Source organism: Pseudophryne corroboree, chromosome 3 (assembly GCF_028390025.1).
Source record: "Pseudophryne corroboree isolate aPseCor3 chromosome 3, aPseCor3.hap2, whole genome shotgun sequence".
NCBI lineage: Eukaryota > Metazoa > Chordata > Amphibia > Anura > Myobatrachidae > Pseudophryne > Pseudophryne corroboree.
In genome coordinates this window covers 310,099,462-310,243,640 of record NC_086446.1, presented here as the reverse complement: position 1 = coordinate 310,243,640, position 144,179 = coordinate 310,099,462, and the positions used below count along the sequence as shown (strand labels likewise).

The 144,179-nt window shown below is 45.5% G+C and overlaps 1 protein-coding gene across 2 annotated transcripts; it reads left to right on the top strand.

Moving 5' to 3' along the window:
• The first annotated feature begins 41,050 nt into the window (after positions 1 to 41,050).
• On the top strand, positions 41,051 to 133,480 carry DHX58 (DExH-box helicase 58). 2 transcript variants are annotated; one of them, XM_063959417.1, is made up of 14 exons: positions 41,051 to 41,168; positions 49,370 to 49,525; positions 61,561 to 61,728; positions 65,521 to 65,722; positions 65,941 to 66,131; positions 66,220 to 66,336; positions 69,121 to 69,250; positions 72,917 to 73,108; positions 74,562 to 74,818; positions 83,593 to 83,742; positions 85,494 to 85,655; positions 85,764 to 85,948; positions 119,087 to 119,177; positions 133,168 to 133,480. In XM_063959417.1, exons 2-14 carry the CDS (start codon positions 49,475 to 49,477, stop codon positions 133,351 to 133,353), a joined length of 2,082 nt encoding a protein of 693 aa, XP_063815487.1. In that variant the 5' UTR covers positions 41,051 to 41,168; positions 49,370 to 49,474; the 3' UTR covers positions 133,354 to 133,480. The 2 variants fall into 2 exon arrangements, with proteins under 2 accessions (XP_063815487.1, XP_063815488.1); XM_063959418.1 differs by lacking the exon at positions 49,370 to 49,525.
• The last annotated feature ends 10,699 nt before the right edge of the window (positions 133,481 to 144,179 follow it).

The following is a 144,179-nucleotide window of genomic DNA, read 5'->3' as shown; positions in this document are numbered from 1 at the left end:
AGGTGTTATAGATGTTAGTCCAGAGGTGCAGTTACCTACAACTGGATCGAATGGCTTCTCACCAACATAATCACGATATGTGTCCACATCTAGAAATCCAAAGACAGTGGCAGTGGATGATCTCACAATAGTGTGGCAGTACACCCTAGGGTATCTGTTCCACCTTTTACGTCGATTTTTTTTGGTGGATGAGTAGGATCAAACGACAGTCCATAGGGAGGCCAGTCATGCTAGTGGTGCTTTATGGGCCTTACAAAGCGGGGTTTCGGATTGCCTTGGTTTACGCTCAGCCCATCTGTGGTCGCTGCCGCTACGGCCAGACCTAATACAATAGGGTCCATTCCTTTCACCTGATTTAGCGCGGCAGAGTTTGACAGGGTGGCGTTTGAAACCGTCTCTCTCTTAAGACAGTAGGGCATTCCCACATTGGTGATACCCACCATGTTACGCCATAGAAAGCCAATAACAGTAGCTCATTGTCAGTATTTGGAACGCTTATGTAGGCTGGTGTGAAGTTCAGAAGTGGCTTACTTCCTTCAGGCTTTTTCGTCTTTTGCTGTTGTTACAGACTAGGTTAGATGGACTACATTTACCTACACTGCGGGGCAGGTCTCTGCCTTGTCAATTTAGTTTCAAAGGCGTTTGGTCCTTTTGCCAACAGTTTACTTTTTTCTGCAAGTTATACTCTCTCCATTTGTACCACCAACAGCGCCATGAAACTTCAATCTGTTGTTACATTTCGTACAGTTCTAATTTTGAACCCTTATAACACGGGGAAGTTGAATTTCTACTTTAGGAAACAGTGTTTCTGCTAGCCGTAGCTTCGGCAAGGCGTGTTTCACAATTGGGGGCCTTGGTTTTGCAAGCCACCGTATTTACAATTTCATGATCTAAGAGCGGAATTTCTGCTAATTCCGTTTTTCCTACCTGAGTTAGTATCTTCTTTTCACATCAGTTCACCAATCGTAGTTCAGGTATTATCTGAACGTACAGGAACTCCAACTAGATGTGGCACGCGCACTGCGCGTTTATGTAAGTCGAGCAACAACAGTCCGTAACACGGATGCATTGTTGTTTCTCTATGAGGAAGGCAAGCTTCCAGGCAGACCTTGGCCAGATGGAGTAAGCTGACCATACGTCAGGCTTATCTTTATGCTAGGCTACAACAGCCTACATCAGTTTCAGTTCATTCCACAAGTTCTGTGGGAACTTCATCGGTAGCAGCTTGCAGAGCTTCTACGAGACCGTACGGCTACAGGGTCATCAGTGCACACGTTTGTGCGCTTTTACAAGTTTGATACGTTTGCGGCATCAGATTCTAGCTTTGGCCATCTAGTATTACAGGTGCCAAACAGCTCTCCCGCCCACGGGGGAAACTTTGGTACGTCCCAAGAGTACTCCAGTGACCCCTAGTGGATGAAAAAGAAAATAGGATTTTGGTACTTACCAGGTAAATCCTTTTCTTTGAATCCATAGGGGGCACTGGACGCCCACCAAGAGCAGTTTTTTACTAGCTTGTGGTAAGTTCACGAAACCTAATGTTATCACGTTATAACCATCTAATTCTCATGTCTTAGAGTTTATCTATTATCGTATCAACTTTTTAGTTGTCCGTTATGTTAGGGGTCAACTTTATTGTTGTCCGTTATTTTATAATGTTTTATGTAATTCTCCATTGTTCACCTCTCTGTCGCTCCTATTCGGCTCAGTAAAAAACACTGAGGATCCTGGGAGTATGGAGGAGGGAAGAGGAGGGTTACACATTTAAATATTTAAATGTGCCTTCCCTGCTACGCACCGTCCATATCCCAAGAGTACTCCAGTGCCCCCTATGGATTCAAAGAAAAGGATTTACCTGGTAAGTACCAAAATCCTATTTTCTCATACGTCCTAGAGGATGCTGGGGACTCCAAAAGGACCATGGGGTATAGACGGGATCCGTAGGAGACATGGGCACTTTAAGACTTTAAATGGGTGTGAACTGGCTCCTCCCTCTATGCCCCTCCTCCAGACCTCAGTTAGATTCTGTGCCCAGAGAGACTGGACACACACCAGGGGAGCTCTCCTGAGTTTCTCTGGAAAATACTTTGTTAGGTTTATTATTTTCAGGGAGACCTGCTGGCAACAGGCTCCCTGCTTCGTGGGACTGAGGGGAGAGAAGCAGACCTACTTCTGTGAGTTTAAAGGCTCTGCTTCTTAGGCTACTGGACACCATTAGCTCCAGAGGGTCTGATCACTTGTATAGCCTAGCTGCTCTTTCCTGGAGCCGCACCGTCGTCCCCCTCACAGAGCCAGAAGAAAGAAACCGGGTGAGTAACTGAAGTACAGAAGACTTCAGTAAAGATGGCAGAAGACTTCAGTCTCAGAGGTGCCGCGCTGCGCGCCATTGCTCCCACACACAAGCGGCACTACATGGGTGCAGGGCGCGGGGGGGTGCCCTGGGCAGCAATAAAACCTCAGTTTCAGCCTGGCAAAAGTTATATACAGTGCATAGGCACTGTATACGGACCCCCGCCAGTATAAAAAAAATAGCGGGACATAAGCGCGCCATTAAGGGGGCCGGGCTTGGTCCTCCCAGCTCTAATCAGCGCCATTTTCTCTTAACAGTGATCTGCAGAGATGCTGGTCCTAGCCTCCTACACTTCTGTCACAAGTAACAGGGTGCTAAACGGGGCGGGGGGGGGGGGGGCACAGCAGATTTGGTGTTGAATTATTATTTATAAAAAGCGCTAACAGGTCTGGGGCATTATATATACTTTCAGACTGGGATTGGCGCTGGGTGTGAGCTGGCAAACTCCCTCTGTGTTTCTCTGATAGGCCTTATTGTGGGTCTGTCCCCTATAGCCCAGTAACATAGTAACATAGTATCTGAGGTTGAAAAAAGACAATTGTCCATCGAGTTCAACCTATTTGTGGTGTCCTATGCATGATGATTTGACTAAAATTTCTGACTGATGCTGCTGTCAGCCATTGCATTGTATCCCTATTTATAGTAACAATAATGCATGACTATGCACCATACCCCTGGATATCCTTATCCAATAGGAATTTATCTAACCCATTCTTAAAGGTGTTGACAGATTCCGCCATTACAACTCCCACGGGCAGGGAATTCCAAACACGTATTGTCCTTACCGTGAAAAAGCCTTTACGCCGTATTGTGCGGAATCTCCTTTCCTCTAACCTGAGCGAGTGTCCACGAGTCCTCTGTGTTGATCTAACCAAAAACAGGTCCCGCGCAAGCTCTGTGTATTGTCCCCTTATATATTTGTAGATGTTGATCATATCCCCTCTTAGTCTCCACTTTTCCAATGTAAACATGCCTAGTCTTTCAAGCCTTTCCTTGTATTCCATCGTCTCCATGCCCTTAATTAGTTTGGTCGCCCTCCTCTGTACCTTTTCAAGCTCCAGAATATCCTTTTTGTAGTACGGTGCCCAGAACTGTACACAGTATTCAAGGTGTGGCCTCACTAGTGATTTATATAACGGGAGTATAATACTCTCGTCCCTAGCATCAATTCCCCGTTTTATGCATGCTAATATCTTATTAGCCTTCTTTGCTGCAGTCCTACTTTGGGTACTACTGCTTAGCTTGCTATCTATGAGGACACCTAAGTCCTTTTCCAGTACAGAATCCCCTAATTTTACCCCATTTAGTAGGTAGGTGTAATTTTTGTTCTTGTTACCACAGTGCATTACCTTACACTTGTCTGTGTTGAAGCGCATTCTCCATTTGGCTGCCCATGCTTCTAATTTAACTAAGTCGTTCTGAAGAGACTCGGCATCCTCCTCTGTATTTATAGCCTTACACAATTTGGTATCATCTGCAAAAATTGACACCATGCTCTCTAGACCTTCTGTTAGGTCGTTAATGAAAATATTGAACAATAGCGGTCCTAATACTGAGCCTTGCGGCACACCACTTAGCACTTCAGTCCAAGTTGAAAAAGATCCATTAACCACAACGCGCTGCTTCCTATTATCTAACCAGTTTTTGACCCAAGTGCATATTGTGCTTCCTAGCCCTGATTCTTGTAGCTTGTATAGTGCAGTGTGATAGTGGGTGTCGGTACGAGTGTGTCGACATGTCTGAGGCTGAATGCTCTTCCCAGGAGGAGGCTGGGGTGGGGACAGAACGGAGTGGGGGAGTGAATCTGTCGGCACCGCCGACTGCTGATTGGGTAAATATGTGGTGTGTCTTGAATGCAAATGTGGCTTGACTAAATAAGAGATTGGATACATCTGAGGCTCAGAACCAATCATGGAGACAATCCATAGAGGATGCTTTTTCCCAAACGCAGACTCCCTCAGGGTCACAGAAACGGTCGTTTACCCAAATAGCAGACACAGATACCGACACGGATTCAGATTCCACTGTCGACTATAGTGATGCCAGGTTGAATCCTAAACTGGCTAAGAGCATTCAGTACATGATTGTGGCAATAAAAGACGTGTTACATATCACAGAAGACCCTGCTGTTCCTGAGACAAGGGTCTGTATGTTTAAAGGAAAGAAACCTGTGGTAACGTTTCCTCCCTCTCATGAACTGAACGCTCTTTTTGAAAAGGCTTGGGAAATTCCTGACAAAAGGTTGCTGATTCCCAGGAGAATTATTATGGCATACCTGTTCCCCTCTGAGGATAGGCAAAAGTGGGAGTCAACCCCCAATGTGGACAAGGCTCTAGCACGGCTGTCCAAGAAGGTGGCGCTTCCGTCCCCTGACACGGCGTCCCTAAAGGATCCTGTGGATCGTAAGCAGGAAACTACTTTGAAATCTATTTATGTCACTACGGGTACGCTGCTCAGACCTGCAGTGGCATCGGCATGGGTGAGTAGTGCAATTGAAAAGTGGCCAGATAACTTATCATCTGAATGGGACACCCTGGATAGGGATAGCGTTCTCTTGATACTGGGTCATATCAGGGACGCTGCAGTTTATCTAAAGGAGGCTGCGAGAGATATTGGCATCTTGGGATCAAGGGCCAATGCCATGGCAATCTCGGCTAGGAGAGCATTATGGACTCATCAATGGAATGGAGATGCTGACTCTAAGAAGGCTATGGAGTCTCTGCCGTATAAAGGTGGTGTTTTGTTTGGTGAGGGCCTCGCGGACCTGGTATCTACAGCTACCGCGGGTAAGTCATCTTTTCTACCGTATGTCCCTGCACAACAAAAGAAAACTCCTCTTTATCAGATGCAGTCCTTTCGGTCTAATAAATTCAAAAAAGGACGAGGGTCCTCCTTCCTTGCTGCTAGAGGTAGTGGAAGGGGAAAAAAGTCGCCGGCTGTGGCAAGCTCCCAAGAGCAGAAGTCCTCCCCGGCCCCTACCAAATCCACCGCATGACGCTGGGGCTCTGCTGCTGGAGTCCACACCAGTGGGGGCACATCTTCAACTCTTCAGTCAGGTCTGGGCTCGTTCGGCCCTAGATCCTTGGATGCTAGAAATAGTGGTCCATGGGTACAAACTGGAGTTTCAAGACGTGCCCCCTCACCGATTTTTCAAATCGGCCTTACCAGCTTCTCTTCCGGAAAGGGAAGTAGTATGCGCTGCGATACAAAAGCTGTGTCTGCAGCAAGTTATTGTCACGGTCCCCCCGTCACAACGGGGGGAAGGCTTTTATTCAAGCCTGTTCGTGGTCCCAAAGCCGGGTGGCTCGGTCAGACCGATTCTGAACTTAAAATCCCTCAATTTATATCTGAAAAGATTCAAATTCAAGATGGAATCTCTCCGAGCAGTGATCTCCAGTCTGGAAGGAGGGGATTTTATGGCGTCAGTCGACATCAAAGATGCCTACTTACATGTCCCAATATATCCTCCACATCAAGCTTACCTGAGGTTTGCTGTTCAGGATTGTCATTACCAATTTCGGACGTTGCCGATTGGTCTTTCCACTGCTCCGAGGATTTTCACCAAAGTAATGGCGGAAATGATGGTGCTCCTGCGCAAGTAGGGTGTTACAATTGTCCCGTACTTGGACGATCTCCTGATAAAGGCGAGATCAAAGGAGCAGTTACTAAGAAACTTTGCGCTCTCCCTGACAGTCCTGCAGCAACATGGTTGGATCCTAAATTTGCCAAAGTCACAGTTGGCCCCGACAACACTGCTGTCATACTTGGGCATGATCCTGGACACGGAACTGCAGAAAGTGTTTCTCCCAGGGGAAAAAGCTCTGGAAATCCAGAACATGGTCAAGGAGATTCTGAAACCGGCAAGAGTGTCAATTCATCAATGCACTCGGGTGCTGGGGAAGATGGTGGCAGCCTACGAAGCCATTCCGTTTGGCAGGTTCCATGCCAGGGTGTTTCAGTGGGACCTGTTGGACAAGTGGTCCGGGTCTTACCTGCACATGTACCGGAAAATAAGCCTATCTTCTAGGACCAGAGTATCTCTCCCGTGGTGGCTCCAAAGTTCTCACCTCCTAGAGGGACGCAGGTTCGGGATCCAGGATTGGGTCCTGGTGACCACGGATGCAAGTCTCCGAGGCTGGGGAGCAGTCACACAGGGGGAAAATTTCCAGGGAAAATTGTCAAGCCAGGAAGCTTGTCTGCACATAAACATTCTGGAATTAAGAGCCATCTACAATGGCCTTCTACAAGCGGAACATTTTCTTCGCGGTCTGCCCGTCCTGATTCAGTCGGACAACATAACAGCAGTGGCATACATAAACCGCCAGGGTGGAACAAAGACCAGAGCGGCGATGGCGGAGGCCACAAAAGTTCATGCAAACATGCAAGCGCTCTGTCAGCGGTCTTCATTCCGGGCATGGACAACTGGGAAGCAGACTTCCTCAGCAGACACGATCTCCATCCAGGAGAGTGGGGTCTTCATCCAGAAGTCTTTGCAGAAGTGACAAATCATTGGGGAATTCCTCAAATAGACATGATGGCGTCTCACCTCAACAAGATGCTTCAGAGATATTGTTCCAGGTCGAGGGACCCTCAAGCCAGCGCAGTGGACGCCCTGGTGACACCGTGGGTGTTTCAGTCGGTATATGTGTTCCCTCCACTTCCACTCATTCCAAAGGTGATAAGGATCATAAGAAGAACAAGGGTTCAGGCGATACTCATTTTTCCAGATTGGCCACGGAGTGCCTGGTATCCGGATCTTCAGGAATTACTCATAGGAGATTCCTGACCTCTTCCTCTAAGAGAGGACCTGTTACAGCAAGGGAGGTGCGTGTTCCAAGACTTACCGCGGTAGCGTTTGACGGCGTGGTGGTTGAACGCCAAATCCTAGCTCGAAAGGGTATTCCCGGTGAAGTCATCCCCACTCTACTTAAAGCTAGAAAGGAAGTAACGGCGAAGCATTATCACCGTATTTGGAGAAAATATGTGTCTTGGTGTGAATCCAAGAAGGCTCCTACGGAAGAATTTCAGCTGGGTCGTTTTCTCCATTTTTTGCAAGCAGGTGTGGATGCAGGCCTAAAGTTAGGCTCCATTAAAGTGCAGATTTCTGCCTTATCAATTTTCTTTCAAAAAGAATTGGCCACCCTTCCAGAGGTTCAGACTGTTACAGCCCGAGGAGTCTCGGCGGTTCAACTTTGCCGAGCAGCTACTTGGTCGGGTTCAAACACACTTGCTAAGTTCTACAAGTTGATACCCTGGCTGATGAGGACCTCATGTTTGCTCAATCGGTGCTGCAGAGTCATCCGCACTCTCCCGCCCGGTCTGGAGCTTTGGTATAAACCCCATGGTCCTATTGGAGTCCCCAGCATCCTCTAGGATGTATGAGAAAATAGGATTTTAATACCTACCGGTAAATCCTTTTCTCTTAGTCCGTAGAGGATGCTGGGCGCCCGTCCCTGTGCGGACTCTATCTGCAGTACTTGATAGTTGTTGCTTTTGTTACACAAAGGTTGTGTTTCGGTTATGTTCAGCCTGTTGCTGTTTTTGGTTCATGCTGTTAACTGGTATTTTCTTAAAAAGCCATGTTGTACTGTGTTGTGGTGTGAGCTGGTATGTATCTCACCCTTAGTTTAACAAAAATCCTTTTCCTCGAAATGTCCGTCTCCCTGGGCACAGTTCCTATAACTGAGGTCTGGAGGAGGGGCATAGAGGGAGGAGCCAGTTCACACCCATTTAAAGTCTAAAAGTGCCCATGTCTCCTGCGGATCCCGTCTATAGCCCATGGTCCTTTTGGAGTCCCCAGCATCCTCTACGGACTAAGAGAAAAGGATTTACCTGTAGGTATTAAAATCTTATTTTCCAGCTTTCCGGTCCTTTCGGAATCAAGGAAAAGTAAAAGGAAAGGTTAAAAGGCAAATAGTCCCAATCCAACAAGTCTGGAAGGACTAAAAGGTATTGGGCTACCAGAGGACCGGTTTTCGAATCTGAAGATAAGTCATCAGCCTGATGGTGAGGGCCTCCACCTGGGGTGACCCAGTGTGGGAGGCTGATTTCTTCAGTTTGCACAGAGCTGGCAGCAGTCTACTACAGTTGTCTGGGTGCAAAAAGTGGTATCTCATGGTATCTGCAGCCACATCACACTGGACATGCCCAATGTTATCTGATCTTGGAAGCTAAGCAGTGTTGGTCCTTGTTAGTACTTGGTTGGTAATACCAAGTGCTGTAAGGTGTTTTCAGGTAACACCCTCATTAAAAATCGTACCAGTCCATCTCCAGTGGAGACGAAGACGAAGGCTTTGCAAGAGGCAGTTCAGGTGCTTCAGTCAGGAGTGATAATCAGTTCCTCCTGCACAATGAGGACAAGGGTTGATTTCAACCTGTTTCTAGTCCAGAAGCCAAATGGGTCATTTGGAATGGAACAAGTACTTTTGGGTACCTCAGGTGTCATATGGAGACTTTACTTTCCATTATTTCAGCCATAGAGCAGGAGGTTTAGGGCATTCCAGAATATTCAGTATTCCTATAGCACTGTTCCATCAGCACTATGTTGGGTTGCTATCCTCCAGCCTCTATTTCAGGCCCTACCATTTGGGCTGACCACAGTTCCCAGAGTATTCACCAAAATTATGGTAGTAATGGCATCTTATCGCTGTTAACAGGAGATAAGTATTTTATAAAAACCCATACCTCGACAACTTAATAATCCTGGCACAGTCTCAGGAATTGTTCACTGGTATCTGTAATAAACAGCTTGTTACAGAGATTTGGTTGGCTCATAAATTGGGCAGAGTCATTTCTGGTTCCGTCACATTGGATAACTTATTTGGGGGATGTGTTGGAATTGAGTATTCAGAGAGTAATTTACCTCTGAACAAAATATCCAAAACTCACTTAAGGATTCAGGAGCTGCTACACAGTCAAATGGTATCCATTTACGCAGTAATGCGTGTGATGGGTTTGATGGTGTAGACCAGCGGTGGCCAACCCGCGTCTCTCGAGCCGCATGCGGCTCAGCCGGCTCCTGGCCACCGCTGCCCTGGCCCCCCTTCCCCAGTGTTGCTTACCGCGCTGCTGCGCACAAAATGGGGTGTAGCTTTGTGAAAACTAGGCCATGCCCCCATTTTTGCTGTGATACTAATAGCTCCAGCTTGGTCCAGAAGACATTGATACACAGATACTGGCTCTTGCCCTTGACTACAGATCTTTTCTGGCTCTTTGCCTCTGACTGGTTGGCCACCCCTGGTGTAGACATTGGACATGATGGAGTATACTTGCTTCCATTAGATACATCTGCATTGTCTGATCATTTTCCTAGTAGAAAGGTTTTTCATCGGACAATAAAAGCACAGATTCTGGAAGTTAGGAGGTGAATAGCTTGATAGTTATTGGACATCCTATCCTGGTCAAAGGAAGACCCCTTTGGATATCAAATGGCAACTCTGACAATGGATGTCCACCTGTGGGGCTGGGGTGAAGTGTCAGGAAGGAGTTGCTTCCAGGGGCAGCGGACCAAGGAAGAAATGTTGCCTGCCAATAAATATATTGGAACCTTGGGCCATTATATATGGCATTTATTCAGGCAAAGAAAATCCTTCTGATGAATCCAGATCGAATCTGCTCGGACATGTAATGACAGTGGCGTACCTCAACCATCAGGGAGGATCTCGCAGACAGAAAATAATGAAGAAGGTAAGTCATACTTTAAGGTGGACAGAACTTCGTTATCCATCCTTGGCCTCAGTACTCATTCCGGCAGTTCTAAACTGGGAAGCAGATTTTCTCAGCCAACTCTCCATTCAGGTAAACGTATGGACTTACACCCCATGGTCTTAAAAACCTTGGTAAGATAGTGCGGGTTACCGTAGATACATCTCATGCCGTCCTGTGAGAACAACAAAGGTTTTCGCATACGGGTCCAGAACAAATCCCAGAGCGATCTTGTGGATGACTTGTAAACTTTTGTCTGGTTTATGTGTTTCCACCAATCGCCTTGTAATACAGGGTGATACGAAAGGTAAGACAAGGTAATGGTGCTGTGATACTAATAGCTCCAGCTTGGTCCAGAAGACATTGATACACTGATCTGCAGAGAATGTTGATGAATGCTCCATTCCTACTCCGTCAATGGCCAGATCTATCGTCTCAGGGTCCTGGTTATCAGAAACACCTGGATGGACTGTCTTTGACAAAATGACTTTCGAGACCTCCATCCTGAAGGCAAGAGGACTCTCACAGCAGATAATTATGCTCAGAGCAAGGAAAATTTCCTCAGCTCGCATTTATCACCAAATATGGCAAGCCTATATTCAATGGTGTAGGGATCAAAAATTTGACCCTTGGTTTTTCAGAGTTTCCAAAGTCTTAGCATTCTGAGGAAACCGACAGCCAGCTACGTCGGAGAAACGCGTAAAGGTGATAGCCACTTCACCCACCTTGTTACCAGCTTTCAATACAGGCATTGCCACTGTGGTGATTACCTGTGCCGCGGACAGCTGCTTCATCCCAGCTTTGGGATCCACCTCCTTGCAGATCACCTTTTTTGTTGCCGGCCGCTGTGTCCCAGTCAGGGACGAATCATCTGCAGACCGCCCGTGCTGCTTGCGGCTGCGCTGCCCCGGTCCGGGATTCACCATCCTCTACATCGCTGCCTCAGCCCTTGTGCTATAGGGTCTGGCAGTGTCTCCCTGCATTCCACGGCTACAAGTGCACCGTTTGGAGTTCAAAGGATGGGAGGCACAAAAATGCTAGCGGTGAGATATTTTATGTACCAATCACGGGGGCTGTGACTGCACTACATGTATGAGGAGGATCATTAAATCATATCCAGCAGAGTGTCAAGCTCTACTTCAGCACATATCTCCAGTATATCTAAAAGGCCAGTACCCTTAATAAGGTATACATCCACATTTATTCTTCAATACAGGGAGCCATTCATTGGTCCAGGACATTTATTTACATCTTTGTCCATGTAAGAATCTTTGGACATCTATAAATACGTTTAAATTGGGACTGGTCATGGACATAAGTCTACTGGTTTATAATGGTTCAAGTGATGTGATGTGGTTTTATTATTATAACAAATTTTGATCTATTTACCAATTGGTCTTTTTAATCATAATAAATTGTTTTTATATTATATTATTTTCGCGCTCTCTTATATAGTCAAGTCTATATATTCATTTTATTTACCTTTTCAGTTGTTTCAGATGACTGTGTGAGAGCTGCAAAAATAAGTTAAATATATTAGTGTGGTTATTCTATATCTATAGCGCCTGTACTGAATTTTCCTAATTGGCTTATTTGGTATATGTTTCTTAGCATTCTTTCAGGGGTATCCGGACTCCAGGTCGACAGCACAAAGGTCGACACACCTTAGGTCGACGCCAATTGGTCGACACACCTTAGGTCGACATGGACAAAAGGTCGACATGGACAAAAGGTCCGACAGGAACAAGGTCAACATGGAAAAAGGTCGACATGAGTTTTTCACGATTTTTTTCTTTTTTTTGAACCTTTTCATACTTAACGATCCACGTGGACTATGATTGGAACGGTAAAGTGTGCCAAGCGGTAGCGGAGCGAAGGCACCATGCCCGAAGCATGGCGAGCGAACGCGGTGCACTAATTGGGGTTCCCGGTCACTCTACGAAGAAAACGACACCAAAAAAACATAAAAAACTCATGTCGACCTTTTTCCATGTCGACCTTGTTCCTGTCGACCTTTTGTCCATGTCGACCTAAGATGTGTCGACCAATTGGCATCGACCTAAGGTGTGTCGACCTTTGTGCTGTCGACCCTCAGTCCCAGACCCGAATTATATCACTGTTTACTTCAATCACTTCATTTTAGCGCTGCCTACCCCTCCCTATATATATTTTTTCCTGTTATCTCCAGGAGTGACTCTCCTGATTCCTTGGCAGCTGCTTGGTGCAGCAACTATTATTGAGCGCCTGTTCTTCTTGAAAAGAAGTTTCCTTGCTTTATGCATTCCTGCCTGAAAGGGGTCTTATCAGATAAAGCTGCAAACTTTTGGGGAGCAGTGAAACGCGTCAGAACCCCCTTTCTGCACCACTTCAGTTTCTCAAGACCGCAATTCAGTGTCTGAACCAACCCCGGATCCACCACCAACTCCCTGTGCATCACTAAGAGGACAGCAACAATAATCACCATCCAAATGAGGACATCAATTTCCAACATGGAATTATTCACATGGAAGCTTTTCCACCTCTAATACGGTGATCGGTAAATATCTATTAACCGAACTGTGCTAATACATTAGAAATCCTCTGAGGGACTTGTGGACTAACCTGTGTATACATTCAGGAACAGACACTCATTGGTCTAATTATACAGATGTGTATGAACTGATTAAGGTGCATGTATTTTATTACCAGCCAATTCTGAGGAGAGAATAATATTAATTGTTTTACTTGTTTTTTAATAAATTCATTAAGAATTATATCATTGTTTACTTCAATCACTTCATTTTAGCGCTGCCTACCCCTCCCTATATATATTTTTTCCGGGAATGCATAAAGGTTATGGCTGACTTCATTGAGAGCACAAGTGTCAGCATTGACTATATGGTTCCAAAAATAAAATTGTTAACCTACAGGACGTGCGCACCTTTTTCTAAAGGAATGCGACACATTCAACCTCCTTTTGTTTTTCCTACAGTGCCTTGGGATTTAAGTTAGTCCTAAAGGCCCTTCAGGTTGTCCCATTTGAACCACTTGAAAGACTGGATCTTAATGTTTGACAGCTAAAGTTCTCTTTCTACTGACTTTGCTTCAGTTAGAAGAATTTCAGATTTAGGGGCATTGTTATGCCGTCTTCCATTTCTGAAATAGAGCAGTTCTTCGAACCAAATCTAGGTTTCTAAATTCCATCTTAATGAAGAAAATGTAGTCTCGGTCTTCTAGGTGCCGGACTTTGCTGCGGCAGATGCAGCACTGGATGTAGTCCATGCCTTAAGGATCTATGTGGATCATACCAGTGCCATCAGCGAGACAGATACTCTCTTCATTCTCTAATTTCACAAGAGAGGATGGCCTGCGGATAAGCAGACACTGGTGAAGTGGCTTTGGATGAAAATTTCAGAAGCATATTCTCAAACTGATCTCCCGGTTTCCGGCTAATGTCTCTGCTCATTCTACTTGTAAGGTAGGTCATTATGGACAGCACAATGTGTTGTTTCAGCAGAATAGATACGTTAGGTAGACATGTTCTCGATTTACACATTCATTAGACATTATGCCTTGATACTTTTGCCTCTCAGGACGCTGAATTCAGGTGAAGGATTCTCCTGCCTAATCAGGAGCGTCCCCACCACTAAATTGCTGTGGGACATCCCAATGTATCCTGTGGATACCCTGTGAACCCTGCAGGAGAATTATACGTTATGGTAAGAACTTACCGTTGATAACAGTATTTCTCCTAAGTCCACAGGGATCCCACCCTGATGCACCTGATTTGAGGATCCTTTTACTCACTAACCTCTTCCATCTTGTACGGAAGGGTGTGCATGTGTGTTCTTCTCACCTGATTAGGGCTCTACATGATGCTCCTGCCTTGAGCTTTGGAAAACAACTGATTTGCCTGAGCCAGGAGGCCGGATATATGGCCGGGCCCGTTCCATGCTGGGAGGCTGAAAAGCTTTGACCGTTTGGTGCAAATCCGCTGTCGCTCCACCATATCCCAGTGGAACCTGTGGACTTAGGAGAATTACTGTTATCAATGGTAAGTTCTTACCATAACGTATATTTTGTCCGCCCGCGGCCCCATGGGATTTACATTTGGTGCTAGAATTATAAATAAATCAGCTGTTTTTGAGCCTTTGGAAAGGGCTGATATTAAATATAGGAGTTAGAAGGCAGTCCTACTCCTAGCTTTAGTGCCAGCAAGTAGGGTCTCAAAGTTAGGTGCCCTGTCATGTAAAAATCCTTCATTTTTCATGAAGACAAAGCGGAGCTCCGTACAAAAGCGGAGTTTTTACCTAAGGTGGTTTCAGGTTTCCACATAAACCAGCCAATTGTGGTTCCCTCTTTCCAAGGATTGCTGAGGGAGAAATGTCCTTGGATGTGGTCAGAGCCTTAAGGGTGTACGTTCAGGCTACTGTTTCCATTAGGTAGTCAGTCGTTTCATTTATACTGTATGATGGTCCCCGGATGGGTTGGCCAGCTTCAAAACAAACCTTGGCCAGATGGGTATGACTAACCATAAAACAGGTATATATTGCTTGTGGTAAGAGAGTTCCTTTTAGGGTGGGGGCTCATACCACCAGATCAGTAAGAGCTGCGGCTAGAGGAGCTTCCACTATCCTACTTTGCAGAGCTGCAATGTGGTCATCAACACACACACACTTATTTCTAAAAGTTTGATACATTTGCATCTATAGATACAAGTTTTGGACGTTTGGTTCTTCAGGCTTCGGACAGCACTCCCGCCCATGGGAGCATCTTTGGGACGTCCCCAGTTGTCTAGATCTCCAGTGTCCCCTAGAGGATGATAGAGAAAAGAGGATTTTGGTACTTACCGATATATCCATTTCTCTGAATCCACTCGGGAACACTGGACGCCTGCCTCAGTGCTTTCAGCCTGCCTGTTCTTATAGATTTAGTTTCAAACAGTTTAGTTAATGTGTTAGTAATTCCTGGTTGCTGTTTGATGTGTTGGTACAGTTGGTTCCTTCTTGTATGGCCTTGATTGTTCCCTCTTCTCTCCGTCAATTTTTCAAACTGGAGGGATGGAGGGGAGGGGTGAAGGGGGATGGGCCAGCTGCGCATACATTTTTTAGATTGTTCTACCTCCGGTCTGAATCCTTTACACCCCAGCTGTCTAGTTCTCCAGTGCCCTGAGTGGATTCAGAGAAATGGATTTATCGGTACGTACCAAAATCCTCTTATTACTGTACATGCCGTTCTAATGTGTACCCAACCTTACACTCAAACAAGTTCCACAATATTGAAGTTCAGGGCTGGATTAATCTACCTACAGACATCACCATAACAGCTTGTTGATGACCAGCCACCCAGCTGGTTACACAGTTGTCTGCCTGCTGCTTAAGTTACGGTACAACAGTGCTAAAAGTCAGATGATGATTCATGGCTGTGTTTTTTCTGCACTCTGTAAGGCACAGCTTGCTGGGTACAACATTGAGAGCACTCCTATTGCCTTGAACAATTGGCTGCATTTTGACTAATTATGATAGAGCATCCAGGTGGCATCCAGGTAGATTGGTATCAATATCCCGGCGTACAGGATCCAGCCACTGTGAATCTCGACATTCAAGATCCCGATGGACTTTGGTAAGTATTTTAACCCTAACCCACCCCTACCGCAGCCTAAGCATTACTCTCCACCTAGTGCCTAACCCAATACTCGCTGTCTGTATTCTGCTGCTGGGATATTAACTACTGTACATCCCATCCAGACTCAGCTTTGCTATGCGTATGAGAAAAGCCCCTCTGGATCTACTACTTCTCCACAGACACACTGCAAGTCAGCAATGAAGATCACTTTTGGTCATAGCTGCTGTCTGTTGCTTTAGTTAGTGTCCTCTGTGTTCATTATTTATTATTTATTACCAGCTATTTATATAGCGCACACATATTTCGCAGCGCTTTACATAGAATATTTGGCCATTCGCATCAGTCCCTGCCCCAGTGAAGCGTACGATCTATATTCCCTATCACATGTACACACAGGCACATTCACACTAGGGTTAATTTTGTTGGGAGCCAATTAACCTACCAGTATATTTTTGGGATTGTGGGAGGAAACCGGAGTACCCGGAGGAAACCCATGCAAGTACGGGGAGAATATACAAACTCCACACAGTTAGAGCCATGGTGTGAATTGAACCCATGACCTCAGTGCTGTGAGGCAGTAATGCTAACCATTACACCATCCGTACTGCCCGTACTGTACTATTATGGAGTACATTACCAAACCAAAGAGTTTCATGATGTGTTCTGAAATAAGTATTTCTGTAACATTTGCTACAGATGCACACTCAGTACCCAGAACCCCCCTCCCCTTTCCATAGACCTGCAAATTGTGTCATTACATCTAGAGTTGTTGCGGCCCGTGACCAGCGTGCAGAAGAACATTCGACCATGGGCAGGGGGAGTTCTGAGCCTAATGATGCAAAATGTCCGGCCCTATCCCATTCAACCACCTGCTGTGCTACCTCTATAGGTAAATTGTGATCTAGAGTAATATGTGTCTATGTTAAATATGATGCCAAGAACCATGTCTTAATATTTACTTGCATTAAGATGTCTAAAATTTACATCTGTATGGATTTACCAAATTTTTAACACATTTATATTTACAACCATGAAAATCAGAAACTCCCGCGTGAAGAACAGCTAGTTTATTTATCTAGCTATCTATCTATCTTTATACACACACAAAGTACTAAAATGATAGGACCCACCCTTTCAAAAATCTGTGTTTGCTACTGTGTGCTATCACATTTTAATTAAAGTACTTCAAAATTAACTATGGTTACATTTATTAAATTAATCATTTTTAGCTGCAAGTAGTTTTTAGTTATGTTACTTTAAACTAACATTTTAGAAGGTGACAACTAGTGCAAGTTTACAGAAATGCCCAGATACTCATTATGTTGTATTCCTATTAAAAAAATATTAATAAATCAATAAAATGTATTTATTTTAATTAATAACTGTAAAAAAGACCTTCCTGACTGAATATGTAATATGGAGTACTGAGTTATTTACAGTCACCAGAAACTAATTAGCCTGGTCCCCTATGAGCCAAAGCGTTCCTGCACAGCAGCTGTCTGCGCCGCATCCCAGCACTGGGGCTTAATGCGGGATATGCTCTGGAACACCTTCCCTGCTATTGCCATGCCACGGGTGGCCTGCACCAGCAGAGTCCGGCCACATTCATCATAGTGAGGAGAGATGGCCGCTATAGGCTGTGCTATGTATGCCGCCCCTGGACCATCACCTTCCTCAGAGACCCTGCCTTAAGTTACAGCCTGGGACCTCAAACCCCAGCCCCGTGGATCTGACTCTGAAGAACCAGCTGCCAGTGCCTATATTGTGGATGTCCAAGTACTCCCTCCCTTAACTGAGACACCGACCCCTCACCACAATTCCCCACCCTCTCTATACTCCCCTAGCTTGTCTGTCTATTCTGCTTCTTCCTCCTATCCCTGCCTGAGACGCCACCCCAACACCCCAAGTTTACAATCCCTCCTCTCCGGTAGCCTACCCAGCTATATAAATAAAAAAAATTTTTTTTTTTCCTGTCACAGAACATTGTAGCTGCAGTACGCTCTGGAGTTCCACAGGGACCAGGCAGATCCTTCTTTTGGACAGGTAAGTGCCAGTAGAAGTGTAAAAAAAAGGTTTTAACGTTGTCTAGTGAGGCATATTTATACAATGGGTAGGGGTTTATTTGTGGGTTTTTTTTTTTTTTCCTGTGGGGTTGATGTGTGTTTTAATATGGATGGTGGTGGGGTGGTCAATATTATATGGCAGTTACTGCGATCTCTGCATTATATAGCAGTCGCTGCGACACTGCCTGCATTGTACAGATGGAGCCACGCTAATTCTGGCTCCATCTGCGAATAGATGCGTCCTGCCGGGAACTAATGGGATGCGCATGCACCCCATTCACTTTGAATGGGAGCGTCTGTGAACGCTCGCCGGTGGACCGAGGCGCAGGTGCCTAGGCTTGCCACTCGCCGCCGCCTGCGACGCAGCCACGCTCAGTGAGCATGGCTCCATCTGTATGGTGGCCACTGCGATGCTTTCTGCATTATATAGCCATCACTGTGGGACTCTCTGCATTATATGATGGGCACTGCAAAGCTGTCTGCATTATATGCTGTCCACTGCAACACTCCCTGCATTATTATTATTGTTGTGGTCACTGCGAAGCTCGCTGTATAATATGACGGACATTGCAGTGCTCTCTGTCACACCTCTTCAGCTTTGTGCCGCCTCACTTCAGTGGGGCCCTACCACTCAGTGGCATATCTATAATGGGTGCAAGGTGAGCAGTGCACACACCGCACACCCTGCACCCATTTAACTATACTCACCTCTGTTGGCCCGGCGCTTGCTGCAGAGCGTAAAAAGTCACTTGTAAAATGGCCACCGCGGCTATTTTTCGATGATTCACGCATGCGCAACAGAAGTCCCTGAGACCACGGAGTTGTCGCCATGTTCCTGGAGACCAGCACACACGCTGTAGACTCTGGCACAATGCAAGAGACTACTGCACTGCCAGAGAGGAGGGGGCCCAACCTGAGACTGCACACGGGTCCCCTCCTCTCTTAAAGTGCCTGTTCTACTACTGCTTTCACCCTGAGGACCCTTCATGCCCCAGTACAACACTGATAGGCCTTTTTCAGAGTCAGATGCCAATGGAGTAGACCTATTTCGTATTATTTGCATTAGTTTATAGCCGCGGCTCCCTCCTTTTAACTTGCCTGGTCAGATGGATCTAGAATACAACTGGAGGCATGAATTTACTGTGAGTGCTTAAAATTATAAAAATCTCAGTATACAATGGATATATGTTATATTTAATTGACAGATAAGTGGCTTGGAGCAAATGAAACATGAAATGAAGCATACGCAAATTGAATTTTTTTTTCTTTATTTTTTTTTTATGACTGCACCTTAATATATATGCAGTAGGGAGGTATGTATACTGTATGTGATATGTGAGCTTCCAAAACCAAACATGACCGTACAGTGACTTCTAAACCGGGTGTCTATACGAATGTTGCTCCGATCAGACACCCATTAGGTGCGGCAGTCAAATTTTTTCTCGCAGCCTCAGCCTCTGGAGGTGCGAGAACAAACTGTGTGAAGAAGTCCGTAGTTTGGGTTACCGAATTTAATAGCCTCCGTGTTCCAGAGGTACAAAACTTTTGTGCGAGTCTGCCGGGATTTTTTTTTTTTTTTTTTTAAAGCCACAAGGTTGGTTTTGCCTTGTAAATGATTGCTGCTTTAAAATAATGGTAAAGGACCATACACACTAAGCAATTTTGATCTCAAAGTAGCTAATTTGGGGCATTTTGAGTTACTTTGAGCTCAAAATCTCCAAGTCTGTATGACTGGGTGGTGAGTGCTGATGCATCATCGCTGGCCGCCTCCGTCCGGCAGCCTGTTTTACCGGCCGAGTGAACCACTTTCCACAGTCTCCTACTGTAGAAAGTGGTTCACCCCCGTGAAGATTGCTGGGCCGGTTAAAAATCGCTCAATGTGTATGCACCGTGCAATTTTCCGGCCAGCGATTTTCACATCACTGCTCTGCATACACCTGGCAAAAACACCCAGTGTGTATGCACCTTTAGACCCGCACAGAGGTCCCGCACTTCCGTAACTCAGGAGCTATTACATTTAGTTGCCGGACTATAGACACCTAATCAGTATCTTTAGATTGGTTTAGCCGCTTTGTGCGGCTAATCCCCAAGCTGTCAGGTGCATTAACTACTAATGGGCGTCTGATCAGAGCAACAATTGGATAGTTCCAATAGACACCCATTCGTATAGATGCCCAGCAGGAGGCACGTGGCACATGTGAACCGCCTTCTTAGGCCAGTATCCTATTAGCCCCCATGCTCTTTAGGCCAGTAAAAATGTCTGGATATCACAATGTTTGATCGATGGTCGATTTTATCGGCCAAAACTTGACCTGCAAATGTGCAATAACACATGTGATCAGGGATAAGTCCCCAATCCCATGTGTCTTCCCGGCTCCGGCAGCCCGTTACCACGGATTACGCTTCAGATGCCTGACATCAGGGAAAAAGGATAGCCGCCCGGCAATCCTATTAGCAATCCTGTTAATAGGATACCCCCCTAAGTGTTTTTGTATAAACGCAGTCATCATAAGTAGTGTGCATTTTACACCAGGGTTTAAAGCACCAGCAAATTTTGGCCCTGCATATCAGTCACAATTCGCCATTGTACTGTGCATCAACATGCCAGTTACAGCCCAGACTTGGACCCCTAGTTGTATACAGTCGCAGGTCTATCACACAGCTGGAAAAAGACACAGTTTACAAAAGTACGCAAATGCACAACAAAGAAAACAGCAATTTACAGCTGGCAAAAGAAGCAAACTATGTTTACGTCTGGTTCTGAATAAAGGGCCTAATTCAGATCTGATCGCTGTTCAAGTTGCATGCAGGATGCATTCACAAATGTGCAAATGCATCGCATGCGTGCGACAGGACAGGCAACCCCGCCCTCAACGTAGGAGTGCACAAAAACTTGCTACAGTGCACAAAAGAGTTGTTTTCTTATTTGGATCGCATAGCTGCGATGCGTTTGCAAGGGTGCAAAGTGCACCGGCTGCAATACAAAGTTGATAGTACACGTGCATTGCAATCGCTAGCTTGCAAATATTCGCACAATGGTTTTTTGTTTTTTTTTTAAGTGTCAAGTAATGAATCAATCACCCTAAGGATTTGTAATGTGATTAATAAATTAAGTGATCAAACACTGCAAAATGTAGTTTGTCAACCTAATTGATCAATAACATTCCGCAATTAAGGCAACAAACATACTGTTTGCACACAATATGTTTAATACACTTTAATACTATTTTAACCTAACTATTTTTACAAATATGTAGTTTCTAAAAAAATAGTTACCGTATATACTCGAGTATAAGCCGACTTTTTCAGCACTTTTTTTTGTGCTGAAAAAGCCACTTCGGCTTATACTCGAGTCAGTGACAGGCAGAGGCAGAGCAGTGTGAAGGAGGGACACGGAGCGCACAGCGCGCGCCTCTCCTGTGTCCCTCCTACATCTCCGGCGGCAGCAGCGACGGTTCTATTGAAGGAAGTACCCGTTCGTGACCTCTGATCACGAACCGGCACTTCCTTTAATAGACCCGCCGAAGATGCAGGAGGGACACAGGAGAGGCGCGCGCTGTGCGCTTCGTGTCCCTCCAGAAGACAGCGCGGGATCGACGGAGGGGTAAGTAACAGCACTGTGGGGCATATCTGGCACTTGGGGAGGGAGCATATCTGGTAGCATGAGGTGGCATATGTGGCAGCATGAGGGGACATATCTGGCAGCATGAGGGCACAACTGGCAGCATTGAGGGACATATGTGGCAGCATGAGGGACATACGGTATGTGGCAGCATGAGGGGCATATGTGGCAGCATGAGGGCATATCTGGCACTGTGGGGCATATTTGGCAGCATGAGGGCATATCTGGCACATCAGGCACTGTGGGGCATATCTGGCACTGGGGGCATATCTGGCACTGTGGGGGCATATCTGGCAGTATGAGGGCATATCTGGCACTGAGGGCTGTGTACGGTTAGAGCTGCATTTCCCACCCTAGGCTTATACTCGAGTCAATAAGTTTTCCCAGGTTTTTTGTGGTAGAATTAGGTGCCTCGGCTTATATTCGGGTCGACTTATACTCGAGTATATACGGTATGTGGTTAATCCACACAGAAAAAAGGAAGGAGACATAAATGAAATGTTTGAAAGAGAAAAATAGACCTATATTGAAGAACCAGAGGATAGAATAAAGATATAGAAAAAAGACACATAAAAAGGAATAATTCACTGTTTTAATAAAGACGCCACACAATAGTATAGTTTAGGTTTTTTTACTATAAATTTAAATGTTTATACAAAAAAAATAATATTGTTATAAAAAACTAAACAAAAAAAGAATAATACATTTTGCACATTGCCCAGAAGGAACTGGATGTTGGCCTGCCGGCCAGGAGCTCCTTCCTGATGGCCTGGTCTCGATCTCCAACTCCAGGATCTGTAAGAAGCGATGAATATGAAAATTTGTAATTTCAATAAGAAAAACTTATTCTGCAAAACATCATCACTGCAATCCACTAGAATTCCACAGCAAAGCTGATTATGCTCTTTACATATGCTACTGATTAATAACTTTGAAAATATAACATTCCCATATAAAACCAATTATTAGCATACATGTTTGTGTTCAAAAATATATCACTCCCCTTATATACTAAAAACCACAAAATAACATCTACACTATGCATCTGTCATGTTAATGTTTCACTACTTCACAAACACAATTTCTAGAGTTTGTTTGGCCACTACCCATCATAAACAGGGACTTACTACCTGCATGTCTGTTATGACAGTATTTTTTAATAAAATAATGTTTTACAGTAATCTGTTGCAGTATATGTTGATTCAACCTGTGTCCCTCCAGCTGCTGTGGAACTACACATCCAAGCATGGCCTGCCTCAGCAATCGCATGCCTTAATACCCAAACTTTGCCAGGAAATGCTGGAATGTTTTTTTCAACAACAGCTACAGGGACACAGGTTGGCCACACATGTAGTTGTATCTAAATGTTGCATCAATTGGAAAAAATTTTTTTGTACAATACAAATATGCCTACTCTCTGCCAACGCCGGCCACTCATCCTCATCATTATAAGAGGGGGGCGAGAGGTTGGATGGGGGAAGGGTCTTGAAAGGGGCATGGAGGTTGGATGGGGGAAGGAGGATCAGATTGAGTGTGGGATGGAGCATGAGGGTTAGAGGAAGGTACAGAGGGGGAGGAAGATTGAGGGTTAGAGGGGGGTTCAGAGGTGGAGGAAGATTGAGGAGGTAGAGAGGTTCAGAGGGGGAGGAGGATTGTGGGGGGTAGGGAGGTTCAGAGGGGGAAGGAAGATTGTGGGGGTAGGGAGGTTCAGAGGGGGAGGAAGATTGTGGGGGGTAGGGAGGTTCAGAGGGGGAGGAAGATTGTGGGGGGGTTGGGAGGTTCAGAGGAGGAGGAAGATTGTGGGGGGTAGGGAGGTTCAGGGGTGGAGGAAGATTGTGTGGGATAGGGAGGTTCAGAGGGGGAGGAAGATTGTGGGGGGTGGGGAAGATTGTGGGGGGGGGGAGGTTCATAGGGGGAGGAAGATTGTGGGGGGTAGGGAGATTCAGAGGGGGAGGAAGATTGTGGTGGGTAGGGAGATTCAGAGGGGGAGGTAGATTGAGGGGGGAGGCAGTTTGATGGGTTGATGGTTCTTGAGGAGCGTGGGAATTGTATGGGGCTGTTGTGGCTGCCTTCTTCATGCTCTGCTTAAGGAGAGAGGAACACAGTTTTTTAAATTTTAATGTGCCCTTTTTTTTATAAAGTTATTAATACATTAGGTAATGGATAATGAAAAAATAGAAATGTGATTTAGAAGGTATTTGTCTATTGTTAAAATTAAAAAAAGGAACATTTTAAGTTAACATTTACATAAATAAACCTCTTTAAATGCTTTTTCAAAATATAACGTGTGTGGTTTGTATGTGTATTAATTTTTAAGCAGTGGATATGCCATATTGACATACAAACCATACACATACTGTATACCTGCATACAAACATGTATGCCTACAGCAATGCATTATCACTATCTACATACTTACGTACTTATGCAAACACAAATTATACTGTATGCATTACTTTCTCTAATATGCTGGCGCAACTGCACCAGCAAACGTGGCTGACGCCGGTGGAGGTCGGACCTCCACCGTTCAAGCTGGATGATGGTCTGCCAGGTGCGTACCCTCGCCCACAGTTTGTTTCGGACTTCCGCGTAGGCCGCACGTTTACAGGTGTTAGATACATAAGGGCCCGTGCAGCCTAAGCAGCGATCCATGATAGCAGTGAGGAGCCGCAGCTCCCTCACACTGAAGGCGGCAGCTCGCATGGTGCCAATGGCGTATTCATCACACATGCTAATATTTATACTGTCTGCCTACTGTTGATTGGTTGTCAGCTCTGATGCTCACATATATTGATAAACTTTATTGCTATTAATGCACATTAAGGGTGAGATTCAAATGATATATCACGCCCAATTTCCTTTCTAAAATGATCTCCGTTATCGCGCATATTGCACCCATAGTAATCAGGTGTAGCTGTGTAAAGGGTAGCGAGGTGAAATAATGATACCACGCCCCTGAGGGCAGAAACAGAACGGGTATGGAAAGGGTTGAAAAGAATTGAATCCCGCCCTAACAGTCTGGTCCGTTTTCTCAGTTGTGAACGCAATTGCGAGTGTATGCTACTGTAAGTGGAGAATTTGCAAATAAACTTACCAAAAAAACTCTGCTCTTCACTCAACTAAAGATTGCAGGATTGTTGTATTAGTTTGTGTATTTGTTTTTAGGAGAATAAAAAACAAAAATATATATATTAAACATCACTTAAGACACATGAATGCATAACAAAAAAAACAACATATATGCAGCAGCATTTATTTTTTAACTTAAAAAAAGTGTAATGTATCAAAAAACACATAACCTCATTGTTATAGACCATATATATGTTGACAACACATCACTACTGGTGTTCATTAACTCATTACATGCTTATTTTGTATGTGTAAACCATTACAATTTTTGACATTTATGTTCAATCACTAACATTTGCTCTTTTTAAAAATATAAAATATTTTTTTAAAACAAACAAAATCTGCATACAATTTTTTAATTATAACAGTAACTACATATGTGATACATTTATGAAATATGTGTTTGAAAGCACCAATAAACACTTGTCTGATGTGTTCATAACTCAAACATACCTGAAATATTAGATAAATGTAAATGAAAGTACAGCGCCACATGTGATAGTGAAAAGTCTCAGATATAAAAAGTCAGAACTCTGACAGAAAAAACACTCCCTTAGTGGAGGGCGTCAGCCGGTCCCTAAAGTTAAAGCACTGGTAAGGTGCTATAAAGTATTTAAATGGTTTATAGGGTGTTAGGGGGTTCGGCGACCACTGGTGTTTCTATAAAAACAATGATTTATCGGAAGACTCTATGAATGAAAAACATATGTATATGTATATATGAAAAAGGAAAAGGTAAAAAACTTTTTTTTAAATAAGAGAATTACAAATGTATTATTAAAACATATATGGCAATTAAGAAAAGGGGGGGGGGTGGAGCTAAGAAATCAATTATTTTTAAAAAAGAAAAAAATTTGGCATCAAAAATATAAAATGTATAGAATAATAGAATATATATAAAATGCAGGTAGAGGATATACAATATAAAAAGTTCAAAAATTGTTAAATATTGAGATATCTATGAAAAGAGCTTATCTTATTAAGGAGGGTCAAGACGAGAATGACCAACGCGTTTCCTCAGTCTGACTTCATCAAGGGGTAAGGCCTGAAATATTGTTAGACTATTCTAGCCCTAAGGGCATGTCCCCGCTGGGACACGGAGCCCCCGCCTCCATATCCAGCCTACCCCTGGCTCCTCATCCTCTGGGGCCAGTACCTCATTTGGAGGGAGCTCCACACACCTCCTTACAGCAATATTGTGGAGGATTGCACACAGGAACACGATTTTACTTACCATTTCCAGCTAATACTGTACAGGAGGTCGCCACCAGTGCGGTGGAGCACACAGAAACTCCTTTTCTCTATCGTCCTAAGTGGATGCTGGGGTTCCTGAAAGGACCATGGGGAATAGCGGCTCCGCAGGAGACAGGGCACAAAAAAGTAAAGCTTTACTAGGTCAGGTGGTGTGCACTGGCTCCTCCCCCTATGACCCTCCTCCAGACTCCAGTTAGATTTTGTGCCCGAACGAGAAGGGTGCAATCTAGGTGGCTCTCCTAAAGAGCTGCTTAGAGAAAGTTTAGTTTAGGTTTTTTTTTTCTTTACAGTGAGTCCTGCTGGCAACAGGATCACTGCAACGTGGGACTTAGGGGGAAAGTAGTAAACTCACCTGCATGCAGAGTGGATTTGCTGCTTGGCTACTGGACACCATTAGCTCCAGAGGGATCGAACACAGGCCCAGCCGTGGAGTCCGGTCCCGGAGCCGCGCCGCCGACCCCCTTGCAGATGCTGAAGCGTGAAGAGGTCCGGAAAACGGCGGCTGAAGACTCCTCAGTCTTCATAAGGTAGCGCACAGCACTGCAGCTGTGCGCCATTTTCCTCTCAGCACACTTCACTGGGCAGTCACTGAGGGTGCAGAGCGCTGGGGGGGGGCGCTCTGAGAGGCAAATATAAACCTTATACAAGGCTAAAAATACCTCACATATAGCCCATAGGGGCTATATGGAGATATTTAACCCCTGCCTGACTGGAAAAATAGCGGGAGAAGAACCCGCCGAAAAAGGGGCGGGGCCTATCTCCTCAGCACACGGCGCCATTTTCTGTCACCGCTCCGCTGGTCAGAACGGCTCCCAGGTCTCTCCCCTGCACTGCACTACAGAAACAGGGTAAAACAGAGAGGGGGGGCACATTAATGGCTATATATATATATATTAAAGCAGCTATAAGGGAGCACTTAATATAAGGATATCCCTTGTATATATAGCGCTTTGTGGTGTGTGCTGGCAGACTCTCCCTCTGTCTCCCCAAAAGGGCTAGTGGGTCCTGTCTTCATTAGAGCATTCCCTGTGAGTTTGCGGTGTGTGTCGGTACGTGGTGTCGACATGTATGAGGACGATATTGGTGTGGAGGCGGAGCAATTGCCAAATATGCAGATGTCACCCCCCAGGGGGTCGACACCAGAATGGATGCCTTTATTTGTGGAATTACGTGATGGTTTATCTTCCCTTAAACAGTCAGTTGAGGACATGAGGCGGCCGGACAATCAATTAATGCCTGTCCAGGCGCCTCAAACACCGTCAGGGGCTGTAAAACGCCCTTTGCCTCAGTCGGTCGACACAGACCCAGACACGGGCACTGATTCCAGTGACGACGGTAGAAATTCAAACGTATTTTCCAGTAGGGCCACACGTTATATGATTTTGGCAATGAAGGAGACGTTACATTTAGCTGATACTACAGATACCGTAAAACAGGGTATTATGTATGGTGTGAAAAAACTACAAACAGTTTTTCCTGAATCAGAAGAATTAAATGACGTGTGTGATGAAGCGTGGGTTGCTCCTGATAAAAAGTTGATAATTTCAAAAAAGTTATTGGCATTATACCCTTTCCCGCCAGAGGTTAGGGCGCGCTGGGAAACACCCCCTAAGGTGGACAAGGCGCTCACACGCTTATCCAAACAAGTGGCGTTACCCTCTCCTGAGACGGCCGCACTTAAGGATCCATCAGATAGAAAGATGGAAGTTATTCAAAAGAATATATACACACATGCAGGTGTTATACTACGACCAGCTATAGCAACTGCCTGGATGTGCAGTGCTGGAGTAGTTTGGTCAGAATCCCTGATTGAAAATATTGATACCCTAGATAGGGACAATGTTTTACTGTCGTTAGAACAAATAAAGGATGCATTTATCTATATGCGTGATGCACAGAGGGATATTTGCACACTGGCATCTCGGGTGAGTGCTATGTCCATTTCAGCCAGAAGAGCCTTATGGACACGACAGTGGACAGGCGATGCGGATTCAAAACGTCACATGGAGGTTTTGCCGTATAAAGGGGAGGAGTTATTTGGAGTTGGTCTATCAGACTTGGTGGCCACGGCTACTGCCGGGAAATCCACTTTTTTACCTCAAGTCACTCCCCAACAGAGAAAGGCACCGACCTTTCAACCGCAGCCTTTTCGCTCCTACAAAAATAAGAGAGCAAAGGGCTTGTCGTACCTGCCACGAGGCAGAGGAAGAGGGAAGAGACACCAACAGGCAGCTCCTTCCCAGGAACAGAAGCCCTCCCCGGCTCCTGCAAAAACCTCAGCATGACGCTGGGGCCTCTCAAGCGGACTCGGGGACAGTGGGGGGCCGTCTCAAAAATTACAGCGCGCAGTGGGCTCACTCGCAGGTAGACCCCTGGATCCTGCAGATAATATCTCAGGGGTACAGGTTGGAATTAGAGACGGATCCTCCTCATCGTTTCCTGAAGTCTGCCTTACCAACCGTCTCTTCCGAAAGGGAGAGGGTGTTGGAAGCCATTCACAAGCTGTACGCTCAGCAGGTGATAGTCAAAGTACCCCTATTACAACAAGGAAAGGGGTATTATTCCACTCTATTTGTGGTACCGAAGCCGGATGGCTCGGTAAGGCCTATTCTAAATCTGAAGTCCTTGAACCTCTACATAAAAAAGTTCAAGTTCAAGATGGAGTCACTCAGAGCAGTGATAGCGAACCTGGAAGAAGGGGACTTTATGGTATCCTTGGACATCAAGGATGCGTATCTACACGTTCCGATTTACCCCGCACACCAGGGGTACCTCAGGTTCATTGTTCAAAACTGTCACTATCAGTTTCAGACGCTGCCGTTCGGATTGTCCACGGCGCCTCGGGTCTTTACCAAGGTAATGGCCGAGATGATGATTCTTCTTCGAAGAAAAGGCGTATTAGTTATCCCATACTTGGACGATCTCCTAATAAGGGCAAGGTCCAGAGAACAGCTGGAGACAGCTTTAGCACTATCTCAAGAGGTGCTAAGACAACACGGGTGGATTCTGAATATTCCAAAATCCCATTTAATCCCGACAACTCGTCTGCTGTTCCTAGGAATGATTCTGGACACGGTTCAGAAAAAGGTTTTCCTTCCAGAGGAAAAAGCCAAGGAGTTATCCGATCTGGTCAGGAACCTCCTAAAACCAGGAAAAGTGTCAGTACATCAATGCACAAGAGTCCTGGGAAAAATGGTGGCTTCTTACGAAGCAATTCCATTCGGCAGATTCCATGCAAGAATATTCCAAAGGGATCTGTTGGACAAATGGTCAGGGTCGCATCTGCAGATGCACCTGCGAATAACCCTGTCACCAAAGACAAGGGTGTCACTTCTGTGGTGGTTGCAGAAGGCTCACCTATTAGAAGGCCGCAGATTCGGCATTCAGGATTGGATCCTGGTGACCACGGACGCCAGCCTGAGAGGCTGGGGAGCAGTCACACAAGGAAGAAACTTCCAGGGAGTATGGACGAGTCTGGAAAAGTCTCTTCACATAAACATTCTGGAACTAAGAGCAATCTACAATGCTCTAAGCCAGGCGGAACTTCTCCTGCAAGGAAAGCCGGTGTTGATTCAGTCGGACAACATCACGGCGGTCGCCCATGTAAACAGGCAGGGCGGCACAAGAAGCAGGAGTGCAATGGCAGAAGCTGCCAAGATTCTTCGCTGGGCGGAGAATCACGTGATAGCACTGTCAGCAGTGTTCATCCCGGGCGTGGACAACTGGGAAGCAGACTTCCTCAGCAGACACGATCTTCATCCGGGAGAGTGGGGTCTACATCCAGAAGTCTTCAACATGTTAATAGACCGTTGGGAAAGACCAATTGTAGACATGATGGCGTCTCGCCTCAACAAGAAACTGGACAAATATTGCGCCAGGTCAAGAGATCCACAGGCAATAGCTGTGGACGCACTGGTAACTCCTTGGGTGTACCAGTCAGTGTATGTGTTTCCTCCTCTGCCGCTCATACCAAAGGTATTGAAGATCATACGGCAAAGAAGAGTAAGAACAATACTAGTGGTTCCGGATTGGCCGAGAAGGACTTGGTATCCGGAACTTCAAGAGATGCTCACGGACGAACCGTGGCCTCTACCTCTGAGAAGGGACCTGCTACAGCAGGGTCCCTGTCTTTTTCAAGACTTACCGCGGCTGCGTTTGACGGCATGGCGGTTGAACGCCAGATCCTAAAAGGGAAAGGCATTCCAGAAGAAGTCATTCCTACCTTGATTAAGGCACGGAAGGAAGTCACCGTGAAACATTATCACCGCATTTGGCGAAAATATGTAGCGTGGTGCGAGGATCGGAGGGTTCCGACGGAGGAATTCCAACTGGGTCGTTTCCTACATTTCCTGCAATCAGGATTATCTATGGGTCTCAAATTGGGATCCATTAAGGTTCAAATTTCGGCCCTGTCAATATTCTTCCAAAAAGAATTGGCCTCTGTCCCTGAGGTCCAGACTTTTGTCAAGGGAGTACTGCATATACAGCCTCCTGTGGTGCCTCCGGTGGCACCGTGGGATCTAAATGTAGTTTTAGATTTCCTCAAATCCCATTGGTTTGAACCATTGAAAAAGGTGGATTTGAAATATCTCACATTGAAAGTGACTATGTTACTAGCCCTGGCCTCTGCCAGGAGAGTATCTGAATTGGCGGCTTTATCTTATAAAAGTCCTTATCTAATCTTCCATTCGGATAGGGCAGAACTGCGGACTCGTCCGCATTTTCTCCCTAAAGTGGTATCAGCATTTCATCTGAACCAACCTATTGTGGTGCCTGCGGCCACTAGCGACTTGGAGGACTCCAAGTTGTTGGACGTTGTCAGAGCCTTAAAAATATACATTGCAAGGACGGCTGGAGTCAGAAAATCTGACTCGCTGTTTATATTGTATGCACCCAACAAGTTGGGCGCACCTGCTTCTAAGCAGTCGATTGCTCGTTGGATTTGTAACACAATTCAACTTGCACATTCTGTGGCAGGCCTGCCACAGCCTAAAACTGTAAAAGCCCACTCCACAAGGAAGGTGGGCTCATCTTGGGCGGCTGCCCGAGGGGTCTCGGCATTACAACTCTGCCGAGCAGCTACGTGGTCGGGGGAGAACACGTTTGTAAAATTTTACAAATTTGATACCCTGGCAAAGGAGGACCTGGAGTTCTCTCATTCGGTGCTGCAGAGTCATCCGCACTCTCCCGCCCGTTTGGGAGCTTTGGTATAATCCCCATGGTCCTTTCAGGAACCCCAGCATCCACTTAGGACGATAGAGAAAATAAGAATTTACTTACCGATAATTCTATTTCTCGGAGTCCGTAGTGGATGCTGGGCGCCCATCCCAAGTGCGGATTATCTGCAATACTTGTACATAGTTATTGTTAACTAATTCGGGTTATTGTTAAGGAGCCATCTTTAAGAGGCCTTTTCTGTTGTCATACTGTTAACTGGGTTTAGATCACAAGTTGTACGGTGTGATTGGTGTGGCTGGTATGAGTCTTACCCGGGATTCAAAATGCCTCCCTTATTGTGTATGCTCGTCCGGGCACAGTACCTAACTGGAGTCTGGAGGAGGGTCATAGGGGGAGGAGCCAGTGCACACCACCTGACCTAGTAAAGCTTTACTTTTTTGTGCCCTGTCTCCTGCGGAGCCGCTATTCCCCATGGTCCTTTCAGGAACCCCAGCATCCACTACGGACTCCGAGAAATAGAATTATCGGTAAGTAAATTCTTATTTTTAGGACCCCAATTGTGCACTCCACCAGCTGTCTATAGGCAGTAAGGGCGGAATTAAATGCTGATTGTGGTCCTGGTGTTGGTCTGCTGTAATGAGTCATAAGCCAGGGGGTGCAAGGATATCCATGATCTCCTGCAAAAACACAATACAATAATAATGCAAAAATATGGTGAACAATTACAAACCAACTAAACTTAACCTTTAATACATGATGTGGCTCAAACTCACCCAATGTCCATGCGTCTTGTCCTTCCAACAAACTTAATTTTTGCCATATCCTTGATTGCCGAATCACGTGGGAATCATGGCCACTTCCTGGGTACCGGGCAATCAGGGAAAGGATCTGGAGGGATGGGCCACAAACAACCATCACATTCAAAGAGTGGAACATTTTTCTGTTCCTAAAGATTTCTTCATTATGTGTTGGTGCCACAAGTGGAACGTGTGTCCCATCCACTACCCCAATAACATGTGGGAAGCGACTCACCCTTCACGGAATTTCCGCTTCACCACAGCTAGGGACTCCACATCCGATGGCATTGATATGAACTGCTTATTTCTTTTGAGGAATGCAGATATTACATGCCTCAGGATCCTTGAGAATGCAGCCTGGGAGATGCCTACCAGGACACCAACTGTATGCTGGTAGGACCCTGAGGCACAAAGACAGCAATGAATTGTGTCAGTGGTGGAATTGATGTAGGATGCCGAATTGTACTCTCTAGATCACTCTCTATTATTGAGTTTCTAGGATGACATGAGGAGGCAGCCTATAGCGCCGCACTACCTCATCATCTGGCATTCCAAAAAGGCTGACACGTGTACGAAAGATACTAGGCCTTGCACGCCTCCGTTGCCTTCGAGGATAAGGGTCAGGTTGGGGTTGGCCGTATAAGTCATACAGGTATGCTGCCACAACCAACTGAAAGACAAATTTCACAGAGTGTTAAATCATAATCCAATGATTATTCACAAACATTCTTCAATAACAATTTGAAATTTGAAAAACCACTTACAGATGTGCGTTAATCCATATCTAAATTTTGCAAACCAGGAGGAAAGGAACATTATTCAAATTTGTTAAAAAAAAATATTATACTACTATTATGCAAAATAACACAACACAGCACAACAACACAATGAGCATGCATATACTTACTAGACAAAACAACCACAAAGAAACAACAGCAAAAATCAGGATAAAAACAACACAAGGCTACTTAGGCTGAAAAATACTACAAAATTAACTCTGCCTTGAGAAGATAAGAGAAAGAAACACTTAATAAGCACAGTAAGATAAACCAACACCCCACCACACAACACTACACACACCTATGAACATGCATATACTTACCAGCAAATGAAATAGATAACAAAAAACAAAACAAAAGCGCTCAAAAAAACAAATGAAATGGGCTACTTTGCCTTAATAAAAAACAAAAAATATGCTGCCTTCAGTAGAAAGAGAAGGAAACATAATAAACACACACATAGAATATGCAATAAACTCTCCACACAACACACACCTGTGAACATGCATATACTTACCCACAGATGACTTTGACAAACCAAAAAAGCAAAAGTCCTCCCAAAACAAAGTAAAATGGCTAGTTTGCCTTACAACACAACTCAAAAAGATGCAGCCTTCGGGAGAAAGAGAAAGAAACATAATAAACACACACATAGAATATGCAAAAAACCCTCCACACAACACACACCTGTGAACATGCACATACTTACCCGCAGATAGATATACTGTTGTTCCCTTGATAATAAATGTGAATGTAAATTAATTAAAAACAACAACAGTCAGGTCATCCACACTACAAATATCCTTCCATACAAACCAAAAATATACAGAAAAGGAAAAAAATACATGCATTAGTTGTGCTACACGCGGTGTGACCGCAATATAGCAGATAAACGCAATGCACCACAGTAAACCGCAAAGGGACGTGTTGCAAACATACGCTGTGCTGTGCAAACTCACACAATCATCACCATACAACATACTTACCACAAAAGCTAACAATCCCACCAAAAAATAGACACGACTCTGCATAGCACATTACATTGCCATGGTATCCGTTCACATGGTCGACCATGTTATGGTCTACAGTCATTAGGTCGACCACTATTGGTTGACATTGACATGGTCGACATTGACACATGGTCGACACATGAAAATGGTCGACACATGAAAAGGTCGACATGAGTTTTTTAACTTTTTTTTCTTTTGGGGAACTTTTCCATACTTTACGATCCACGTGGACTACGATTGGAACGGTAATCTGTGCCGAGTGAAGCGGTAGCGGAGCGAAGGCACCATGCCCGAAGCATGGCGAGCGAAGCGGTGCACTAATTGGGGTTCCCAGTCACTTTACGCAAAAAACGACACCAAAAAAAGTTTTTAAAAAAATCATGTCGACCTTTTCATGTGTCGACCTTTTCATGTGTCGACCATTTTCATGTGTCCATGTCGACCATGTCAATGTCGACCAATAGTGGTCGACCTAATGACTGTCGACCATAACATGGTCGACCATTCATACCGGAACCCATTGCCATTACATCGGGAAAATATATTTAAAAACACAACAGCACAAAAATCCACAACTTACCTCCACAATGCACTTTCCACTCTCCACTCTAGACTCTCCATTCTCAACTCTGCACTCTCCATACACCCACAAACCACGGATGGCTAGAACATGCTTAAATAGTGTTAGCAATCACTGCAAATGTACCAATTGTGTATGCATCACCTGTGCTAATTTTCGCTAAGCATGCCTACGCAGGTATAAATCACCCCCTGAACCATACGCACATGCTACCTGCATCAAGGAGCATGACTTTGCCCAGGAATTGAGACAACTTTGCGAAGAGTATGCTGCAATAGGAGACAAACAAACAAGAATCCAACAAAGGCTACAGCAGTTGGCACAGGAGCAAGAAGCTGGCTTTGTAGAGGAGACAGGAGCTGGATCCAATACCGAAGTACCTCCATCAACTGGTCAACAAACACAACAACAGGCTGGTGTAAGTTCCTTGGCTGAGGAAGATGTGGGCCAAACTGAGGAACATTCTGGCCCAACTACACAAACGCAACAATCAGAAGCACAAAGTGAAGAGGAAGGTGGAACTAGTTCTCAGGCTACTGCATCGCAGGCAACGACACAAAAGAGAAACCGCCAACCACCATTTACCAAGAGGGAGTTAGTTAGCCATTCTCGTACCACAAGCCATTGAGAAGATTAATTTTGGAAATATAAACATGGACGCTGGGACCAAGGACCGTATCTGGAGCGAGATCACAGATGCTGTGAATGAGGTGGGACCAATTATCCGCACACCCCAAAAAGTGAGGAGATGGTAAGTATATAATGAGGCACACTCTAAAACCCTATTGTCTACATTTGCTAAGATGGAAGCTTGATTTTAGATGTAATGTTACCAGGGCCGAAACTAGGATTTTTGTCACCCGGGGCAAGGTAGTCATTTGACACCCCCCACCCCCCACCCCCCCCCCCCCCCCCCCGCAAAAAAAATATAAAAATATTTTACAATAAATAAATAAATAAAAAAAATAAAATAAAATAAAAATAAAAAATAAATGAATAAAAATATTATATATATACATATATATATATATATATATATATATATATATCTCTCTCTCTTTCAGAACTTTTTTACCTGAGAAACTGCCTTTTCTAACATAAATTTCATATCCAGGAAAAAGTGTCCCCATTTTACACAGTACGACAGGCAAGTGCATTGCGGCAGGAAAAAGTGTCCCCATTTTACACATTGCGGCAGGAAAAAGTGTCCCCATTTTACACATTGCGGCAGGCACAGGTCCCCATTTTACACAGTACGCTGGCAAGTGTCCCCATTTTACACATAGCGGCAGGCACAGGTCCCCATTTTACACATTGCGGCAGGCACAGGTCCCCATTTTACACAGTACGCTGGCAAGTGTCCCCATTTTACACATAGCGGCAGGCACAGGTCCCCATTTTACACAGTACGCTGGCAAGTGTCCCCATTTTACACATTGCGGCAGACAGGTGTCCCCATTTTACACATTGCGGCAGGAAAAAGTGTCCCCATTTTACACATTGCGGCAGGAAAAAGTGTCCCCATTTTACACATTGCGGCAGGCACAGGTCCCCATTTTACACAGTACGCTGGCAAGTGTCCCCATTTTACACATAGCGGCAGGCACAGGTCCCCATTTTACACAGTACGCTGGCAAGTGTCCCCATTTTACACATTGCGGCAGGCACAGGTCCCCATTTTACACAGTACGCTGGCAAGTGTCCCCATTTTACACATTGCGGCAGGCACAGGTCCCCATTTTACACAGTACGCTGGCAAGTGTCCCCATTTTACACATAGCGGCAGGCACAGGTCCCCATTTTAAACAGTACGCTGGCAAGTGTCCCTATTTTACACATTGCGGCAGGCACAGGTCCCCATTTTGCACAGTACGCTGGCAAGTGTCCCCATTTTACACATTGCGGCAGGCACAGGTCCCCATTTTACACAGTACGCTGGCAAGTGTCCCCATTTTACACATAGCGGCAGGCACAGGTCCCCATTTTACACAGTACGCTGGCAAGTGTCCCCATTTTACACATTGCGGCAGGTACAGGTCCCCATTTTACACAGTACGCTGGCAAGTGTCCCCATTTTACACATAGCGGCAGGCACAGGTCCCCATTTTACACAGTACGCTGGCAAGTGTCCCCATTTTACACATAGCGGCAGGCACAGGTCCCCATTTTACACATAGCGGCAGGCACAGGTCCCCATTTTACACATAGCGGCAGGCACAGGTCCCCATTTTACACATTGCGGCAGGTGGTGGAGGGAGAGAAAGAGAGAGGAAGGGAGAGGGGCTGACTTACATTTGAAGCGGTTCTCGCCGCTCTTCAGCCGCCTCTCCCTCCTCGTCTGCGCGGCTCCGGGCTCCCCCTTCTCCCTCCTCCGGCGGGGTTTCGTGGAATGACGCGTTTGCGCCGTGACGTCACGACGCAATCGCGTCATTCCGCGAAACCCCGCCCCCCGAGCTGGGCACTCGGGAGAAGGGGTTTTTTAAAAGTAAGTGCCGCGGCGGGTGTTAGGGGGTCTCGGCGCCCCCTCCAATCTGGCACCCAGGTCGCCTGCCCCCCTAGCCCCCCCCTAGTTTCGGCCCTGATGTTACCTATAGCAATCAAGACTATTACATGTAACCTTATAGAAGGTGCTAGATAAATGATGAGCTTTAATGTTTGTTTGGTATGTTTCTACCTCTATCTTGAAGTTCTATTTACACATTACAATATTTTTTGCTATGTATGTGGACAAGTAGAAGTTGGCGAAAGCAATGTAGGGTGTGATATTTGTGACTTTATTGCTTTATGTATATAATTGCAAAAAATTGTATGGAAATTTACTAATGTTTTGTTTTTTCACCTTACCCCTAACCACAAAAACATCTGTAGTTGGGCTGACTTCAAGTCCCGGCTGAAATTGAAAAGGTCTGTGCAGTGGTTAAGCTTTGAGCACAACAGGGGGAGGGACACTCCCTGAGACTTTTGAGTTTACGGACTTGGAGGAGCAAGCAATGGTCTGTGTATCGTATTAGGAGGTGGCAGGTGTGTCCAAAATGGACACCGACACACCTGCCCTTGAATGTCCACATGCCTTGGAAGGTATAATGTTTTTTTTATGTTAAACTTTTTATATTTTAAAAACTTAAAAAATGTGGGTAACTAATATTTTTTACTTTTGTCTAGTTTTCCAAACACAGCACAGGAGGTGCAGCTCACTAAGGCTGAGGATGGAGGAAGCCGTGACAGCTCCAGTGTGGGGTCGGCAAGCCCACCGTCCCGGCACCACACAGGCACACTCCCCCAACCCAGTCTCCCGGAGCTTCTTGGTGAAATTGTCAGTCATGGAAGAGTTAACACAGATTTCTATGACCAGATGCTCCGGGAGGTCCGTGAGCTGGCCTCCACTGTGCGACAAGGCATGTGTGACATCTCCTCCACTGTGGCACAAGGAATGCCGGACATATTCACCACTATTGGCCAAGGCATGCAGACCATCGCAGCCCTCCTTGGTCAGAGTCTCAGGGAGGCTACAACACCTGCCCCATCACCTAGCCCTGCCCAGGAACAAGATCTCACTGGGCAGGCCCCTCGAAGATCCACGCACAGACCCAACACAGAAAAACAACCCCTTCAGCCGGACAAAAAAAAGGGGAAAACGTTGAATTATCTCCAGATGCAGTCCTTGTTTCCAGCGCCCATGTTGTGTTTCCAAAAATGTTTTTTTCTCAATGGTTTGTGGGACAAGAATGTCCAAATGGGGTTTTGCGCATTCACTTTTCTTTCCCTGCCTGTGATGCATTAGCCTGTGAGCTTGTCCCACCTTCCTCTTCAGTTTGTGGTGCTGATTGTGGCATTTCAGTATTGGGTACATAAACTTCCACAATTTGCCCCACATCTTCCTCAGCCAGGGTACTGACACCACTGAGTACTGGGCAGTGAAAGCCTCTTTTCTGCACACCCAGGTGCCTTTTTTATTTAAAAATTAAAACCACTTTGTCTTTGTGTTATGTATGTACACTGCTCAAAAAATAAATAAAGGGAACACTAAAATAACACATCCTAGATCTGAATGAATGAAATATTCTTATTAAATACTTTGTTCTTTACATACAGTATTTGAATGTGCTGACAACAAAATCACATTAAAATGATCAATGGAAATCAAATTTATTAACCCATGGAGGTCTGCATTTGAAATCACCCTCAAAATTAAAGTGGAAAAACACACCACAGGCTGATCCAACTTTGATGTAATGTCCTTAAAACAAGTAAAAATGAGGCTCAGTAGTGTGTGTGGCCTCCACGTGCCTGTATGACCTCCCTACAACCCACACAAGTGGCTCAGGTAGTGCAGCTCATCCAGGATGGCACATCAATGCGAGCTGTGGCAAGAAGGTTTGCTGTGTCTGTCAGCATAGTGTCCAGAGCATGGAGGCGCTACCAGTAGACAGGCCAGTACATCAGGCTGTAGTGTGTTTTTCCACTTTAATTTTGAGGGTAACTCCAAATCCAGACCTCCATGGGTTAATAAATTTGATTTCCATTGATAATTTTTGTGAGATTTTGTTGTCGGCATATTCAACTATGTAAAGAACAAAGTATTTAATAAGAATATTTAATTCATTCAGATCTAGGATGTGTTATTTTAGTGTTCCCTTTATTTTTTTTGAGCAGTGTATGTATGTATGTATGTATGTGTGTGTGTGTTTGTGTATATATATATATATATATATATATACAGTGTATGTATATATATATATATATATATATATATATATATAGTGTGTGTGTGTATATATGTATATATATATATATATATATATATATATATATATATAATACTGTATGTTTTGGGTTTTTTTAATTATGAGCAAAACTATTACTACCATTTACACTTTGGGGGTAATTCCAAGTTGATCGCAGCAGGAATTTTGTTAGCAGTTGGGCAAAACTATGTGCACTGCAGGGGGGGCGGGGGGGGGGGGGGCAGATATAACATGTGCAGAGAGAGTTAGATTTGGGTGTTGTGTGTTCAATCTGCAATCAGTGTAAAAATAAAGCAGCCAGTATTTACCCTGCACAGAAACAAAATAACCCACCCAAATCTAACTCTCTCTACACATGTTATATCTGCGTCCCCTGCAGTGCACATGGTTTTGCCCAAATGCTAACAAAATTCCTGCTGCGATCAACTTGGAATTACCACCTTTGTCCTATAATTGTGTTGGCATTATTGTGTTGCATAGTAATGTTTTTAAGAAATATTTAACCAAATGTTTGTTTGTTTGTTTTTTTGTGGTTTTTTTTTTTTGGGGGGGGGGGGGGGTTTGTTTAAAAAGTACTAGAGAATAAATTTACAAAGAGGGGACTTCTATTTATGATGGGATGTTGCCCATAGCAACCAATCACATTCCAGGTATTATGTTATAGAAGGTGCTACATAAATGAGCTTTTGAATGTGATTGGTTGCTATGGGCAACATCCCATGCTAAATAGAAATCACATCTTAGAAAATGGACCCCTATACCTGAAGCATTATTATGAACATTACAGGTAACTTGCATTATGGAGTGAATGTTGTAATATTCACCACACAACAAATGTATTCCTCAAGAAAACATGTCATGTATGTGGGAGAGATGAATACAGTTATGTGTATTTAAAATGCACAATGTAGCCTCATTGTTACCTTAAAGCAATGTGTCAGCTCAAAGCAATGTGAACACAGAAAGTGGTCCTTTAAAAAATAATAATGTGTTGTGTGTAATGTGTACAATTGATTGACAAACAACACAGGTAGTACATGTGCAGTACACACGTAATAAAAGTTGTGAAAAAAATGTGTGTAGACGGATTGCATACCTCCCAACTGTCCCGATTTTCGCGGGACAGTCCCGTTTTTTGGGGACTGTCCTGCTGTCCCACCCACGGGCCGCAGTGTCCCGCGGTGGGGGGGGGGGGGGCAGTTGGGAGGCTCTGTCTGTCGCTGCCCTGCTTAGCAGAGCAGCGGTGAATAGACACTGTGCGCATGCGCACAGCGTCTATTCAGTGCAGACAGGGGGAGAGGGGGCATACCAGCGGCTGACAGAGCGCTGGGCATGACCCCCCAGTGACGAAAACGGGGGCGTGTCTCACGATCGTGGGTCCTCCGTGAAGCCACGCCCCCCCTGTCACGGGCCACGCCCCTTTTGTGTGTGTCCCTCTTTGGAAGGGGGCAAAGTTGGGAGGTATGGGATTGTGTGTTGCACATATGCAGGGAGTGTAAAACTACATACCATTTCAGAGTAAGCTAGAGATGCAATGAGCTGTTGTGGCATTTGCATTGCAAACAGGTGTGTTTAATTTGCAGTTATTTGCAGGGAGATCCCTGACAGACACCTGTGCTCAGCGTTCGCTAGCTGTGCGTAGCCCTGGACTTACTTGCCAGCTGCGAATGCTTAGTGTGCACTGACAGCGATTTACTTTACAGCGATGCTAAAACCACGCCTGCAGCCCTTAACACACTCCCCCACAAGACACCCACCTTCACGCCCCTTTTTGCTAGCCTGCGAAGCCATGCCCCCACACCGCCTTCAACACGCCTCTTTGTCATTGCCTGTCAGCGTTCTCAAGTGTCATGTGCATGCCTGCACATTAGTCGCACGGCGAGCCCGCACATGCGCATTCGTGACTTTGCACGTGCGCATTCCGCAAAAACCCGCCGCTTGCGATGCAAATAATAGCAGCGATTAGGTCTGACAGCCCCAAAGTTCTAAGTGGCCAGTTTAGGATTAATGGTGATATTGCCCATAACACTATAACGCATATACTGTATATCAAGGAAATTCCCTTTTTCAGTTTCGGTTTTCTTCTGTGACACATCTAGGCAGGGGTACCCTTAAAGGAATTTCTTGCAGCGACAGACAGAAAAATTAGTTTTATTCCAGTGGTGATGTTGTACCTCACAGAATCCCCTAAGAGGCACCGTTGCTGTGCTTTCAATTTGTTAGAAGGAAACTAAACAAACCAAGGTTTAGAAGCCAGATACAGTAGGAGGGCAGGGAGACGGAAGCACACAGAGGACAGAGAGACAGTGTGGAGAATACAACAGAGCCGGATAAACAGTCGTTTGACATTGAGGTAAGCTATGGTATATCTCTGGCTATAATACTGGTCGCACAGGTTGATTCATGTTGAATGAAAGGCCCTAATTTTAATTATCCAGAACACAGTATTATTCCTAACCATTTGGGGGGTGCTACCACAGGCAAAATAAGTCTGCAAAAAGAGAGGAAGAGAAAGGGTTCGAAATGCCCTATAGTGGTGCACACAATCTTTTATTAAAATATAACTTTTATTGTGATATATAATAAAACCAGCGAATATAAAAGGAAAAATAGAATAGTGTAAATGAGAAAGAAATCGTGATTAAAATTAGAAATGCTGCGCACTAGAAGTCACCTGAATAGCTCATATATTGCTATTAAAGTTTCAGGATAGTTAGGAGTGTATCAGGAGTATATGATTCCAATATATTTGTAGTTGATATTTGCACTACGTTTCTGCTGACTGTAAAGGAACTCCTAGAGTAAATGTCTAAATTTTCTAATCCCTCCCAGGATTTAGGATATGAGACCGTTAAAGAAGCAGGACTCCAGATATCATCGTGTGTGTGATATAGTATAATAATGATAATACCCTAATAGTTTGCTGTGTGTAATGGTAACAGAAATTATTCTTAATAAACTGATCAAACAAATGCTGTGTGCTGTATTTTCAATATTTCACAGAATTAGTTTCAAAACTCTGGCTTAGCTCTTAATAAGTCTCAACAGCATCTGAGTGTCCTCCTAAACTCCATATATAATAGTGTATCCATTGAAAGAGAAACATTGGCATAGTGATACAATTGTATCCCCTAAGAGAGAAACAGCAGCTGCCAGTTCAAAGATACGGCTCTGACAGTCTTGAATCTTTTGGCTGTTTATAAGTGATAGATACAATTGTCCTGGTTTTATTGTAACATAGTTTAGGGCATTATTTACAGCTGAAATAGCTGCTGACAATAAATAATCAGTAATCCCTTGTCACAATATCATTCTCTATCACATTTTCTCTCAGAATCACTATACACTCCAATATTTAAGCATACACATATTAGGTCTCTTATCCATAGTGGATAAGAGACCCAATATGTGTATATTTAAATATTGGAGTTCCCTTGGGGAAGCACATTGCCTTAAGGATTAGATGTATTGGTTTGAATATATGTTAACACTGAGCCAGAGGTCCCGTAGTACGGATAGGCACTCGAAGGATCTAGTTGAACATCATGATCCAGCTTATTTCTAACTGAAATCGATTGAGACTCCCTGGGATGACGACATAGGGAAATCCAGTGAAGGCCGATCATGTGACCTATACGTCAGCTGATGAGGTGGCATCACGTTACTGGATATCTTAACAAAACAGGAAATTCCTATTGGCGGACTGCGGTAACCGCCGGTATTTAGGGGTAAGCCAGGAGACAATCTGGTTCTGCCTCCATAGTTGCCAATTCAGCTTATAACAAGCGGAATTGGGCTTGTTTTTTCTTCTGGTTGCTTATTTTTTTGGGTGGTTGCTTGTTGCTTGTTTTTGGGCTTATAATTTTTTTTGCTGCTTGTTTTTGGGCTTCTTTTGTTTTTAGGTATCACTGACACCGACTTTCAGAGATAATTAGTCATTCATCCATATAACACAGATCCTCACACAGACATACTGTAGGTGAGACGTTGTGGATGAATAGAGTCTTAAAGAAATGATGATGAGTCATTCATTATGTCTATTGTTGCCGACTGCCGGTTGTGTGTATTCAGTAGGGCTAATTTGTTTTTAACAATGACAACAACAAAGACACTGACCAGACACACAACAGTGAAGCAATTTAGGACCACTTTATGTGGTATTCCTTATGTCAGATATGGTTTAAGACGCTTGGGTATTTGTTGCAAGGATTTTAAACCAACTACCAATATGCTTCAGCGCTTCAACTCAGGAATGTATAACATGGAAGCTTCTACAGACGATGGAGACAGCTCAGATGAATTTGCTTATATCCATTTTACACAAAACCTTTGTAATTCAGTGTGCTATGTACTTTACCTCACAGTATGCCATCTGCAATGCACTTTACTTCACACAGTGTGCCATGCACTTTACCTCACACAGTGGGGGTCATTCCGAGTTGTTCGCTCGCTAGCTGCTTTTAGCAGCATTGCACACGCTAGGCCGCCGCCCTCTGGGAGTGTATCTTCGCTTAGCAGAATTGCGAATGAAAGATTAGCAGAATTGCGAATAAATAATTCTTAGCAGTTTCTGAGTAGCTCGAGACTTACTCCTACACTGCGATCAGCTCAGCCCGTTTCGTTCCTGGTTTGATGTCACAAACACGCCCTGCGTTCGGCCAGCCACTCCTGCGTTTCATCCTGGCACGCCTGCGTTTTTCCGCACACTCCCAGAAAACGGTCAGTTTCCGCCCAGAAACACCCACTTCCTTTCAATCACACTCCGATCACTTCAACGATGAAAATTCTTCGTTCGGACGTGAGTAAATCTACTAAGTTTTGTGCTAAATTACTTAGCGCATGCGCACTGCGTACCATGCGCATGCGCATTTTTGCCTTAATCGCTCCGTTGCGAAAATCGGCAACGAGCGAACAACTCGGAATGACCCCCAGTGTGCTATCTGCAATGCACTATACTTCACACAGTGTGCCATGCACTTTACCTCACATAGTATGCCATCTGCAATGCACTTTACCTCTCAGTAATTCCTTTGTTATTTATTGAATTGAGTTACTATTTAATATTTATATATGCATTTATTATTTTGAATTGTCTTAATAATCGTTTGTTTTGTTACCTTGATTTGGCCTCTTTATTTATTTAATAGAAGTACAAAGTTGGATGTTGTAAGATTATTTGTTTTATCTTTCCATCGAATAAATATTTCACAGTGAATACAAATGACCACAGATACAGTATATACAGTTGGCAATTTTCACTTGAGATTTTTCTTTAGAGGAAACATGAAAGTATAGTATCTTAAATTCACAATTCTAACTATAATATTTATAAAAATTCCAGTATTCTTTAAAAGCCAGTTTTGTGCTGATAAATATCATTGTAAAGACCTTAAAGGCAGATTATATAAATAATTATATGTATTTTAATAAGACAAACAATAATGTTTGTTTTTATATAAAAAAAACAAAACGTGAGTTGGGCTTTTTTTGGGGCTTTTTAGGATTGGTTTGGGCTTGTTTCGGGCTTATTTTTCAGTCATCGGTTGCTTGTTTTTCATTTCAGAGTTGGCAACACTGTCTGCCTCTGATGAAGCGAACAGCGAAGCGTGCGTCAGGCTAGCTGCGCACTTTAGATAGTCACCTGGACATGCATTTATCATGTTAGATTAGGAAGGATCTTACATATTTAAGTGGAGAATGTCTTATCCCATGCAAGCGGTGGGGTTATAGATAAGAAACAGTTGAACCAGAAGTTAGTGATATACCCAATTGTGTATATAGAAACATACTGTGTGTAGTGAATGGTGTGTGAACAGTGCTTCTTAGGCTGCAGTATACAGCTTTAACATGAATATTATCAGACATCCAATGTGTACATGTGTTCATACTGAAAAGTATTAAATAAAGGATTGAACACATGTTAGGAGATCAGTGACATGGTTCACATCCACAATGTTTTTTCAGTAATCACAGATCTATTCACAATACATACTACAATATATGATCACTAAGTTTGTGTAAACTTCCTAAAATTATCACAATAAATACTTAAAAATTGTATATTATTGGGTGCCTAATGCACTAAGGTATCAGACTTTATTGATAAAGGCCTGATCACCATTGTATATATATCTGTACGGCTTACCAAAATACAGGAATGAACAGTGTATATATCATGAACTAGCTTACATTCAGATAAGAACAGAGTGAGCCCTCATTATCTCCTGTTATAATCAAGAGGGGTTAAATTGAAATGATCTCATATGGATCATTAAAACATACTGACGTATAGTGATTCTGAGAGAAAATGTGATAGAGAATGATATTGTGACAAGGGATTACTGATTATTTATTGTCAGCAGCTATTTCAGCTGTAAATAATGCCCTAAACTATGTTACAATAAAACCAGGACAATTGTATCTATCACTTATAAACAGCCAAAAGATTCAAGACTGTCAGAGCCGTATCTTTGAACTGGCAGCTGCTGTTTCTCTCTTAGGGGATACAATTGTATCACTATGCCAATGTTTCTCTTTCAATGGATACACTATTATATATGGAGTTTAGGAGGACACTCAGATGCTGTTGAGACTTATTAAGAGCTAAACCAGAGTTTTGACACTAATTCTGTGAAATATTGAAAATACAGCACACAGCATTTGTTTGATCAGTTTATTAAGAATAATTTCTGTTACCATTACACACAGCAAACTATTAGGGTATTATCATTATTAAACTATATCACACACGATGATATCTGGAGTCCTGCTTCTTTAACGGTCTCATATCCTAAAATTCAGGTGACTTCTAGTGCGCAGCATTTCTAATTTTAATCACGATTTCTTTCTCATTTACACTATTCTATTTTTCCTTTTATATTCGCTGGTTTTATTATATATCACAATAAAAGTTATATTTTAATAAAAGATTGTGTGCACCACTATAGGGCATTTCGAACCCTTTCTCTTCCTCTCTCTATGGTATATCTCCCCATTCTACAGAATCAAACTCATTGTCAGTGAAAAAGGATAGCTCCCCATCATTGATTATGTTTTTTTCAGTGGTAACCTATTTTTGAGTGTAGACTATGATATGTCCAGTTTTTTATCCATTTTGCCTTCTATAGTTCAGCACAATATATATATATATATATATATATATATATATATATATATATATATACATACATACATGAGATATTCGGCACTCACTGCTTATTCAAAAAGTACAACCTGCCGGGTGCCCTCCGCAGCAAACAGCATAAAGTATACACACAGATGTCGGCGGCACTCATGGGTTTTTCAAAGCCAAAAGACCAGACCAGTCAGTTAGTGCTTAACGTTTCGGTGTATTTCAACCGTCTTCAGAAGCATAATAATACAAACAAATAAACAAACATTTATACATGAGTAATTCGCCACACGTGCATGTTCCACGGAGCCCCGGGAACAAATTTCCGGTGACGTCATCCCAGACTGACAAGCCTGCCCAGCAGATGACGACTTCCGGCCGAGTGCACCATCACCATAACAACCAGTGTATACAATGCTGAATACTGTTCTTGCAACGAATCACTGTACAAATATACAATAAAAACGTTTAAATACAGCACAATCTCCAAACATTATTACAAGGGCAAAAAATCGAATAAATTACAGAATTTAAGACAATTAGAAACAAGTTATGCATGTAGTTACCCAAGTTGATTTCTATAAGAATCATAGTGTAACGAATGTTCCAGTACAAAAAAGAACTTGTTATCCCTAAAGAACTTCTAAACTTATTACAAAAAACATGTAAGGGATAGAGTTTCATTAAGGCCATGAGGGGATACCGTATTTAAACCAGTCTGGCCCTCAGAGATCTTTTCGACAGAAGGCTTTTAGGAGAACGCGCTGTTTCCCGCTGGAAGGAGAGACATCTAGTGGGGCGTCAAATAGTGAATCTGATCAATCTACTAATAAAGGAACTTCTACATCCCATATCCCTTTAGGGGTTCAGACCAGAGCCCAACGAGAAGGCCCTGCAGAGCGAGGACGAGGCGAGGCAAGCAGTGCCAAAGGCAAAGGAGGAAAGAGCTCAAAAGCCAAGAAATAATTTATAACCTCTCGTCTAGGGACTTGACAGAGACAGAAATTCAAGTTTTACCTAAGGGACTGGACTTTGTGCCAACCAATACCCATAATGTGTTTGAGAGTAAAGTAGATCTGTGCAGATTCAATTGGCAGTTACGATTAAAAGATTTTTTCAATGATAAGGCTAATGTGGAGATTGGTAAAGTTAAAGGTTGTCCAGTAGTAGCTAAATCTACTTTTGATCCCCATTCGAATAATGCAGCTATAAAATCTTTCACTAAAACCATGTTGTGTTGTATTGATGAAAATGCTGTGTCTGATAACCACTATTCATCCAATATTTCTGTAGCAGAACGTCAAGCATTGAAGGACCTGTCGTCTTATACTGATCTCACTGTGCGCCCGGCTGACAAGGGTGGGGGCATAGTGATACAGAATATTGACGACTACAAAGCTGAAATTTATCGCCAGTTAAATGACAGTGATGTATATGTTAAACTGTTGAGTGACCCTACTCAGGAATATTTTAGTGAGCTGCGGGTACTATTAGAACAGGCAGTTGAACGAGGAATAATTTCAGAAAAGACAATGGCAGCACTTCTTGTCTTGTCTCCTCGTATACCTGTGTTATACACGATTCCTAAGCTGCACAAAGATATGGTTTCCCCCCCGGGGCGTCCCATTATCTCAGCGCGGGACTCGTTGTATTCACAGGTGGCCAAGTATATAGATCATTTCTTGCAACCTGTAATTCAAAACCAATCAACATATCTCAAAGATACTACCACATTTTTGAAAAAATTAAATGAAGTTACTGTTTCTGCAGACCAATGTTGGCTAGTAACAGCCGACGTGGTTAGTTTGTATACTAGCATACCACATGAGCGTGGCCTGTGAGCAGTTGAGGCTTTAATTCGTGACAATACACATTATGAAGGTCCAGAATATAATTTTTTCATGTCCCTTATATGGTTAACATTACATAGGAATTATTTCTTATTTAATAATGAGTTCTTTAGACAACAGCAGGGCTGCGCAATGGGTTCTTGCACAGCTCCGGCATACGCAAATGCCTTTATGTTTGGCGTTGAACATGAAATGTTTTTTACTAATCATCTATATAGCTCTTATATTGCTATGTATACTCGCTACATAGATGACGTATTCATGTTATGGACAGGTCCGAAAGAAGCTTTTATCTCGATGATCCAGCATGCTAATGAGATGGATGACTGTATTAAGTTTACTTTTGACATACAGTTTCATAGTATTCATTTTTTAGATGTCAACATTACTAAGCAAAATGGTAAATTTATTACCTCAATTTATAGTAAACCTACGGATGTCAATTGTTTACTTCAGTCTTCCAGTCATCATCCAAGTTCTTTGAAAAATGGGTTACCATTTTCTCAATATCTCCCCATTCACCGCATATGCAGTGGTGCAGAGGATAAAAAAATCCAAATGCATAAATTAACACCAAATTTTTTACAGAGAGGATATTCAAATAGGTTGTTACAGCAGGCAATGCAACGTGCATTAGCTCAGCCATCAGTGTCTGCTCCTAAGAAAGAAAAGAAAATAGATCAAGCGATGGTCTGTGTTACTAAATTCACTACCTATAGCCATAAGATAGTGGGTACGGCTAAACGTGTCTGGCCAGTGATACAAGCAGACCCTGATCTTTCGAGTCTGGCCACACATAAATTACTTCCATGTTATAAACGAGATCGTAATATTAGAGATATGGTCGTTCATGCAGACATCTCTCAGTTTTCATCTGGGCCTAAGCACACATTCCTTACAAGAAAACCCGGCATTTATAAGTGTACTGGATGTACCACTTGTTTATATCTTGAAATGGGTGATTACATCTTATATCCCCATTCCGGTAAACAAATTAAGATTTCTCACGTTCTCACGTGTACCAGTAGATTTGTTATCTACTGTATAAGGTGCCCATGTGGACTATATTATATTGGCAAGACCACTTGTCAATTTAAAGAAAGGATGGCTCAGCATCGTAGTGCCATAAAACAGATTTTGGAGGGGAAACAAATTGATCAGCCCGTTGTGAAACATTTCAAAGCGCATCAACATAATTTATCATCTTTACGTTACAAAATGCTTGATCATGTGCCCCTATCTAAACGAGGTGGTGATAGGGGTAAGTTATTACTTCAGATGGAAGCACGGTGGATACACCGTTTAAATACGGTATCCCCTCATGGCCTTAATGAAACTCTATCCCTTACATGTTTTTTGTAATAAGTTTAGAAGTTCTTTAGGGATAACAAGTTCTTTTTTTGTACTGGAACATTCGTTACACTATGATTCTTATAGAAATCATTTTGGGTAACTACATGCATAACTTGTTTCTAATTGTCTTAAGTTCTGTAATTTATTCGATTTTTTGCCCTTGTAATTATGTTTGGAGATTGTGCTGTATTTAAACGTTTTTATTGTATATTTGTACAGTGATTCGTTGCAAGAACAGTATTCAGCATTGTATACACTGGTTGTTATGGTGATGGTGCACTCGGCCGGAAGTCGTCATCTGCTGGGTAGGCTTGTCAGTCTGGGATGACGTCACTGGAAATTTGTTCCCGGGGCTCCGTGGAACATGCACGTGTGGTGAGTTACTCATGTATAAATGTTTGTTTATTTGTTTGTATTATTATGCTTCTGAAGACGGTTGAAATACACCGAAACATTAAGCGCTAACTGACTGGTCTGGTCTTTTGGCTTTGAAAAGCCAGTGAGTGCCACCGACATCTGTGTGTGTGTGTGTGTGTGTATATATATATATATATATATATATATATATATATATATATATATATATATATATACACATATATATATATATATATATATATATATATATATATATATAAATATCTCCTATATAATAGCCCTGTGAATCTGTGTCTGGGTCTCTAACGCTGGGCGTGGCTAGGAGCTCTCATTGGGTTAGTGGCAGGTCTATCACACCCAGTCCACAGCTGATTGGGCGAGAAACGCCCTCCCACACAGGTTACATCCATTGGGAGGCTCTGCCCTTTGCCTGCTGTGTTTTCACAAAGCAGGATTAGCAATGGGACTGATGGAGCTGCAGCTCCAGCCCCAGCCCCCAAAATATGCTCACTGCATTTGCAGCAACACACCCTCCAACAATTTACACATACAAATCAGTACAAATTCGAAAAGGGGGCGTGGCCACGCCCCTTTTCCTATACTTTCAATGGAAGCTTGGAGAGTCATAAACAGTACAGACCATAAAAAAAGGGACTGTACCTGCCAAAAAGGTGCAGCTGGAGGGTATGACACTGCATCTGCAGCATGTCTCTGTGCTGTAGATAGGGGAAAAAACAATCCTTTTACTACAGCGTCCTATGGGGGTCATTCCAAGTTGATCGCTAGCTGCATTCGTTTGCTGTGCAGCGATCAGGCAAAAACTCAGCACTTCTGCGCATGCAGCGCAATGCGCATGTGCGGCGTACTATTACAACTAACGATGTAGTTTTACACAGGGTCTAGCGATGCTTTTCAGTCGCACAGGCAGCCGCAGAGTGATTGACAGGAAGAGGGAGTTTCTGGGTGTCAACCGACCGTTTTCAGGGAGTGTTCGGAAAAACGCAGGCGTGGCTGGCCGAACGCAGGGCGTGTTCATGACGTCAAATCAGGAACTAAATGGTCTGAAGTGATCGCAAGCGCCGAGTAGGTCTGAAGCTACACGAAATTTTTTTGTACCCGCTCTCCGATCCCTTCATTCACACTTCTGCTAAGCTAAAATACACTCTCAGTGGGCGGAGGCATAGCATTTGCACGGCTGCTAAAAACTGCTAGCGAGCGATCAACTCGGAATGACCACCAATGTCTTGCTGCCAGTCCACCTGCCCCCTCCGGCATCAACCCCCACTCCCTAGCCGCGCCACAGGTGAAACAAAAGCTGCTGTGGCCACCGGCATAGATGTGTATGAAAGCGGTGCAGCTGAAGACTTTCATAGCCCTCCCTGCGCCGCATACTCTCTGAGCCCAGGAGCCAGCTCTACGTGTGATGTCACAGAAGTGCCTCCCCACCACAGCCGCACCCAGATTCCCAGAGGCCCTGACTCCACAACACAGCACCTAGCCTACCGGCCTGGAAGCCCCAAGATGGCTAATGTAACGGATAGAGAGGGTGATATCGCGGAGGGTAATGTATGGACGCTGAATCAATGTATAAGGTGACAGTGCTGTGCAGTGCAGTGGATGTGAAGTCTGGGCCGGTGCTAGGGTGTTCGGCGCCCCCCTGCAAACTATAAATTTGCACCCTCGCATACTTTACAAACGCACAGCGCACATAATGACCACTGTAGTAGAGACGCTTACACATGTAATGCCCCCTGAACCAGTGACGCTTACACATGTCATGCCCCCCCTGTACCAGTGACTCTTACACAAATAACAAGTAACACCCCCTGTAGCTGTGACGCTTACACACATAATGCCCCCTGTAGCAGTGACGCTTACACACGTAACGCCCTCTGTACGAGTGCCGCTTACACACGTAACGCCCCCTGTACCAGTGACGCTTACACACGTAGCGCCCCCTGTACCAGTGACGCTTGCACACGTAACGCCCCCCTGTACCAGTGACGTTTACACACGTAATGCCCCCTCTACCAGTACCGCTTACACACGTAACGCCCTCTGTACCAGTGCCGCTTACACACGTAATGCCCTCTGTACCAGTGCCGCTTACACACGTAACGCCCCCTGTACCAGTGACGCTTACACACGTAACGCCCCCTGTACCAGTGACGCTTACACACGTAACGCCCCCCTGTACCAGTGACGTTTACACACGTAATGCCCCCTCTACCAATACCGCTTACACACATAACGCACTCTGTACCAGTGCCGCTTACACACGTAATGCTCCCTGTACCAGTGACGCTTACATACGTAACGCCCCCTGTACCAGTGACACTTACACACGTAACGCTCCCTGTACCAGTGTCGCTTACACACTTAACGCCCCCTGTACCAGTGCCGCTTACACACGTAACGCCCCCTGTACCAGTGCCGCTTACACACATAACGCCCCCCTGTACCAGTGCCGCTTACACGTGTAACGCCCCCTGTACCAGTGCCGCTTACACATGTAACGCTCCCTGTACCAGTGACGCTTACACACGTAACGCCCCCCTGTACCAGTGACGCTTACACACGTAACGCCCCCTGTACCAGTGCCGCTTACACATGTAACGCCCCCTGTACCAGTGCCGCTTACACACGTAACACCCCCTGTACCAGTGACGCTTACACACGTAACGCCCCCTGTACCAGTGCCGCTTACACACGTAACGCCCCCTGTACCAGTGCCGCTTACACACGTAACGCCCCCTGTACCAGTGCCGCTTACACACGTAACGCCCCCCTGTACCAGTGACGCTTAAACACGTAACGCCCCCCTGTACCAGTGACGCTTAAACACGTAACGCCCCCCTGTACCAGTGACGCTTAAACACGTAACGCCCCCCTGTACCAGTGACGCTTAAACACGTAACGCCCCCCTGTACCAGTGACGCTTACACACGTAACACCCCCCTGTCAGTGGCAAACGCAGGATTTGCATGGGGGGGGTTTCCAGAACTGGGCGGAGCCAATCACGGGGGTGGGGACTAAGGTGACCCAGTATATGCTGGGTCCGTAAAACTAGTGTGTGTGTGTGTGTGTGTGTGTATATATATATATATATATATCTACACATATATATATATATATATATATATCTACACACACACATACATATATATATATATATATATATATATATATATATATATATATACACACACACACACACACACACACACACACACACATACATACATATACACGGGTGGTCTTCAGTATGCCGGCGGTCGGGCTCCCTGGCGACCAGCATACCGGCGCCGGGAGCCTGAACGCCGGCATACCGACACTTATTCTACCTCGTGGGGGTCCACGACCCCCCCTGGAGGAAGAATAGAATAGTGTGGCGCGCGTAGCGTGGCGAGCCTGCAAGGGGCTCATTTGCACTCGCCACACTGTTGGTAAGCCGCGGCCGGCCTCCCGGCGCCAGTATGCTGGTCGCCGGGAGTCCAGCCGCCGGGAGATCGTAGTGAACCCATATACACATATACATAGCATATTAAACATGCATACATATATATATATATATATATATATACATATATACACACACATACAGTACACATATATATACACATGTATATATATCATGTGTGTGTGTGTGTGTTTATATGTATGTATGTATATACATGTGTATATATGTAGGCACATGGATATATATGTACTATAATTTAAATAAAGTAAACTTTTATTGCACTTGCAAGTGCCACCAGGAAGACGGCAGGCTGCAGAGGACGCTAGACAGTCATTAATAATACTCATGCAGCTAAAAAAAAAATAAAAAAACTTATTTTTTTTTCTTTTAGTGGAGGGGGGTTTCTGGGTACTCGGAACCCCCCCTGTGTGCGCCACTGCCTGTACCAGTGTCGCTTACACACGTAACGCCCCTGTACCAGTGCCGCTTACACACATTATGCAGCAGTCACACATACACACACAACAAACACATATATATACAAACACACACACACATACATACTGTACATACATTACATACATACACAGTCACACATATATATAGTATACACAGACACTGTATATACACACACACACTCTCTTTCCAGACACTTATCTAATGAAGTCTGGCTGGCCGAAGCTGTAGCAGCTCATCCTCCAGCTGCAGCATGCTCCTGTGTAGCTCCGCCCCTTACTCCCATCTAGCTCCGCCCATTTTGGCTCCCTCCCGGCCACTGAATGTCACACAGGGGAGGGGAGGGGGGAGAGGAGGTTTTGTGCTGACGGCGCCGAGGGGGAGAGGAGACTTTGTGCTGCCGGCGCCGAGGGGGAGAAAAGGTTTTGTGCTTCCAGTATCGCTGCATATGTGACAGCAGCCGCCAGCAGCAGCGATAGCAGCAGAAGCTCAGCACAGGGATGCAGAGTAGGGAGAACGTCTCTCCTTTCTGGTGCCTCCCTGCACTGCATCCCTTTGCTGAGCGGCTAGCGCCGGGCCTGTGTGCAGTGTCACTGACACTGCACAGCACTCTCACCTTTTACATTGATTCAGCCAGTTGCACAGTTCTGCCAGCCAGTCCCTATTGTTAGCACCAGTGTCCCAACGCGCCGCATTACAGGGAAGTAGACGCACTACATCAACTACAGCTCCCAGCAACCCTTAGCACCAAAGCATTCCGCCCCTTAGGGCTGCTGGGAGCTGTAGTTTATTGCGTACATCTTCTTCCCTGTAATGCGGCGCATTGGGACACCGGCGCAAACAATATTGGCTGCCTGCTGTGCGAGTCTCTGAGAGAGCCACTGCCAAAGGGAGGACAGCAGCTTAGCTGCTGACAGGAGGAGAAGCAGGATAATCATTACCCGCCCCTCCCCCACTCGCAGTACCTCATCCGCGGCACCCACACACACACCCTCTGGCACCCGCGATAGCTCCGGACCCCCTCCCCCACCCGCAGCGACCCTGCACCCGTACCTCCCGTGTCACCACCGCATCCACCCCTCCCTCACTCGGGGCAACCCCGCAACTGCTCGTCCCCCACCCGCACTGGCTCCGGACCACCACCCGCGGCACCCACGCACCCTCCCCCACCTGCGGCACCACTGTAACTGCACCTCCCGTGGCACCCCAGGATCCCATCCGCCTCTTCCCCGCACCCCCTACTCCCCCAACCAAAGCACCTACTAGATGATTCACCAGGCCCTGCGTGCGCTGTTAACGCCGTTGCAAGGGGCTTCCACCCCTTAACCATTGCACGCCCTTTGTCCGTGCAATATTTAACCATTCACACAATTATGATTGGATGTAATACTCCATATAATAAAAATATTGCACGCCACACGGGTGTGCAAGGGTTAAGGGGGCGTAGCCCCTTACGACGGTGTGAAGAGCGCCCGTAGGGCGCGATGAATCACCTATTATATAAATAATAGCAAAAAAGAACCATCACTCAGTGCTGGAAGTGCTTGTGCGGTGCCTTCAGGAGAGTTGATGATAGCAAAAAGGAAAGACTGCGGCACTCGCATGTATATTGAAGACAGCGTGTTTACTGGGTTACATTCATAGAAAAATGCCTATAGCGGTCAACGTTTCGGTGCCGCAAGCACCGTTTTCAAGGCAGGCATAAGTGTTTTACAGTCAATGCTGTGTATATATATATATACACACACACACACACACACACACACACATTTACAGTTCAGATGATTATCTTCATGCTATAGGTTAACGTATGATTTATTGACAATGTATAGGTTGACAGTCATTTGGTACAAAATGACGACAGTACTAAAGGTCGACATGAAAATGGTCAACGTGTTTTTTCAGCATCTGCTTTATTTACTATCCACGTGAACATCTATTGTGAATAGTAACCTGTGGCAAGTGAAACGAGCCACCAAACCCGAAGCGTGCCCACTAAGGTAGAAGTTTCTACTGATGGTGGTCATAGTGGTGCCAGATACATATGCCCCCATTTGTGCTCACCCTCCTCTCTTGCCAGTGCCGCCGATTTCCGTCTCTGAGGGGAGGAGAGCGCAGTATGCGTCTCTCCTGTGACTCACTTCACTGAGTCTCTGGCTGTCTCCGCGGCCATTTGAAATATGGTGCCGGCTTGTGAGCCAATCAAGAGCCAGTCCGCGAGCTCTGATTGGCTGACAGCCGAGAGACATTGTAAATGACTGGCGGAGATGGGGACACACAGTGAGGGGTAGGAGAAACGCGTGCAGCTCTCTCCTCCCATCAAGTTCAGCGTCAGACTGAGATTGGAATCGGCAGCAGCAACAGGCGTGCGGGGGGTGCCGGACATTAGGAGACATTGGGGGTGCCTGTGCGCACCAGGCACCCACCGTGCGCACGCCTATGATGGTGGTCAGATAACAGGAAAACTGCTCCTGACGAAAGTGCCAACAGACACAGAAACGCGTTAAGCAATTAATGCATTTGCTGCTGCCACTCAGACCGACCGGACTAAACTAACCTTGACACACCACTAATAAAGGTTAAAGATTGGACCTCTGTACAGTGCCATTTGAGCCTTAAAACATAGTATGAACGGTGACCGGCATTAATCTCGCAGCAGCTTTAAGGCACTCAGTAGTGTTAAGGCTGGAGAAATAGCGATTGCAGAAGCCGGATAACCAGTAAACATACCTCATTAAATCCAGGCTCATGGACATAGAGAGGTGGCTACCATCAAAACATCTACAGAGTCCCTGCCAGACAGCCGATTACTGAACTTCACACACACTGGCAAGAGGGAGCGGGATTATCAATCTGGCAGAAGGTTCTCACCATAGGCGTGCGCAGAACATTTTATTAGGGGGTGCACCATCGGAGGGGCGTGGTTAGCACCACCTACTGGGCGTGTCTAGTACCGCCTATTGACACTCAATACAATATAAATCACATACCGCAAGAGGCGTGGCCACTGCAAACACGTGTCAATATGACACGCCATCTGTTTCTCATCACTCTAGGAGCATTCCTTTCTATTCCATATGACCTTACCTATATGGTGGTTTCTTACAACAGGGAACCTCTGAAGATGCTCTCTGCCCAGTGAGGGCATTTCTTCAGTCTATAATTACTATTCATGTAGGAAATCGTATGGTCCGGAAGATGCCTGTTTGTGTAGGAATATAACCAAGATCATCATCATGCAACAGACGTTCAACAAGACTCGTGTCATCTTCTGCCCCCGGCATCTCTCAGCCGCACCATCATCTCTTCCCTGTGTCTCTCAGCCCCTCCATCACCTCCTCTCCCTGCATCGTCTCTCACCCTCACAATCATGCCCTCCCTGCTTGATCTCTCATCCACCCACACCATCATCTCCCTGCCATGCATCTCTCACAATCCACCTCACTTTGTATCTCTCAGTCTCCCCCTTCCCTCTGTGCCTCTCAGTCCCCCATTCACTCTGTGCCTCTCAGTCCCCCATTCACTCTGTGCCTCTCAGTCCCCCATTCACTCTGTGTCTTCCAGCCTACCACCCTTCACTCCGTGTCTCTCAGCCTGCCCCCTTCATTCTGTGTCTTCCAGCCTCCCACCATTCACTCCGTGTCTCTCAGCCTGCCCCCTTCATTCTGTGTCTTCCAGCCTCCCACCATTCACTCCGTGTCTCTCAGCCTGCCCCCTTCATTCTGTGTCTTCCAGCCTCCCACCATTCACTCCGTGTCTCTCAGCCTGCCCTTTTCACTCTGTGTCTTCCAGCCTCCCACCCTTCACTCCGTGTCTCTCAGCCTGCCCTCTTCACTCTGTGTCTTCCAGCCTCCCACCCTTCACTCCGTGTCTCTCAGCCTGCCCTCTTCACTCTGTGTCTTCCAGCCTCCCACCCTTCACTCCGTGTCTCTCAGCCTGCCCTCTTCACTCTGTGTCTTCCAGCCTCCCACCCTTCACTCCGTGTCTCTCAGCCTGCCCTCTTCACTTTGTGTCTTTCAGTCTCCACCTCCCTTCACTCTCTGTCCAGTGCCGCTTACACACAATGCCCATAGTAGTAATGCCCCTTACACAATGACCCTAGTTGTGCTCCTTACACAATGCCCACTGTAATTGTGCCCATTACACAATGCCCAGCAGTAGTTGTGCCCCATACACATTGCCCAGACAGTAGTTGTGCCCCATACACAATGCCCAGACAGTAGTTGTGCCCCATACACAATTCCCACAAAAGCAGTGCCTCTTACACAATGCCCATAGTAGTGCCCTTTACATAATGCCCATAGTAGTAGTGCCCTTACACAATGCCCACAATAGTAGTGCCCCTTACACAATGCCCACACAGTAGCTGTACCCCTTAAACAATGCCTATATATTAGTGACCCTTGCACAATGCCCATAGTAATAGTGCCCCTCACGCAATGCCCATAGTAATAGTGCCCCTCACGCAATGCCCATAGTAATAGTGCCCCTCACGCAATGCCCATAGTAATAGTGCCCCTCACGTAATGCCCATAGTAATAGTGCCCCTCACGTAATGCTCATAGTAATAGTGCCCCTCACGCAGTGCCCATAGTAATAGTGCCCCTCACGTAATGCCCATAGTTATAGTGCCCCTCACATAATGCCCATAGTAATAGTGCCCCTCATGCAATGCCATAGTAATAGTGCCCCTCACGCAATGCCATAGTAATAGTGCCCCTCACATAATGCCCATAGTAATAGTGCCCCTCATGCAATGCCATAGTAATAGTGCCCCTCACGCAATGCCATAGTAATAGTGCCCCTCATGCAATGCCATAGTAATAGTGCCCCTCACGTAATGCCCATAGTAATAGTGCCCCTCACATAATGCCCATAGTAATAGTGCCCCTCATGCAATGCCATAGTAATAGTGTCCCTCACATAATGCCCATAGTAATAGTGCCCCTCATGTAATGCCCATAGTAATAGTGCCCCTCATGCAATGCCATAGTAATAGTGCCCCTCACGCAATGCCCATAGTAATAGTGCCCCTCACGCAATGCCCATAGTAATAGTGCCCCTCACGCAATGCCATAGTAATAGTGCCCCTCACGCAATGCCCATAGTAATAGTGCCCCTCACATAATGCCCATAGTAATAGTGCCCCTCACATAATGCCCATAGTAATAGTGCCCCTCATGCAATGCCATAGTAATAGTGCCCCTCATGCAATGCCATAGTAATAGTGCCCCTCACGCAATGCCATAGTAATAGTGCCCCTCACGCAATGCCATAGTAATAGTGCCCCTCACGCAATGCCCATATAATAGTGCCCCTCACGCAATGCCCATATAATAGTGCCCCTCACATAATGCCCATAGTAATAGTGCCCCTCATGCAACTGACAGTCCCTCCTGATCGGGCAGCAGGCGGTGGGGACTGTAATGACCAACACTCGTCTCGGCAGTCACTGCAGCAGTGCTGCTGCAGGCGTAGCGTGTGTGCGAGGGGTGCCGGACATTAGGGGGTGCCTGTGCGCACCAGGCACCCCCCGTGCGCACGCCTATGGTTCTCACACTGGAGACGAGAGGTGCCTTACTATGTGGAGCCTCAGCAGCCGGTCCAACCTGGGTCCACACATTAGTTACAGAGCTAGATGATCACAAGTTATGGACACTATACACATCATTTGTGACTAATCTTCCATGCAAGGCGTTCATTGGCTGCAGATCCACTCTATCAGTCCCTCCCATTGGTTACCTGTTTTTTAGCGTATTCAATATAAAATACTTTTACTCACACACAAGGACATTAACCAAACGACACCAATGTACATCTCTTCGCTTATCTCAGAACTCTTCACCCTTCACAAGATCTACGTCTCTCATCCACACTCATTATTTGCTCCCATTCATGATTGCAGGACTTTCTTCAGGATGCATCCAATCTGTGGAATGCCCTCCCACACACAGTAAGACTCTCCCCTAGTCTCCAAACCTTCAAACGTTCCCTGACAACTCACCTCTTCAGACAAGCTTATGAAATTCCAGAACTGCTCACTCAGCCTTCATAAGCTTTCCTGTCCAGTTACATCCCCTATGTACTGTCCACACATATACTCACATATGATCTCTTCCTTCACTTTCCCATCCTCATGACCCCAGGCCAACATCACTATGTGACCATATCATACAGCCCACCAAGAACCTTTACAATCTGGTGGACAATTATGCAATAGATAGCACGTCTCCTTGTATATCAATGCCTATTTGCCTATAGATTGTAAGCTTGCGAGCAGGGCCTTCATACCTCTATGACAGTTTGTTATTACCTTGTTTTATTACTGTTGTTTTCAATTGTGAAGTGCAACAGAATTTGTTGCGCTACATAAGAAACTGTTAATAAATAAATAATAATACAAAAAACTAACGTGTATACAGCTAAGGAGCCTGATTTGGAAAGCTGACTTTGTTTAAAATTAAGGCTTATTTAAAACTATTTACTAATTGGTCTGAGCTGGAAAGGAACGCATTTAGGTTTATTTAAGCCTATACTTTTTTTAATGTATTTTATTCTAAAAATGCTTTTATTTATTGTATTTTATCTATAAATTAATTTAGACTACTCGAGACCTACTCTCTACCAAGCAGCAGATGCGCAGTATATCAATCCTTTCTTTTTTAAGTACAACTTTGAGGGAATTGCTCACCCCCTACAGATAGATACAGCACTGCTCGCTTCTTGATCGCTAAACAGCGCCAACTCTGATATAACATCTTTCTAGATAATAGTCTAGATATTTGAGGGAGGAAAAAAAATGTTGACCTTTTGAACCTGATGATCTTAAGCACTGTTGACCTTTAGTGCCTGTCGACCTAATGCATATGTCCACCTATTAATCCACACCACATGCTATATTTGCTTACTCCACTGAACAATTTCAGATATATTCACTTCCCCAGAAAAATAAATGGTCCAGAGACTCAATAAAGCATCATCATGGCCCCCCTGCACAATACCACAGCACTACAGCAGGGCAGCGATTCAACACACCACATACCTCACACTTCCCTTTTGGACTTTACGCTTTGGCATCAGCCAGGTGGGTCAAGAATAAGTTGGCAACTAATTCTCAGTCCATGGTAACCAGTGATTTGCAGAATTTATTCTATGGTTGTAAGCCATTGACAGATGAAATGGTCAGAATTCCAACTGAGACCCAGAGGTAAGTACTAGGGTTAGGGTAAGGGTTCAGGGATTGGGAAGGTTAGGTTAGGCTGTGGGGAGGGGGGGGGGGGTTTATGGGTAGGCTGCGGGAGGAGAGGATTAGGTGTAGGGTAAAAATACTTAATGGGATCCATCGGGTTTCCGCTATCGGTGTTCTGACTGTCTGTATCCTAACTGCCAGGATTTCACAACCCAGGCATGTGGTTCCTGGTGCCAGGACAGTACCAGCAGACCCTTTAAATCCTGTAAGTTGCGAGGTAGAGCCACCACAGATAAGACAAGTTGTTACCAACACTTACGACAAATGCTCAGTCAGATTGTGATCTGGTGGATTTGGATGTGCCAAGGCAACACCTTTAATATATGTGTGCTGGAAAAATTCTGGAAGTCATCTTACATATGTAGGCAATGTAGGCAGCTCCGAAACTGCAATCAACTACAAGCAAAGACACAAAAGTAGGGGAGGTAAGCATACACAATCGGTCATTTTCTGTTAACAAACGTATAAATGCTTCAACCTACAAGATGCATCAGAAGTGGAGGAAAGTATACATTTTCCCATGATTTAAGTTTTCACCCAATCATAGCTTAAAGGAGAATCTATTAAAAGGTTTGCTTATATTTTTATTAGTCAGCTTTGTTCATGGTTTTTTTACTCTCATAATAGAGTAGATTGCAAGGCATGACCTGGTTGCAATGGATGGACAATGGATCCCAAAGGCCTATTTAATGTTGTGGCTAGTGTGCAGAGGATTCAGTGAATATGTAAATATGTGGCAGATACAAAACCCAGTTTATCTATAATCTGTACAGAGGGGTAACAAACGTAGGATATGTAGTCCTTCTTTGATAGCCACAGTTGAGCACATATGTTTTGAGGTTAATTTGCGGTCTGCTCCCTTTCCAGATGGAGTTGCGGGACTACCAGTGGGAAGTCATTGGCCCAGCTTTGGAGGGCAGGAACATCATAATATGGCTTCCAACAGGAGCTGGTAAAACCAGGGCAGCTGTTTATGTGGCAAAGAGGCATCTAGAGATGACGCGTAATGCCAAAGTTGCTATGCTTGTAAACAAGGTTTGTATGTTCTTACTGACTGGGGCAGAAGGCAGTCCTCTTTAGTATGTTATAGTTCATGCCAGCCAGTAGTTCTGCATTCTTTCAGAAGTCAGAAGCCTAGGCTTTAGGTACGTGACTTATGTAGAAATTATACAATTAAGTTTTCCAGGGTTTATACTGTCAAGTGTCAACTATTAAAATTGGAAAGATTTGTGTAATATGCTTCACGGTTTATAATAATTGCTCATTTTTGTATACTTCTTGGTATTTATATATGGCAGTAGTTCCCAACTGCAGTCCTCAAGTATCCCCAACAGGTCATGTAACTATAGAGAAGAGGTGTTGAACCTATGGCGCTCTGTGGTAAAATAAGTGGTCAGAACTTCAGTGCTAACAATTCAAAACAGATGACAATTTATTAAAAGCAATAATAAAACCAAATATGGACAAGGAAATGTTGTAAAGCAAAGTAATAAGGTACTTGCCTAAATTAGAACAAACAAATAGCAGTACTCAAATTTATAGCTGATTCTAGAGTCTGTGAATATAGATTGAATTCTCAAGTAAAACAAATTGTAGTCAATAAAAAAAAAAAGTCTCATTCCCGGCTGCTCTTGTAGGAGCTGAAGGTGTTTTTGCCAGTGTAACTCCAGATAAATACCCTGCCTGGCTACCGAACTTATCAAGCAACAGGTTCTCCAAGTCTGTATATTGGGGACAGCATGCACAATACACCCAATGCATTTTGAGCGTTCAGGAGCTCTTTCTCAATGCAAGTGTCTAGGCAAGACTATAGTTGGCTATTTTTGGGTGTATTATTTCTATAATTGGTGATGTCACATCCTGGGCACTACCTGTTGTTGGTACATGAGGACTGGACTTGAGAACCGCTGCTATATGGGATAATACTGTATACTCTCTAATTTACATTATATGGATATAAAAAAAAAATCTGTGGGAAATACTATGTTCATATAAAATTCTATGTTTCAGAAATATTCTAGGTGAATTAATATCCATAATCATTTACAAGTTGCAGTATTTCTTATAATACTAATATATATTATTATTATTATTATTATTATTATTATTATTATAAGATATCCGCACTTCATGTTTATACTGACACTATTTAAAGTTTATAAACGTATTAAAATCATGTACAGTTTTATAAGTACCCTTGCCCTGGAAAGATGTAGCGCAGAACAACAATTTTTCCTCTACTTCCTCCAACTGAGATATTTTGCAGGTTATGGTATAAAAATAATCATATTAAAGTAGTCAACATTCAATTTTAAAAACTGTTATTGTGGGTTAGTGGCATGCGGAAGGCTGTGCCTGAAGAATAGCAGTCCCTATCAGGTATAACCCGTTTATTAGTTACCATTTAATAGATACTGTTATTTTATTAACCCTTGGTGCTATAAAAGAATGTTAAAAAGTCTTAAACTTTTTTAATCATAATAAAAAAAGAAGTTAATCAAATTATTAAATAATATGAATAAAATAAAGAAGTGGACATCTTTAAACTTTGAAAAAAACAACAACCCCATTTTGACAGAGAATCATGGACGTCCTATTCCACTCACCAAATTATGGACAAAGCCATAGCAACATCAGACACTTGTTTCCCTGACTGTCTAATGTGCATTAGACAGTTAAAAGCCAATTGGCCATTTTGTATACAAATGCAGTGTTTGTGAATTAGCCACACTGTCTGAACCCCCCCCCCCCCCCCCCCCCCCCTAATAGCAGAGATGTAAATTTCCCACCGTCTGGACTGTCTGGCTTGACAGTGACATTGTTCACCCAGGGCTGTGGAGACTTCCAGCACCCCATGTGCTATGGGAAGCGTAGCCAGAGGATGGGGTGTGGCTATACCCTCTCATTCAGTACTATTGCAGTGGCATGCACACTAGCTGCATTTTCGCTTTAGTACATCCCGTCCTTGGAGAGTGATAAAGGGGAAAGAGGTATCAGTGCACATAATGGGCGGTATTCAATTGTTTGAAAAGTCAGTTGGGTGTTTGTTTTTTCCTATCTAAAAAAAACAGACACCCAACTGACTTTGCAAACATTTGAATTCCCCCCTATGTGCGCTGATACTGCTTCCCCTCTCATTATCGGCGCTGCTATCTAAAAGATAGTATGCTGATGTACAGGGCAATGTAAGAACGGACAGTTATACTGATTATTCTGACACCTGCAGCTATTGGTTTAGACACCTGCAGATGTCGTTGCCCTATCTCCACAGCAGAGACAATTCTGTCCTTAGCTGTGGTGGGTGCCGGCTCCAGGCTGCATGTGAGATCTCACGAGAGTAGCAAGATTTTGCGCATGCTCCCTGGAGCCGGCCAGGGGGAGAAATACAGCGCATCAGCACTAAGCTGATGCACTGTGCTTTCTAACATGCATTGCCGGAGGGGGTAGTTTTTGCTCCCCGACACCAGCAAACAAAATGTTCTTACATCTTATCACTGTACCTTCCTGCTTTGCCTCGGTAATGAGGCAAAGCAGAAAGAGCTATAGCGGCACTATATGGGAGGGTCATGGTTATACTTCTTCTGCCCTACTGAGCCCCTACAAAAGCCTTTGCCTGGCTAATTCGTACCTGCTCCTTCCTTTGTACCTCTGTGTCTACGTTTAGATAACTAATTCGTTGCACTTGTCCCCAGCACTTTTAATTAATATCTAATTTAACAACCTTCTCTACGTTTTAGGCCTGGCTGTATATCATCAGGCAACTTGATTTTCATTGCTGTGGGTTACAGCACAGATTTACTATTCGCAAAAGATATACTTATATTCTGAGAGCAACTTTGTGCTGTATGCCATGGTTACAGAAATAAACACATCTACATGGTATTAAAGAGCTGAAGGAAAACAGAAGCTTTGCATTAAGTAAGAGATACAGGAGAGCATATATAAGCAAGAATTTTAAAATAAGTGGAATGTCAATGTCCTTGCTATAGGTTGTACTTGTCTACATGCTTCATCTTTAAATACGAGGTACAGGTTGAGTATCCCGTATCCAAAATGCTTGGGACCAGAGGTATTTTGGATGTCGGATTTTTCCGTAGTTTGGAATAATTGCCTACCGTAATGAGATATCATGGCGATGGGACCTAAATCTAAGCACAGAATGCGTTTATGTTACATATACACCTTATACACACAGCCTGAAGGTTATTTTAGCCAATATTTTTTATTACTTTGTGCATTAAACAAAGCGTGTCTTTATTCACACAATTCATTTATGTTTCATATACACCTTATATACACAGCCTGAGGGTCATTTAATACAATATTTTTAATAACTTTGTGTATTAAACAAAGTGTGTGTACATTGAGCCATCAAAAAACAAAGGTTTCACTATCACACTCACTCAAAAAAGTCTGTATTTCGGAATATTCCGTATTTCGGAATATTTGGATATGGGATACTCAACCTGTAATATACATCTGTGCTATAAAAGCCACGCCGCACCTCCCTCTCTGAGACAACTGCAGAGAAATAGTCCCATGAAATTTATGTTTAAATAATAGGAAGAAAAGAATATTGGTTTCCAGTGGCAAAAATAAGATTGATCAGGGAAAAATGTGGCTCATATGGCTCTATTAAGAGAAATACTGCTTTAGTCCTGACTAGTCCACTACTGCACTACCGTAACTACTGGATATGGAGATTATTTCAATGTAAACATTGAGTGTGAGTGTGCATATGCAGTGAGTTAAGTGAGGAGTGCTATAACCATTCAGTAGGTTATGCTTTGATGGTTTACCAAGCTCACTTCCTCCTCAATGTTCCAGGTGCATCTGGTACACCAGCATTACAGCAAGGAGTTTCAGCCTTTTCTCCAAAACAAGTATAAGATCCTCACCACGGCTGGGGACACGGAGAAGCCCCACTTTGCTCACTTAGTAAAGCAAAATGATGTCGTAATCTGCACTGCTCAGATCCTGCAAAATGCTATCAACTGTGACAGTGAGGAGAAACATGTGGAGCTGACAGGTGAGAATGTCTTGCTATAGAACTAGGACCCTGCCAAGGGTTGTTAATAAGGCAGCTAATATGATACTCAGCTATTTCTTAGCAGACTCCACATATTTCTACAAATATACACGCAACAGTTTTCCAATTCTACTCTGTATATAAGAGAAACAATGTACACTGCAGTGCATGGACAGTTTTTGGCTCGTCAAATAGGTAATACTTATTCTCTCATACAGATTTCACCCTACTAATCATAGACGAGTGTCACCACACTCACAAAGATGGCGTTTATAATAAGCTCATGCACATATACCTTGAAAAAAAGATCAAAGAAAATCAAAATCTCCCGCAAATTCTGGGACTCACAGCTTCCCCCGGGACTGGGAGAGCTTCCACGTTTGAGAGTGCAGTAGAACACATTTTACAGGTGGGATGAAATATAAACTCCGTCAAGGACCTAATGTTTCTTCAAGCCACACTATTTCCAACTTGTATGACACTTTTATATTCTCCAGATCTGTGCAAATCTTGATACCTGGAAAATAATGTCACCTCAGACCCACATTGATGACCTTGAAGCCAAGGCTAAGCAGCCCAAAAAGCAGTATGACCTTGTACCAGAAAGGACTGAGGTAATTTTGTTTTACTTTCTCAAGATATCATCAATATAACGCTTCACTATCACCTAGGGAAAATGTTTTTACTAATGAGCCCCTCTACCTATTGTTATAACCTGCAGATCTATTTTGTTTGCCAATTTAAAATGGTGGCAGAATGGGTGTGTGAGCAGGAAGATTAATCACGTGCTTGTGTATGTTCCTCCCACACACATCCACACTCTCCAATTTATTTCTGGCCCAGGCTGAAATAGGAAAATAGTCCCGTAATCACCTAATACAGTGATGGGAAACCTTTGCACTCCAGCTGTTGTTGAACTACACATCCCAGCATGCCCTGCTACAGTTTTAGCATAAGCAAATAGCAAAACTGTAGCAGGACATGCTGGGATGTTTAATTCAACAACAGCTGGAGTGCCAAAGGTTCCCCATCACTGATCTAATATATACTCTCCAGTAAATTTCGTTCTGTTCCCTCACACATAAGTGTCACATATGTTCTTTCTTCATTTACATTGTAGGACAGTGTCACACAAGTTGGAAATTTCCAGAGATACTCAATCACAAACAAACACAGAATATTGTTCTCATGTACCCAAGCCCCCTTTTCGGGTTACATTTTAATTTGACACTCGTTAAGGGCACTCATTGAGACTGAACACAACAATGTTGAGCCCTCCTAGATCTGGCCACACAGCCTCCCAAAATCCATTTTCTCTACACTCTACACCCACAAGTGTAATGTGGAGCAATGGCGCCCAGCAAAACACCCACCACTCCAGTACTGAAGTACAGGGTGCTTTACTCACTATAGGCCCCAAGTTTTTCTTATAACTTTTAAAGTAATTGATGGAATTTAGAGAAATTTGATATACTTTGGGCTAGGAGACACATGAGGCAGTCAAAGCAAGTGTTGAAAGTGTTCGCCATTAGCATCCAGGCCAGCTTAAATGCATCGCTCCTTACTATGGAAGGTTTTAACCAACATACAGGTGGGGCTGTAGCGCAGGTCAAAGTAAAAAAAAATTAATCAGTTTGGGATAACATTTGGTGGCAGTTGAGGTGGCTCCCCTATTTGAATGTTGTACTGCGCTGTAGCCCTACCTCTGGAGTAATTGCACAAGGATGATCCTAGGGTCTCATTTATTAATAAGTGATAAAACTTCTTGTGTATGGTGCTCCAGCCAATCAGCTCCTAACTGTCATGTGTTCAGCTCCTGTTGGATTGAGATTGATTTGCCGGTGGTCGGGATGCCAGCGGTCAGAATACCGAGCGCGGCATCCCAATGATCTGAATCCCAACAGGGGAAGGTAAGTATACTTACCTCCCCCCTCCATTGCCACCTAACCCTCCCCTCCCCGCAGCCTAACCCTTACCTTCACCAGTGGTGCCTAAACCTACCCCCCCCCCCTTCTTGCAGTTATATCACTCGTTGATAAATGAGCCCCTTAGTTTCTAGGGAACAAACAATGAGGCAGATGTATTAAGCCTGGAGAAGTGATAAAGCAGTGATAAGTGACAAAGCAGTGATAAGTGGAAAGTGATAACGCACCAGCCAGCCAGCTCCTGTCATTTTTCAAACCTGTAATGATTGGCTGGTGCTTTATCACCTTGCACTTATCACTGCTGTACCACTTCTCCAAGCTTAATACATCTGCCCCATTCTTTCTTCCCAGTAATATTGATCCACCTCAACAAATTGCTGCCTACAACATATCGAGGCAATGGTTAGACTTTAAATGTATATGGATCACTACACCTCTTGGGTCAGTGTACATTTTATGTTAGGTGTGCATTACAATTACATTGCCATTTCACACATTTTGTAAAATACTGCAGTCTGTGGGCATCATTTTGAGTAGCATGTAATGTAGGCGCAATTACGAACACCTACAGCGATTATAAGTTCTATGCAAATATCCACCTGCATTCAGAGTCGTATGCATGTAAGTGATTGCCGTGCCCCCAACCCTGCAGCCGCAAGAGCTTCCATTATCAATATCAACAGCACTTACACCGACCCCTTAGTAGATATAGGATATACAACTGAGAATGGTGTGCACTGTGCATACACATTACTCAGAATAGGTCTCAACTGTAGCCACATGCCCACAACGGTATCCGTTCACATGGTCGACCATGTTATGGTCGACAGTCATTAGGTCGACCACTATTGGTCGACATTGACATGGACACATGGTCGACACATGAAAGGTCGACACATGAAAAGGTCGACATGAGGTTTTTTCACTTTATTTTTCTTTAGGGGAACTTTTCCATACTTTACGATCCACGTGGACTACGATTGGAACGGTAATCTGTGCCGAGCGAAGCGGTAGCGGAGCAAAGGCACCATGCCCGAAGCATGGCGCGCTTCGCACGCCATGCGAGGGGACGCGGTGCACTAATTGGGGTTCCCAGTCACTTTACGCAAAAAACGACACAAAAAAAGTTAAACTCATGTCGACCTTTTCATGTGTCGACCTTTCTCATGTGTCGACCATGTGTCCATGTCGACCATGTCAATGTCGACCGATAGTGGTCGACCTAATTACTGTCGACCATAACATGGTCGACCATTCATACCGGAACCGCCCACAACACACACACTTGCCTCCCATGAGTCAGAATGGCTCCTAAGTTCCTAGAGATGTTCATGTAGCCTGTGACGCATGCGCAGTTTGCAGGAAATCACCAGATGAGGCCATATTCATCCTTGTATGCTACTCAGACTCAAACCCCATGTTGGTGCTTTATATTTACTAATTAATAATTGAAACAATATTGCCTTGATCTAGGATCCTTTTGGGAATAAGTTGAAGGAGCTCATGAAAGCCATACATGAATATCTCGGTGAAACTGGTTTCATTAACCCAGAATTTGGCACGCAGATGTATGAACAGAAAGTGGTAGAGATGGAGAAAGAAGGTGAATTTTATATTTTTAACTCATTGCCAAAATGACACAAGCTTTTCTATACATTACGTCTTGCTCTTTAGGTAAATTAGAGGTCTATTTACTAAGCCTTAGATGGAGATAAAGTGCACGGAGATAAAGCACCAGCCAACCAGCTCCTAACTGTCATTTTTCAAACACAGCCTGTGACATGACAGTTAGTAGCTGGTTGGCTGGTACTTTATCTCTGTGCACTTATCTCCGTCTGAGACTTAGTAAATAGACCCCTTAATATACTAAACCATGGGGCTAATTCAGGTTGGATCGCAAATAGCGATCCAACCGGAATTATTACAGTGCGCAGCAGCGCAGCACCCATACTGCGCATGCGTCTGCACTGTCTGCGGGGGGGAGCAGAAAATGCGATTGCCGTTTTCTGTCAATCAGGCAGAGGTGGTCGAAGGGGGGGGGGGGGAGTGTAGCAACGCTCCGTTTCCAGGGCGAAGACAGAGCGTTGCGGGGGGCGGTGTGACACGAATGGGGGGGCAAAGGCGGTCAAACAGGGGCGTGCCGGGGTGTGATTACGATGGCTGTGTGATATCACACGCAGCCGCCACGATCAAGAATATGGCGGTGTGCCTCCTGCAGGCTTCCTCAATTTTTGCTAACAAGCAGAAATTGCGATGCGTTCGGAATTTCTGCTTGTTGAATGGGGGGAGGCGCCGGTCAGCATGCTGTGCACCGTGCTAAGTAAGATATGAGTAGTAGCAGTAGCAGCAGAAGTACTTCAGAGCTCATGAAGAGCATTCAGACAGTGATCAATTCTCTAAAGCTGTGGATAATGGGCCCAGTTCAGATTTGTAAGCAAAGGAAAAAGCACACAACTGGTCAAAACCATGTTGCACTGCAGGTAGGGCAGTTGTAACATGTGCAGAGAGAGTTAGATATGAGTGGGTTATATTGTTTCTGTGCAGGGTAAACATTGGCTGCTTTTTCATATAGCCCACAAATGTTACACAGCTTTCATTTTACACTGCAAGTCAGATTTCAGTTTTGACATACTCCATCCAATCTCTGCACATGTTACACCTACCCCACCTGCAGTGCAACATGGTATTGTCCAATTGTGTGCTTTTTTGCTTTGTTTACAAACCTGTATCAGGCTCAATGGCAGCAGAGAGGAAGAAAAAAGCCAAAAGAAACATTTTTTTAAAAGTATTAATTTATTAAATGGAACAACAATAGACATAAGCAGAGTGATCATCAATGTACTGTATAGAAAACATGGTAAAAAGTGTAGATAGGAAGACCAAATACCCCGAAGGGCAAACAAGGGGGCAAAGAGATACAAAATGCAGGTCACACAAAACATTATTGACAGTATTATTCCAAATTTTATTTTATAATAATGTATAGAGTATGGTTTTCGGATGGCAGTCCACATGAGAGAGGAAGCGAGTAGAAGGAGGACTGAAGATAGAAGCCCCAAATGGGATGCCAGAGACTTAAATGAATAGGGGAGGGTCATCAAAATATGAAGACCAGGGATCCCATATTTTAGAGAAAGCTACTGTAGGTACTTATTAATGATAGACATAAGATCCACTTTATAATCCTACCAAATCCTGCAAAGAGTTGCGTGCAGTGATGGAGCGGTTTCCTCCAATCAGCTGTGATTATCAATATTATTATTATGATTATTAAATAGTAGACATGTCCCTGTGGATGCCATTAGCTCAGCTAAGTGCAGACTGTAAAACAAGCATTTATTTTGGTTCTCATAAACCAACCTATTTAAATTAGGAAATCAATAAATATGGCACATTAAATAACAGCTCATTTAATATTGCTTCATCTTCCTGAGAAACTTCATAAATGAGCACAATGGGGCTCAGGATATATCAAAGCTTGAAGAGAGATAATGTAGCAACCAATCCACTTCTAAATGTCATTTTTCAAACACAGGGGCAGATGTATTATAGCGGCACGGATTGTGCCTCTATAGCACTTCCTGCTTCACCTCATTACAGAGGTGAAGCAGGAAGGTACATTGACAAGATGTATTATCATCTTGTCTGTCAGAGCAGGGGAGAGAAAACTCCCGCCTCCGGCAATGCCCATCTGAGAACACAGTGAATCAGCTTAGTGTTGATGCGCTGTGTCTCTCCTCCGGCTGGCTACACTGCGCATGTGTGGGATCTCGCTATTATCGTGAGATCTCCCATGTGCATCCTGGAGCTGGCACCCACCACAGCCAGGGTCAGAGCTGTCCCTGCTGTGGTGATAGGTCATTGACACCATGCAGCTGCAGGTGTCGGAATGGTCGGCGCTGCTGACAGTTCATACATTGCCCTGCACATCAGCGTGCAAGCGCCCCTGTCACAGACTGGCGCATTAATACATGGGGGGGAAGTGGTATCAGCGCACATAACGTGCTTTGATACCTCTTCCCCCTCTCCCCCATATTGTCGTTTCATACATTTACCACATAGCCAGTAAAATGACACAAGCTGAATGTTGGTACTTTATCTCTCTCCACTTCATCTTTCTTCACTCGTACAGCGGCTAAACGTAATAGCCTCTGAGTTGCTGGAGGTGCTATGTGTTAGCTACTTTGTGTTAGTCATCCTATTTTTATTAAAGCTAACCTGGTTTGCCATGTAAATGATTGCTCCTTTAAAAAATTGGTCAGACTCGCACAAAGTCTCACATCTCTGGCAATTCAGAAGCTATTACATTTAGCCCCAAATCTCTCCAAGCTTTGATAAGCTCCCCCCATAGACCATGTCATTATAATTTGGGTTGTGAACCACAGTGCATAACTTGATGTGCAGTAGCACAAAGATGTGCTGTGCTGCTTTTTATTTTGGGAATCAGCTGCTTATCTGATTCTCATATCTGCCCTAGATGTGCCAAAGAGGAGGCTGATCTTTATCACTGCCTCTGGGAGTGTGCAGTGGTTCAAGGCCTCTGAAGGAGGGTAAGGTGAGAAGCCTTACCCTCCTTTTACTCCAGAGTGAGCCGTTTTGGGCATTTTTCTGAGGGGGCAGAGACTTACCACAGGCAGTAGAAAACTACTGCTTGCCATAAGCACTGCGGCAAAAAAGACCATTCTGCAAGATTGGATACACCCAACCCCTATAAATTTTCAATAATATAAGGAAAAACACACTTTTATTTTCTGAATGGACTGGGTTGAGAGGTTGGTTAATAATGAGAAGATGGTCCTTTACTTTTTTGAAACATGGAAAAGTTTTTTTGCAACTTTGCCAACTCAGATGCAATCTCAGATCTATCCTAGTATACGTCTGACACAGTGGTACGAAACACAAATTCTTCTGGGTGATCCCCCTATTACATTGCCTAGCGGGTGAGTGTCAGACACACCCTTTTCTTTTACTTTGGTCCACTCCTTTTTTCCCATTTTTGTTCTTTAACTGTGCCGAACTTACACCGCTGTTCAAGTATTTTGTATGTGCTGATCTCTTATGCAAGTCTTTAATTAAATAGACAGCTGTATATTGTAACGGTTGCTTCTGGAAATGCATCTGGTGTTTCACAGTGTATTACTTCTCGCTATATGTAATATTTCCTATGCTTAACTCATACATTTATATCTGTGGAATTGCATACAGTCTTTTGCTTAAAAAAAAAAATATAAAAAAAAACAACCCAAACTTTGTTTGCCTTATATTTTAGCGGCAGTGGAATCTAACAGGATGAAACGGACGTGTGCACTGCATCTACGCAAATACAATGACGCCCTGTTCATCCATGACACTGTAAGAATGAAGGATGCCTATGACTTCCTGGATGTCTTCTACATAGAGGAAAAATTTATCAAAAATTCAGATGACCCCACAGATATCTTCCTCTGCCAGTTATTCCATGGTACGAATCAGTAGTATAGTATATAATATTATAACAAACCAACGACATGAATTTATATAAATATATTTTGTAAATATATACTATTTTACAGTATTGGGTAAATTATTCCCATTATATTATACATCTATGCTGCCACTGCAGACAATATACTACAGTGATATTAAATGCCTGCATGTATGTAGTATTAGGGTTGAACAGTATACTCACTTTAAATAAAAATACAACAAGCCGGTGTGAATGAGGCACTATGTATGGCTAGCTGTCTGTGTGTGAGAGAGAATCCTTTGCATGGGAGATTCAGAGGACAATTTCATTTTGTAGAAAATTAATTAAAAATGATATTTCCCAGCCATAGTACCTGAACAGTGGAAATCTGTCTGTGCTATGTGGACCTCTGGCAAAATGTGAAGCGCTTGTCCCAGCATAAAATAATATCTGACTTCTCCACCATACCACCCCAAATTCCGATACTGATGATATAACGTGTTGTAGGTTATAACATGAATTTATATTAGAAGGTAAATTAGAGTCCCGTGCTTTTACAAATGTTAATATTATCACTCATATAATCATTTGTTAAGTCCACACATTCAAGGTTCTTATTAAAGGTCTGTAGTGCTTCAGATCCAATCAGAGACAGACACTATTATACAGCTGGTGTAGTGTCAGAATGTTTTTAAAAATGGAAGAAATAAGTAATACTGAGTTGGTGACAGTGGCACTTAATACAAGTTATCTTCAGCCTCTGTTCCCAGATTGATGCCCATTCACCACCAATGCCTGGCACCTGGTAGAGCAGCTGTGAGGATAGTTCAGAAATCCAATATGTCAATATTGTAATCTAAGACGTTGCCCATTAGAACTTTAATAATAAAATAACATCATTTAATTTAATAACATGATTTCCTCTCATGACATGAATCTAATCATTTACATATTACCAATAAGTTAGTGGCAAGTATTACATGCTATTAGTATTTGCCATCTATGGACCGTGTGTTAAGATATATCAACTCTTTGGTTTATGCAGCTGTTCGTAATAGGTCATAAACAGTACACTGATTTTCCCTGTGTTCTAGGAAACTCTTTTCTACAAAAGCATTGCTGGAACCCTATTAATTACTTCCATGGTCCACAAGACTTTGGTTGCAAATCATTACTGCTCAGTGTCATATATGCCCGCCAGCATAGCAGAGAAATCCTCAGTGTACCTCAGATGATGATGGGCCCCCAGCAGCCTATGGTAACAGTGGGGAGCCATAATTGAACCAAGTCCCCCACGTAGGGCACAAAGTCAAGCTGCAATGACATCTTGGCTTCCCATGGTCATTGTCCTGTTACCAGCATACTCTGATGACTGGCCACACCCACTGCATTTCCCTGCTGGGCCCTTCATGTTCCAGTCTAACAAGGTTACTGCTTCGTTATTTCAATATTTTATGTGTCTTTACAGTGAACAGTGACATACTAATAGACATTTGTGGAAAAAAGAGGTATGAAGACCCCAAGTTGCAGAGACTGGAGGACATTTTGAAGGATAATTTCCAGTCCTCCTCCAACTTTCGCGGGATCATCTTCACACGTACGAGACAATGCACCCATTACCTGCACAAGTGGATTATTGATAATGCTTCTCTCAAAGATTTGAATCTAAAGACTGCACCATTGACTGGAGCTGGATACAGCAATCAGAGCAAACACATGACACAGGTATTAGAACTAGGAGGAAAAGGAACAGAGAAAATATCAGTTGATGTAGCATATAAAAATGGCATCTAAATAATCACCTCTCAGTGATGTAATGGGAAGTACTGCCCAGGTACAGTTTGATCAGTAGGAAAGAGAAAAGCAGTTGCCTTGTTTGGGGTGCACTAGCTTATTAAATATATAATGCCAATGCAAACTAGTTCTAAAGGATTATTATCATTCCTGGTACATCGGTGCTAATCGTGCCAAGCTGGACAATGGTACAACGCTGGTTGTGATCATTGGTTTTGATTTTCCAACATGTTTGATCCTTCAAATCATCGTTCTGCCGATTTCCCCCACTGTACTAAACATTGTGTCAAAACATTGTTCAGTGTCTGGAGGCCCTTTGTAGCCACTGCTCAGATGGTTACCTGTAAAGCTGCCATTGTTATTTCCTTTCTCTCTATAAAGAAAAAAAGTTGGTTGCATAAGTCTGGTGGTGATGACACAGAAGTTATGTGTTGGAGTCATATCATAACTCAAGAACAGTTGACAACTTATGCATTTGATATATATAAATAGTTCATGTATATTGTAGAGTAGACAAGGGGCAGGGAGAAACAAGGCGACACTGACAAAAAATAATAGAATAACAAAATATTTTGTGATATGAAATTTAGCTGCAATTTAATGTTGAACGTATGCTGCCAAGTTACCACAGGCAAATTCATTTTTGTGATGCCCTTAAGTACAACATGGACCAGACAGAACTCTTCCGTGTACCCATGGACTATGCCCAGGTAGTAGGAAAGGGCTCCATTACTTCCATATCCCACCTTCCTGTTCTCCCTAGTCTTCAGTATTTCAGCTGACAAACACCATTAGAGAGCACATAGCATTATTCCAAAGTTAGTCTACTGTATATTGAAGTCCTGAAACACATGTTTAATCTGGAGCCACCCAAACCTAATGTACTGTATCACGACACAGCTCTTGAATAGTGCTATACCTCAGTCCTCCGTGAAAAATGTGGACTGAGGTATAGCACAAGGAAAAAGAAATTGAGATAGGTGTTAGATTAGCGGGCCTATTTGTTAGGCTGACCTCTCCTGAAAAAACGCAGTTCTGCATGTTTATGACAATTATTATTATTTCTCTATCGTCCTAAGTGGATGCTGGGGTTCCTGAAAGGACCATGGGGAATAGCGGCTCCGCAGGAGACAGGGCACAAAAGTAAAGCTTTTACAGGTCAGGTGGTGTGTACTGGCTCCTCCCCCTATGACCCTCCTCCAGACTCCAGTTAGATTTTTGTGCCCGGCCGAGAAGGGTGCAATTCTAGGTGGCTCTCATAAAGAGCTGCTTAGAGAGTTTAGCTTAGGTTTTTTATTTTACAGTGATTCCTGCTGGCAACAGGATCACTGCAACGAGGGACAGAGGGGAGAAGAAGTGAACTCACCTGCGTGCAGGATGGATTGGCTTCTTGGCTACTGGACATGAAGCTCCAGAGGGACGATCACAGGTACAGCCTGGATGGTCACCGGAGCCACGCCGCCGGCCCCCTCACAGATGCTGAAGCAAGAAGAGGTCCAGAATCGGCGGCTGAAGACTCCTGCAGTCTTCTTAAGGTAGCGCACAGCACTGCAGCTGTGCGCCATTTTCCTCTCAGCACACTTCACACGGCAGTCACTGAGGGTGCAGGGCGCTGGGGGGGGGGCGCCCTGGGAGGCAAATGAAGACCTTTAAAAAGGCTAAAAATACCTCACATATAGCCCCAGAGGCTATATGGAGATATTTACCCCTGCCTAAATGTACTAAATAGCGGGAGACGAGCCCGCCGAAAAAGGGGCGGGGCCTATCTCCTCAGCACACGGCGCCATTTTCTGTCACAGCTCCGCTGGTCAGGAAGGCTCCCAGGTCTCTCCCCTGCACTGCACTACAGAAACAGGGTATAACAGAGAGGGGGGGCAAAATAAATGGCAATATATTAATATAAAAGCAGCTATAAGGGAGCACTTAATCATAAGGCTATCCCTGTCATATATAGCGCTTTTTGGTGTGTGCTGGCAGACTCTCCCTCTGTCTCCCCAAAGGGCTAGTGGGTCCTGTCTTCGTATAGAGCATTCCCTGTGTGTCTGCTGTGTGTCGGTACGTGTGTGTCGACATGTATGAGGACGTTATTGGTGTGGAGGCGGAGCAATTGCCAAATATGAGGATGTCACCTCCTAGGGGGTCGACACCAGAATGGATGCCTTTATTTGTGGAATTACGGGATAGCGTCAACTCGCTTAAGCAGTCGTTTGCCGACATGAGGCGGCCGGACACTCAATTAGTGCCTGTCCAGGCGCCTCAAACACCGTCAGGGGCTGTAAAACGCCCCTTGCCTCAGTCGGTCGACACAGACCCAGACACAGGCACTGATTCCGGTGGTGAAGGTGACGAATCAACCGTATTTTCCAGTAGGGCCACACGTTATATGATTTTGGCAATAAAGGAGATGTTACATTTAGCTGATACTACAGGTACCACTAAACAGGGTATTATGTGGGATGTGAAAAAACTACCAGTAGTTTTTACCGAATCAGAAGAATTAAATGACGTGTGTGATGAAGCGTGGGGTGCCCCGATAAAAAACTGCTAATTTCAAAGAAGTTATTGGCTTTATACCCTTTCCCGCCAGAGGTTAGGGAGCGCTGGGAAACACCTCCTAGGGTGGACAAAGCGCTAACACGCTTATCAAAACAAGTGGCGTTACCCTCTCCTGAGACGGCCGCACTTAAAGATCCATCAGATAGGAGGATGGAAAATATCCAAAAAGGTATATACACACATGCAGGTGTTATACTACGACCAGCTATTGCGACTGCCTGGATGTGCAGTGCTGGGGTAGTTTGGTCAGAGTCCCTGATCGAAAATATTGATACCCTGGACAGGGACAATATTTTACTGTCGTTAGAACAAATAAAGGATGCATTTCTTTATATGCGTGATGCACAGAGAGATATCTGCACACTGGCATCACGGGTAAGTGCTATGTCCATTTCGGCCAGAAGAGCTTTATGGACACGACAGTGGACAGGCGATGCGTAGAGGAGTTATTTGGGGTCGGTCTATCGGATTTGGTGGCCACGGCTACGGCCGGGAAATCCACCTTTCTACCTCAAGTCACTCCCCAACAGAAAAAGGCACCGACCTTTCAACCGCAGCCCTTTCGTTCCTTTAAAAATAAGAGAGCAAAGGGCTATTCATATCTGCCACGAGGCAGAGGACGAGGGAAGAGACAGCAACAGGCAGCTCCTTCCCAGGAACAGAAGCCCTCCCCGGCTTCTACAAAAGCCTCAGCATGACGCTGGGGCTTCGCAAGCGGACTCGGGGGCGGTAGGCGGTCGTCTCAAGAATTACAGCGCGCAGTGGGCTCACTCGCAGGTAAATCCCTGGATCCTGCAGATAATATCTCAGGGGTACAGGTTGAAATTAGAGACAGAGCCACCTCGCCGTTTCCTGAAGTCTGCTTTACCAACGTCCCCCTCAGAAAGGGAGACGGTTTTGGAAGCCATTCACAAGCTGTATTCTCAGCAGGTGATAGTCAAGGTACCTCTTCTACAACAAGGGAAGGGGTATTATTCCACTCTTTGTGTGGTACCGAAGCCGGATGGCTCGGTAAGGCCTATTCTAAATCTGAAGTCCTTGAACCTGTACATAAAGAAGTTCAAGTTCAAGATGGAGTCACTCAGAGCAGTGATAGCGAACCTGGAAGAAGGGGACTTTATGGTATCCTTGGACATCAAGGATGCGTATCTCCACGTTCCAATTACCCTTCACACCAGGGGTACCTCAGGTTCGTTGTACAAAACTGTCCCTATCAGTTTCAGACGCTGCCGTTTGGTTTGTCCACGGCACCTCGGGTCTTTACAAAGGTAATGGCCGAGATAATATTTCTTCTTCGAAGAAAAGGCGTATTAATTATCCCATACTTGGACGATCTCCTAATAAGGGCAAAGTCCAGAGAACAGCTAGAGATGGGTTTAGCACTATCTCAAGAGGTGCTAAAGCAGCACGGATGGATTCTGAATATTCCAAAATCCCAATTAATGCCAACAACTCGTCTGCTGTTCCTGGGGATGATTCTGGACACAGTTCAGAAAAAGGTTTTTCTTCCCGAAGAAAAAGCCAAGGAGTTATCTGACCGGGTCAGGAACCTCCTAAAACCAGGAAAGGTGTCTGTACATCAATGCACAAGAGTCCTGGGAAAAAATGGTAGCTTCTTACGAAGCAATCCCTTTCGGCAGATTCCATGCAAAGGGATCTGTTGGACAAATGGTCAGGGTCGCATCTTCAGATGCACCTGCGGATAACCCTGTCGCCGAGGACAAGGGTATCCCTTCTGTGGTGGTTGCAGGAGGCTCATCTATTGGAGGGCCGCAGATTCGGCATGCAGGATCGGATCCTGGTGACCACGGATGCCAGCCTGAGAGGCTGGGGAGCAGTCACACAGGGAAGAAATTTCCAGGGAGTGTGGTCGAGCTTGAAAAAGTCTCTTCACATAAGCATTCTGGAACTAAGAGCAATCTACAATGCTCTAAGCCAGGCGGAACCTCTGCTTCAAGGAAGACCGGTGTTGATCCAGTCGGACAACATCACGGCAGTCGCCCATGTAAACAGACAGGGCGGCACAAGAAGCAGGAGGGCAATGGCAGAAGCTGCCAGGATCCTTCGCTGGGCGGAGTATCACGTGATAGCACTGTCAGCAGTATTCATCCCGGGCGTGGACAACTGGGAAGCAGACTTCCTCAGCAGACACGACCTTCACCCGGGAGAGTGGGGACTTCATCCAGAAGTTTCCCACATGCTATTAAACCGTTGGGTAAAACCAATGGTGGACATGATGGCGTCTCGCCTCAACAAAACACTGGACAGGTATTGCGCCAGGTCAAGAGATCCGCAGGCAATAGCTGTGGACGCGCTGGTAACACCTTGGGTGTACCAGTCGGTATATGTGTTTCCTCCTCTGCCTCTCATACCAAAGGTATTGAAGATTATACGGCAAAGAGGAGTAAGACTAGTGGATCCGGATTGGCCAAGAAGGACTTGGTACCCGGAACTTCAAGAGATGGTCACGGACGATCCGTGGCCTCTACTTCTGAGAAGGGACCTGCTTCAGCAGGGTCCTTGTCTTTTTCAAGACTTACCGCGGCTGCGTTTGACGGCATGGCGTTTGAATGCCAGATCCTAAAAGGAAAAGGCATTCCAGAAGAAGTCATTCCTACCTTGATAAAGGCAAGGAAGGAAGTCACCGCGAAGCATTATCGCCGTATTTGGCGAAAATATGTTGCGTGGTGCGAGCAGCGGAGTGCTCCGATGGAGGAATTTCAACTGGGTCGTTTTCCTACATTTCCTGCAATCAGGATTGTCTATGGGTCTCAAATTGGGATCTATTAAGGTTCAAATTTCGGCCCTATCAATATTCTTCCAAAAAGAATTGGCCTCAGTCCCTGAGGTCCAGATTTTTATCAAAGGAGTACTGCATATACAGCCTCCTGTGGTGCCTAAGGTGGCACCGTGGGATCTAAATGTAGTTTTAGATTTCCTCAAATCCAATTGGTTTGAACCACTAAAGAATGTGGATTTGAAATATCTCACATGGAAAGTGACTATGTTACTGGCCCTGGCTTCGGCCGGGAGAGTATCTGAACTGGCGGCTTTGTTTTATAAAAGCCCTTATTTAATTTTCCATTCGACATAGGGCAGAGCTGCGGACGCGTCCGCATTTTCTCCCTAAGGTGGTATCAGCGTTTCACCTGAACCAGCCTATTGTAGTGCCTGCGGCTACAGACGACTTGAAGGACTCCAAGTTGTTGGACGTTGTCAGAGCCTTAAAAATATACATTTAAAGGACGGCTGGAGTCAGAAAATCTGACTCGCTGTTTATACTGTATGCACCCAACAAGTTGGGTGCACCTGCTTCTAAGCAGTCGATTGCTCGTTGGATTTGTAACAAAATTCAACTTGTACATTCTGTGGCAGGCCTGCCACAGCCTAAATCTGTTAAGGCCCATTCCGCAAGGAAGGTGGGCTCATCTTGGGCGGCTGCCCGAGGGGTCTCGGCATTACAACTCTGCCGAGCAGCTACGTGGTCAGGGGAGAACACGTTTGTAAATTTTTACAAATTTGATACCCTGGCAAAGGAGGACCTGGAGTTCTCTCATTCGGTGCTGCAGAGTCATCCGCACTCTCCCGCCCGTTTGGGAGCTTTGGTATAATCCCCATGGTCCTTTCAGGAACCCCAGCATCCACTTAGGACGATAGAGAAAATAAGAATTTACTTACCGATAATTCTATTTCTCGGAGTCCGTAGTGGATGCTGGGCGCCCATCCCAAGTGCGGATTATCTGCAATACTTGTACATAGTTATTGTTAACTAATTCGGGTTATTGTTTAGGAAGCCATCTTTCAGAGGCTCCTCTGTTATCATACTGTTAACTGGGTTTAGATCACAAGTTGTACGGTGTGATTGGTGTGGCTGGTATGAGTCTTACCCGGGATTCAAAATCCTCCCTTATTGTGTACGCTCGTCCGGGCACAGTACCTAACTGGAGTCTGGAGGAGGGTCATAGGGGGAGGAGCCAGTACACACCACCTGACCTGTAAAAGCTTTACTTTTGTGCCCTGTCTCCTGCGGAGCCGCTATTCCCCATGGTCCTTTCAGGAACCCCAGCATCCACTACGGACTCCGAGAAATAGAATTATCGGTAAGTAAATTCTTATTTATATTGATATATCCAAATATGATTGATCATTGAATCCCTCGCAGTCTGGACTGTGCATATGTGTTATCTGATGGCCGAGGATGGCCAGTACAAACACCTTCTGCGACACTGTCATAACCAATCAATGAAGGAGGTTTTGGGCCAGATGCATCATCGCTTGGAAAGTGATAAAATGGAGAGTGAAAAAGTACCAGCCAATCAGCTCCTAACTGCCATTTTTCAAACACAGCCTGTGATGTGGCAGTTAGGACCTGATTGGCTGGTACTTTCTCACTCTCCATTTTATCACTTTCCAAGCGATGATGCATCTAGCCCTTTATGAGTTATTGCCAGAACAGCCTCCTATTGGATTCGCTGTCGCAGCATGACCTCAATTGTAAATTGCCCTGTTAATTAATTTGTTATTGCTGCAAGTAGTGGTAAGAACAGATGTTAAGTAACCCAGATTTATCAAACCTTGGAGAGTGATAAATAGCACGGTGATAAAGTGCCAACCAATCAGCTCCTAACTGTCATTTTTCAAACATAGCCTGTGACATGGCAGTTAGAAGCTGATTAGCTGGTACTTTATCACCATGCAATTTATCACTCTCCAAGGCTTGATAAATCTGGGCCTACGTTTCTTAATAACTAGGCCCTTGTATGTGTGTTGGTAATATTAGATGAAATAACAGAAACAGCGGTCACGTACACAAAGTGAAGGCATCTCATTTTTTAGCTAAACTATTATTCATGAGGCTGTAACCTACCAATTCACTTGGATTCAGTACCTCAAGAAATGTAATCACTAGTTTCCTAGCAAATAAATATGCTACATCTGGGTCAGCCCAAATGACTGCCTCCATGGTGTATAGGTGACCTAGTATATATTCTATTTCAAGTTAACCTTTTCATAGGTAACATAAATTTGTATGCATTTTCAAAAAAAATGTATCATTCACCATGTCAGACAAATCATGTATTGGCATGTATTAAACTGAAACAGCTGCTATATTGTTTCCAAACCAAACAAAAACTTTTTGAGCAGAATCTTTCTCAGAACTGATATCAGCACTTTTGTATTGTACATAGGGCCTGATTCAGACGTGATCGCGGCAGCAAAATCTTTCTCTAATGGGCAAAACCATGTGCACTGTAGGTGGGGCAGATGTAACATGTGCAGAGAGAAAGTTAGATTTGGGTGGGTTATTTTGTTTCTGTGCAGGGTAAATACTGGCTGCTTTATTTTTACACTGCAATTTAGATTTCAGTTTGAACACACCCACTCAATTCTTTTGGGACATACACACGGGGCGATTTTTGCCTATTTTCTAATCAATCTTTCTAGATCGCTTAGAAATTAAGCACGGAACGCTCCATGTGTACACCCCATAGCGATGGCGATGCGCGATCCCGTGCGTCGCCATCGCCTGCTCAGATCTTTAGCACATGCAGACAATATCTAGTTAGATCGACTAGCATGTGCATAAAGAACACTGGTTAGCACAGATCACTGTGTGTATAGCGATGTGTGCTTAGCGATCTGTGCTAACCTAGATCACTTAGCACACAGCACAAGTCGCCCCGTGTGTATGCCCCCTAGCTCTCTCTGCACGTTATATCTGCCCCACCTGCACTGCACATGGTTTTGCCCATTAGAGAAAAAGTTTGCTGCTGCGATCAGGTCTGAATTACTATTGTTATTTAAAATTATTTTCTTCTTTTCAGTTTATTGAACTTTACTTTTTCCTTTAAAGCTGGATACATGTTATGAGATTATCTGTTCAATCTTTCTGGTTGGAGTGCAAATCTGGGAGCAAATGACAACCATATGTTCTCAAGAGCTGGAAAATGAACAAAAATTGTTGTTCGGATAAATTGTTTACATTTGTCTAAGCGTCCTTTTTTGTCTGTTTTCCATTGTTTGGGAGCAAATGGTCAATTGTCATTAGCTCCCATACATTATTAGATTTTCGTTCCAACCAGAAAGATTGGACAGATAATCTTATAGTGTGAATCCAGCTTTAAATCACCTTTCTTTCCGGTTCCCAGAATCAGCAACAGGAAGTCATTGAAAAATTTCGCCAGGGTGCTCTGAATCTGCTCATCTCAACAAGTGTTGCTGAGGAGGGGCTGGATATCCCAGAGTGCAATGTTGTTGTACGGTATAGCCTGATGACCAATGAAATTGCTATGGTACAGGTATGTTCTTGTTAAAAGACTGCTTATAGGAGTTACCTTCATTAGTGTACTCTTCATTTCCAAATCCGGAGGTTCTCAAGCTTTTTGTCATTGTAACACATCCCCTAACACAGATGACATGTGACTCATTAATATGCGTTGGGTACAGTATTCCGGCAGTCGGGGTGCCGGCTTTCATAATACCGACCAAATGCTGACGGGTGCAGGAGGCAGCAAAGCCTAATCCTCTATTTAACCCTAGCCCTCCTCACCGCAGCCTAGACCTAACCCATGGTTCCAGCAGCTTAACCCTAGCCTCCCCCCCCCCCCCCCCCCGCAGCTTAAACCTAACCCTCCCCCCACAACCTAAACCTAACCCTCTCCCACGCAGCCTAAACCTAACCCTCCCTTCGCAACCTAAACCTAACCCTCCCCCACGCAGCCTAATCCTAACCTCCCCGGGATACTTGGGTTTGGGATCCCGCCTGTCGGGATGCCGACATCGGTATTATGAGAGGTGTCGGGATTCCGGCGCCCACATTCTGAGTAATGGGATCACATGCGCAGGAATCCCAACTACATCCCATTTATAATATGACATGCCAATGTTATATTGTAATAAATGGAACAATATTCATCAGTGATTATGCATGAAGTTGAATACCAAAGGCATTTATAGCTATTAGGATCCATCTACGTTTATTATGTGATTCACATTTAAATCCCATGGGCATCTGCAACATATTTTAAACTTCTTATGACCGTTATAATCTAATGGATTAAAGGCCCAGCGGAGACAAGTGAGAGTCGCTCAGAGGATTGTGGTTCTGTTCATCTATTTTTGATAATCGTAGAGATTTTGAACATAAAAAGAAAATTGTCTATCCCCACTATTTACCATTAAAATTTTAGGGACACTTTCCACAAAAAAGTAAAGCAATTATATATATAAATTATAGAATGATAAAGAAAAATAGAAAAAAATAAGAAGCTTTGTATAATCAGTTTATTTAAAAAAAAAACAACTATAAAATAAAGGATGTTTTCTAATACGGCCCCTGCTGTCGCCATTCTTAGATGGTAATAACGATAAGGAAATTGCGGTGCTTCATTTACCACCATGCTATTTCTTAAACACTCCGGAAAGCTGTCGCTGGCTTTCATTTATTAACATTTATATCATTTAGAGCACACCTATTACACAGTGCTTTACAGAGATTTTTTTACTTATTCACGAGTCCCTGCCCCAGTGGTGCTTACAATCTATATTTCCCTACAACATAGGGGGGGATTCAATTGTTATCGCCCGCCCAATCTCCCGTATAAAGTGACTGGAGATCGCAGGGGCAATATTCAATTGATGTCCCCTATCGCGACCATCAGTATCAGGTTTAGAGAACAAAAGCAGACATCATTGTTTGCTTCAGCTTCTAGCACATATTGAAGGGTTTAAATTGGAGTTCATACCAGAAGCAGATTGGGATGGAAAACCAACCCCAGACATTTATGGAAGCAACCTACTGGGGGTGTGGTCTGATGAGGGGGTGGGGTCTGTTGAGAGGGGCCCTGTAAAATTTTGTAGAAGTGGCCCGACATGGACAGCACAAGAGGTATAACATACCGTGCAGCCATGGCAGCATCACTGGGGGGGTGCCACATGACAATTCACAAAACAGGCCCCACAGATGCAGCGGCCTACTCGGAATCTTCCTGTGAGCCCTATGGCCAATCTGCCCTTGGTTTATTCTTGTGTGGATTTTTTTTATTTTCAGGCCAGAGGCAGAGCCCGAAGTGAGGATAGCTGTTACTCCTTCCTTGCCAAATCTGGAGGGAGAGAGAGCAAGAGAGAGCTGACCAATGAGGCTTTAGAAGACCTGATGAAGCGAGCCATAACCCATGTACAAAATATGCCAGAAAGAGAATACGAGGCAAAGGTGGGTGCAGCTCATAGACTTCTACCTCCTGATCCATAATACAGATTCTTTGAGACACAAGTACATAAGAACACAGAATATGTATTTATTCTGGCTTTCTGAACACAGATTAAAGACCTGCAGATGGAGTCTCTCATTCAGCGAGCAGTAAAGCAGAAACAGCAGGAAGAGAAGAGGAAATTCCAACCTGCAGATGTCCGTTTTGACTGTCGACACTGTTCTGCTGCAGCTGCCTATGGGAGTGATTTTTGTGTGGTGGAAGTTCATCATGTAAATATTAACTTGAACTTTAAGTAAGTATATATTTTGTGCAAGGCTTTATATGAAGATATAAAACAAAAGGACATTATAGTGAGTCTGTTTTACCAGGTAGCTGTATATAGGAGATAGTGACTCGGGGTCTAATTCAGATTTGTATGTAAAGCAGATGGTGTGGGGTCTGTGCATGTGCAGAATGGTTCTTGTGATATCGCTCGCAGCCCCCTGTCAGCCTCAGCATGATTGACATGCTTTGGCATTCGGGGATGGCACCCAGAAACAAGGCACATCACCCTTGTCTGAAGGCATGACGGGTCTAGGATCTGCATCGTTGGATGGAGACTTACTAGACCCAGGTATCCGGACCCAATGGCCATCCTGAGTAAACTTTATTTTATGCAGCATGAGCACTGCCTAAAAACATTGCGAATTGCAATCGATGGTGATCTGAGGATGCGTCCTCAGGCGCAGTACTCAGATCCTCACAAATGCATCCAGAAGGCATCCATCTCCTACCTCCAGCTGCATTTGAATTTTAATCACATGGAATTTCACAGGCGCTTCCTTACAGCTGTGCAAATCCTTACAATCATGAATTAGACTCTCAGTCTCCACAATTAGACAAAAAGAAAAATAGAGAACAAGGGCCTGAAGCCCAGACACAATCAAAAGCTATAAATATAGCAGTACGGATGGTGTAATGGTTAGCATTACTGCCTCACAGCACTGAGGTCATGGGTTCAATTCCCACCATGGCCCTAACTGTGCAGAGTTTGTATATTCTCCCTGTACTTGCGTGGGTTTCCTCCGGGTACTCCGGTTTCCTCCCACAATCCAAAAATATACTGGTAGGTTAATTGGATCCCAAGAAAATTAACTCTAGCGTGAATGTACATGTGATAGGGAATATAGATTGTACGCTCCACTGAATTTATTTAAAATGTGTGTAAATAGATTACAATTATAATATATACACACACAGTATATGGACTTTAAAAGTATTTAGATGCCTGACCATTACACCAACAGGGACTGTAATGACATTGTATTCCTATACTTTAATGTGGAGTTGGTCCCCCTTTTGCAGCTATCTCACTAGAGATAAGGGGCCTAGCCCAAACCCTGAAAAACAGCCCGCTGCCCCATACCATTAGTCCTCCTGCACCACACTTCACAGTTGGCATAATGTAATCAGGCAGGTAACGTTCTCCTGGCATCCGCCAAACCCAGACTCGCCCATTCGACTGCCAAGCAGAAAAGTGTAATTTGTCACTCCACGTAACACATTTCCATTGCTCCACAGTCCAGTGTCGGTGTGCTTTACACCATCCGACGCTTGGCATTGGACTTGGTGATGTGAGACTTGCATGCAGCTGCTCTACCATGGAAACCCATTCCATTAAGCATCCGCCGCACAGTTTATGTGTTTACATTAATGCCAGTGGAAGTTCGGGACACTTCAGCTATGGAATAAGCAAAGCGTTGGCGACTTTTACGCACGATGCGCCTTAGCAGTCATTGACCCCGCTCTATGATTTTATGTGGTCTTCCGCTTCATGGCCGAGTTGCTGCTGTTCCTAAACGCTTCCACTTTCTAATAATGGGGGTAATTCTGAGTTGATCGCAGCAGGAACTTTGTTAGCAGTTGGGCAAAACCATGTGCACTGCAGGGGAGGCAGATATAACATGTGCAGAGAGAGATAGATTTGGGTGGGGTGTGTTCAATCTGCAATCTAAATTGCGGTGTAAAAATAAAGCAGCCAGTATTAACCCTGCACAGAAACAAAATAACCCACCCAAATCTAACTCTCTCTGCACATGTTATATCTGCCCCCCCTGCAGAGCACATGGTTTTGCCCAACTGCAAAAAAAATTCCTGCTGCGATCAACTTGGAATTACCCCCTAGGTTTTGTCCAACTGCTAACAAACTTCCTACTGCGATCAACTCAGAATTACCCCCAATATCACTTACAGTTTATTGTGGAATATCCAGCAGGGATGAAATTTCGTCTTATTTCAAAAGTGGAATCCTACCACAGTACTACACTTATGGGCCCTACACATTTAAAGATCCGCCGCCGAGTTGCCCCACGGCGGATATGGCCGACGAGCGACCCGGCGGCGGGGGGCGGGGGGGGGGGGGGGGGGGGGGCAGTGACGGGGGAGTGAAGTTACTTCATTGAAGTGAAGGCAAATATGGACGAGATTGTCAATATTGGCCTGCATGCACAGCCGACGGGGCACCAGCGATGAATGAGCGCGGGGCCGCGCATCGTTCATCGCTGGAGCCTCCACACTCATAGATATGAACGGTATCTTGTTCATTAATGAACGAGATCGTTCATATCTTTGACGATTATCGGACAGTGTGTAGGGCCTTTTAGTCACTGGGGGGAATTCAGTTGTTTGAAAAGTCTTTTGGGTGTCTGTGTTTTCCTGTCTATTAGATAGGAAAAAACAGACACCCAACTGACTTTTCAAACGACTGAATCTCCCCCACTGAGTTCTTCAGAATGACCCATTTTAGATCACAAATGTATGCAAATGGAGACTGCATGGCTAGGTGCTTTATACACCTATATACACCTATGGCAACGGTTCTGAATTCAATAATTAACAGGTGTGGCCTAATACTTTTGTCCATATAGTGTATATCAGCGTTTTTCAACCGCTGTGCCACTGCACACTGGTGTGCCGCCAGCGGTTATCAGATGTGCCGCTGCCGCCGCCAGGAACGCCTTCTGCCCACACCCGGCAGCTGCCGTCTGCACTATATACACTGTGACGTGCCCGCTGAAGAGCTGCCTGAGCTGCCCAGTAGTGATACTATACACTTACAGTATCACTATCAGGCAGCGCAGGCAGCTCTTCTGTGGCCCGGCCAGTGGCCCCTACGACGTGGTGTGACTCATAGGTCACATACACCGTGCCGCCATCCCGCCCGTGCTGCTCTGCTGAATCCGCTCCTCACTGCTCCTGCCGCTCCCACCGCTGAGGGGGAAAAAGAACATTAAAAGGTTTGGACCAGTGTTTTTTTTTTTTTTTTACTAGCCAGTGCTTTTTCAATATGGCAGACAGTGTGTGTGTGTGGTGGCATATTACTGCAGGGGATCAGTGTGTGGTGGCATTACTGCAGGGGGGCAGTGTGTGGTGGCATTACTGCAGGGGGGCAGTGTGTGGTGGCATTACTGCAGGGGGGCAGTGTGTGGTGGCATTACTGCAGGGGGCAGTGTGTGGTGGCATTACTGAAGGGGGGCAGTGTGTGGTGGCATTACTGCAGGGGGGCAGTGTGTGGTGGCATTACTGCAGGGGGGCAGTGTGTGGTGGCATTACTGCAGGGGATCAGTGTGTGGTGGCATTACTGCAGGGGGGGCAGCGTGTGGTGGCATTACTGCAGGGTGTGTGTGTGTGGTGGCATTACAGCAGGGGGGCAGTGTGTGGTGGCATTACAGCAGGGGATCAGTGTGTGGTGGCATTACTGCAGGGGGGCAGTGTGTGGTGGCATTACTGCAGGGGGGCAGTGTGTGGTGGCATTACTGCAGGGGGGCAGTGTGTGGTGGCATTACTGCAGGGGGGCAGTGTGTGGTGGCATTATAGCAGGGGGGCAGTGTGTGGTGGCATTACTGCAGGGGATCAGTGTGTGGTGGCATTACTGCAGGGGGGCAGTGTGTGGTGGCATTACTGCAGGGGGGCAGTGTGTGGTGGCATTACTGCAGGGGGGCAGTGTGTGGTGGCATTACTGCAGGGGGGCAGTGTGTGGTGGCATTACTGCAGGGGGGCAGTGTGTGGTGGCATTACTGCAGGGGGGCAGTGTGTGCTGGCATTACTGCAGGGGGGCAGTGTGTGGTGGCATTACTGCAGGGGGCAGTGTGTGGTGGCATTAGTACGGGTGGGCAGTGTGTGGTGGCATTACTGCAGAGGGGCAGTGTGTGGTGGCATTACTGCAGGGGGGCAGTGTGTTTTAAGTACTGTTGGGGACAATGGGTGTGTGTTTTTCCCCTTGGGGACCAATATATGTTTGTTTTATTTCCCCTTGTGTGTGTTGTTTTTCCGTGGGGTACGGATGGTGTGCCTTGGCAATTTTCAGATCTTGTTCGGTGTGCCGCAAATTGAAAAAGGTTGAAAATCACTGGTGTATATATACAGTATAGCGTTACCCCCAAGAGCAGCACTCCTGGACAACATAAAGCACAGCTAATACAGGCATATTCAAATAACGTTTCAGTGCCACCTTTATTGAACTGGCACTTTCATCAGACCATTCACAATACAAAAGTGTTCTCACCTAAATAAGTGTTTCTCTAACGTCCTAGTGGATGCTGGGGACTCCGTCAGGACCATGGGGAATAGCGGCTCCGCAGGAGACAGGGCACAAAAGCAAGCTTTTAGGATCACATGGTGTGTACTGGCTCCTCCCCCCATGACCCTCCTCCAAGCCTCAGTTAGGTTTTTGTGCCCGGCCGAGAAGGGTGCAATCTAGGTGGCTCTCTTAAAGAGTTACTTAGAAAAAGTTTTTAGGTTCTTTATTTTCAGTGAGTCCTGCTGGCAACAGGCTCACTGCATCGAGGGACTTAGGGGAGAGATTTTCAACTCACCTGCGTGCAGGATGGATTGGATTCTTAGGCTACTGGACATAGCTCCAGAGGGAGTCGGAACACAGGGCTCGCCCTGGGGTTCGTCCCGGAGCCGCGCCGCCGACCCCCCTTGCAGACGCTGAAGATGAAGAGGTCCGGAACCAGGCGGCAGAAGACTCTGTCTTCATCAGGTAGCGCACAGCACTGCAGCTGTGCGCCATTGTTGTCAGCACACTTCACACAGCGGTCACGGAGGGTGCAGGGCGCTGGGGGGGGGGCGCCCTGGGCAGCAATGTATAATACCTGTATGGCGAAAAATACATCACATATAGCCCTTGAGGCTATATGGATGTATTTAACCCCTGCCAGATATCTAAAACTCCGGAGAAGAAGCCCGCCGAAAAGGGGGCGGGGCCTATTCTCCTCAGCACACAGCGCCATTTTCCCTCACAGAAAGGCTGGTGGGAAGGCTCCCATGCTCTCCCCTGCACTGCACTACAGAAACAGGGTTAAAACAGAGAGGGGGGGGCACTGATTTGGCGATATGTATATATATTAAAATGCTATAAGGGAGGAACACTTATATAAAGGTTGTCCCTGGATAATTATAGCGTTTTGGTGTGTGCTGGCAAACTCTCCCTCTGTCTCCCCAAAGGGCTAGTGGGTCCTGTCCTCTATCAGAGCATTCCCTATGTGTGTGCTGTATGTCGGTACGTGTGTGTCGACATGTATGAGGAAAATATTGGTGAGGAGGCGGAGCAAATTGCCTGTAATGGTGATGTCACTCTCTAGGGAGTCGACACCGGAATGGATGGCTTATTTATGGAAATTACGTGACAATGTCAACACGCTGCAAGCCGGTTGACGACATGAGAGGGCCGGCGAACAAATTAGTATCTGTCCAGGCGTCTCAAACACCGTCAGGGGCTGTAAAATGCCCATTTACCTCAGTCGGTCGACACAGACCCAGACACGGACACTGATTTCAGTGTCGACGGTGAAGAAACAAACGTATTTTCTTTTAGGGCCACACGTTAAGGGCAATGAAGGAGGTGTTACATATTTCTGATACTCCAAGTACCACAAAAAAGGGTATTATATGTGAGGTGAAAAAACTACCTGTAGTTTTTCCTGAATCAGATAAATTAAATGAAGTGTGTGATGATGCGTGGGTTTCCCCCGATAGAAAATTATTGGCGGTATACCCTTTCCCGCCAGAAGTTAAGGCGCGGTGGGAAACACCCCTCAGGGTGGATAAGGCGCTCACACGCTTATCAGAACAAGTGGCGGTACCATCTACGGATAGGGCCGTACTTAAGGAGCCAGCTGATAGGAGGCTGAAAAATATCCTAAAAAGTATACACACACATGCTGGTGTTATACTGCGACCAGCGATCGCCTCAGCCTGGATGTGCAGAGCTGAGGTGGCTTGGTCGGATTCCCTGACTAAAAATATTGATACCTTTGACAGGGACAGTATTTTATTGACTATAGAGCATTTAAAGGATGCATTTCTATATATGCGAGATGCGCAGAGGGATATTTGCACTCTGGCATCAAGAGTAAATGCGATGTCCATATCTGCAAGAAGATGTTTATGGACACGACAGTGGTCAGGTGATGCAGATTCCAAACGGCACAAAGATGTATTGCCGTATAAAGGGGAGGAGTTATTTGGGGTCGGTCCATGGGACCTGGTGGCCAGGGCAACTGCTGGAAAATCCACCGTTTTTTACCCTAAGTCACATCTCTGCAGAAAAAGACACCGTCTTTTCAGCCTCAGTCCTTTCGTCCCTATAAGAGTCATATCTGCCCAGGGATAGAGGAAAGGGAAGAAGACTGCAGCAGGCAGCCCATTCCCAGGAACAGAAGCCCTCCACCGCTTCTACCAAGTTCTCAGCATGACGCTGGGACCGTACAGGACCCCTGGATCCTACAAGTAGTATCCAAGGGGTACAGATTGGAATGTCGAGAGGTTTCCCCCCTCGCAGGTTCCTGTAGTCTGCTGTACCAATGTCTCCCTCCGACAGGGAGGCAGTATTGAAAACAATTCACAAGCTGTATTCCCAGCAGGTGATAATAAAATTACCCCTCCGACAACAAGGAAAGGGGTATTACTCCACACTATATGGTGGTACTGAAGGCTAGGTGAGACCTATTCTAAATCTGAAAAATTTGAACACTTACAAGGGTTCAAATCCAGATGGAGTCACTCAGAGCAGTGATAGCAAAGAACAAGGGGACTATATGGTGTCCCGGGACATCAGAGATGCTTACCTCCATGTCCCAAAATTTGCCTTTTCTCACCAAGGGTACCTCAGGTTCGTGGTACAGAACTGTCACTATCAGTTTCAAGACGATGCCGTTGGATTGTCCAAGGCACCCCGGGTCCTTACCAAGGTAATGACCGAAAGGAGGATTCGTCTTCAAAGAAAATGGACGACCTCCTGATAAGAACAAGGTCCAGAGAACAGTTGGAGGTCGGAGTAGCACTATCTCAAGTAGTTCTACGACAGCACGGGTGGATTCTAAATATTCCAAAACCGCAGTTGTTCCGACGACACGTCTGCTGGTCCTAGGGATGATTCTGGACACAGTCCAGGAAAAGGTGTTTCTCCCAGAGGAGAAAGCCAGGGAGTTATCCGAGCTAATCGGGATCCTCCTAAAACCAGGAAAAGTGTCAGTGCATCATTGCACAAGAGTCCTGGTAAAAATGGTGGCTTATTACGAAGCGCTTCCATTCGGCAGATTTCACGCAAGAACTCTTCAGTGGGATCTGCTGGACAAATGGTCCGGATCGCATCTTCAGATGCATCAGCGGATAACCCTATATCCAAGGACAAGGGTGTCTCTCCTGTGGTGATTACAGAGTGCTCATCTTCTAGAGGGCCGCAGATTCGGCATTCAGGATTGGATGCTCGTGACCACGGAGGCCAGCCTGAGAGGCTGGGGAGCAGTCACACAAGGAGTGTGATCAAGTCTGGAGAATTCTCTCCACATAAATATACTGGAGCTAAGAGCAAATTTATAATGCTCTAAGCTTAGCAAGACCTCTGCTTCAAGGTCAGCCGGTATTGATCCAGTGGGATAACATCACGGCAGTCGCCCACGTAAACAGAAAGGGCGGCACAAGAAGCAGGAGGGCAGTGGCAAAACTGCAAGGATTTTTCGCTAGGCGGAAAATCATGTGATAGCACTGTCAGCAGTGTTCATTCCGGGAGTGGACGACTGGGAAGCAGACTTCCTCAGCAGGCACGACCTCCACCCGGGAGAGTGGGAACTTCATCGGGAAGTTTTCTGCATGATTGTGAACCGTTGGGAAAGACCAAAGGTGGACATGATGGCGTCCCGCCCGAACAAAAAATGGGACAGGTATTGCGCCAGGTCACGAGACCTTCAGGCGATAGCTGTGGACGTCCTGGTAACACCGTGGGTGTAACAGTCGGTGTATGTGTTCCCTCCTCTGCTTCTCATAACCAAGGTATTGAGAATTATAAGACATAGAGGAGTAAGAACTATACTCGTGGCTCCGGATTGGCCAAGAGGGACTTGGTAACCGGAACTTCAAGAGATGCTCACAGAGGACTAATGGCCTCGGGAGCTAAGAAGGGATTTGCTTTCAGCAAGTACCATGTCTGTTCCAAGAGGAACCGTGGCATCGGCCTTTAAGAAAGGACCTGCTCCAGCAGGGACCTTGTCTGTTCCAAGACTTACCGCGACTGCGTTTGACGGCATGGCGGTTTGAACGCCGGATCCTAAGGGAAAAGGCATTCCGGAAGAGGTCATACCTACCCTGGTCAAAGCCAGGAAGGAGGTGACCGCACAACGTTATCACCACATGTGGTAAAAATATGTTGCGTGGATGAGGCCAGGAAGGCCCCACGAAAAAATTTCAACTAGGTCGATTTCTGCACTTCCTGCAAACAGGAGTGTCTATGAGCCTCAAATTGGGGTCCATTAAGGTTCAAGTTTCGGCCCTATAGATTTTCTTCCAGAAAGAATTGGCTTCAGTTCCTGAAGTCCAGACGTTTGTCAAGGGAGTATTGCATATACAGCCCTTGTGTGCCTCCAGTGGCACCGTGGGATCTCAACGTAGTGTTGGGATTCCTCAAATCATATTGGTTTGAACCACTCAAATCTGTGGATTTGAAATATCTCACATGGAAAGTGACCATGCTGTTGGCCCTGGCCTCGGCCAGGCGATTGTCAAAATTGGCGGCTTTGTCTTACAAAAGCCCATATTTGATTTTCCATTCGGAACAGGGCAGAACTGCGGACTCGTCCCCAGTTTCTTCCTAAGGTGGTGTCAGCGTTTCACCTGAAACAACCTATTGTGGTGCCTGCGGCTACTAGGGACTTGGAGGACTCCAAGTTGCTAGACGTTGTCAGGGCCCTGAAAATATATATATATATATATATATAATTCCAGGACGGCTGGAGTCAGAAAGTCTGACTTGCTGTTTATATTGTAGGCACCCAAAAAGCTGGGTGCTCCTGCTTCTAAGCAGACTATTGCTCGTTGGATTTGTAGTACAATTCAGCTTGCACATTCTGTGGCAGGCCTGCCACAGCCAAAATCTGTAAATGCCCATTCCACAAGGAAGGTGGGCTCATCTTGGGCGGCTGCCCGAGGGGTCTCGGCTTTACAACTTTGCCGAGCAGCTACTTGGTCAGGGGCAAACACGTTTGCTAAATTCTACAAATTTGATACCCTGGCTGAGGAGGACCTGGAGTTCTCTCATTCGGTGCTGCAGAGTCATCCGCACTCTCCCGCCCGTTTGGGAGCTTTGGTATAATCCCCATGGTCCTGACGGAGTCCCCAGCATCCACTAGGACGTTAGAGAAAATAAGATTTTACTTACCGATAAATCTATTTCTCATAGTCCGTAGTGGATGCTGGGCGCCCATCCCAAGTGCGGATTGTCTGCATTACTTGTACATAGTTATTGTTACAAAAAAATCGGGTTATTATTGTTGTGAGCCATCTTTTTTAGAGGCTACTTCATTGTTATCATACTGTTAACTGGGTTCAAATCACAAGTTGTACGGTGTGATTGGTGTGGCTGGTATGAGTCTTACCCGGGATTCAAGATCCTTCCTTATTGTGTACGCTCGTCCGGGCACAGTACCTAACTGAGGCTTGGAGGAGGGTCATGGGGGGAGGAGCCAGTACACACCATGTGATCCTAAAAGCTTGCTTTTGTGCCCTGTCTCCTGCGGAGCCGCTATTCCCCATGGTCCTGACGGAGTCCCCAGCATCCACTACGGACTATGAGAAATAGATTTATCGGTAAGTAAAATCTTATTTTCTTCCATATGGACGCCAATCACCATAACCGGGACCTCCCACCTGTCCGGCAACTCGTCATCACGGCACAGACTTCACCTGGTCGGGCCGGTGCATCAGTACTACACACCCATAATAACATAATGAATGTTACACTCCATCCTGCTGCCAATACACCAATATCCATAACAATACAAAATAGATATGAATATAAATACATCCCAGCACACATTGGGTTATATGTTTTTCATACTTCATAGACAATAGCCAATTAGTGCACATATGAATAACACTATTCTGACACCAAAAGGGGATGTTATTACTTTACAATATGAGCGTGAGGTGATAATTTAAGATCACAAAATATAATAGTCCTCACAGGTAACAACCATCAAATTAAAGCAACCAATTCAAACCCAAGTGTTCAGTTAGGGGAACATTTACTAAGCAGTGATAAGAGTGGAGAAGTGAGCCAGTGGAGAAATTTCCCCATCAACCAATCAGCAGCTCTGTATCATTTTATAGTATGCAAATTATAGATGTTACTTCAGTGCTGATTGGTTGCCATGGGCACTTCTCCACTGGCTCACTTCTCCGCTCTTATCACTGCTTAGTAAATGTCCCCCTTAGTCCCTTGGGGCTCAAAGTATCAAGTCTGAAAATCCATTCAGACTCGCGCTGAAGCAATTTTAACGATCTATTACCCCCTCTAGCCAGCGGGGGTATATGAGCGATCATCCTGTGTCTCAGTGTACTCAGTGGGTGTGTTAAGTTACTAAACTGGTTTCTCACTATCCCCGTTGTTGATAGCAGTTTTTATAGCATAGCGGTGTGCTGCCATCCGCTGTCTGAATGTCCTTACCATCTTTCATATTGTATATAGGGTTTGCCACACGGACAGATAATTTGGTATACTACGAATTTGGTGTTACATGTTAGCCTGTGTCTAATATATGTTTTATATATATATATATATATATATATATACATACAATTTTGTATCTATTTACACACATTTTCTATAAATACATTGTTTTTATATGCGCCCTGCCCCTGCTAAACAAGTCTGCCCACTCTGTGCCGCTGCTGCATGAATAGATGCCGTGCTTGGGATGCCTTGGGGGAGCGGCACACCCCCATCAGTGATCCGGATGGCTGGGACACATCACTATTAGTAATGTTGAGGGGCCGGCGCACCCCCAATAGTGACACCGGCGGTGCTGCTACTCCAGCCGGCCGTCCCCCCTTTTCGTGCTCAAAACTTCCTTGACCTCCAACTGGTCTACTGTGTAAGGGCATCTCAAATAATGAATCTGTTGGAATAACACAGTGTCCAGTTTTGAGATGGTATACTAGCAGTGCCTTGATGGAAAGTGTCCACACTGGCATTTCTATCATGGGTGCAATGTGTGCGGTGCACATGGGCCCCTGGGTCAGGGGTGGGGGGACCCACACCGCACACATTGGGGTATATTTACTAAGGTCCCGATTTTGACCGAGATGCCGTTTTTTCTTCAAAGTGTCATCTCGGTAATTTATTAAGCAAAAATCACGGCAGTGATGAGGGCATTCGTAATATTTTGGAAGTCCTAGGAAAAAATCACGAATCAATACACCATCGGTCAAATACGCCTGCAATTTGGTAGAAATCGGGAATTTACTAAAAAGTGCAAATCACAAACACTGCCGACAATAGCCAAACACTGCCGTGCTGAAATACAAATCGTAAAAAAGTGCTAAAAAAAAACAGTCCTGCTTTTTTATCCCGTGTTTGGATAGGCATGCAGGGATCCATGAGATCCGTGCATGTTTATCAGTGGGAAGGGGATGGGAAAGTGTTAATTTTTTGAGAAAAATTGCGTGGGGTCCCCCCTCCTAAGCCAAACCAGCCTCGGGCTCTTTGAGCCGGTCCTGGTTGCAAAAATATGGGTAAAAAATTGACAGGGGTTCCCCCATATTTAAACAACCAGCACCGGGCTCTGCGACTGGTCCTGGTTCCAAAAATACGGGGGACAAAAAGCGTAGGGGTCCCCCGTATTTTTGAAACCAGCACCGGGCTCCACTAGCTGGACAGATAATGCCACAGCCGGGGGTCACTTTTATACAGTGCCCTGCGGCCGTGGCATTAAATACCCAACTAGTCACCCCTGGCCGGGGTACCCTGGAGGAGTGGGAACCCCTTCAATCAAGGGGTCCCCCCCCTCCAGCCACCCAAGGGCCAGGGGTGAAGCCCGAGGCTGTCCCCCCCATCCAATGGGCTGCGGATGGGGGGCTGATAGCCTTTGTTGTAAGTTATGAATATTGTTTTTAGTAGCAGTACTACAAGTCCCAGCAAGCCTCCCCCCAAGCTGGGACTTGGAGAACCACAAGTACCAGCATGCAGCGGAAAACCGGGCCCGCTGGTACCTGTAGTACTACTACTAAAAAAATACCCCAATAAAGACATAACACACACACCTTGAAAGTATAACTTTAATGCATACATACACACCACCATATACACATACTTACCTTATGTTCACACGAGGGTCGGTCCTCTTCTCCATGAGTACAGTGCAGAGTTTTGCTGACCAGTGACCACCAGTATATAATATATAGCATTACGGTACAGTAGGCCACTGCTGTACCTACCTCTGTGTCGTCAAGTATACTATCCATCTAGATTCTATACCTGTGGTGCATTTCAGTTGTGCAGTTTGCTGACACAGTGACCACCAGTATATATAGCAGTACGGTACGGAAAGCCACTGCTGTACCTACCTCTGTGTCGTCATTAAGTATACTATCCATCTACATTCTATACCTGTGGTGCATTTTAGTTTTGCAGTTTGCTGACACAGTGACCACCAGTATATATAGCAGTACGGTACGGAAGGCCACTGCTGTACCTACCTCTGTGTCGTCATTAAGTATACTATTCATCTACATTCTATACCTGTGGTGCATTTTAGTTTTGCAGTTTGCTGACACAGTGACCACCAGTATATATAGCAGTACGGTACGGAAGGCCACTGCTGTACCTACCTCTGTGTCGTCATTAAGTATACTATCCATCTACATTCTATACCTGTGGTGCATTTTAGTTTTGCAGTTTGCTGACACAGTGACCACCAGTATATATAGCAGTACGGTACGGAAGGCCACTGCTGTACCTACCTCTGTGTCGTCATTAAGTATACTATTCATCTACATTCTATACCTGTAGTGCATTTTAGTTTTGCAGTTTGCTGACGCAGTGACCACCAGTATACTATATATAGCAGTACGGTACGGAAGGCCGCTGCTGTACCTACCTCTGTGTCGTCATTAAGTATACTATCCATCTACATTCTATACCGGTGGTGCATTTTAGTTTTGCAGTTTGCTGACACAGTGACCACCAGTATACTATATATAGCAGTACGGTACGGAAGGCCACTGCTGTACCTACCTCTGTGTCGTCATTAAGTATACTATCCATCTACATTCTATACCTGTAGTGCATTTTAGTTTTGCAGTTTGCTGACGCAGTGACCACCAGTATACTATATATAGCAGTACGGTACGGAAGGCCGCTGCTGTACCTACCTCTGTGTCGTCATTAAGTATACTATCCATCTACATTCTATACCGGTGGTGCATTTTAGTTTTGCAGTTTGCTGACACAGTGACCACCAGTATACTATATATAGCAGTACGGTACGGAAGGCCACTGCTGTACCTACCTCTGTGTCGTCATTAAGTATACTATCCATCTACATTCTATACCTGTGGTGCATTTTAGTTTTGCAGTTTGCTGACACAGTGACCACCAGTATATATAGCAGTACAGTACTGAAGGCCACTGCTGTACCTACCTCTGTGTCGTCATTAAGTATACTATCCATCTACATTCTATACCTGTGGTGCATTTTAGTTTTGCAGTTTGCTGACACAGTGACCACCAGTATACTATATATAGCAGTACGGTACGGAAGGCCACTGCTGTACCTACCTCTGTGTCGTCATTAAGTATACTATCCATCTACATTCTATACCTGTGGTGCATTTTAGTTTTGCAGTTTGCTGACACAGTGACCACCAGTTTACTATATATAGCAGTACGGTACGGAAGGCCACTGCTGTACCTACCTCTGTGTCGTCAAGTATACTATCCATCCATACCTGTGGTCATTTCAGTTTTACACAGTTTGCTGACCACCAGTATATAATACATAGCATTACGGTACAGTAGGCCACTGCTCTACCTACCTCTGTGTCGTCAAGTATACTAGCTTAGTCACACAGCGACCTTGGTGCGCCTCTTTTTTTCTTTGCATCATGTGCTGTTTGGGGACAATTTTTTTGAAGTGCGATCCTGCCTGACACTGCAGTGCCACTCCTAGATGGGCCAGGTGTTTGTGTAGGCCACTTGTGTCGCTTAGCTTAGTCACACAGCGACCTTGGTGCGCCTCTTTTTTTCTTTGCATCATGTGCTGTTTGGGGACTATTTTTTGAAGTGCCATCCTGCCTGACACTGCAGTGCCACTCCTAGATGGGCCAGGTGTTTGTGTCGGCCACTTGTGTCGCTTAGCTTAGTCACACAGCGACCTTGGTGCGTCTCTTTTTTTCTTTGCATCATGTGCGGTTTGGGGACAATTTTTTTGAAGTGCCATCCTGCCTGACACTGCAGTGCCACTCCTAGATGGGCCAGGTGTTTGTGTTGGCAACTTGTGTCGCTTAGCTTAATCACACAGCGACCTTGGTGCGCCTCTTTTTTTCTTTGCATCATGTGCTGTTTGGGGACTATTTTTTTGAAGTGCCATCCTGTCTGACACTGCAGTGCCACTCCTAGATGGGCCAGGTGTTTGTGTCGGCCACTTGTGTCGCTTAGCTTAGTCACACAGCGACCTTGGTGCGCCTCTTTTTTTCTTTGCATCATGTGCTGTTTGGGGACTATTTTTTTGAAGTGCCATCCTGTCTGACACTGCAGTGCCACTCCTAGATGGGCCAGGTGTTTGTGTCGGCCACTTGTGTCGCTTATCTTAGTCACACAGCGACCTTGGTGCGCCTCTTTTTTTCTTTGCATCATGTGCTGTTTGGGGACTATTTTTTTGAAGTGCCATCCTGCCTGACACTGCAGTGCCACTCCTAGATGGGCCAGGTGTTTGTGTCGGCCACTTGTGTCGCTTAGCTTAGCCATCCAGCGACCTCGGTGCAAATTTTAGGACTAAAAATAATATTGTGAGGTGTTCAGAATAGACTGGAAATGAGTGGAAATTATGGTTATTGAGGTTAATAATACTATGGGATCAAAATGACCCCCAAATTCTATGATTTAAGCTGTTTTTTAGGGTTTTTTGAAAAAAACACCCGAATCCAAAATACACCCGAATCCGACAAAAAAATTTCGGTGAGGTTTTGCCAAAACGCGTCCGAATCCAAAACACGGCCGCGGAACCGAATCCAAAACCAAAACACAAAACCCGAAAAATGTCCAGTGCACATCACTAATTCTTAGTCCTCTGATAGATTTCAGTTCCAGTAGTCAGAGAGTTTGTCCTGCACCAACCTGGATTTGTGGAGTATAATCTATATGATATACCTAGATTAAAGAGGTTATGACTAATTGGATAAGGGGAGACTGGTGCTACCTACTGTACATACTTTGTTAAATTCAAATAACAGAAGAAGAAAACGACAGTTTCTTGTGTAAGGTGCCCTATGACCCAGAATATATACCACTGAAAGCATTCAGTTCTTATTTGGAATAGTTCATAAATGATACATGTACCGGTATCTCAGTTTAATAATAACAACATTTTATTTGTCATGTAAAAATTGTGGTAAAGATCCATACTTTTCATTAGGTATCAGCAAAATATCTGTTTAAAACTGTTGTCTTTCCCCTTTAATAGTGGAGTGGTATTACCCATGTGGAAGTATAGGAAGTATGCAGACAAAAAGCGGTATCCGGATAGTAGATCAACAATAAAAAGATTAACAAGCAATCAGTCGACACCAGAAGGGTGACAGGGCTTTAAGGTCGACAGGAACATTATGTCAACAGGTAATTAGTCGATAGTTATTTAGGGGTCGACAGGCTTAAAAGGTAAACAGGGTTAAAAGGTCATGGTTTTCATGATTTTTAGAGTTAGGCTAAAATGGCGAAAACAATCATGTGTCGACCATTTCAATGTCGACCTTTTAACCCTGTTGACCTTTTAGTCCAGTCAATTTACAGATGTAGCCAATTTACTGTGATGTGGCATGTTGCATGGTAATCACTTCATTCATTCCTTTAATTCTTGTAAGTCACTGTTGACCAATTTTCTGTCGACGTAATAATCCTGTTGTCCTGTTGACTTTCTGATGTCACCTCATTGCTTGTCAATCTGTTTGCTGTATGTCTTTCAATCCACAACCCTTAAACCGCACTACCAGAATTCCACACAGTGGTGTTTATCGTCACATCAGTCTAGTGAAATATTGATACTTTGTTTAGATACTCCAAACCTATATATTTAAATATAGATATAGAAAAGACAATTCGCCAAAGTTGCACTGTGTGGTTGGTCAGTTGTGATTGCAGTCGTACATTCATAAACAGGTAATGTATTACTGTCAATACCCATAATAGAGATACGTACCTGTAATAGTGTACTTAACCTAAATGCGCATGGAGTTTTTTTAATGTCTCATGCCACGTCCATGGCGGAAACACCAAATTCTAGGTTATACTTTACAATTTTTTAGCCTACTACTGTTTGTTCTGTTAAAGCATGTTTTCATCTGTCGAAGTCGAAAATATTTCAGTACACACATCACGTACAAACTACACACAGATTGCCTCTGTGCGCGTACTTGTTCTTCCGTGCATACGCTTATTCGCAAGTTGCCTATGATTGCTCCTGCGGTCCTGCGTAATAGCGCGTGGTGTGAGTAAATATGGTAGTATTTGTAATCGCATGGAAAAGCCATAAAAACACATTACATATTTAATCCACATAGGTGGTCATTCCGAGTTGATCGCAGCAGCAATTTTGTTAGCAGTTGGGCAAAACCATGTGCAGTGCAGGTGGGGCAGGTATAACATGTGCAGCGAGAGTTAGATTTGGGTGGGGTGTGTTCAAACTGGATTCTAGATTGCAGTGTAAGAATAAAGCAGCCAGTATGTCCCACGCACAGAAACAAAATAACCCACCCAAATCTAACTCTCTCTGTTTTATCTGCCCCCCCCCCTGCAGTGCACATGGTTTTGCCCAATTGTTAACAAACTTGCTGCTGCGATCAACTCAGAATTACCCCCATAGTGCACAATTTACACATAGTCCACATGCACCACACCAGCGAGTTACACTTGCTTAAAGGGTATGATAACAAAGGGATTCACTTTTACAGGATAGGAGGGGACAGAATTAGGTTACGAGGTGGTGTTTGGTACCCAGCTGTAGGGTTTTTTAAGAGCAATATTCCGGTGTTAGTTTGCAGAAGATCGCACGCTCCTGCGAATAGTTATGCGCAGGAGCAGAATATTAATATCAACTGTATTTACTGTACTCCTGATATTCGGCGGGAACCCAGTGGAGAACATCTGCAAGTGCACCTGGACCAGACATCGCCCACCTATTCAAACCGACCTATGACCTCTCCTGTACTGTAAATGACCATCCCAGTGACCAATAGACAAAGAGATTACAGTTTCCATTGTGTTAGGTTTTGGACAAATGTATAAAAAGCCAGCAGCAGGCCCGGTCACACACAATCTCTGAAGATCATTTATCTTGATGATTGAGGACCGGACCGGGAAGCGCAGGCGAACAAAACTTATGTATCATTGACTGTAGCCTTTTTCTCTTATTGTATTATTCTTGTAACCCCTTGCTAGTAAAGATAACCGTTGGTGGGTTGGACCCCAACATAGTTTTGAAATACAATTTGGTGTCGTGTCCCATTTCCTGCTAAGGTTTAAGGTATATTACTATCACACGTGTAGCTGCATTGTGCTCTCAGCGTGTCTCTCTGTGTGTGTATGCACTGCGTGTACTTTGTACGTCCGTCATGGCGTGAGTACGCAAAGTGCGTACAGGGTACAGGCCTTTGTATGCTAACTAAGTGAAAAGTACGTAGGATAAGGATTACATACAGCAGCCGCAGCAGCTCGAATTAAAGTGTATTAAGGTGTAGCTTTCTGTCCTTTTAAATAATCAGCATTCACAATTGGGGGCTCGATCTAGTTTTTCACACACTCAAGGGCTAGCAGATCATAGCAGACTTTAATCTATCAGCAAAGGGTGGAAATACATCTTTACGCTGAACCTTTTTCTGGTTGCTGGATGTTTTAAAACCCTATTTTGTGTGCTGTTAGATTGTGTCTGCTCTGTCTAGTTGGCAGAGGTGCTGATAGAATCCGGAGGTAAACAGAAAAAAAAGCTATTTAAAAATCTGTGTAATTTTTTTTGGCGCCAAAAGCGTACACAAAGGGTACCGATACTTTGCATACCCTCTCACATATTGTTGCCACAAGGTATAGATTTTTAGATCAGTTTAGATCTGTGTGTAATCGGATACACTTGTTGCTATATAGATAAATTTGAATTAGTGTGTTAAGGGAATAATTATAATAAAAACACAAAATGCAGTTCTGGCCTGGTTGTAAAGGGTTACACAGAATAAGTGTGGGTTGTGTTTGTGAACGATTATAGTTTGTATTGCTCACATTTATAGATTGTGTGATTTGTTCTATTGCGGATGCACGTTTTGTACACGTGGCCCGGACAAAGTACAGGAGCGCACACGCGGCGTAAAAGGCACGCATGGTCGCGTGTTTATGCAAGGTTGCATAGGAGTGCAGACGCTAAGTACAAATCACACGATAGTTGTTCAATTAAGGTGGGATAGTATACCTTAAATACAAATAGCACAGTACTATCCGATTTCAAAGCAGATTAGTGTAAGACTTTTGTCTAAACCAGGTGTGGGCAATTATTTCAGCTGGGGGGCCGCTTAACACTTCCAGTGAATAGTCGAGGGCCACACACAAAATATCTTGTAAATCAGGTCTGAACTGCGCATGCACCGCAATGTGTAGGTGCGCCGGTCCGCAGCGTCGGGCAGCGATGGGATGGTACGAACAAAGTGATCGCACGGGCGATCGCAAGGTAATTGAGAGGAAGAGGACGTTTGTGAGTGGCAATTGAGCGTTTTAGAGGAGTGTCCGGAAAAACGCAGGAGGGACCAGGCGTTTGGAGGGAGAGTTTCTGACGTCAGCACTCAGCTCTGGCCCCGATCATCGCACTAGAAGAGTAAGTCCTGGGCTGCGCAGAGACTGCACAAACTTCTGTTTGTGCAGCTCTCTGCAGATGCGATCTCACCCCTGCACAGCGATTTCCCCCTCCCCTGTAGGCAGCGACTACCTGATCGCAGCAGTGCAAAAATCGCCTGCTAGCGATCAGGTCTGAATTAGTCCCATAGTTACGTATATAACTCAGGGACGTGCAGTCAGGGGAGGCAGGGGAGGCAGTGCCTCCCCTGTCATAATGATTAAAATAATAAAAAGAAGATATTTATAACAGAGTCTGTTATCAATATCTTTTTTCCTTATTTTAATAATAATCCCCCCCCCTGTGGCTGCTTGTGAGGGTGGGAGGCAGCGGGAGAGGTGCCTCCCGCTGCTAACATTAAAACTCCGGGCAGCGGGGGGCGGGCAGGGGGCGGGGCGCAGCAATGGGCTGTGAAAGCCTATTGAAAATGAATGGACAAGCGGCACCTATACTGGTGCCGCAATGACAGGGGCGTGCGATGAATGCACGCCCCTGTCAGTGTCCAGATGTGATTGGCCCAGCGGATCCAGTGCTGGATCCGCTGTCCAATCACCCCCTTCCCGGCTGCAGCAGGCGCCGTGGGCTGTGTGGGCGCCTGCTGCAGCCAGCGCCGCTACTATGGGAGAGACGTCATGAGTCATGACGTCTCTCCCATAGTACAGAAGAGACGAGCCGGCGGCGGACGGACGGAGGACAGCGCTGCAGGAGCGGTAAGTATGTGTGTGTGGTTTTTTTTAATGTGTTTGTGTTGGGGCACAGCAAGAGGGGCACAACAACTGGGGGGCACAACAACTGGGGGGCACAGCAAGAGGGGCACAGCAACTGGGGGGCACTACAACTGGGGGGCACAGCAACAGGGGCACAGCAACTGGGGGGCACAACAACAAGGGACACAGCAACTGGGGGGCACAACAACAAGGGGCACAGCAACAGGGGCACAGCAACTGGGGGGCGCCTCAACAAGGTGCACAGCAACAGGGGCACAGCAACTGGGGGGCACAACAACAAGGGGCACAGCAACTGGGGGGCATAACAACAAGGGGCACAGCAACAGGGGCACAACAACAAGGGGCACAGCTATAAGGGGCACAAGTACAAGGGGCACAGCAACTGGGGGGCACAATTACAAGGGGCACAGCAACTGGGGGCACAGCAACTGGGGGGGCACAACTACAAGGGGCACAGCAATTGGGGGGCTCAACTACAAGGGGCACAGCAACTGGGGGCACAATTACAGGGGTCACAGCTACTGGGGGCAAAGCGACAGGGGGCACAACTACTTCGGGCACAGCTAGGGGCAAAGCTACAAGGGGCACAGCGACTGGGGTCACAACTACTGGGGGCACAGCGACTGGGGTCACAACTACTGGGGGCACAGCGACTGGGGGCACAACTACAAGGGGCACAGCAACAGGGGCACAGCAACTGGGGGGCGCAACAACAAGGGGCACAGCAACAGGGGCACAGCAACTGGGGGGCACAACAACAAGGGGCACAGCAACAGGGGCACAGCAACTGGGGGGCGCAACAACAAGGGGCACAGCAACTGGGGGGCGCAACAACAAGGGGCACAGCAACAGGGGCACAGCAACTGGGAGGCACATCAACAAGGGGCACAGCAACTGGGGGGCGCAACAACAAGGGGCACAGCAACAGGGGCACAGCAACTGGGGGGCACATCAACAAGGGGCACAGCAACTGGGGGGCACAACAACAAGGGGCACAGCAACAGGAGCACAAGTACAAGGGGCACAGCAACTGGGGGGCACAGCCACAAGGGGCAAAGCTACAGGGGGCACAGCTACAAGGGGCACAGCGACTGGGGGCACAACTACAGGGGTCACAACTACTCGGGGCACTGCTACTGGGGACACTGCTACAGGGGGCAAAGCTACTAGGGGTACAGCTACTAGGCTCACAACTATTGGGGGAGCCTGCTCCATCATCCCAGTTAGCAGCAAGACTCTCCCCTGTCTGTGCTAACGTCTTCCCGCGTTAGCGAGGGCATAATATTCATTAATTTCTCTCTCTCGCTCTCTCGCTCTCTCTCTCTCTCCTCCTGTGGATTACTTTGTTTGTAAGTATAATTTTCATTTTTACAGGTACCCCTTTTGGATTCTACTGGACAAGTGGACGTGACCGGCGTGGGATGTAGGTAAGTGATCTCTCTCTCATTTTTACAGGAACCACCTATTGGATTCTACTGGACAAGTGGACGTGACCGACGTGGGATGTAGGTAAGTATGTGTGAGTGTGTAAGTGTGTTTTAATAAATTTTTACTTTAACGGTGTGTGTGTTGTGTTTTTATTTGGGTATTTTTGTTGTTGTAGAACTACAGGTACCAGCGGGCCCGTTATTTCCCTGCATGCTGGCACTTGAGGTTCTCCAAGTACCAGCAAGCGGGGGAGGCTTGCTGGGCCTTGTAGTTCCACAACAAAAAATACAATATTCTTTTTTATACACACTTATGGCTATCAGCCCGGCACCCACTGCCCAGGGGTGCTGGGGACAGCCTCGGGCTTCACCCCTGGCCCTTGGGTGCCTGGAGGGGGGGGACCTCTTGATTTAAGGGATCCCCACTCCTCCAGGGAACCCCGGCCAGGGATGACTAGTTGGGGGGGTAATGCCACGGCCGCAGGGACCTACATAAATGTGTCCCCCGGCTGTGGCATTATGTCCCTGGCTAGTGGAGTCCGGTGCTGGTTTTAAAAATACGGGGGACCCCTACATCTTTTGTCCCCCGTATTTTTGGAACCAGAACCGGTCTAAGAGCCCGGTGCTGGTTGTCTAAATACGGGGAACCCCTGTCCAATTTTTTCCCAGTATTTAAACAACCAGGACCGGCTCAAAGAGCCCGAGGCTGGTTATACTTAGGAAGGGGGACCTCACGCATTTTTTTTTTACATTTTTTAACCCATTCAGATCTTTCTCCATTAAGTTAATGGAAGCCCTGGACAACAAAATTGCATTCATGTCCTCCTCCCACTCCCTTCCCAAACACTAATTTTTATTTTTTTCTATAAAAATGTACAATATATCACAAGTATGATGAGCAGGCAGGCAGCGGGCATTGGCGGCATCGGACTGAGGTACAAATTAGTGGCGGAGGGCTGGGTCAGTTGATGGTGGGCTAGTTTGTAAGCCTCTGTGTTGTTGGGGATGTGCTCTGCGCTCCCTAGAAATGTTTACTTGTGTGTTTTGTGTAGCCGAGCGGCCCAGGTTGGTTTAGGAAACTCTTTTCGTTTGTTTCCTGGTTTTACAGAGTCTGCGAGGAGGGGGACCAACCTTTGGCGCTGCAGGTTTTTGAACAAGTATATAAAGGCAGTAGGGTGTCTATGGGTGTGATAAATAGATGTGTGTAATATGTATAGGTGTAGTGGAAATATATACGTACGGAGGCAGTGGGATGTAAATGGGTGTGATGAATATATATGGAGGCAATGGATTGTATCTAGATAAAAATTGTTTATTAAGTGAAAAAAATGTTTAAAAGTATTAACAGTTTTTGACAATATTCCATAAAAAATTAGAAAAAGAAGGCAATTATGTTCAGTGTGTTTCTATTACATAATAAATAAACATATGCAGCACATCAATTAAAAATATAAGATATAAAAAATATATAAAAATTATGGAATAGAATAAAGATATATATATAGAATAAAAATAAAAATATATATATAGAATAAAAATAAAAGGAGGAGTCCGTGGGTGTCCTATGCTGCTGCAGGTGTCTTTTTGTCTTTTTTCTTCCTCCGTATCCGCGGTTTGTTACAGGCGCCTGTAACTGGCCGAGTGAAACGCGTTGGACCACGCCCCCTCTTCTCACCCGAAACCCGGAGATCCCGACTTCCTGGAAGACGTCAACGAGGTAACATCAAAGGAACCGGAGTTACAGGCGCCTGTAACAAACCGCGGATACGGAGGAAGAAAAAAGACAAAAAGACACCTGCAGCAGCATAGGACACCCACGGACTCCTCAGCCCTGCTAAGGGCGAAGACACGTAAGCAACCCGTGACACACCATCACCTGAAAAACATTACCATTACAAACTGCCTTTCTAAGAGCAACAGGAACTTATTATAAACCGGACCATTTTGTGGACACAGACAGCTCTGCCGTGACTCACACCATATTAACCCCGTAACACTCTAAATAGAAGAGACCGGTCTCTCTATGATCAAAAGCAAAGTGTAAACGATCACATATCGATTGACATTAGATTCAAAATCTGGTTTTATATATATACACAATTTTATTTTTATTCTATATATATATTTTTATTTTTATTCTATATATATATCTTTATTCTATTCCATAATTTTTATATATTTTTTATATCTTATATTTTTAATTGATGTGCTGCATATGTTTATTTATTATGTAATAGAAACACACTGAACATAATTGCCTTCTTTTTCTAATTTTTTATGGAATATTGTCAAAAACTGTTAATACTTTTAAACATTTTTTTCACTTAATAAACAATTTTTATCTAGATACAATCCATTGCCTCCATATATATTCATCACACCCATTTACATCCCACTGCCTCCGTACGTATATATTTCCACTACACCTATACATATTACACACATCTATTTATCACACCCATAGACACCCTACTGCCTTTATATACTAGTTTGTAAGCCATTGGCGGTGGCAGCAGGCATCGGCTAAGTGGCAGTAGTGGGCATTAGCTCGGCGGCGGTAGGGGTCATCGGCAGGATTCGGCGGACATTATGGCTGTAGTGCCTCACCAGCCTCTGACCTCACCGCACGCCACTGATATAACTATAAAAACATAGTGTGGATATATATATATATATATATATATATATATATAGATAGATAGATAGATATAGATATAAAACTACACAAACATACACCACAATATACATTACATACATAGTTTTTTTACAGGCAAAATCCAAGATGTCTAAAAAAAACACAGTAATCCAGTAATAATTTTTTTTTTGTAAAACAGTGCTGAAAACACCCCCCCTCCCCCCCTAGACCCATATAGCAGTCTCTACCCCCCTCCCCTAAACCCATATAGCAGTCCCTACCCCTCTTCCCCCTCTCCCCATATAGCAGTCCCCCCCCCTCCTAACCCCCCTTCCCTGAACCTATATAGCAGCTTTTAAAGTTAAGCACAGATCCATTTACCTTTTTCACAGTGGCAGATCCGCTGCCTGATCCCCGCTGCCTGCTGCCTGATCCGCTGCCCGCGGTGCCGCACAGAGTCGCTGCTGCCCGCTCCTGCCGTGGCCCCGCCCCCCGTGCTGCCCAGCGCCTGACGTCACAGTGGAAATCCCGGTCAGCAGTGACGTGACCGGGATTTCCTCTGCGGCGCCGCGTCTGGGAGGTACGTAGCGCAATGACGAGCGGCTCAGCCAGTCGGGCCACTTGTCATTGCACACTGTGTGGGACAGCGGGGCCAGGCAGGATCGGTTCGCGGGCCGCATCCGGCCCGTGGGCCGCTTGTTGCCCACCCCTAGTCTAAACTGTACTGGCTCTGGGGTAAAGCTGCCGATCAGAAAGAGTGGAAATTTTCTGTACAGAAAAACACTGTGTATTTGTGTGAGCTGAAAGCGGAGTGAGTGGATTTGAACCCCGGAATTCGCGATCCCATCGTTGGTACACCAAGTAAGTGGAGGCTTGGCGGCGTGAGGCGGCTGACTCACGTTAGTATAGATAGTAAAGTACGCAAATCATGAGGAGATTTGCAGAGGAGCGTAATAGGGAATTGTGCAGTGTGTAGTATTGAAGTAAAAGGTTTTTTGTTACGCTCCGGCTGAGGAGCACAGCTTGTATATTCGACTCCAGTGGTTGTAGACCGGATAGGTAACAAGTACCTATACGCTGTGCGATTGGACCGCGCGTTTGTGGGTATGATACGTGACACAACTTGATACCCTTGTGCAAACTTTTTGTACAAAATCGCGGTATCATTAGCGCTGTGTAGAGCATACGCAAGCGTGATTTGTGTATAAGTTCATAGGGAGTTTTCGCTGGTCTCTCTCAGGAAAATCTCCAACGGTGGATATTCACTGGAAAAGGTAAGTCACTCCTAACACTTCCAGTGAATAGAAGCCAGTTAGGGACCTCACTGGGTACATGGTGGTCACTAATGGAGTGAGTCGTGGTACATCAGCAGAGAAGGAGTGGGTGAGAGCGCTCTAAGAACTTTCACCGTCTATTCGTGTCGTGCATTGGGGATTGCGTAAAAGGAAAAAGTCCGCAATGGGATCCAATTGCACAAGCGGTGGATGTATGGTAGCCAGGGTTCAGGTTGAAGAGCCGCGGCCCAAGGTGTCAGCGAGGTTTATTATGTGTGGGAAATATGGTCCACACGTGGAGACTTTTTGTTCTGAATGGGTACGTATGACTGCGGAAGATAGGGTATCATTCCCTAGGATGGGCAGCTTTGAGCCAGAGGTACTGCAGAACGTAAAGATTAAAATATGTCTGATAAAATCTAGGAAACAAAGGATCAGACATAACGATTGTTTAAACTTGTGGCAGCAAGAGGGGAATGTGCAGAGGGAATTGGCTCTCACAGCAAATTCCAAACATAGCAGGAGTGTGGGCACGAACACACCATTACCCGACACAGGTCGAAGGGGAGAAAATGGCTACAATCAATGGTATATCTGTAAGTGATAGAAAAATGCAGAATCAATTTGTTAACCTTAACCCTTGCAAGTTGTATCCTGTTTTGAACTCTCTCCAAGGTCATAGGTCAGAGGAAAATGATGCATCCATCCCACTCTCAGACCTTATCCAGGCAGTCGCCTTACAGGAAATTCAGGTGGGCCCTGTCCAACCAGTAAGAGCAGTAACAGTATCCCCCACTGTAAGGACTGGTGAGATCACAGACATTGGTAAGTGTGAGACTGTTCATTACACAGAGACATTAACACCTCACAGTGAGCAGATCAAGAATGGAATGGTTGGGTTACATCCTGTCTTGGAAATAGTAACTCCTAATAGGAGAACCGATAGTCAGGGAGTAACCCTCACCAGGAATAATGCAATGTATTGCCCGTGGACCAGATCAGAGCTGCGGTCAATCATTTCAGAATTCCCGAATCCCCAGAAGCATTTAGCCAGATGTCAGAAGTATATAAAGGCTCTGGGTAATGCCCATGAACCTGCAAACAAAGATTGGCGGATACTTTTGGAAGCGTGCCTACCCCCTAATATTGACACCCAAAAATTTATAACGGATTGTAAATTAGAGTCGGATAGTCCTATGACTGATGAACACAATCAGGAGAACGTGGTACGAATTAACATACAACTAGGATTGTATTTCCCCAATGCTGATAAGTGGAGAAAAATTGTCTCCATAAAACAGAGAGAAAACGAAATGACATCTGAATATTTCCATAGGGCTTTGCAAATAATGGCTAGATACACTGGGGTATCGGATATAAGGAACGATGAGAATTACAGGGAGGTGGCTGTCTCTGTGCTAATGGACGGGCTCAATAAGGCAGTAAGGGACAGGGTGCAAACATATTTGCCTAATTGGAGAGAGGTCACAGTAGATAGTCTCATAGAGTGCGTTACGGAACATTATAAGAATATTGCTATATGTAGATAACAGGAGGAGAAGGTGAGGACGGTAAGTATACAGGCTCTTACAGCAAAACCACATCAGCCAAAACCCCAGACCCCTGATGGTAAGCCACGTGTAATAGTATGTTTCTATTGTAAAAAGGAAGGACATTTTGCAAGGGACTGTAGGAATAAAAGGACACATAGTCAATATAGACCCCTAGACAGAAAACACAAGCCACATTATTAAACACATAGACGGGACCAAGGGACATATAGTAAGGAATCACAAGCCATATAGAAAACACAGATTCGGCTAATGGGAAGAACAGAATATATGCAACATTACCCTTTGACAAAACTTGCTGGGGTTAAGATGGGGCCTCTAAAATTTTTGCTTCTTTTCCTAGCAGAAATGGCCCGTGATTAACTTAACAGGAGCTTTGTTAGATATGATATACATATGTTGTGCTCCCGCTCAGGAAGTACAAAAAAAACACCCACAAAGACTAATGTTGAATTTCACTGTTCTAAAAGCATGTCCATCACAGGTAGAGGAAATTATCTCTTAAATACCGGGTTCCCTATGAATTTGGGATGGACAGGACACTGGATTGATGGCTGGGATAGTCCCAGTAGAGATACAACACACACAGATTTTTTTTAGGGGAGTAGACAAGTAGAGAATCACTTCCCCGTAGTGCCCAATCCAGTTGTCAAATTTTTATAAAATCTTCTTTACCTCTACAAACTTATCTGTCACTAACTTCTATGTGATTTTTCTTCACAAGTTTCCTCTTCATCTTACGTTCACCGACAGGAGGGTACAATACATGGACCCGATTACAGTTCAAATGCTACAAGCCTACTCGGTCCTTCAGAGTTCTGCCCAAACCCAGTATATCTCACCAGCACAATGACACCAGTATTACTGCAGTGTGCCTGGTCATGCACAAAGGGTGCAGAATGGGAATACTGGTGAAAGGAGACTGTGTATGGACACCGATATGCATGATGGTGTGACAGCCTGTTGGTGAATGGCAAATCTGATATTTTCTTTCTTTTTATTCCCCTCTCTTCTCTCATCCAGAGATGGTTTACTTCACACAACTGATAACACACAACAGTAATAAATTAAAATGCAAAATTTGTGTTCCCTAACAGGAAAAGGCGGTCTGCAAGACGAAGGGGTATGGTCAGGAGTCCTCAGGACTTTGGACAGGTGGACACGGTAAGCCAGTGGCCCCCAGAGCATATCTTCCAAGTCTAGCTGAGGCGGCACACGGTCTGACTCATCTGGGCAAAGAGGGTATGTGCAAGCTGGTAAGAGCCTACTGGAGTGCACCAGGATTCTCTTCTCATGCGGGTAAGAAAGCAACGACATGTCTTATTTGCTTGAGGAAGAATATTGGTAAGACAATACCAACAGACCCATCCCATATACCTCCTACAGACGGACCTTTTCAGGTAATACAAATCGACTTCATACAGTTACCACCCTGTAGGAATTTAAAATATGTGTTAGTATGTACTGATGTGTTTTCCAACTGGGTAGAAGCGTTTCCTGCTGCCACAAATACTGCCACGTTCACTGCAAAGAAAATTGTGCAGGAATTTGTGTGCAGATATGGTATCCCTAGAATGATTGAAAGTGATAGGGGTACCCATTTTACAGGTGAAGTCTTTCAGGTCATGTGCAAACTGATGGGAATTAATAGCAAGCTACATACTCCATACCGGCCACAGGCAAGTGCAAAGGTGGAGAGAATGAATAGCACTATTAAGAACAAGCTGAGCAAAGTGATGGCTGAAACTGGATTGTTGTGGCCAGAAGCTTTGCCACTAGTGTTGTACAGCATCAGAACCACTCCCAGGTCACCGCTTAACTTATCAACCTTTGAAATTATTTTTGGTCGACAACCTCATGTAATGATAGACCCCCAGGATGATTTGAAATGCAATAATGAAATAACTGTGAAATATTTGGTTAGGATGAGCCAGCAGCTGAGAAATCAACAAAGAAATCTAAAGCTGGTGATTCCTGACCTACCGAACAGTAATGGTCATGACATTGAGCCTGGGGATTATGTGATGATACAAAATTTTCTACGCTCAGGTTGCCTCATAGACAGGTGGGAAGGTCCGTACCAAATCTTGTTAACCAGCACAACAGCATTAAAGGTCGCCGAAAGAGAGACTTGGGTCCACTCGTCCCACCGCAAGAAGGTCGCTGACCCGGAGAAAGCTTGTGACAAAGAGCAAGGTGAAGAGAACCTCATATCACTAGAGAGTCTATTCCGGGAAAGCTGAGAGGCAGGACTGTTGAACGGCACCTGAGCACGGAGAGCACGGAGAGACAAGGACTGTTGTCGCACCATTCCCCCCCCCCCCCCCCCGGCTGCATTTTCCTTTCTTTTCTCCTCCTTATTTTCCTCCTTTCCCCTAACGAAATGGATCTAACACAAGAGACTGCGTTTCAGGTTCTGCTAGTAATACTGTTTCTGCTCAGGACAATTTGTTTTGGTGAGGGTCCCAGAGAGGTCGAGCAAGGATCTGGAATGGGTTCTGATGGCGAGTACGAATTTGTAGGCTCTCAGGAGCAGCACATCACTCGGGTAAAGGCTGGTATCAGTAAGCGCTCTGGTAGTCATGGAGCTTGGAGGCAATGTGAGGGGTTATTGTCTAATGAATATTGTATTTGTATATATTGCGAGAACATAGTCGAAGGTGGGTGCATCCAGAGATGTCAGTCCAACTTTAATATCGACCTGGACCGACATCCGTTGAGTGATTACCACTCATTAGTGGGTAAGGTCTTAAACCAGACAGAATGTTGGGTGTGCTCCCAAGTACCTCAAGGACAGAGTAAGTCGGGATTAGTGCCATATCCTTTAACATTAGATGAGTTCCTCGAATTACGGGGTGGGAGACCGGTGGACAAGAAATGTAATATATCTAGGCCCCCTAGCTTGAAGCTCCACCAGTATCATGTAGATAGATCACTCATCTGTTTTAATATCTCCAATTTCCGAAAACCCGGAAATTGGGAAGTAACCTGGAATAACAAGACAATGACCTTCTCACACAGAGCTGATAGGATTCCTATTGACTCTGAACTTGTACGCAAGATAGCCAACAGTGGGAGGTATTTTCGGTATAGTTATACACGTGGGAGCAAGACCATGTGGGTTGGAAAAGTATCGCCGGGGTATTGTGCCCACATCATCCAACCTGATACTTGTACTGAGCAGATGAGAGAACTGGGGATTGGTTTCTTTACCTGGAAAATTTGCAATATGGTGTTGTTACATTCTGTCCCCTATGTTCTCCCAGATGATGCCTATTTCATATGTGGGAGGAAAGCGTACAAGTGGCTCACTCCGAGCTCTGAGGGATTGTGTTACGTTGGAAGGGTACTACCAGAGGTCATGACCTTGGAGCACGATAAAATGAAAGACATTCACTGCAACGCTCAGACTCCTTATACTCATACCCACTATGAACACATCATCAAGAGACACCTCATAGATAGGGCAGAGCATGCAGCCTCTGATTTGATCCATGAGTCCACCGGGATTCAAATTCTCCTTGCATTAGACATCACCCGTACTGCCAGAGGAATTATACATTTTAAGTACATCCATGCGCTTGCGAACTTGATAGATAATATCACTGAGATGTATGATGACACCTTTAGGTATACGGGCAGGGAATTACAAGCATACAAGACGGAGTTGGTCCAGCACAGGATTGTCCTGAATTATGTCACAGCTGTGACGGGTGAGTACTGTGTCACTTTGGCAACTCAATATGGCGTGAAGTGCTGTACATATATCACGAACAGCACTGATGACCCCACGGAAATCATCGATCAAAAGATGGATGAGATCTAACAGTTGAAGTGGGAGTTCCGGAAGAGACACAATCTTACCTTGACGGCTGTGGGTAATGAATTGACCGGCTGGTTCTCATGGTTAAACCCGCTCAAATGGTTTTCTGGATTAGGAGAGTGGGTGCCGAATGTAATTGCAAGTGTAGGAAAGTTTCTCCTGTGTATCCTAGGTGTCGTCATAATTATTGGGTTGATATTTAGGTGTGTTCGAATTCTGACGCGGCGCAAGCGCAGCACAAATTTGATGAGTCTAAGGAGCGAAGGCGTTGTTACAGCAGCAGATTTGATTTATGATCCATCCATAGAGACAGCGTTATGATAAGGATTGCAAACGAATTTCATGGCCTGTTTCTTTCACCATTTTTTTCTGTTTCCTCCTTTACCCAGAAACATCCAACCGGAAAAGATATCAGCCCTACCCAAATGTTTATGTGAATGTATTTTTATATATGTGTCTTATCTTCATCTCTGCAACCTCCAGTTAATGGCACACATAGTCGACAGGTGTTATCCACATATACTAGCACTCACATATGTTCACCCTCCATGTATCATCACCGAAATGTGCTCCCCATTTGTTGGATTAAGAAGCCGAAAAGAGCTCGGTAGTTTTTGTTTGCCCATTTACAGACCCTTAATACGGGATAAGAAGGATTTAATGTATACTTCGCAATACCTCGAAGCTTACTTAGAACATATACGGCACGATGATACATGCCCTTCAGACATAGGGGGTCATTCCGAGTTGTTCGCTCGTTATTTTTTTTCCGCAACGGAGCGATTAGTCGCGAATGCGCATGCGCAATGTCCGCAGTGCGACTGCGCCAAGTAAATTTGCTATGCAGTTAGGAATTTTACTCACGGTTTTTTCTTCGTTCTGGTGATCGTAATGTGATTGACAGGAAGTGGGTGTTTCTGGGCGGAAACAGGCCGTTTTATGGGTGTGTGCGAAAAAACGCTACCGTTTCTGGGAAAAACGCGGGAGTGGCTGAAGAAACGGAGGAGTGTCTGGGCGAACGCTGGGTGTGTTTGTGACGTCAAACCAGGAACGTCAAGCACTGAACTGATCGCAGATGCCGAGTAAGGTTGAAGCTACTCAGAAACTGCTAAGAGGTGTGTAATCGCAATTTTGAGAATCTTTTGTTCGCAATTTTACTATGCTAAGATTCACTCCCAGTAGGCGGCGGCTTAGCGTGTGTAAAGCTGCTAAAAGCAGCTTGCGAGCGAATAACTCGGAATGAGGGCCATTGATTCATACATACATGCTTTTACTATCCCACTAGGTTATACATTTCCCACCTACAACTCTTCCCCGTTCATCCAAACTTGTATATATTGTGTAGATAATATTTTCTGTTTAGTAGTAAGGTGTGGCAGTTATTTATGACTGCCAAAGGGTGGACTGTCGAAGTCGGAAATATTTCAGTACACACATCACGTACAAACTACACACAGATGGCCTCTGTGCGCGTACTTGTTCTGCCGTGCGTGCGCATATTCGCAAGTTGCGTATGATTGCTCCTGCGGTCCTGCGTATTAGCGCATGGTATGAGTAAATACGGTAGTATTTGTAATCGCATGGACAAGCCATAAAAACACATTACATATTTAATCCACATAGTGCACAATTTACACATAGTCAACATGCACCACACCAGCGAGTTACACTTGCTTAAAGGGTATGATAACAAAGGGGTTCACTTTTACAGGATAGGAGGGGACAGAATTAGGTTAGGAGGTGGTGTTTGGTACCCAGCTGTAGGGTATTTTAAGAGCAATATTCCGGTGTTAGTTTGCAGAAGATCGCACGCTCCTGCGAATAGTTATGCGCAGGAGCAGAATATTAATATCAACTGTATTTACTGTACTCCTGATATTCGGCGGGAACCCAGTGGAGAACATCTGCAACTGGACCAGACATCGCCCACCTATTCAAACCGACCTATGACCTCTCCTGTACTGTAAATGACCATCCCAGTGACCAATAGACAAAGAGATTACAGTTTCCATTGTGTTAGGTTTTGGACAAATGTATAAAAAGCCAGCAGCAGGCCCGGTCACACACAATCTCTGAAGATCATCTATCTTGATGATTGAGGACCAGACCGGGAAGCGCAGGCGAACAAAACGTATGTATCATTGACTGTAGCCTTTTTCTCTTATTGTATTGTATTATTCTTGTAACCCCCTGCTAGTAAAGATAACCGTTGGTGGGTTGGACCCCAACATAGTTTTGAAATACAATTTGGTGTCGTGTCCCATTTCCTGCTAAGGATTAAGGTATATTACTATCACACGTGTAGCTGCATTGTGCTCTCAGCGTGTCTCTGTGTGTGTGTATGCACTGCATGTACTTTGTACGTCCGTCGCGGCGTGAGTACGCAAAGTGCATACAGGGTACGGGCCTTTGTACGCTAACTAAGTAAAAAGTACGTAGGATAAGGATTACATACAGCGCCGCAGCGGCTCGAATTAAAGTGTATTAAGGTATAGCTTTCTGTCCTGTAAAATAATCAGCATTCACACATCATAATTCCTTTTCTTCTTTTCTTCTTCTTCTAACATATTAGAGTCTATTACGAAGTCTATACAGAGCCTCTTGAAATGAAGAAGATGGAAGACTGGGTACCTGGAGGATCCATCCGGTGCCGTTTCTGTAAGGTGAGAAATCAGCCAGACCAAAACCTCACACTGAAATGATCTATCTCAGTGATGGCTACCCTTGACACTCCAGCTGTTGTTGAACTACATATCCCAGCATGCCCTGCTACAGTTTTGTTATTTGGCCATGCTAAAACTGATGCAGGGCATGCTGGGATGTGTAGTTCAACAACAGCTGGAGTGTCAAGGTTAGCCATCACTGATCTATCTCATACTTTTAAAATAAATATAATTGAGTGCAACATTTTTAACTGAGCAACCTTTTACTTACAGATTGCACAAAGCAGTAGAAATGAATAGTAAACATAATAACACATGGAATCATAAAAAGAACAGTATACAATAGTATAGGGTATATGGTGATTGTTCTATGTTAGGTTCTATGTTGAATGAGCAGTAGCTACAGTACACCCTATGTATCCCCAAAAGGAAGGTCCCATATAGAACACACTGCAGGAATACTGATAATTAGATCAGGGGAGATTGCATGCACAAGCAGAGCTGCAAAATAATTTATATTCTCATTAACAAATCATATACTCTATCTCAGTAACAATCATATACGTAATATAAAAGGTATCCAGATGATAGACAGACAATGTCTAGTTAGACAGTCAATAGATAGACACTGTATGTTAGACAGACATTAGGTCAACAGGGTCAAAAGGTCGACAGGTTCAAAGGGTCGACATGAAAAAGGTAAACACAGGTTTTTTTTTCAATTTTACATGTATTTGGACTTTTTCATACCTTCTCTATCCATGTCAGCATAGAATTAGTTATAAACCTTGTGGCTAGTGCAGCGAGCCACCGAGCCCGAAGCGTGGCAAGAGTATGCCTTTCTACAATTGGGGGTCCCAGATGAGAAAAGTATCCACACAAACCACAAAAATGCAAAGAAATTTTGTCTACCTATTTTATGTCGACCATTTTCATGTCGACCTTTTGTACTGTCTACTTTTTTCATGTTTACCTTTTGACCCTGTCGACCTATTGACCCTGTCAACCTTTTGACTGTCTAACTAGACACTGTCTATCTATTATACCACACCCAATATAAAAATGTTTAGTCTAGATGTTGTTATTATTAATAGCACTTATTGACCTAATACCATAAAGTTCTGAACTATACAGAACAGTAATAGAGACAGAGTAGGCATAGCAACAAACTAATAGGGTAGCCACTAATATCATATATACATAATATCAAGCCATACATAATTAAAAGTGTAAGCTTATTGTCATATTTTAAAAGAAATTAAATAAGAAGGATGATACAAGAGGAGGGAAATCCCTGCTCACAAGAGCTTACTTTCAAAAGGAAAGAGCTGAGTGGAGGTAGGGGAAGAGGTATTGGAGAACATCTGTGGGGAGGGGAGGGATCACATGGTCGTCAGGTATGCTTAAATGCATACTTTTTTTTATGGGAACGTTTGAAGGAATGACAGCTGACAGAAAGAGTTCCATAATTTGGGGCAACATGGGAATGGTGGGATTGAGAGTTATTGATTAGACGTGGCAGTTATTGGCTGACCAGAGTGGTTGAATACACTAATTTCAGTCCTGTACATATTTAAGCTTGAGTAAGCACTGAGACATCCATGAATTGATAGCAGAAAGGCTGTCAGATATACGAGAGAGGAGGGATGGGGAATAAGTCCTGGAGGACAAGTGTAGTTAGGTTTTATCAGATAATGCTGCAGACCAAATGATCTGATAATTTCACCAAGTGAGGAGAGTAGGGGGCCAAGGAAAGAGCCATGAGGAACCCCAACAGAAAGCAAGTGGGGGATGAGGAAGTTTGGCAAGGAGAACTGGTTTGAAAGCTACAAGGAGAATCAACAAAGGAGTGATAGAGTGTGAGAAAGACTGATTGAAAGAAAAGAGCAGAGAGGGACAGGGTGGTCCTCAGTGTCAAATGCTGCAAAAGGTGGCAGTGGACAAATTAAGGAGGGCGTCTTCAGACAGGAAGGTGGTATGGCAGGTGTAGATGAGCATCTTATTTTGGAGGCGAAGGATGCAGAGAGAATGGTAATTTGACAAGGGGGTGGGGTGGTGTGTTGGTGGGGTTAAAAAGGGGAGATGAATGTAGCAAACAGACGCCTTAGGTTGGAGGGTTAGGATGAGATTAGGGCCATGAAGGATTGTTTGGCTAGTGGTAAGGGTGAAACTATAGGATGAGAGAATTCATTTAAAATTAAGGAAGTTAGTAAGACATCCACCATCTGCATTCAGCAGTTCGAGAGCAATTTTGGTAGTATGTGTGTCAATTTGGAGAACTAGTGTTGGAGTTGAGAATGCCATTGTCACTCACCGGGTACTCAGACCCCATGTTACCATAACTGGCTCCTGTTACCACTACCTGTGTTCAGCACTCTCCATTCTGCAACAGGATTCATCTACAGTACTTCCTGTTGTAAAGAGCACTTATCCAATACACCACTGCTGCCTGCAGTACTGCCTGTGCTTCCAGCTACAGTTTGCTACTCTATAGCCTCCTGCATACAGTCTCCAACACTATCTGCAAATACCTGTGTACAGAGCTGCTACCACGGACGGCCCCCAGTTGTTCAACTGCCACAGCAGACACACATGTCCCTCGTGTGTTATCAGCCTGAAACATCCTGTGTATACAAGCACTCACTTGTTCAAGGCTGCAGTAGTATAGTTACCACTGAAGGTAGCATACGTGTCTTAGCCTCAGTGCCAGATTAAGGTCCTCATGGGCCTGAAGCTGAAATTTCCGATGGGCCCATTTTGTGCCACTGCAAGGGGTGTGACCAGCACTGCGGGTGTATGGCTACTCATATGAGTCAATCCAGAACAAAATGACAGGTGGGGGCACCATGACAGGAGACAGGGGGTGCTGTTATTGCACACCGAAGGTGCGCACGCTCCTGGTAAAGTGTGTGTGACCTCGCAACAAGGGGCGTGGCTTAAAGGGAATGCCATATCTGTGAAAAGAGGAAGAGGGTGATACCTTAAAGAGTCAGAAGGTGACTGGAGAGAGAGGGTGATGGGGAGATAGTAATGCAGGGGAGAGGCAGCGGGTGATGGGCAGAGATACTGGGAGACAAAAAGACAGTGGGTGACAGAGAGTCCCATTCCTCAATGCACACACAGATGAAGCCCTGATGTACGCTCTAGCTGCTCCCACTGCCATGGACATGAGACAGACCTAGAAGAGGAGGGCCAGCTGCCGAGAATGTATCCCTTATACCAGGGGTGGGGAACCTTTTTTCTACCGAGGGCCATTTGAATATTTATAAAATCCTTTGGGGGCTATACAAAAATTCTCAACTTAAAAATTACCCTGCCCCCCAGTAGGTCTGCCCCTTAGAGGCACTGTGCACGTGCCCAAAAAATGGGTGTGTCCAGTTAAAATGGGACGTGATACACATATGCCCCCAATAGTGCGGTGCCAGATCCACAATTGCCCCACAGTGCCAGGTATACAAATGCCCCCACAGTGCCAGGTATACAAATGCCCCTCACAGTGCCAGGTATACAAATGCCCCTCACAGTGCCAGGTATACAGATGTCCCCACAGTGCCAGGTATACAGATGCCCCCACAGTGCCAGGTATACAAATGCCCCTCACAGTGCCAGTTATACAGATGCCCCCACAGTACCAGGTATACAAATGCCCCCCACAGTGCCAGGTATATAGATGTCCCCACAGTGCCAGGTATACAGATGCCCCCACAGTGCCAGGTATACAAATGCCCCTCACAGTGCCAGGTATACAGATGTCCCCACAGTGCCAGGTATACAGATGTCCCCACAGTGCCAGGTATACAGATGCCCCCACAGTGCCAGGTATACAGATGCCCCCACAGTGCCAGGTATACAAATGCCCCTCACAGTGCCAGGTATACAGATGCCCCCACAGTGCCAGGTATACAGATGTCCCCACAGTGCCAGTTATACAGATGCCCCCACAGTGCCAGGTATACAAATGCCCCCCACAGTGCCAGGTATACAGATGCCCCTACAGTGCCAGGTATACAAATGCCCCCCACAGTGCCAGGTATACAGATGCCCCCACAGTGCCAGGTATACAAATGCCCCCCACAGTGCCAGGTATACAGATGCCCCCACAGTGCCAGGTATACAAATGCCCCCACAGTGCCAGGTATACAGATGCCCTCCCTCCTCCGTGCTGCTTACCGTGGGACACGAAGGAGAGCGCGGCTGTCGGGTGGGAGCGGCGGCGTGTAGTACTTCAAATCAGCCGCCGGTTCGAGAGCCAATCAGAGCTCGCGGACCGGCAGCCGCGGCTCCTGATTGGCTGCCGGTCCGCGAGCTCTGATTGGCTCACGGACCGCGGCTGGTTTGAAGTATACAGATGCCCCTACAGTGCCAGGTATACAAATGCCCCCCACAGCCGCGCTCTCCTCCCTGTTCTGACAGCTGAGACACGCTGCCGCCGGACTGAGCGGCAGCGTGTCTCACTGACACAAGCTGGTGGGCCGGACCAAACGGCTTTGCGGGCCGTATACGGCCCGCGGGCCGGAGGTTCCCCACCCCTGCCTTATACACACAATTCCAACCGTAATAGTGCCTCTTATACACATAATGTCCACAGTAGTAGTGCCACTTATACACAATACCCACCTTAGTAGTGCCCCTTACACACATACACTGGATTACACTGCACTGCTCCAGCACACACACACAGGTTTACACTGCTACATTGCGTAGGGGGGCATAGGTTACACTGCATAGGGTTAGATACATAGGTGAGGACACACTGCACAGGGAAAGCAATCTGGAGACTGGCAGGAGGGGGGGGGGGGGGGGCGGGGGGGGCGATAATCCCCTCTATAACACTTCAAGTCACCTGCCACTGGCATATTATACAGGGAGCAGCAGCCCTTCTCAAGGGCAGCAACGTCCCTTCTCAGTCCACAGCAGATTGTGTTATGTTACTTGAGCTGGATTCGGAGGAGCACAGGCCGATGCTGCTCACCCTCCTGCCCGGAGCTGCAGTATAGAATCAGACTCCGTGTCAGCAAGTTGTATCATGAGCAAGGACTTTGCTTCTCTACGCCAGCCTTGGTTGCAGTCTCAGTCACCACGTGTATGTGTGGGAGATGCCTCAGACTGCCCAATCACTGGACAGCAGTGATCAGGACACACTGGGGGGCAGAGCTGCAGGCACTGGGGGACAGGGAGCGCTCTCTAATATAGACAGCAAAAATTGATTACAATTATAAAAATCACCTAAATGACCATGCCTTGATGCCCCCCCCCCCCCCCCCCCCCGAAAAATATATATATATATTACACACATACTACACAAACATATAGATATATACACATAAAATGTGTATGTGTGTATATATATATATATATATATATATATACTAGGTGCCCCTTTAACCCCTGCACGCCTTTCTGGGGTTCAATATATGGAGTATTCCCTGCATTCCTAGTTTTGTTAGTGTTTGAATATTGCACAATGAAAGGCCTTCTGATGGTGAAGGGGGCGTAGTCCCTTGCAACAGGAAGGGGTTTGAGGAATGGGGACCGCGGATGGGGGAGGGGGTATGAAGGCGCTGTGGGTGGGGTAGGAGCAGGGGTGTCGCAGGTGGGGGATGGCAGCTGCAGGGCTGTTGCGGATGGAGGAGGGGTTCCGAAGGCGCTGCAGATGGGGAATGGGTGGGTGCGGGTGTGCAGTGGATGGGGGAGGTGTGCAGGGGGCGCGGTGGGTGGGGGAGGGGTGGATGCGGGGGTAACGTGGGTGGGGGAGTGGCGGGTGCGGTGCTGTTGCGAATGGTGTAGGCGATGCGGATTGGGAAGGGCCTGCTGCGTGGGTGGGGTAGGGGATCCAAAGGTGCAGCGGGCGGGGGAGAGGCAGATGCGGGGTATGGGGGAGGGGGTCCGGAGGTGATGTAGGTGGTGGAGGGGCGGGTGGCATAGGGGGTATGGAGGCGCCGTTGGTGGGTACCGGGGGAGGGGGCAGGGGGGGTGTTGTGTGTGGGGGAGGGGCAGGTGGGGGAGGGGCAGATGCTGGGCTCGATGGGGGATTGGGTTCCAGAGGTACTGCGGGTGGGAAAGGGTGTGGCGGGTGGGTAGGAGGTGTGGAGGCGTTGCGGGTGGGAGAAGTGCAGTGAATGGGGTTAGGGTTCCGGAGGAGGGAGGGTCCGTGTGTGTTGAGGTGTGGGGTCCATAGGCGCTGTGTGTGGGGGTGCCACGGGTGGTGGAGGGACAGGTGTGTGGATTTGCAGTGGATGGGGGAGGGGGTCTGGAGGTGCTGCAGGTGGTGGAGGGGTGTGTGCGCGGGTGGGATAGGGGGTGGGTGCGGGGGTGCAGCGGATGGTGGAGGTGGTCCGGGAGTGTGGGAGAGGTGAGGTGCTGTGGGTGGGGGAGAGGCGGGTGAGGGGCTGTTGCGGATGAGGGAGGGGTTCCGGAGGCGCTGCAGGGTGGAAGGGTGCAGGTGTTGCAGGTGAGGTAGGGGGCCTGGAGGCGCTGCGGGTGGGGGTGCGGTGGATGGGGAGGGGTTGCAGGTGGTGGAGGAGCGGGTGGTGTAGGAGGTCCGGAGGTGCAGTGGGTGGTGGAGGGGTGGGTGCTGAGGGTGGGGTAGTGGGTCCGAAGGTGTTGCGGTTGCTGGAGAGGTGCGGGTGTAGGGGATGGGTCAGTGGGTGCAGCGGATGGGGGAGGGGTGAGTGCGGGGGTTCAGCGGATGGGGAGGGGGTCAGGGGATGCGGGAGGGGTGGGGGTGCTGTGGGTGGGGGAGGCGGGGGAGGGGCTGTTGCGGATGGGGGAGGGGTTCCGGAGGCGCTGCTGGTGGAGAAGGGTGCAGGTGTTGCGGGTGAGGTAGGGGGCCTGGAGGCGCTGCGGGTGGGGGAGGGGGGTGAGGGTGCAGTGGATCGGGAGGGGCTGTAGGTGGTGGAGGAGCAGGTGGTGTAGGGGGTCCGCAGGTGGAGTGGTTGGTGGTGGGGTGAGTGCTGCGGGTGGGGTAGTGGGTCCGAAAGTGTTGCGGTTGCTGGAGGGGTGGGGGTGCAGGGGATGGGTCCGGGGGTGCAGCGGATGGGGGAGGGGCTGCTGCAGATGGGGGAGGGGTTTGGAAGACACTGCGGGTGGGGTAGGGGGTCCGAAGGCACAGTGGGTGGGGGTGCCACGGGTGGTGGAGGGGCAGGTGCGGGGGTTTGCGGGGGATGGGGAGGGGTCCAGCGGCGCTGCAGGTGGTGGAGGGGCAGATATCAGTGCACATAGTCTGTGTGGTAGTTAGTGAGGGTTGGTGATGGTGTAAGAGGGGTGAAGGCCAGTACACAGACAGGCAGTTAGAGAGCAGGATGAGGGTGACAGGGCATAGTGACGGGGAGTACTTAGCAGATATAGGGGTGGGCTACAGGTGTGATGTCACAGTGTGTGTACCTTTGCTCTCATATGTGAGGTATATGTGAGGTATGTGTGAGGTAAGGATGTGCGGGTCGTGGTGGCCACTAACCTCCAGGCTGCTGCTGTGAGATGGTGACTGCAGAGGGAGGGAGCTCAGACCCAGCAGCAATGGGTCGTGGTCAGCATTCCTTCCTGGCCCCGTTCCGCCGCACACTGTCCGCCCCGTCTGACGGGCGTCATTCCTCCATCCTGCATGGCAGCGTCAGCTGCTGTGATCGCGGAGCATAGGTAAGCGTCCGGAGCCCTGTGGGCGGGCAGGCATGGTGTTTCCCTGGAGAGGTGCGGCGCGCGTCCTTAGGCTGCAGACGGAGGTGCGGAGAAACGCGTTGAGGGTACAGAAGAAAGGGCCACACTTGACCATTAAGTGTCCCACGGAGCACGACATCCATCACTTTCAGCCGTCCGTTACAAGTCATCAGTGAATGATCCAGCCTGTGATTCAATCATTCCACTTTAACTCTCCTTGCATTTGGAACATTGTTACCTCCTGCCCGGCCGGGCGTTGCTCAGCAAGCTGGAGGATCTGTATGGTGGTCTGATACAGGCAACTGGTGCTGCACAGAAAGAAATGGCTTTCATCTGAATATACCGCTGACGGATGTCTCACCCATGCACAGGGTGATAATAAGCGGTTCTTTAACCATTTATCCCGTGCAGCAAGAGATCATTACGTCTCAGTGAGTAACATTAATCGGTTGGTTTATTTTGCTCCAAGGAAACATTATTTAAATCCGGATACCTTTATGGTCACAAACGCTTATTACATCAGTTTACAGGACTTCCTATCATTTAAACTGTCTGATATGGAATTAATGTGAGAGATTAACCCTATTTTACAGAGACGGGTTCTCCTGCATTTCAGTGTCCCTTTCACTTATTAATACACTTTATGTGTGAATTATAAGGTATAATACCTCAGTTATATGCTCTGTGTAGTGTTGTGTTTTTTAATCAGTTTGTCATTGGTTTTATGTTAATAAATTGTGTTTTTATCAACATCATTGGTATTGTGCGCCTACTTGGTGATTTTGTTTTAGGCGCGCGTCCTTAGGCTGCAGACGGAGGGAGCTCCGGCCCAGCAGCAATGTTGATTAGTGCGTGTCCCGTCCTGGCGCTGTCCCGCTGCACATGCTCCGCACCGCTTGCCGCTGAGCATGGCAGCCCTTGTGTGTATGCTGCAGATGCTGATCTAGCGGTGCCTGAGCTAGCGCCCTCTCCCTGGGGTGTGGGTGTCAGGCGGCAGGTATGGTGTGTAGGTGGGAGAGGAGCTGCGGGCGGTGACTCGCTGCCTGCAGGTACCCTCCATATCAGCGCTGTTCCCCTCCCTGCAGATAGTGTCAGTGGCCGTGGTGTACTTTTGCTACTGGTGGCCAGGGCCGGTGCTAGGGTGTTCGGCGCCCCCCTGCAAACTATGAATTTTGCGGCCTCCCATATTCCTTTGTTGTGCATCGGGAAAAGTGGTGTGGTCTCACAACTAAGGGGCATGGCCACACAATAGTACCCCCATTTAAAATTACGCCACAATGTAGCACAATCTTATTCATCTTATACGTAATGCCCCACCCGTAGTAGCAGCGTCCTTATACGTAATGCCCCACCCGTAGTAGTAGCGTCCATATACGTAATGCCCCCCCCAATAGTAGTAGTGTCCTTATACATAATGCCCCCCCAGTAGTAGTAGCAGTTATATGTAATGCTCCCCAACAGTAATAGTAGCGTCCTTATACATAATGCCCCCCCAGTAGTAGTAGCATCCTTATACATAATGCCCCCCCCAGTAGTAGTAGCGTCCTTATACATAATGCCCCCCCAATAGTAGTAGTGTCCTTATACATAATGCCCCCCCAGTAGTAGTAGCAGTTATATGTAATGCCCCACAACAGTAATAGTAGCATCCTTATACGTAATGCCCCACCCGTAGTAGTAGCGTCCTTATACGTAATGCCCCCCAGTAGTAGTAGCAGTTATATGTAATGCCTCCCAACAGTAATAGTAGCGTCCTTATACGTAATGCCACCCCTGTAGTAGTAGCAACCTTATACATAATGTGCCCCCAGTAGTAGTACCGTCCTTATACATAATGCCCCCCCAGTAGTAGTAGCATCCTTACATGTAATGCCCTCCCAGTAGTAGCGTCCTTATATGTAATGCCCCCCAGTATTAGTAGCCTCCTTATACGTAATGCCCCCCTATAGTAGTAGCGTCCTTATACGTAATGCCCCCCATAGTAGTAGCGTCCTTATACGTAATGCCCCCCCCTATAGTAGTAGCGTCCTTATACGTAATGCCCCCCCTATAGTAGTAGCGTCCTTATACGTAATGCCCCCCCAATAGTAGTAGCGTCCTTATACGTAATGCCCCCCCTATAGTAGTAGCGTCCTTATACGTAATGCCCCCCCTATAGTAGTAGCGTCCTTATACGTAATGCCCCCCCTATAGTAGTAGCGTCCTTATACGTAATGCCCCCCCTATATTAGTAGCGTCCTTGCATGTAATGGCCCCCCCAGCAGTGGCGTCCATAAAGTGCGCACACACAGACATACCTCACACACACACAATTCACACATATATACAAACACACACACCCCACCATATATACACACACACACACACCCCACTATATACACACACACACACACACACACACACACACACACACACACACACACCCACCCACTATATACACACACGCACACATATTTCTCTCTCACCCTCCACTTACCAAGTCTGGCTGGCCGTCACTGCAATGCTGATTCCACCACTGTTCAGCTGTCTGGTTCCGTGTAGCTCTGCCCCTCTATTCCGTGTAGCTCCTCCCCTTCGTGACGCCGTAGCTCCGCCCCCTTTTCGGGACCCGCACTGCACAGCACACAGCCCGCTGTCACAGGTGATTGGGGGGGGGGGGGGAGGACAGGCACAGCAGCCGGCAGCTAGTGGCCATCCTCACCTCCTATACTGTAAGGTAGGGTCTTGCACCTGACTGCTGCTGATGCTGGGTATGGGGTAGCTCCCTGCAGCAGATGCAGTTGACTCCGCCCAGCTCTGTGACTCCGCCCAGCGTTACGGGCACAGAGTCACAGACTAAGGCAAATATATAGGAGATATATATTTAAAAAAGATAGATAGATTGGATCAGCGCTGCAAGTATGGCGGTACGGCGTACTGGTAAGAAATTTCCAGCCGTACCGCCGGGCCGTCCACCATATCTGCATCCCGCTGGCTGCTATGTGAGGGGAGGAGAGCGCAGCGCCTCTCCTACCCCTTAATTCTCTATGATGTCTGCGGTCTCCGGCGGCGGGGTGAATATCTATAAGGCACCGGTTTGCTAGCCAATCAGAGCTCGCAGACCAGTCACCGCGGCTCCTGATTGGCTGCCAGTCCACGAGCCCTGATTGGCTAATGAACCGGCGCCTCATTTGAGATACCCACCGCCGGAGAGGAGACCGGATTTCACGAGCATTGAGGGGCAAGAGAGGCACTGCGCTGCGCTCTCCTCCCTTCACATAGAAGAAACAAACTGAGGCAGTGGTGAGCAGGGGGGGCACTCTGGGGCAATTTATATCTGGCACTGTGTTGGCATTTGTGTATTTGGCACTGTGGGGCAAAGTATATCTGGCACTGTGGGGGCATTTGTGTATCTGGCACTGTGGGGGCATATGTGTATCTGGCACTGTGGGGGCATTTGTGTATCTGGCACTGTGGGGGCATTTGTGTATCTGGCACTGTGGGGGCATTTGTGTATCTGGCACTGTAGGGGCATTGGAGTATCTGACACTGTGGGGGCATTTCGGTATCTGTCACTGTGGGGCATTTGTGTATCTGGCACTGTGGTGCAATGTATATCTGACACTGTGGTGTCCTTTGTGTATCTGGCACTGTGGGGCAATGTATATCTGACACTGGGGCATTTGTGTATCTGATACTGGGGCATTTGTGTATCTGATACTGGGGCATTTGTGTATCTGGCACTGTGGGGCAATGTGTATCTGGCACTGTGGGGCCATTTGTATATCTGGCATTGTGGGGCCATTTGTGTATCTGGCACTGTGGGGGCATTTGTGTATCTGGCACTGTGGGGGCATTTGTGTATCTGGCACTGTGGTGCAATGTATATCTGACACTTGTCCTTTGTGTATCTAGCACTTTGGGGCAATGTATATCTGACACTTGTCCTTTGTGTATCTAGCACTTTTGGGCAATGTATATCTGACACTGGGGCATTTGTGTATCTGACACTGGGGCATTTGTGTATCTGGCACTGTGGGGCCATTTGTGTATCTGGCACTGTGGGGCCATTTGTGTATCTGGCACTGTGGGGCCGGCACTGTGGGGCCATTTGTGTATCTGGCACTGTGGGGGCATTTGTGTATCTGACACTGTGGGGCATTTGTGTATCTGACACTGTGGGGGCATTTGTGTATCTGGCACTGGGGCATTTGTGTATCTGGCACTGTGGGGGCATTTGTGTATCTGACACGGTGGGGTCATTTGTGTATCTGGCACTGTGGTGCAATGTATATCTGACACTGGGGCATTTGTGTATCTGGCACTGTAGGGCATTTGTGTTTCTGGCATTGTGGGGGCATTTGTGTATCTGGCACTGTGGAGGCATTTGTGTATCTGGCACTGTGAGGGCATGTGTGTACCTGGCACTGTGGGGCAATGTGTATCTGGCACTGGGGCATTTGTGTATCTGGCACTGTAGGGCATTTGTGTTTCTGGCATTGTGGGGGCATTTGTGTATCTGGCACTGTGGGGGCATTTGTGTATCTGGCACTGTGAGGGCATGTGTGTACCTGGCACTGTGGGGCAATGTGTATCTGGCACTGTGGGGCAATGTGTATCTGGCACTATTGGGGTCATATGTGTATCTCCCCCGCCCCCCATATGTGTATCACGCCCCCCATTTTCATTGTCCACGCCCCATGTGGCATTTGGCCACACCCATTTTTTGGCGCGCGCACACAGTACCTATAAGACATTTTTTCTACCTGCACCATTGGATAGGATATAGAGAGAGAGAGAAACAGCCAGGCTAGCAGCTAACAGGATTGACACCTCACCTCATCTCAGAGGGATGATCAGTTACCATGCTGGTCTAAGGCTGCCTTCAAATTCAGGGAGCTACCTGCTGGCTGATGCTTACTGTAACTCTTGCTTCCTTCCAGGCACGGTGATGGCAGGGCAAGACAGGTCCTCACTACGTCTGCGCCATAGCAGGGAAGCCAGGGCTGCAGAAGGCTTTCATTGCACCAGCAAATATACAATTGATGCCGGCGGCATTCGATCCGCCAGTGCTGCTGGAGGGAGAGAAGGAAGGTTGCGGCCTCGCGGAGGGAGTGGAGACTAGCGGCTTGTGGAAGGTTGCTGTAACAGGAAAAATGTATTATAATGGGGGGCCTGGAGCTGCAGCTCTATCCGCCCCATGGTTAATCCGGCTTTGTTTAGCCTAGGTTTGCTATGTTATCCTTTGTTCAGTCTTCAGGGTGTAAATGAATGAGAACTAACATCATTCAATCTCCTAGTTTCATACACTCCACTATAAGCCAGTTCTGTCCTGTGGTCCATGTACAGATAATACAAACTGACATCCATAATTTGATCAAGGTGGTGGGGCAGATGAGTCAAGGAGTGGTTGTACAAGGTGTCAGCTTGATAGGGCCAAGGTGGTGATAGAAGTGAGGTGGTTTCAAGTGAGGAAAAGAAAGTAGCAGACTTCAAAATTTTCAAGGCAGAGCTAGGAAGGGCTAAGATGATGTTAGATGACCATCACAAAAGTGTCAAGAGAAGAAGAAGCAAATGGAGTGGATAGCAAAGAATATGAGGGAGCATTCTGGTGGTATGACATGAATGATACTGAAGGTGCAGCTACAGGAGAGAAGAATGCCATCACCACCAGCTAGTCGATTCCCCGGCCCTTTAAAGTGAGTTAATGACAGGCCCCAATACGAGATATCTGCAAGGAGGTTGGGGGAGTTAGAGATCAGTAGTACATGAATGGGTGACAGGCTATCACAGATGGATCTTTTTGCATTGAATTCTTCGCCAATTCTACAGATCTGCATAAGTACCTTAAACGGGTTGGGTATGAATTGCCGGCATTTGGGATGCCAGTAGTCAGAATAGCGCCTGTCGGAATCCCGACAGTGGAAGATAAGTATGCTTAACCCCCCCCCCCCTCAGCCCCCTAACCCTCCCTCCCTGCAGACTAAACCTAGCCCTCCTCCCCTTCCGCAGCCTAATTCTAACCCCGGGAATGGTGCCTAAACCTAACTTCCCCCTTCCACGTAGCCAATCCCTCCCCCCTGCAGCCTAACCCTCCCTCCCACAGCCTCACTCTAACTCTCGACGGTGATGCCTAAAACCTAACCACCCCTCCCCACAGCCCATATCTAACATCCCCCCCCCCCTCCACACACACACACACACACACACACACACACACACACAGCCTAACCCTCCCCATGGGTGCCAGATATGGTACAGGATGATCACTGTTGGAGTTTTGATACATTATAAATTATGCGCACCATATTAGCTTTTTCCACCATCTGAACTTTATAATATCTTGTTTCTCTTCTAGCTGCATTGGGGCTATCTAATAATATACAAAGGAGTCCCTCTTCCCGTCGTCAGCATCAAGAAATTTGTGTTACAAACTCCTGAGTCCCGAAAACCCTACAACAAATGGAAAGACGTTCCATTCTCCTTGAACCAATTTAATTATAATGAATATTGTGAACAGCTTTCCGATATGGAGGATGACTGATTAGATCCAGGTTTCAGTCACCAACAGACTAATACTAAAATACCAGAACTATAGACTGTAATTTTTAAACCACTGCTAAGTAATCCACTTTTATGTTCACAATAAAATACGACTCCTTCAAAGAAAAGACCGGATGAAGTCTTTTTTTGTGGACCAGCGTTGTGTGAATTCTATAAATGGCTGATCCTGCAAGAAGGTCTGACTGTAATGGATACCACTTTGTCACCTTCAGAAAATGAAAAAGATAATGACCGCAAAGTGAATATATTTATCTGTATATCTATCTAACGGGCACATAACCAAGTGCAACATTATAACAACAAAGAGGATAGAGGACTGCGCTGATGAGCCTCACTTGATGTATTTAAGCTGCTAAAAAGGAGAGATGAGGATTTCCACTACCCTCACAATTGATACAAAAAGAAAGAATATCTCCCAGCGCTAATTACATCAAGTGTATTCTCTATAATTAATCCAAGAATGGTAAGTAACAATAACACCAACACTATTTCAAAATGAAATATAAACTTTTATTTCCCTAACATAAAACAGGACATTAAAAATTTAAAATTGAACCATATAAAATCCTAGCTTGTTGCGATAGGATCAGAAAAGATGATATCAATAGATACTAAAATTAGGGTCAGTGATTCCTAATACCGGTATACTCAATACATACAGGACAACCACATACAACAAAAAACATCAAAAACCAGTGATACACTTGGTGAGCGAATTACTCACTGGATAGATATTTGTAATCCTCAGAATAGCAGTATTCAGACTTGGAATATAAGGACAAGTGTTGTAGTAAAATCACCAAAAATATCCCATCAAGTTCCCCAGATGATTCCAGCAAAAAAAACAGACTGTGGGGTAAATTTACTAAGCTCCCGATTTTGACCGAGATGCCGTTTTTTCATCAAAGTGTCATCTCGGTAATTTACTAAGCAATAATCACGGCAGTGATGAGGGCATTCGTAATTTTTTGCAAGTCCAAGAAAAAAATTACGAATGAATACACCATCGGTCAAAACGCGGCTGTTTAAGTATGAATCTCGGTAATTTACTAAGAAGTGCAAAGCAAAAAAAAAACAAACACTGCCGTGAAAAATTACAACTCGTAAAAAAGTGCTAAAAAAAAAACAGACCTGCTTTTTTTTTCCGTGATTGGATAGGCATGCAGGGATCCATGAGATCCGTGCATGTATATCAGTGGGAAGGGGTGGGAAAGTTGTTATTTTATTTAAAAAAATTGCGTGGGGTCCCCCCTCCTAAGCATAACCAGCCTCGGGCTCTTTGAGCCGATCCTGGTTGCAGAAATATGGGGAAAAAATTGACAGGGGTTCCCCCATATTTAAGCAACCAGCATCGGGCTCTGCGCCTGGTCCTGGTTCCAAAAATACGGGGGACAAAAAGAGTAGGGGTCCCCCGTATTTTTAAAACCAGCACCGGGCTCCACTAGCTGGACAGATAATGCCACAGCCGGGGGTCACTTTGATATAGTGCCCTGCGGCCGTGGCATCAAAAATCCAACTAGTCACCCCTGGCCGGGGTACCCTGGGGGAGTGGGGACCCCTTCAATCAAGGGGTCCCCCCCCCAGCAACCCAAGTGCCAGGGGTGAAGCCCGAGGCTGTCCCCCCCCCATCCAATGGGCTGCGGATGGGGAGGCTGATAGCCTTTTGTGATAATGAAAAGATATTGTTTTTAGTAGCAGTACTACAAGGCCCAGCAAGCCTCCCCCGCATGCTGGTACTTGGAGAACCACAAGTACCAGCATGCGACGGAAAAACGGGCCCGCTGGTACCTGTAGTACTACTACTAAAAAAATACCCAAAAAAAGACAAGACACACACACCGTGAAAGTAAAGATTTATTACATACATGCACACAAACATACATACATACTTACCTTATGTTCACACGCAGGTCGGTCCTCTTCTCCAGTAGAATCCAAGGGGTACCTGTTGAATAAATTCTACTCACCAGATCGCGGGTCCCAGGGTCCTCGGGTCCTCCATTTGTAATCCACCTACTTGCATAAAATAAGAAAACGGAAAGCCGAGCCACGAACTGAAAGGGGCCCCATGTTTTCACATGGGACTCCTTTCCCCGAATGCCAGAAACCCACTCTGACTGATGTCTAAGTGGGTTTCTTCAGCCAATCAGGGAGTGCTACGTTGTAGCACTCTCCTGATCAGCTGTGTGCTCCTGTACTGAGTGACAGGCGGCACACGGCAGTGTTACAATGTAGCGCCTATGCGCTCCATTGTAACCAATGGTGGGAACTTTCTGCCCTGCGGTTGACCTAAAGTGACGTCACCGCTGAGCAGAAACAATATCTTTTCATTATCACAAAAGGCTATCAGCCTCCCCATCCGCAGCCCATTGGATGGGGGGGGGACAGCCTCGGGCTTCACCCCTGGCCCTTGGGTGGCTGGGGGGGGGACCCCTTGATTGAAGGGGTCCCCACTCCCCCAGGGTACCCCGGCCAGGGGTGACTAGTTGGATTTTTGATGCCACGGCCGCAGGGCACTATATCAAAGTGACCCCCGGCTGTGGCATTATCTGTCCAGCTAGTGGAGCCCGGTGCTGGTTTTAAAAATACGGGGGACCCCTACTCTTTTTGTCCCCCGTATTTTTGGAACCAGGACCAGGCGCAGAGCCCGATGCTGGTTGCTTAAATATGGGGGAACCCCTGTCAATTTTTTCCCCATATTTCTGCAACCAGGATCGGCTCAAAGAGCCCGAGGCTGGTTATGCTTAGGAGGGGGGACCCCACGCAATTTTTTTTAAGGATTTTACAGTGTTTAATTTAAAAAAAAAAAAAAAAAATGAACCCCAGCACGGATCACACAGATCCGGCCGAGATTCATTGTAAAAAAGTCGGCAGTGTTTTGCTAATCACTGCCGTAAAAATAAAAAATAAAACACGAATGACATCGACATCGGAACAAAAGAAAAACCCGAATACGGCAGCTTAGTAAATCCGTCGTAACAAATTCAAAAAGTTGCAGTTTTACACTTTCGATGTCATTCGTGATTGAACTTTGACCTGAAACGGGAAAATACGAATGTTAGTAAATTTACCCCTGTGTGTGTTTTTTGGCTGGAATCATCTGGGGAATTTGCTATTCTGAGGATTACAAATATCTATTCAGTGAGTAATTTGCTCACCAAGTGTATCACTGGTTTTTTATGTTTTTTGTTGTATGTGGTTGTCCTGTATGTATTGAGTATACCGGTATTAGGAATCACTGACCCTAATTTTAGTATCTATTGATATCATCTTTTCTGATCCTATCGCAACAAGCTAGGATTTTATATGGTTCAATTTTAATGTCCTGTTTTATGTTAGGGAAATAAAAGTTTATATTTCATTTTGAAATAGTGTTGGTGTTATTGTTACTTACCATTCTTGGATTAATTATAGAGAATACACTTGATGTAATTAGCGCTGGGAGATATTCTTTCTTTTTGTATCAAGTGCAACATTATGTATTTGTACTTCAAAGGAATAGTTTGGTTACTCAGTTGCTTCTGTTTTTTCTTCTATCTTACAGTGGAATCGAGATCCAGTTGCAAAGTTTTAGAAAGTTATACTCATATATAAATAACACAGAACTGCTGATTTGTATATTGTTTGGGTGCTATTTCAGAAGACATACTAAAGAAAGTTCGATCACATACCATTTTTCCACAAACTCACATTTTCATTTTCAGTATGTCCAGAATGACTGTATTAAGGCCCCAATTCAGCATCAAGTGCTAATGTGCTGAAATCGCTATCAGGCAATTTCAGCACATGTACACATGCGCGCACGCCAGTGCAAGATCTTATACTGCGTTCTCTTCGGAAAGCAGTGTAAGTCCTGGCAGGGGCCGGTGACGGGGCGGGGCAGCTCGATGAGTTTAAAGGTGTACTTCGTGAATTCTCATTAAACTACTGTATTGCCCTAAAATCTTGGAGCTGTAAGTGACTAGCGGGGGAGAGATTTCATCAAGAGGTGGAACGTCAGCATAATTGCGGATTACTGTTGGATGCTGCACAGAGAAGAGCCGCAAGATGTCTACAAGAGAAACAGTGCCAAAAGTAGCTTTGAGGACAAAAGGGAAGGCTATATAAATGTGTATGAAACTATTTTTAATGGTTTCTTTTTTCTTTTCTTTTTTTTACAAATTAACATGTTTTCCCCGTGTTTTCAGATTCACCTTGTGAAAAAACCTTGCGTGATGGAGACATTTGGTGGTCATTTGAAATCAGCATGCCAAAAAGTTTGACATCAAATTGCCGCCACTACAGTATACAGAACAGCTGATTGATTGCCATGTGCAGCTTCTCCACTGGCTCACTCCTCCACTTTTATCACTGCTTAGTACATGTCCCCCAAAGACTTCTGCCAAGCAATACTAGAGTTTGTATGGCACATTGTGGCGAATTGAATCCCTCCTAAATGTTTTAAAGGATGTATGGCTCAGTCAGAGCATTTTATGCTATAGCTCCATATGAAATATTCATCGTAAAATGTGAAGACAATCAGAAGTTAAAGGGAGGAAGACTGAAAGAATAAATATTAAAGCCGTATGCAGATACTTTTTACTGTATATTCTTAGAATAACATTACAGAATAAGCTTAAAAATTTAATATATTGTAAGGAATTAAAACAAAAGGGCATATATATTTGTATACATATACAGGTTGAGTATCCCATATCCAAATATTCCGATATACGGAATATTCCAAAATACGGAATTTTAGGAATGAGACTGAGATGAAACCTTTGTTTTCTGATGGCTCAATGTACACAAACTTTGTTTAATACACAAAGTTATTCAAAATATTGTCTTAAATGATCTTCAGGCTGTGTGTATAAGGTGTATATGAAACATTAATAAAGTGCGTGAATGTCCACACACTTTGATTAATGCACAAAGTTATTAAAAATATTGGCTAAAATTTCCTTCAGTCTGTGTGTACAAGGTGTATATGTAACATAAATGCATTCTGTGCGTAGACTTAGTTCCCATCACCATGATATCTCATTATGGTATGCAATTATTCCAAAATACGGAAAAATCCGATATCCAAAATAGCTGTGGTCCCAAGCATTTTGGATAAGGGATACTCAACCTATATATATATATATATATATATATATATATATATATATATATATTGTAACACTGTAGGGGTGCAAGGTGCCTTTTCCTGGGGAATATGGCAGCACGCAGCAGCTGAGGAACAACACAAGTCCAGTTTCTGGTACAACTGACCCCGGCCAGTTTTATTGAAACAGAAAATAAAACAAACCCCAAAATAAAAATACCTTGCCTGTCCGGCACTAACTAAACATGAGATGTTCCTAACTGTCACTAAACAAAACACAGAGTTCTTCAGTACATACTGTATAGCTTACTTGCATCAGAAAGCGTGTCTCTCACACACAGATCCTGCAGCCTTCCCAGGCAGTCTGCCCATACTAATCAGGTTAGAAGCACTATATCACTCTTACACAGCTGAAACCCTGATTAGCCCTCTGTGAGGCCAAAGACCCGAACTGGGCCCAATGTCTAGAACTCGCCTTATCTCTCTCTCAGAGCCTTTACCCAGCTTTTACAGCAAACTGAAAAGGTTCAGACAAAACAAAAAGCATTTTTCCTAGAAGTTAACATTTTCTAAAACATGTAGGACAAGAACCTGGGACAAATATACCTGCCCTCAAACACTATCCCAGTGTTCTTGTCACATATCCCCCTCCCCTGTTTCGACCTAGGGGCCGGAACACTTGTAGCCCCCAAACAGAAGATGCGAGACAATGCATCTGCGTTGGCCAATTGTGTTCCCGGTCTATGTTCGACAGTAAACTTAAAGTCCTGCAACGCTAGAAACCATCTAGTTACACGAGCATTCTTGCCTCTATTTACATACATCCATTTTAAAGGGGCATGGTCTGTCACTAGTCTGAATTGTCTACCCAAGAGGTAATATCTCAAGGTATCTAGTGCCCACTTAATGGCCAAAGCCTCCTTTTCCACAATGGCATACCTTTTTTCATGCTCATTGAGTTTCCTACTCAAATAAATGATAGGGTGTTCGTCCCCATCTCTGGTTTGGGACAGCACAGCACCTATCCCTACCTCTGAGGCATCTGTCTGTACCACAAATTCTTTTGAAAAATCTGGTGTTATCAACACCGGTTGTGAACACAAAGCCACTTTTAACGCTTGGAACGCCTTTTCTGCATCAGGGTTCCATTTCACCACATTTGACTGCTTCCCTTTGGTAAGGTCTGACAACGGCACCGCTGTGGTCGCAAAATTAGGAATAAACCGTCTATAGTACCCAGTAATTCCCAAAAAAGCCCTTACCTGTTTTTTATTCACTGGACGAGGCCAGTTTTGAATAGCATCAACTTTATTCAATTGGGGCCTAATCAGACCTCTGCCTATGGTGAAGCCCAAGTATTTGACCTCCTCCATTGCGAGGCAGCACTTCTTTGGGTTAGCAGTTAACCCTGCCTCTCTGATTGAGTCCAGTACTGCTTGTACTTTAACCAAATGGGACCCCCAGTCTGTACTGTGAATTACCACATCATCCAAATAGGCAGCTGCATATTTTCTATGGGGCCTCAAAATTTTATCCATCGCCCGTTGAAAGGTTGCTGGAGCCCCATGCAACCCAAAGGGTAACATCTTATACTGGTACAGCCCCTCCGGAACCGAAAAGGCTGTTTTTTCTTTGGCGCTATCAGATAAAGGTATTTGCCAGTAACCTTTGGTCAGGTCCAATGTGGTGAGAAACCTGGCTGTTCCCAGCCTTTCTACAAGCTCATCCACACGGGGCATGGGGTATGCGTCAAACTTGGACACCTCATTTAACTTACGAAAGTCATTACAGAAGCGTATGCTACCGTCGGGCTTCGGGATGAGCACTATGGGACTGGACCACTCACTGTTAGACTCCTCTATGACTCCAAGTTCTAACATGGTTTTAACTTCCTTAGAAATAGCTTCTCGCTGAGCTTCAGGAATCCTATATGGCTTTAAATGAACCCTGACCCCTGGTTCTGTGACAATGTCATGTTTTATTATGGTCGTTCGGCCAGGCAGCTCTGAAAATACCTCCCTATTTTGGATGAGAAATTCTTTAACCTGATTGTTCTGATCAGCTGATAATGTCTCTGACACCTTCACTGCGGGAAGCAACCGGGGTGAAGACACCGAAGGGCAAGGCTCCGCTGACAGAGACAACCTATCTTTCCAGGGTTTGATTAAGTTAACATGGTAGATCTGTTCGGGTTTTCTCTTTCCCGGCTGGTATACTTTGTAATTAACCTCATTCACTTTTTCCCTAATCTCAAATGGACCCTGCCATTTAGCTAGGAATTTGCTTTCCACAGTGGGTACCAAAACAAGAACTCTATCTCCAGGAGCAAATTCCCGTATCTTGGCACTCCGGTTATAGACCCTCTGTTGAGCACTTTGGGCCTGTTCCATGTGCTCTCTGACAACAGGTACCACGGCTGCAATCCTATCCTGCATTTGTGTTACATGCTCAATAACGCTTCTATAAGGAGTGGGCTGTCCTTCCCACGTCTCTTTGGCAACATCCAACAGCCCTCTGGGGTGTCTACCATACAACAAATCAAATGGAGAAAACCCCGTAGAGGACTGAGGAACTTCTCTGATGGCCATTAACAAGTAGGGCAACAAACAATCCCAGTTTTTCCCATCTCTCTCAACAACCTTTTTTAACATACTTTTTAATGTTTTATTAAACCTTTCCACCAACCCGTCAGTTTGGGGATGGTAGATGGACGTCCTGAGGTGAGTGACCTTAAATAACTTGCACAATTCTTTCATGATCCTTGACATAAATGGAGTACCTTGGTCAGTCAAAATTTCTTTTGGTATTCCCACTCTACTAAATACCTGCACCAGCTCCACTGCTATCGCCTTGGTTGTGATAGTGCGTAAAGGGACAGCCTCAGGATATCGAGTGGCATAGTCCATAATTACCAGGATATACTGATGGCCCCGAGCAGACTTTAACAAGGGCCCCACGAGATCCATGGCTATTCTGTCAAACGGGACCTCTATAATAGGCATGGGAACTAGTGGGCTCCTGAAATGGGGTCTAGGGGCATGATACTGGCATTCAGGACAGGAAGAACAATATTCAGACACTTCTTTATAAACCCCTGGCCAAAAGAACCTTTGTAAAACTCTTTCAGTGGTTTTTTCTGCCCCTAAATGTCCTGCGGTAACGTGACTATGAGCTAAATCTAGTACCGTTCTCCGATAAGGCTGGGGAACTACCAGCTGTTCCACCACATCCTCACCCCTTTTGACAATGTGGTACAAGAGCTCATTACAGATGGCCATGTGGGGATACGTAACCCTGTCACCTGGTACCACAGGTTCCCCATTAACAATCTTAACATTCTCTCTAGCCTTTATTAAGGTAGGATCCTTTAACTGTTCAGACGCAAACAGATCCTTCTTTACCTCCAGGTCAGACACGCTTTCAGTTCTAACTACTATGTCTCTGTTCCCGGCAAGAGGGTCCTCACTGGACTCCCCATCTGTCACTTCCCCAGCCAAACTAGCAAAAGGCAAAGGGCCAGAAAGTTCCGAAGACCCACGTACATCCAAAAAATCACCGGTATTATCAACTGGCTTTTTAATTCTCACATCTGTTGATAACCGTGATTCCCACAGTTTCCAAAAATGAGGAAAATCCCTCCCTATTATGGCCTCATGCACCAAGGTAGGGACCAGTCCCACTTTAACCATTGCTGACCCACAACAAGTTTCTATATTCACCTCAGCAGTGGCATAATATTGGGTATCCCCATGTATGCAAGTTACCCCAATAGGTATTTGCTGGACCTTTAAGGGGTTCACTAACCCAGCTTTCACGAGGGTAACTAAACTTCCTGAATCTAGCAAGGCCTCTACCCGGTTACCTTCTAAGAACACATCACACATTTGTTTTTCCAGCTCAGGTGAAGGTACCACAGTACAGGCTAACCTAGCAAAGAAAGACATTCTGCGACATTCAAAGGCAGCATCACATTGCATGGGTTCTTGCGTGACTGGGCAATTGGCAATAACATGACCTGGCATACCACACCTAAAACATTTAACCACACGATTATCAACCCATTTGGGCAGCATAGACCGTTCTAGCCCCATTGGCCTGTTTCCAGGGCCAGTGTTTACAGTCTCTCCAGCCTTGCGTTCTCTTAACCGCCCAGCAACGTTTTCCCACGGAACAGTCTTACCAGTCTTTACTGAAGGGCGCTGTCGAGGATCTATGGGTTGCTGGGTGGTCATCAGTAGTTTCTCTGCTGCCAAATACCTCTCTACCATGTCCACTAATTGGTCAGCAGTACCCGGGTTTCCATGGCTCACCCACTTGCGCAGGACCAGGGGCAAAGATCTCAAGTAGCGGTCCATGACGACTCTTTCCACCATCTGGGGACCAGTTAATGTCTCTGGCTGCAGCCATTTTTTTGTTAGCTGAATAAGGTCGTGCATCTGGGAGCGCGGAGGCTTCTCCATGGCGTACAGCCAACGGTGCACCCGTTGTGCTCGTACTGACAGCGTGACTCCCAGGCGGGTCAGGATCTCAGTCTTTAGTTTATCATAGTCCCGAGCCTCAGCAGGGCTTAAATCAAAGTAAGCTTTTTGGGGCTCACCTGACAGGAAAGGTGCCAGCAGACTGGCCCACTGTGCTTTCGGCCAGTTCTCACGCTCGGCAGTCCTTTCAAACGTGGTCAGATAGGCCTCCACATCATCAGCCTCTGTCATTTTCTGCAGGAAGTGACTGGCTCGTATAGAACTAGAGCTGGTTGGAGCACTGACGGCCACATCTCCAACCCGAGCTGCAAGTCTCTGCACCACTTCTGCTAAGGCCTCTCTATCCTGACGCTGTAGTCTCCAATTTTCCTCCATTGCCACCTGCTGCTGTCGGTTGGCCTCCTGCTGAGCCGCTGTAGCTTGCAGCAAGGCTTTAAGCAGATCCTCCATGTCAACAGATTTTTCAGGCGGCTTTGCAGCTGCTTTCACCCAGGACATATATCAAACCCTCAGGGGTGAGTCTCAGTAACTTCACACTGGGCTGTATCTGCATAAACCACCGTTTTCTGCAGGCCTCACAAAGCTGCTGCTTTCACTTATGCGCAGAACGGCCTGCTCGCATTCTCCACCAAGTTGTAACACTGTAGGGGTGCAAGGTGCCTTTTCCTGGGGAATATGGCAGCACGCAGCAGCTGAGGAACAACACAAGTCCAGTTTCTGGTACAACTGACCCCGGCCAGTTTTATTGAAACAGAAAATAAAACAAACCCCAAAATAAAAATACCTTGCCTGTCCGGCACTAACTAAACATAAGATGTTCCTAACTGTCACTAAACAAAACACAGAGTTCTTCAGTACATACTGTATAGCTTACTTGCATCAGAAAGCGTGTCTCTCACACACAGATCCTGCAGCCTTCCCAGGCAGTCTGCCCATACTAATCAGGTTAGAAGCACTATATCACTCTTACACAGCCGAAACCCTGATTAGCCCTCTGTGAGGCCAAAGACCCGAACTGGGCCCAATGTCTAGAACTCGCCTTATCTCTCTCTCAGAGCCTTTACCCAGCTTTTACAACAAACTGAAAAGGTTCAGACAAAACAAAAAGCATTTTTCCTAGAAGTTAACATTTTCTAAAACATGTAGGACAAGAACCTGGGACAAATATACCTGCCCTCAAACACTATCCCAGTGTTCTTGTCACAATATATATATGTGTGTGTGTGTGTGTGTGTGTGT

Bases quoted from the DNA above. Each gene is read 5' to 3' on its own strand.
- DHX58 (XM_063959417.1), top strand. From the start codon at position 49,475: ATGACGTCACTGGAAATTTGTTCCCGGGGCTCCGTGGAACATGCACGT. The intron at 61,729-65,520 runs GTTTGTATGTTC...TCAATGTTCCAG, and splicing joins TTGCTATGCTTGTAAACAAG to GTGCATCTGGTACACCAGCA. The intron at 69,251-72,916 runs GTGAATTTTATA...CTTATATTTTAG, and splicing joins GGTAGAGATGGAGAAAGAAG to CGGCAGTGGAATCTAACAGG.